The sequence below is a fragment of the Trichomycterus rosablanca genome, chromosome 14 (assembly GCF_030014385.1).
Source record: "Trichomycterus rosablanca isolate fTriRos1 chromosome 14, fTriRos1.hap1, whole genome shotgun sequence".
In the NCBI taxonomy this organism is placed as follows: Eukaryota; Metazoa; Chordata; class Actinopteri; order Siluriformes; family Trichomycteridae; genus Trichomycterus; species Trichomycterus rosablanca.
Genome location: NC_086001.1, coordinates 20,092,135 through 20,236,313, shown reverse-complemented (window position 1 = coordinate 20,236,313; position 144,179 = coordinate 20,092,135). Strand labels below are relative to the sequence as shown.

Genomic DNA, 144,179 nt, shown 5'->3' with positions numbered 1-144,179 from the left:
CCGGCCTGTATCCAAGGGCAGGGCATATACCCACATACCCGATTCTACACTGACAGCCCTTCAGTTATGGACCTCACAGAAACGATGGAGAGCTTTACTGTTGGTCTCAAGTTCGTCTCGGCTGTAGGAGAGGAGACTTAATGAATGAATTCAGTTTAAATATTAATTTTAAAAACTTGATGATTTACCAGGTCGTTTGTTACAGTTTCCTTTCCAGTCGCATCTCTACAAAAACCAAAACACTCAATCTGTAAAAGAAAGACACGTGCATGAATGTGATGAGGTTCTAAGGTTTTCTAATGTTGCGCTCACTATTAAAAGTCAAGAAGTTTTAAGTAAAAAAAAAAGATCATTTAGGGGTTTTTCTCTGCTCTTAAACATAGTAGAGGGCCACTTAAGAACACACCAGGGTTAAGTACATTGTCAAAGTGCATCTTTTAAAGGGACTATAACAAAGTACATACACTGTAAAAAAAAAAAAACATTATTTTACAGATTTCCCCAGTACATTTTTACAGTTTTTCCCTGTTTTTATAAAAAACTGAAATTTTTTGTAAAATTACAAAAATAAACTGTATATTGAAAAGTGTCATGTGATTTACCAAAAAAAAATCTGTATAAATGAAATACATAAAAAATCTGTTTTTTAACAGTTTTTAGATGACACTTTTAACAAAACTAACTGTAAAAATAAAGTAATCTTCATTGACAAAAATAGCAGAATCTTCTGTAATTTTCAAAAAGAACAACACCTTTTGTTATGCCGATATATCACTGTCAAATACATAAAAATACTGTTAATAATGCATTTAAAAATTTACAATTGCAAGAAAATATGTGAGCAAAGAAAGAAATATTTTGTAATTTTGCATTTCTTAACCACTACTTTGTATACATAAATTGGAAAAACAAAGGTATTGCCTACCTTATGAGACAGGCAACAATACAATTTAAACAGATTTAAACTTTTACTTTATTTATGCATTTGTATTAATTTAAAGATTGAATTGTTAAATAAGTGCATTTATACAAACTGTGTAACATAGTCAAATTTAAAACGTTATTAACTGTGATTTATTCTCACATTTATAATATTTAAATCAAGCATAATTTACCCATCCCCACATTCCCCAATAAACAGAAAAATGTATTACAGTCCATCTGTGCAACATGTTGGGTGCACATTCCAACCAGAGCACCACAGATATAAAATGATGCTCTAACCTACCAGTTACACACTCAAAAAAAGGGTTTTGAGTGCCTGTTGGTTTTGCATAAAGAATATGTGCTGGTGTGACACAAATCAATTACATTTTAGATTTAAACATGACTGCATTGTGTTTATTTAACTCAAATAAATGAACCATTCATGGACTCAACTTTACTTAGTTGCTTTATTTTCTTGGAACCACTTAATGCAATGAGTTTATCAGGTGAAACCGGATATGACGCACCGGGGATTACGCGATACATCGTGAAGGCACATTGTGTTTCAGTGGCATCTCAGGTAATGTGAAGCTTTACAAAATCTTTTTCCATATGTCTAATTGCATGCTAATCATGATGTTTATCTTATTATATTGTTTAATATAGCTCTTTAGTTGAATAATATTCAAGTTTTATTGTTGTGCATGCTTTATTTGTTTAAAAATGCTAACGCTAATTTGCGCGTGCTAATGCTAACGCTAACGGCGGACCTGCTTATAGTGATTTATTTATTAACATCTTTTCAGGGTTTCTGTGAATCATATTAAATTCTTGAGGCAGATTTTAATAGATTGCCGTTGGCTGACTGTATATTAAGTCCGGCTGCGCTGTGTGTGATAACGTTGCACTGCCGTGGTGCTAGCTAGTGCTAAGCTAGTCAAGTTCAACAGCCAGTATTCTCAACTTGTGGCAGTAAGATTCTTTCCCGAAAGGTAAAAATGGCTTAAATTACTTCATATGGAAATATATTAGAAGAAGGTAGAAAATAAAAAGATGTGTAATATTTGCGGTGCCAGTGCATTAAAAAACATGGACACAACCTAGCTAGCTAAGATGTGAGCAGGCAGCTCGAGCCTGAGAGGAACTTCATGCTTTATGTTTGGCGCTCACGTTCTGCACAAACTAAAACAAAGTGATTCTGTAACGTTAGTATCATTACAAACCTGAGTTTTGTGACTGTTATCCTGGAAAGCACGCACATGTGAACAGTATTGGATAATCAATGAATTTGTAATGTTAAAGTCTTTACTATAGAAATAATATTTTAGTTATTTACAACAAAACAACTGATGTCTTGTATCTTCTGTTTACAGATGGTTGGAAATGTGTATTTGCAGTTGGACTGACCTTTTACTGGTAATTTTTTTTTCTACATTTTATGCTAAATTGAAGAATATTGAGCTACTTTTGACTGAACACTGAGTTACGTCTAGATTAAGTGAAGAAGAAAAAATGTGGAAATTCTTACTATTTATCCTGTTTGGTTCTTTTACTTTTTTTGTTTTATGTATTTTATGTCTATTTTCTTATTTAAGCTGGTAATTTCTTTATAAATATTTGTCTTGCTGATTTTGATCCAATTTCATCTACAATTTAGGATTCCCCCAATCACACAATACCATCAGCACTAGGAGGGTGAAGGTAAGCAGGGCTCTAGAGTGCGACCAATTTGGTCGCACATGCGACCTAATTTCTCAATGGTGCGACTAAAAAAAATCTCAGGTCGCACCGGTGCGACCAGGCTTCCGAGGAAAAAAAAAAAAACAACAGATACACATTAGGCCAATATCATGGTCTAAACCAATCAGAGATAGTGAAGGGCGGGACAATATTGTAGCGGTGATATGTGAGCGACATTCAGCTCAGCCAATCAGAATGCAGCACCAGGTTTATACACGTGCGTTCGGACGTTCTGCCGTAAGTTTAGTTTTGTATATGAGACTCGCCGGATGTCCCCAGAATGAAAGTTCGGGTTCTGGAGCTCGGCGGTGTAAAGTGTTGTAACGCTCACTTAAGTCCTGACTAAACAGTTAAAGTGACTCGACCCTGTCGTGTGCCTTTATTCCCACACCTCCAGCACCGCACAGCAAAAGACCCGCAGCATCCCCACCGGACAGCGGCTAGGTGAGCCGACCCTCTACAGTAGCAAGGGGCTAATGCTAGCGGTAAAGTGTGGCGATAGTGAAAGTAAAAACACGACAATATTTTCGTTAAGTAAAATATAAAAATAACTAAAAGACCAAAATATATTACAATACATGTAGTCAAAATACGCAGTGAGTGCACCGCAAGCGATTTTGGGAATCTGTGTAAAAGATTCAGTAAAGCCGATAATATAATGCACTGCATTTAAGATTACACTCTAACACACACACAAACATATACATATAATTTTAAATATACACACACATATAAATAGATATACACACATACATACACATTTACTCTATTATTTTTATAATTTTTATAAGTGTGCTATAATTAGTCTGTAATACTATAATTAACTGTAAAGAAGACAGTGGCCGGCAATAGTATATTTGTGACTGGTTCTAATACATTTCGAATTGAAAGGCTGAAAAAGCCCAATGCATCTATAAAACACATTACATGCCGCGATAAATGCACTGCCCAAATGTCCCCTCTCCCCACTGCCTTTCATTGTCAGGCAGCAGCAAACAGATCATCAGACGAGGCCATGTTGACCAGATTGTTAGTTATTTCCAAGTCAATATTGCCTGTATGGACAGTGATAAAAAAAAAAAAAAAAAAAGTGAACCTGTAAAACTGCGGTGTTAAATGCGATGCGGTCGAAAATTTGGGTGCACCTAACTTTTGTGCTGGTGCACCTAAGAAAAAAAGTTAGGTGCACCAGTGCAACCAGTGCAAAACGTTAGTCTAGAGCCCTGGTAAGCAAAGTTTCCTCTGAGTTGTTACATCAACCACTCCATCTTTTTGGGTCAATGTACGTCTGAGTTAAAATAAAGGTTGAAGTGAGATGTCAGTTATGTTAACAGTCCACAAATTTCCATTTAGGACTTAAGTTTAAGAAAGTGATTTTCCCTCTCTGTTCCATTGTAGGATGGTGATATGGCTGCAACTGAACTGGTGATTGAGGAGACTGTTCTGGGGATCTATGTGACTAGAGTTGAGGGAGCTGAAGCCATGGACCCCCCTGCCAATACTGAAGTGGTATTAGAAGGTGGTGTGGTTCTAGAAGACCTGGGCAGTGTGTTCCTTGCCTTTGCAGTTCGGCCTGATTTATGCCTTATATATTTATAACCTTATGATTTAGAACTTGAGTTACCCTCCTACATTCAGATACACTTTTGATGTACTCCAAAAACTGTTTCTGGAACTAGATGCTAACAAACTGTCTCATAATGCTATTCAGTGAGATGTGGTCCATACTGAGTATTACACTTGTGACGTACTGTTTATCGAATCCCACTGTGGTTGCACTTTCTGAAAACTTTAATGTTGGCACTGACTTTTGTACATAATTCAGATTTATAAGTGTTTCATGCCCATGTTTTGCAGACATTTCACTTAACTGTGTGCTGCTTTGTTAAACATTTTCCATTGAAATGAATTCTGATTGCACTTATTGTATGCTGTATTGTGTTAGACATCTGATTCTTACACTGATCAGCCATAACATTAAAACCTCCTTGTTTCTACACTTTCTGTTCATTTGTGTGAAAATTATTTGGGTCAAAAATAGCTGAACTGTGGTGGATTTTGATCCATTTTGAAGCTGAAATTAACAAGAGCTATTTATATACTGCATTTTTAAAGTTCTATATATGTTCTATATATGTTCTAAAGTTCTATATAACATGTAACAGCTGCAAAATATCACAGTAAGTATTATGCAGACAAATCTTAACCTACTTAAAATCTTTGTATTTTGTATATTTTTTTAAATGAAGAATAACAATTTAAAAGTACAGTTAAATTATGTTTTAGAGAAAGAAAATGCTTTTATTTTGACAGTTTATTAATGTATTTAGATAATAAAAAAAGACAATTTAACAGATATTTTTTTGCAATACCTCTGACAGTTAATTTAAAATTGGGCTTTTGCTAAGTAAAATTACATGTTTTTTTTTGTTTTATATGCAAATATTTTGTGAAAACAGTAGTAATTATCTGTACTTAAACTTTTCTTTATCATTTATAAAGATAATTATTCTGTTTTTTTAGAGGTGTATGACACTGTTCTAACAATTAATATATGTTGAAAGTAGAAGATTTCATGAAATTATAGGACAATTTCCTGTAAAATTACAGTGATAGATGTTAATTATGGTAAATATAATTATCGTTTTTTTACAGTTTATCTCTGTTTTAAATTTTACAGTTTTTTCCTGTTTTTTTTACAGACATTCTCTGGCGCCCCTGCTGCCAGAAAAATACCGTTTTTTTACGCTTTTTTTTTTTTACAGTGTATAGGTGGCATGAAATGGAGTCCAGTGATTACCAATCCTGGCATTTAAAATCCATATCCCTGTATATTTTGAAGTTCTCACTTTTTATACCAACACTGAACTAACAAATCATCTCATTAGGAGTTATAGCTCAAGCACGAAACACTAACTGTGCGCGTGGATGAGTTAGAATCTTCGTGGCGAATTTAAAAGGTTAGCGCGAGCTAACCAGTTAACGGACACTCAACGGTTTTGTAAGCTATCGCCTGAGACGCTGCTCTTCTACCCGTCAAAACCATCGATTTATTGTAGCATATAGTTGCTTTTTGTATATAATAATTCCACTGACTTTTCTTCAATACATCGTCCCTGAGTATAAGTTACATTCCTGTTTGCATACAAAGTATTTACCCCCATTTACAAAGTAAGTAGCACTAGCTAGCTAACTTGGCTAACATTATGACTTTAGCTTGAAGCTAAAAAAAAAACTAGCTATAGCGTTAGCCGGAAATAATTTTGGTATTTGTTAGTTAGAAGTGTCAATTCTGAATACAATTCTGTTATTAACTTAACACTACTAGCAAAGGTTACATCAGTGGCGTAATTACGGGCTAAACGACTTTTGCTAGCTAGCACTAGTATCCTCACTAATTGGCCTTCTAGCGAGCTAGCTAACCTCGTCTCATTTTAGCTTTAGCTAACGCTAAGAAACATGCCTTTAGAAAAACACGAAATGTTAGTATTACCTCTTTGCAGACTTTTAAGCAGTGAAAATTTCAACATACTACGTGAAGTCCCTCCGTTTCTCATCAGCCGCAGCTAAACCACTCACCGTTAGTTCTTTGGGGTCACGCCTCTCCACGTAAAGCATGTGATACATGCTTCAGCCAGTTAAATAAATAGTAGGCAGGTACCCTACATCTGCAAAGGGCCGGTGTGGCTGCAGGTTTTCATAAAGTAGCCTGGGCACATATACTTGTGTAATCAGTTGGCCTCAGTCTTTAAACAGTTAACCTGATGTGCTCTGGCTTGTCTGGAAAGAAATCCAGCAGTTAACTGGCCAGTTGTGGATAAGTCTGGACAACGCTGAATAAAAATACACAGGTTCTTTCAAACATCAAGAAACTACTGTATACAGTATATTAAAGAAGCATGGTACATTTAGTCGTTCAATGGATAGTTAACATTCTCTCCTATTTATTATTAAATACATGTGTAAAAATGATCAAACCTACATTTAAATATATTTACCTTCACTAAATTTGAGCAGGAACTTTGACCCTGTGGTGTGTTGAAATTTTTGCAGTGTTCCCAGATAGTGATTAAGATCAATCCAGGATTACTTTTTTCCTTATGGAAAACTGTCAAAGGGTTATCTGAGTGATGCCACAGAAGATCCACGTTTGTTACCATAAAATACAAAGTTTGCACAAGGGACGTGGGAGTGTGAAGAACCTTTAAATAAAAAAAAAAATAAAAAAAAAAACCTTTTCCAAATTAAGATTCTTTAAGACTTTTTTACACTCACACATCCCTTCTACAAACACAGTATTTTATGGAACCAAAAGTAGTTCTTCTGTGGCATGACTCAGAGAACCCTTTGACAAAACAATGATTTTTTCAAGGGTTCTTTAGTTAAGGAAGTAGTTCTACTTAGAACTATGACTTCTATATAGAAGACAAAGGTATGTAATGAACAAGCAATAGATCATTTAATAACTTTAATAACATACATTGAATGTGACAATGATTCTGTTTTGTATCTTTTGTCTAACTGTACAGAATGTCTTGCAGAAAACCATCATATTGGACACTTAGGCGAAAAGCAAAAGCATGGGTTGATCGAGACTTAGAGTCATTTCAGGCACAAGGGGGGGGGGGTAGAGCATTGATTCAGAAATGGAAAACAATGCTCTACTTGAAGACGAAGACCACGATGATGATGATTTGGAGTTGATGGATTGCCAATCTGCTGTGTTTAATAATGACCTCAGTTGCATTACTAATGATGGATTTTTTGACTGTGAGGACTTTGATTCTGGATCCGAGTCAGAACTGGAGTTTGATTCTTTGCGTGATGAACTAGCAAAATGGGCAATTCAACACCACATCACGCACAGTGCAATAAATGCACTGCTAGATGTCCTTGGCAAGTATCACTCAATCTTGCCAAAAGATGCCAGGACACTCTTGAGTACAGCAAGATCAAATGATCTTAATTAATTCAGGATAAAGCCGGTGGTCAGTACTACTACTTTGGTGTGCTCCAATCAATTACACACATTTTGCAAAAAAAGGGTTTAGTGACTAATACAAAACACCTGAAACTTCAAGTCAATATTGATGGGCTACCACTTTTCAAAAGCTCACCAACACAGCTGTGGCCCATCCTTGGCAACCTCCGTGAAGCTGGCCCCCCATGTGGTCAAAAATAGAATATAAATATTATTATTCGTTTGTGCTGCGTTTGTGCTGGTTTGTGCCGTAGGAATCATCGTTTGTGTTGGCACCGTTTTAGAGAAATTAAGCATTATATTTTATTACCTGTGATGTCACTCAGCCCCCCATCAGAGCCCAAATTGCACCAAAACCATCTCATTCGTTTGTGCTTCGTTTGTGCTGGTTTGTGCTGCTAAAAGAAACATTTGTGCTGTTTTAATTTTAAAGTTATTACGCTCTAAATATTACACCCGTGACGTCACCAGCCCCCCATTAACGTCCAAATTGCACCAAAACCACCTCATTCGTTTGTGCTTCATTTGTGCTGGTTTGTGCTGCTAAAAGAAACATTTGTGCTGTTTTAATTCTTAAGTTATAGGCTAAATAATATTTTTTATTATATAAATTGAGGACATTTAGCCCATTAAAATGTTCAAATTGCATCAAAACCCTCTCATTTGTTTGACATCATTTTGTTTGACGTCATCTCATCTGGGTGGCGTCAGTGGATGTGGATTCCACTTTGCACAGATATGTCAAAGCACTCAGCCATACTGCGTATCCTCTCCAATATCCTCTTGAAACTGAACACGCAGTTTTAATTGGTTTTCATGTTTTAATTGTTATTCCTGCAATATACACAACTTATGGTGATCAGCAAATGGTTTGCTAGACTGTGGGAAATTTATCAGGTTTTCATGGTTGGGGCAATGGATTCCCATATGTGTATCACTGTAATGACACTGTAAAGAAGTAACCCCAAAGCATCCTCGGCTCATTAACATTGTTTGCAAGAATCTACTGCAGCATCCACTTACAAAACACAAAAATATGTAACCCTCACCATATAACGTCATATTAGTCATTAAGGTTATACTTGTTTATCCATCTCCCTGTGCAACTTGTTGTCAGTTCTGTTAGGTCTTCACACATCTGCATACTTTACACATTTATACTTTCCATCATGCTGCCCTGCATATTTATTGTATTAAGATGCACTGTCTTGTCTAATTACACTGCACTCGTTCATTTTGTTTGTATTTTCCCTTTCACTGTAGCATGCTGCACCAAAACCTTAGCAGAATGTCATTCTGCTTCACTATACACCACATTACCACGTTATTATAAAGACCTACCTTTTAATTACGCTCACTGGCCAGTAAATTGGGCTACAACAACCCAAGGCATGGCATGATAAAACATTATTTTTATGCAAGCTTTATTTAAAAAAAAAACACATATGAGAAACACAGTGCATCTAAGTGCATTGACATCACTGGCCACTGTACTGAGTGCAATGCAAAATTGTGCATTTCCAGTGAGAGTCTACCAGAGGTGAGCACACCAGCAGTGCTAAAATGCAGAATTGATTACATTGATGACAGTCTTCATACTGGAAAGGCAAAGCACATGCTATCTGGAGAGAAAAGACTGCCGGTCTCTGAAAAACTCTGGCAGGGTAAAAAACTGTGGCAAGCCACAGAGGCTTACAAGATAATGCCACTCGGTAACCCAGATCCTACCCACCTACCAAGCCTGAGTACATTAAGAAAAGCCAAACAAGAGAGAGGGGATAGGGAGGTAGGACACAAACACCCCATTCTTTCCCCCTCATCTAATAAAATACAGTGTTCTTCATAGGGGCAGTATTCCTGACATTTTTTTATGCCAACATTGGACCCCCTCTCAACTACTAGTCTACAAAATACTAGTAAAGACTCAAGTGTAAGTTTTGATGCTACAGGTACAGTAGTCAAAAGGCTCACATCCGGACATATATTTCCATATCAAGGAGTTCTGTCCTCACATGGAGATACTGCTATTCACATCCCAGTGGTGCAAATGCTGTCTGAGCGGCATGACATTAACGCCATATCAAACTCTGGGTCTCTGAATGGCTTAGAGAAGGAGCATCTGTACCAAAAGAAGTTGTTTCTGATTTCTCTCTTGCATTACTGGGTGGTCTTGTTAAAGCCTTTACTTCTTACTCTGGTTTGAAGACCTATATAAATAGAATAACACAAACCATGGAATTTAGCTGTGACTAAACTTCTTTAATGTTACATTTTGATTATTTGGTGAGTCTGTAGGAAGAATATACTTGTTGACGGCCCACAAGCATTTAAAACCTTTGAAATAACATTAACATTTGGAATTCACAAATCAATTTAGCTGTGTAACATGTGTATGGATAATGTTATGGATAACATTTTAACATTTAAAATGTTAAAGGCTTTTAAAGGTAATTCGATTATAATAAATTTCACTCTGTGATGCAATTTTAACATTGTTAGGGGCTAAGTGTCCTCACTTAATAAAAAAAAAGAGAGAGAATTTAGCCTATAACTTGCAAATTAAAACAGCACAAATGTTTCTTTTAGCAGCACAAACCAGCACAAACGCAGCACAAACGAATGAGATGGTTTTGGTGCAATTTGGGCTCTGATGGGGGGCTGAGTGACGTCACAGGTAATAAAATATAATGCTTAATTTCTCTAAAACGGTGCCAACACAAACGATGATTCCTACGGCACAAACCAGCACAAACGAATAATAATATTTATATTCCATTTCTGACCACATGGGGGGCCAGCTTCACGGAGGTTTGGATTGCTGCTGTAAATAGAGCCGGCTGGATACCCACCATCAACTCTTATAATAAATGTAATATATATTATTTCATAATAAAATATTGTGAACAAATGTACTCAGTTGAACGCTGTTCTTATGGTGTCTTGTCCCTGACGTTTAGCTTAAGTGTATTAAATACGCAGGCGCTTAATATTTGTATTAATAGAACAGAATAAACATAAACCTAACATAAGCCTTAAAAAGTTTACATTTTCCTTAGAATACGGTGTAAACGCCATAACTTTATAGGACTATATTTTGGGGAAATGTCACTATATAGAATTATATTAACAGCTTAATTAGCTGTAATAATTAGCTTAGCTTAATTATCAAATGACACGCAGACCTGTAAAGAAACATGGTTCTACTTTTGTAATACAAAAAGTAAACATTCTATTTATGAATACATTGTGCTTACTGTAAAATATTTCATGTATTTCCAGTTAGGCTATAAAAAAATCGTTTTAGCATTAGCTAATATGTTCTAATTCAGATGATAAGTAATTCACTGTGGTTTGTCATATTTTTATCATATTATAATAATAATAATAATAATAATACATTTTATTTATATAGCGCTTTTCAAGATACTCAAAGACGCTTTACATAAGACAAATAATCAAAACAAATACGTACATACACCATACAAATCATAGTACAAAATCAAAATAGTACATCAACATCAAGAATAATTAAGATAAAAACAAAGAGAGCAGCATAAGACAGTTCATTAAAAATTAGCTAAATTATGAGAGAGAACAACAAATATAGAACAATTTCTTAAAATTAGACAGAAACAGGACAGATTCACATGCAATCAGGAAACTGAAAACTTTACAAGTTTTAGGATCTAGGACTTCACATTTCTGTCGTGATCTAAGTATAAAAACTATTAAAAAGAATAGCAAAAATAAAAGCATTTATTTCGTGTTGTTACAAGTTAAATGCCATTTTGAAAAGATGAGTTTTGAGAAGTGACTTGAATTTGGACAGGTCAGGACAATCTCGTAGGTGTTTGGGGAGAGCATTCCATAAAGATGGAGCAGCTATGGAAAAGGCCCTGTCACCCCAGGTCCGGTGCTTGGTCCTAGAGGGTATGGACAGTAGGTTAGCCTCAGAAGAGCGAAGGCTACGGGAGGGAATGTGCTGATGGAGCAGGTCGGTGAGGTAGGATGGGGCCTGATCATGGAGAGCTTTGTGAGTGAATAGAAGAATTTTGAATTGAATGCGTTGAGCAACGGGAAGCCAATGAAGTTTTTGGAGAACAGGTGTAATATGATCACGGGAGCGAGTATGAGTAAGGAGGCGAGCAGCTGAATTCTGGATATACTGAAGTTTTTTAGGATTTTGTTAGATGTACCATAAAGGATGCTATTGCAGTAATCAATCCTGGATGTAATAAAAGCATGAATCAAGGTTTCGGCGGCAGAAAAGGAGAGTGATGGACGTAGACGTGCTATGTTTTTTAGATGAAAGAAAGCAGTTTTGGTGATGTGATTTACATGGTGTTCAAAAGAGAGGTTGCTATCAAAAATTACACCAAGATTTCGGATGTTAGAAGACGGAGACAAAGTGTCATTATCAATGGTAATTTGAAATTTTTTTGTGGTTTTTGCCAGGGATGTAGGACCTACGATGATCATATCAGATTTTTCACAGTTTAATTTGAGGAAATTAGCTTTCATCCACAATTTCATTTCAGTGATGCAATTTGTCAGAGTGGAGTGAAGTTCAGTATTAATGGATTTGGAGGAGATGTAAAGCTGAATATCATTAGCATAGCAGTGGAAATGTAAACCATGCCGACGTATGATGTCACCAAGGGGGAGCATATAAAGAATAAACAAAAGGGGACCTAACACTGAGCCTTGGGGAACGCCTTGGGACAGTGGAGCAATGGCAGAACTACAATTGTTGATATTAACAAACTGTTGTCTGTTTACGAGATATGACCTTAACCACAAAAGGGCAGTACCAGTGATGTTGACAGAGGATTCAAGGCGGGACAGAAGAATGGAGTGATTAATGGTGTCAAAAGCTGCAGTAAGATCAAGGAGGACGAGAATATTAATATGTCCAGAGTCTGAGGAAAGAAGAAGGTCATTTGTGACTTTGAGGAGGGCTGACTTAGTGCTGTGCTGGGGGCGGAAACCAGACTGAAATGATTCAAATAGATTATTGGAATTTAGGTGATATTTGAGCTGTGAGGCAACAACATGTTCCAGGATTTTCGACAGAAATGGAAGATTGGAAATGGGCCGAAAGTTACTCATAATGTCAGAGTCAAGTCCAGGTTTTTTAAGTATGGGAGTAACAGCAGCCAATTTGAGTGTTTGAGGGACTGAACCAGAACTAAGAGAGGAATTGATTATCTCTGTGATAAGTGATGAGATAACTGTAAAACAACCCTTAACAAGTTTTGATGGAGCAGGATCCAAAACACAAGTGGAGCTTCGCATCCCTGTTAAGATCTCAGATAGGTCCAAATGAGACACAGGTGAGAACTGAGACAGAGGCTGGGTAATAAATTGAGGTGAGATAGGCGGAGAAACAGAGATGACAGGGGAAACTGTCAGAAAATTGTGGATATTCTCAACTTTTGTTTGAAAAAATGAGAGGTAAGAGTTACACTTGTCAACTGTAAAGGAATTGGTAGTGTTGTCAACTGGTTTGAGAAGCTTATTTATTGTGGAAAAGAGAGTCTTAGGATTTGTTGATCCAGCATGTATGAGTTCGGAATAGTAAGTGGATCGGGCTGCCGTAAGAGCGTCTTTGTAATGTTGAAGATAATAAGAATAAATCTGATAATGTACTGTTAGACCGGTTTTCTTATAAAGTCTTTCAAGCTGGCGTTTACGGGATTTCATTTGGTGAAGCTCAATTGTGTACCATGGTGCAGAATGACTAAATGAAACAAATTTGGTTCTCAAAGGAGCCAGCTCATCAAGACATGAGGCGAGTATGTCATTGTAATAATCCACAAGGTCAGATGAATTACTAGACAGTACAGGACAGACAGACATCTTTTTAACAAGAGAATCTGAGAAAGCAGAGGGAGAGATATATTGAAGATTCCTGAAGGATATTTTATGTTTAGCTCTAGTGATGGGCCTAGTGACCTCAATGTCCATGATGATTGTCAAATGATCAGAGACAGTAAGGTCATGGCTGGACGGCTGATGAACTAGGACACCAGTAGAGCAGACAAGGTCAAGAGTATGACCTTTTTTATGAGTTGGAAAATTTATATGTTGTGTGAAATTAAAACACTGTAACAATTCCAAAAATTCCCTGGCAAATGTACAGTTGTTGTCATCAATATGGATGTTAAAATCACCCATAAGCAGTACAGAGGATGAGAGGGCACTAAGCTGGGTTAAAAAATCTGAAAAATCAGAGAGAAAGGAAGCGTTTGGCTTTGGCGGACGATAAACTACAGCAGTGACCAGAGGAGTAGGCCCTGACAACTTGAAAGCCAGGTGTTCAAAAGAAAGAGCAGCAGGAAAAGACAAAGTGGTTATTTTAATATCATCCCTATAGACTGCAGCAACACCACCACCTCGCCCTTCCATACGAGGTTCATCAATATACGAGTATCCCATTGGCGTGGTCTGATTTAACGTAAAATAATCCAAGGGTTTATGCCAAGTTTCAGTGAGACAGAAAAAGTCTAGTTCACTGTCAGATATAAATTCACTAAGTACAGTACTTTTTGTGTTGAGTGAACGAACATTAAGCAATGCCATTTTCAAGTGGTATTGTTGTGTAGTTGGCTGTGAGGAACGAGGAAGAGAACGGAGATTTGCAAAGTCCACTCCGCGTTTCCTATCCCACTCCGTGGACAGCGTTGTCATGGAGACTACACCGCTACTGGTGTGCAAGGCAGCAGCGCTCTGATGACGTGTTTGCGGAGCGACAGTGCGCACGGCTGACCAGAAGGATGGAATAGCGTTACCGTTTCGAAAATAAACAAGCTTTCTCCGGGAGCCCCTGTGAATATAACGAGGCCGGCGAAAGAGTCCAAGCTGTTTGATGACTGAAATACACGATGGAGTAGTGCAATTGTTGAACTTCCTCAGCTGGTCAACGGAATAGTTCAACATTGTGCCGATCCCAGGAAAACTCATCCACCGTTCACCACCGGCCGCAGACGCGATGTACAATAGAAAGAACAAAAAGTATCAAAAGAACAAATAAAAGTATCAAAAGTAACATAAAAGAAATAGATCCACAAGGTGTGTAAAAAGATGAAAACGAAAAACGATAAAAATACAATAAAATACGGTAAAATACGGTAACGGTAGCGGCAGCCAAATGCGCCAGCGTCCACCATCACCATGATTTGCTCTTATACACGTGTGTTAAGCTGAGCGCTTTGGGGTTAGTCCCCCAACTTTGTTAATGCCTGACCAACCCGTAGATAATTAAGTTTTAGCTATCTCTTTTAAAGGAATAAACTGACAGTGACGTGTAAAATCTTAAACTGTAATAAAGGAAATTTTGTATGTACTTTCAATCTGTGTCTGTGCATTCATTAAGTCAGAGCTCCCCTTTGCTCTAGGTCTAAACCAAGGGGTGGCGTTGTCGGGTTTGTATCGTGATATAGAGGTGCGACCGCCACACAAAGAAACAAGTCGATTAATTAGAATTACTTTTACTACATTAATACCACAATAATATTAAACTCATCACGTAGTAATAAAAACATTAAATTCACTTAACTTCTAAGTGAGAATCTGAATTCAAATAACATCAGAATAAAATACTTATAAATACTGCAGATATTAATAATTAAATAACTATAAATAACTTGATATAAATAAAGATATAAGAGATCTGACTTTCTCAACATCAGTCCTGCACCAAGCAAATCTAATCCAGTTCATGACAGGACTAATAATTAGCTCACAAGTGTAAATCTTTGATGTGCTGGGAGTAAAAAAGGCTTCATAAATCACCACAATTATGAGCATAAAGCTATTTTAAACTGTCTGAATATATTAACCTAATAATATTACATAACATAATAAAATAAAAAGAACAACAAATGCAGCAGCTGAGCGGTGTGTGTGGTTCTCTGTGTGTTTTGTCTCTGTTTCAGGATCTTTTATTTGAAAAGCTGCGTGTAGAACAGAGAAAGTAAAAGACGACACACAGCGGAGTGAAAGGCTGAACGACGAACGACTATAAGAAGCAGCTTGTTTACAGCGTCTCTCACAAACAGCCACACCACCCTGAGAACACCTGATCTCGGAAGCTAAGCAGGGTCAGGCCCATGGCTGGATTACTGACCGGGCCAGTGGGGCCAGCGCCCAGGGGCCCTTGAGGTCAGGGGGCCCTGGGGGGGCCCTGGCCCAAAACATTTTGCGATGCCTATCAACATTTATGATACAATATATTTTTATTTCCGAGGGCCCTCCATTTTAAGGATCCTCTGACTATTAGGGACTTTGACCCCAGGGCCTCTTGGGGGCCCTAGCCATGCTTTTGGGCCCTAGTCATGCTTTTGGGGGCCCTAGCCATGCTTTTGGGCCCTAGCCATGCTTTTGGGCCCCTTATGAAAATGGATGAGGCGTTGTGGCACTGCTCTGACTTCGACTTCTGGCTATTAGGGGTCCTAGGAAAGAGGGGGGCATATTTTTAGAGGGCCCTGGTTATGAGAGCCCCTACCAGGGGGTCCTAGTGAAGAGCAGGGCATACCATTAGAGGGCCCTGCTATGGGGCCCTTGACTTCCATAGAAGTCGTTTACCATGGTTCCTTGACTTTGCCCAGGGGCCCAGACTATCCTTAATCCGTCCTTGGTCAGGCCTGGTTATTACTTGGATGGGAGACCGCCTGGGAATACCAGCTGCTGGAAGCTTTTATCCACACACACCCACCTTCACTCCAAACCTCCTGTTACACACTGACCCAGCGGCTTTTTCTTCATCAAAGCTACACAATGAGACAAAGATCAGCTCATACTTTCATTCTTACTACAGTAAAACACATTCAACTGACTTTTAAAGTGAAGTTCAAAATGTTGTACAGACATCGTCTCCATTTAGTGGTGCTAGAAATAAATTACAGCTTGTTGCTTGGGTACAGATTTGTGACTTTATTATTATTATTTTATTTTTATCATTATTAATTGATGTGTTTGTTGTAATAAAAAAACTCTTCATGTTTTAAAGTTTAAAAGCATAAACAGCACCGTCTATAAAGATAAGATAAGATAAGATGAGATAATCCTTTATTAGTCCCACAGTGGGGAAATTCCCATCGTTGCAGCAGCAAAGGGATAGTACAGCACTCAGTATAAAAAGATAGACAATAAGAGGAACAATGTATAATAATAATAATAATAATAATAAGTCAGGAAAAAAACTCTGAAAAATATTTACAATAATTACAAATAATTGCACCTGGGAGAAATATTGCACATTGTAATAATTTCACATGGGGAAAAAAGTCAAACATTGTTATGAATAATTGTGTGTGTGTGTGATCTGCTTGGGGCAGTGCTGGTTATACAGTCTAACAGCAGCTGGAAGGAAGGACCTGCGGTACCGCTCCTTCCCACATTTGGGGTGAAGCAGCCGGTCACAGAAGGAGCTGCCCAGTGCTGCCAGAGTCTCATGCATGGGGTGGGAGTCGTTGGAGCTTGGCTAGCATCCTCCTGTCTCCCACCACCTGCACTGGGTCTAAGGGGCTCCCCAGGACAGAGCCGGCCCTCTTAATGAGTTTGTCTAGTCTCTTCCTGTCCGCTGTAGAGATGCTGCTGCCCCAGCATACCACTCCATAAAAGATGGCTGATGCCACCACTGTGTCAAAGAAAGTCCTCAGGAGTCCCCCCCGCACTCCAAATGAACCCAGTCGCCTGAGTAGGTACAGTCTGCTCTGACCTTTTTATGACGTGCAGTAGTGTTAACTGACCAGTCCAGTTTGTTATTTAGATGAACACCCAGGTACTTATAAGAGTCCACTCTCTCAATGTCCATTCCCTGGATGTTTACTGATGGTAAAGTGGGTCTGCACCTGCGGAAATCCACCACCAGCTCTTTGGTCTTCCCCACGTTTAACTGGAGGTGGTTCTGCAGACACCAGTCCATGAAGTCCTGGATCAGTTCTCTGTACGTGGATCCTCTTGTGGATCCTCTTGTGCTTATAGACTAGTTGGTTTGTAGTGTTATTTTTAAGCTTCTACTGGTGTGAATGTGTGAGTTGGAAAACAAAACATGACATTAGAGAAACTACTTAGAAGAACGTCTAGGACTGACTGTAGTCCTCTCTAAAGCTACCTGACCAGTGTTGGGGTAGTTACTCAAAAAAGTAATCCATTACTCATTACTTATTGCTTAACTAAAATTGTAATGGGATTACTTTACTCATTACATCCTGGAAAATGTAATCTTGTTCCTCATTACTTTACTTTCACGTTACATTCTAAACCCAAACAAATACTGTATACTGGAATCACATCTACAAACAAATTCCATTTATTTACTTTATTTATTTAGTTTCAGAAAAATCAGAGATGTGCAGAGATGTGCCTGTGTTTGTTTCTGCTTTAAAACATACGCGGCATGAACCAATCAGATTTAACATCATTAAATGAGTTTATTCCTTAATTATTTGTCCTTTTAGTATTTATTTGTCCCCATTAGTAGGATGGCGCCGCAGATGGCTGCCTCGGTGAGAGCTCTCTATGTTTTGTGTTGGTTTTTGTTTGTTAATGTTATTTATTGTGTGTCAAACTTGGTCAGTTGGAGCAAAGAACAGTTACTGACCTTCACAGACAATGTTTCACCAACTTTTATTCCGGAGTTTTCTCAAAATCCTTCAGTGTTTTTGGAAATCCTCACAACTGGCGCGCTGGCTCTACTCAACCTGGCAAGAAAGCGGCGGAGAGGCAGACGAGCCGGAGCGCTCGTAAAGATGAGGCGACGTGGAGTCCGAACACCGTTACCTTCTTTTTTCCTCTCCAATCTGCGATCTCTGCACAACAAACTGGAAGAACTACTCCTGCTCAACCAAACTAACAGGGACTTTTCAAATACATCTGCGCTGTGCTTTACGGAGACTTGGCTTTCGGAGCTGACCCCGGATAGCGCGCTGCATCTCCCCGGCTTTCAGCTGCACCGAGCGGACAGAGACGCGGAGCTTAGCGGCAAAACTAGAGGAGGAGGACTGTGCTTTTACATCAGTGAACGCTGGTGTAAAGATGCAACGGTACTGTTAAAATCATGCACTCCCCATCTAGAATCACTTTTCATTAACTGTAGACCGTACTACTCTCCCAGAGAGTTTTCTTCATTCATTCTGGTCGCTGTTTACATTCCGCCGGATGCGCGGACGAGAGATGCGCAGAAACTGCTGGCCGATCAGATAATGAAAGTAGAACGGGAGAACCCAGACTCACTGCTCATCATCCTGGGAGACTTTAACAGTGCAAATCTTACCAAAGAAATGCCGAAATACAAGCAACATGTTACCTGTGCCACAAGAGAAGGGAAAATTTTGGATCATTGCTACACCTCTGTTAAAAATGCCTATCGCTCCGTCGCGCGTGCGGCTCTCGGACATTCCGACCACAATCTCGTTCACCTCATTCCCACATACAGGCAGAGACTCAAAACTAACAAGCCTGTCATTACAACAGTGAAGAAGTGGACCAGCGAAGACATTGAAATGCTACAGGACTGCTTTGAATCCACAAACTGGTCTGTCTTTGAGGAGGCGACAGACAGCTTGGATGAATATACAGACACTGTAGCATCATACATCAGTTTCTGTGAGGACAGCTGTATTTCTACTACAACACGGGTTAAATACAGCAACAATAAAGCATGGTTCTCGGCTGAACTCAGACAGCTTCGGAGGGAAAAGGAGTCAGCATTCAGAAGTGGAGATAGAGTTCTCTACAAAGAGGCCAAATACAAGCTGGAGAAAGGTATCCCATCAGCAAAAAAGTAATATTCAGAAAAGCTAAAAAGCCAGATTGCTGCCAACTTCAGTCTGGAGAGGCCTCGAAGAGATCACTAACTACAAGGTGCGAAAGACCCCCCTTCTCCTGAATGACCGTCAACTCAGCAACGACCTGAACGAGTTCTACTGCAGATTCTAATACAATAAAGACAATTCTCAGCCTTTCTCAGCTAATTCTTCATCCTCCTCCTCCACCCTGGCTCTCTCACCTCTGTCCCCGGCTCCTTTAACCATCAACGAGCGGGACGTGAACAGACTGTTTAAGAAACAAAAGGTGAGAAAAGCTCCTGGGCCAGACGGAATCTCTCCATCCACCCTTAAGCACTGCAGCAATCAACTGGCACCCACCTTCACTCACATTTTTAACAGATCATTAGAACTTTGCTCTGTTCCTTCATGCTTCAAAACATCGACCATCATACCAGTCCCCAAAAAAAAGAACATTTCTGGACTGAATGATTACAGACCTGTAGCCCTGACATCTGTAGTCATGAAGGTCTTCGAACGCTTGATCCTAGCCTACCTGAAGACCATCACAAATTCTTTACTGGATCCCCTGCAGTTTGCATACAGAGCAAACAGATCTGTCGATGATGCAGTCAACGTGGCCCTGCACTTCATGCTACAGCATCTCGACAGTCCTGGAACCTACGTTCGAGTTCTGTTTGTGGACTTCAGCTCGGCTTTTAACACCATAGTGCCAGAGCTGCTGCAGGTCAAACTGTCCCAGCTGTCAGTGCCGGATGCCATCTGCCGGTGGATCATGGACTTTCTGACAAATAGGACACAGCAGGTACGGCTAGGAAAACACACTTCAGACCAGCGGAACCTAAGTACTGGTGTACCACAAGGCTGTGTGCTTTCACCCCTTCTCTTCAGTCTTTATACCAATGACTGTGTTTCTAAGGAACCAGCTGTAAAGATTCTTAAGTTTGCTGATGACACCACTGTGGTGGGCCTCATAACCGATGGTGACGAGTCTGCCTACAGAAAGGAAGTCGAGCAGTTGGTCTCCTGGTGCAGTGACAACCACCTGCTGATCAACACACAAAAGACTGTAGAGATGGTGGTGGATTTCAGGCGCAACGCACCCTCCTTACACCCCCTCACAATTAATGGCTCTATGGCCTTAGTGGTGGAGTCACTTAAGTTCCTGGGCACCACCTTATCCAGGGACCTAAAGTGGGAAAAGAACACACTCTCCATCGCCAAGAGGGCTCAGCAGAGAATGTTCTTCCTGAGACAGCTGAAGAAATTCAACCTGCCCCAGAGTCTGCTGATCCAGTTCTACACAGCAATAATAGAGTCCATCCTTACATCATCCATCACCATCTGGTTTGGTTCCTCAACATCACATGAACGAGCCAAACTCCAGCATATAATCAGGACAGCGGAGAGGATCATTGGATGTAGTCTGCCAACGCTTCAGGACATTTACAACAGCAGAGTGCTTAAGCGTGCCGGCAAAATTACAGCAGACCCCTCTCATCCTGGACATCACCTTTTTCAAACTCTTCCATCTGGCAGAAGACTCAGGACAATAAAAACAAACACATCAAGACATGCTAACAGCTTTTTCCCCAGAGCTGTAACACTTTTTAACCAAAGTTGTTCTCTTGGGCAAATGTTGGTAAATACTGGTTAACAGTCCGTGTGCTGTCGGGTCTGTTAAATATGTTCTATGTTACATGTCATACATGTGTAATTGTCTGTACCATTATGTGTATTGTTTGTACTACTATGTGGACTGTTGTGTGTATCATTGAGTGTATCACCAAAGCAAATTCCTCGTATGTGTAACATACCTGGCGAAATAAAGTGATTCTGATTCTGATTCTGAAAAGTTGCCGAAAATGTTTATACTCCAGTAAAGTACAAATACTCAAAAAAAAAACTTACTATACACCACTGAGTGTAGAATTATGTTCAAAGATCTAAAGAGGATAGATGAACTGGCCAGTTAGCTCAGTTGTTTAGAGCGTGGTGCTAATAACGCCAAGGTCGTGGGTTCGATCCCTGTACTGGCCACACCCACTTTAATGATTAAGGGTAGCATGGCTGAGAGAGAGTCAGATGAGCATGTGCTGCATATCAGGACTTTCAAATCTGAGTAATTTAATCAATGAAAGTAAGAATATCACCCTGTTTTTCTGCCATCTTTAATTCTGGCTTCATTTCACCTAATGAACGTGGCATGACCTTTATAAATGCTTACAATCAATTTCATCAATGGCAAAATAAATAAATAAATAAAGAGAACTGCTGTGTAATTTAGTGAATTCTTGTACTGCACATGGCAGAAGACTAAAATAAATTGAGACTGTGTAGAATAAAAGTATTAGGAAAGTATGAGGTTAAAAGCATCAGCTTTTATTTATTCTTAAAAGAAAAATATATGAACCTCAGTCATCTTACATGAAGATCTGTTCTGCCCTACCCTTGACCACTGGCTGGTTAGCTCAGTTGGTTAGAGCGTGGTGCTAATAACGCCAAGGTCTCGAGTTTGATCCCTGCACGGCCACTCACACAAACAAGTGAACCTTCTCTAACTAGCAGGTCCTATTGTCCTGGACTTCAAACGTTGTCTTTGACAAGTGTGAGATCTTTTTATTGCCCCTCTCATTCAAGTCAGAAACATGCCATTATTTCAATTTGCCAAACTTAATTACCCTTCTGTAAACCCACGTATACTGTCTAATGAAAAAGCTGTGTGTGTGTCTCTGTGGCGCAATCGGTTAGCGCGTTCGGCTGTTAACCGAACGGTTGGTGGTTTGAGCCCACCCAGGGATGAGTGCCTTTTATTGCCCAATCATGTTGATCAAATGGACATGAGACACAACAACGTGTAGTCCCACAGAATAGTGGAAATAAGTAACTGAAAACATCCAATAAACAACAGTCCTACAAGCACAAATATCCACCTGATAAGTCACCAGAGACAGGCTGTCCAAAGTGGAAGAATGTCCTTTTGGTTTCCGTAGATGTTAAATGAAAATACCCGCCCGACGTGGGACTCGAACCCACGACCCTGAGACTAAGAGTCTCATGCTCTACCGACTGAGCCAGCCAGGCTTAAGCAGCACCTTGATTCACTAACATCATGACCAGATTAAGAACTAATTCACAGTTTACAAATGAAAAAAATTCAGAATAAGCAACAGAAACAGACACAGACTTGCTGTCGCTTTTAAACTACTACACAATTACTGAACCCGCTCCATTATGCTTTAAACCTCAGAATCAGCTTTCCCAAAAGATCATTAAATACAGTTAATGTTATTTGGAGAAACATCGCTCTGTGCTTCATGTCTGTCATCCATCATTTGTAATTCATCATCGTCTTGAATTTTCAGTCTCTCTCGGCTCCTGCTGGATCTGCAGAATCAGCCGCCATCACAATCAGTCCTTTCCTCTCATTTGATGATGTTACAAAGTCTGTATCTCAGCTGAGAGAGAAAGTAGAAGAATTCTGGAAAGAGCAGTGTGAGAAGATACCAGATGGAGGTGAGTTCAAGCCCTCAGTGTTCCATTGTCTCCAAAATGCTTCGGTACTCAAACATCAAACAAAACAATCAAATCCACCAACATGAACATTTTACATCTAACAACAAGGACACACACACACACACACACACACACACACACACACACACACACTCTCTCTCTCTCTCTCTCTCTCTCTTCTAAGTTAATTGGTTTATTTTGTGTTTCCTCTCCAGATGTTTGTTGGTTCACACTGGATCCAAACACAGTAAATAAAAACCTCCGTCTGTCTGAGGAGAACAAAGTGGTGACCTGCAGTAGAACATTACAGTCGTATCCTGATCATCCAGATAGATTTGATTATAACCCTCAGGTTGTGTGTAGAGAGAGTGTGAGTGGACGCTGTTACTGGGAGGTTGAGTTAAGTGGGAATTATGGGGTTTGTATTGCAGTGTCATATAAAAGCATCAGCAGGAAGGGATGTGGTGATGAGTGTTTGTTTGGATGGAATGATCTGTCCTGGAGTTTGTTTTGTTCTTCATCCAGCTTTTCATTCTGGCACAATAACAAAGAGACTAAAATTCCCATAATGCCGAGTTCCTCTAGAATAGGAGTGTATGTAAATTATGAAGCAGGAACTCTGTCCTTCTACAGCGTCTCTGATACAATGAAGCTCCTCCACAGAGTTCAGACCACGTTCACTCAGCTCCTCTACCCGGGGTTTTGGGTTGATTCAGGATAAAAAATTAAACTGTCAGATTTAAATATTGAATGTAAAATTTACATGAAAGTGTAACATTAAACTGTTTGAGTGATTTTAGAATCTGTGAGGCAGTGATACATTTATTAAGATTTTCTTTTTCAATGTATTAACCACCATTTATTCAGTGCTGTGAAAAAGTATTTGCCCCCTTTCCTGATTTCTTCTTTTCTTGAATATTTATCTAAATCTAGTCAGATCTCGGAAGCTAAGCAGGGTCGGGCCTGGTTAGTACTTGGATGGAAGACCGCCTGGGAATACCAGGTGCTGGAAGCTTTTATCCACACACACCCACCTTCACTCCAAACCTCCTGTTACACACTGACCCAGCGGCTTTTTCTTCATCAAAGCTACACAATGAGACAAAGATCAGCTCATACTTTCATTCTTACTACAGTAAAACACTTTCAACTGACTTTTAAAGTGAAGTTCAACATGTTGTACAGACATCGTCTCCATTTAGTGGTGCTAGAAATAAATTACAGCTTGTTGCTTGGGTACAGATTTGTGACATTATTATTTCATTTGTATAATATATAAAAATTAGAAAGTGTTTCTGTCCCAAGTGTTTTTGTAATCCTGCAATGGTGACTATTTTTGGTATACAGGAGAGAAAAGGCTAAATGCAGCTGAAAAAGTGTTATTTGGCAACCCAGCACTGTGTAAATATTGGACAGAACACATGATGGGCTATTTTAACTTGTTGGGTTGTGCAGTTTAACCATTGTGCTGAGTTATTACAACAACCCAACTGTGAGGGAGGTTCTTTTTTTTTTTTTTTTTTTACCATGGGTCAACTATGTAACTTTACTGCAGCTTGTATTTAAATGAAAGGTTTACATTGCTGTCTTCAGGATTTCCACTTTAGTGATATTTAATGTTAATAGCTGTTCTGATCTAAAAGATGCTGCTGCTTTTGACCTTTAAAACTGAGAAGTGATTTGTGAGATAATTAAAATAAGTGAAATGTTTATTTTGTACTTTGGTTTTATATTATTTGTACAAACATTTGTTTTATGCAACTTTAAACCTGTAATAAAAGATGAACATTTTAAATGTGTCTTTATTTGCTTTAACTAAGCTAAAGTTTTTAACAGGGACAAAAATGACAGTTTGTGTAGCAGGGCTGGACACGCCTCACTATTGAAGTGGAAGGTAAACCCACACTCCTGCAAGAATGGAAATAGTAAGTAAGTACAATGTTTTTATAAAGCTATAAAACTACTTCCACTGACCAAAGTACACAGATCTCACACTTGTCAGAGACAACGTTTGAAGCCCAGGTCAACAGGACCTGCTAGTTAGAGAAGGATCACTTGTTTGTTAGATTAAGTCCAAAAGTGGGCGTGGCTCGTACGGGGATCGAACCTGCGACTTTGGCACCACACTCTAACCAACTGGGCTAACTGGCCAGTTCATCTAATCTCTTTATAGATATTTGTACATAATTCTACACTAATCCCATTCAACCAGCTGCATGGCAGCACAAAAACCATTAGAGAGTCTGCACACTTACAGTGAAGTGCGTCTCAATTTGTTCATGCTTTGTGAAAGCCTTTATGCAATGTTGATGTGAGTTATTTCTCCTTCTAAATTATTTAAATTGAATTAAGGTGGTGAAGTTTTTACTCAGCAATAAAAAATTATATTTAACGTAACTGTTCAGTACAATGTTTATTTTAAGTAGTGCCCTAAGTAGGGAGGGGGCGTCATTTGAGACGAGGCCGATAGTCTCTACTCAAAGCGGCAGACTGAACAAACTGGCAAAGGTAGCTAAAGAAAGAAATGCTCTGAACAAACCTTTTTTGCATTGTGGACATGCTGTTTCTCACATGTATTCCTCACACGCCTTTTTATCCCCTCATTTGTGTTTTTTAAAGCTTTCTTCATTTTGCACGTAATGCTAAACTAATGTTTTTATTTTATCGGTGGTTGTAATTAGCATTTATTTTAAGATAAACTATACGGCACTAGGACCCAGCAGCACTGTTATTAACAGAGCGAGTGTTCTTTATATTTCTGAGCGGTACCGCATGTAAATTCTAGATGTCGCTGTTGCACCACTTTCTAAAATACTTGGCACGAACATACCTGTACTGTAAGTCTCATGACTCTCCCAGGTGTAGTGAATCAACGATTTAAACAAAGTGCAACAGTTTAGGGAAGGCCCTTTCCTGTTTTACATGTAGAAAAGTTGATTGAAAGGAACTCATATTCCCACATATACACTCCAGAATCTTAATAGTTGTAGCCAAGTGGAGCTTAATGATCCAGTGACACTGACACACTGATATGCAGCCCCGGTTCTGGCTGTGTTGCTTAGGCGGGCAGTGAGAAAATCCAGGGGGAGCAATGCCCACCCCAGTTGCTTTAGTTTCGCCCTAAGCTGGACTCGAATCTAGGGCAGAAAAATACACGCTCTGCCCACTGCGCTACTCAAACAGCGGAGTAATAAACAGGTTGTTATGCTGATAAACCTGCGCACACGGCGTCACCAAGATTAAAAGTGAACACTACTTAAAATAATAACTAAACACTTTCTAATTCCCACAGTAGCATTTCCTTCTGTTTCATACAACCCCTGGCAAAAATTATGGAGTCACCACTCTTGGAAGATGTTCTGTCAATTGTTTAATTTTGCAGAAAATAAATAAATCACAGACATGCCACAAAACTATCATTTTTATCAAGGCTGCAAAGAAGAACTACTCCAACAAGCTAAGCAGCATGATGTCCACAAATGAGCCATCAACCGCCTGGAGGTGTCTGCAGAACATCACCAGCTACAAAAGGCCACCTTCACAGACAATGGGAGATCGTCAACTGGCCGACGACCTTAACAGATTCTACTGCAGGTTTGAACAGCCCAGCAACGAGCTCCCATCCAACACCACTTCACACCCATCTGACTATCAGCCACCAATCCAGCCTGCCCTGAAGATCTGCGAGGAAGACGTGCTGAGACTTTTTAAAAAACAGAAAGTCAAGAAGGCCCCAGGTCCTGATGGAATCTATCCCTCCTGCCTGAGGACCTGTGCAGACCAGCTTGCACCTGTCTTTACTAAGATCTTCAACAGATCACTGGAGCTGTGTGTGGTTCCATCCTGTTTTAAATGCTCCACAATAATACCCATTCCCAAAAAGGCAACTACCACAGGACTAAATGACTACAGACCTGTTGCCCTGACCTCTGTGGTCATGAAGTCCTTTAAAAGACTGGTTCTCAACCACATTAAGGAAATCACGGACCCCCTGCTAGACCCCCTGCAATTTGCCTATTGGGCCAACCGGTCGGTGGACGATGCAGTGAACATGGGTCTCCACTTCATCCTTCAACACCTTGATCACCCGGGAACTTATGCAAGAATTCTGTTCCTGGACTTCAGCTCAGCCTTCAACACAATTATTCCAGGACAATTACACAGCAAACTGGCTGAACTCAGCGTACCAGCCTCCACCTGCCAGTGGATAACTGACTTTCTTACTGGCAGAAAACAGCAGGTGAGGCTGGGAAAGTGTACTTCAGGGACCAGAACCATCAGCACAGGTGCCCCACAGGGTTGTGTACTCTCCCCACTGCTCTTCTCGCTGTACACAAATGACTGTACCTCCATGGACTCCTCTGTTAAAATCCTGAAGTTTGCAGATGACACTACAGTCATTGGTCTCATCAGTGACAGTAATGAGTCTGCTTATAGACGGGTGGTTGATCAGGTTGTCCTCTGGAGCAGTCAGAACAATCTGGAGCTGAACACAGCAAAAACAGTGGAGATGACCGTGGACTTCAGGAGGAGACCCCCAACCCTGCCAGCACTCACCATCCTAGACAGGACTGTGATGGCTGTGGAGTCCTACAAGTTCCTGGGCACAACGATCTCCAAGGACCTGAAGTGGGACAGCAACATCAACTCCATCATCAAGAGGGCTCAACAGAGGATGTACTTTCTGTACCAGCTGAGGAAGTTCAACCTACCCCAAGAGCTGATGGTGCAGTTCTACACAGCCATCATAGAGTCTATCGTCACCACATCCATCACAGTGTGGGGCAGCGCTATCACAAAACACGACACCAAGAGACTGCAGCGCATCATCAAGTCTGCAGAGAGGACCATCGGTGTAAAGCTGCCCACACTGCTGGACCTGCATGCCTCCAGAACCAGGAAGCGTGCAGAGAAAATCATCACTGACCCGTCTCACCCTGGTCATCACCTGTTTCGGTGCCTTCCATCAGGCCGACGCTTCAGCCACATGAAGACCCGAACGACCAGGCTACAGAGAAGCTTTTATCCAAACTCCATTACGCTCATGAACAATTGAACACTACTGTACTGTTAATACTCGGGACACTTGCACATCAAAAACTACCTTTTTTCATTTATGTAATGGCATACACAGGATTTTTCACCTTTACTTCCATTTCATATTTATATATTTTTATATTTTCTATAGTTTTTATATTGCACAAAACTGCACCTTTTTAAAATTACAATGTAAATTGCACATGCTAAATGTTTACAATGTTTTCTATGTTTACAGGTATGAATGTGTGTGTTAGAGAGAGAGTGAGCTGTGTGAATAAGATTGTCTGTATTGTATTTTTCGTGCACTGCAAGCATCTGTGTAACCAAAAACAAATTCCTTGTATGTGTGAGCATACTTGGCCAATAAAGCCCGATTCCGATTCCGATTCCGATTTTTCAAAATGTCAACCTTCTGGCATTAAGAAACAATAAAAAAAAAAGAAACAAATATAATAGTTGTGGTCAGTCACAATTGCTTTTTTTTAGATCAAGTAGAGGAAAAAAATATGGAATCACTCAAATCTGAGGAAAAAATTATGGAATCACTCTGTAATTTGCAGTTTAAAAACAAAACATCTGCAGCAGATTAGATTTGCTAATTATTCTTCAGTTTAAAAAGAGTGCTTACACCTCGGAGAGCTGTTGCACAAAGCAGATTGTCATGAATCATGGTTCCAACACAAGATATGTCAGTTGAAACAAATGAGAGGATTATAAAACTCCTTCAAGAAGATAAATCATTGTGGAATGTCGCAAAAGATGTTGGTTGTTCCCAGTAAGCTGTGTTTAAAATCTGGACCAAGTACAAACAAAATGGGAAGGTTGTAAAAGGGAAGCATACTGGTAGACCAAGTAAGACATCAAAGCATCAAGATAGAAAACTTAAAGCAATATGTCTTGAAAACAGAAAATGCACAACAAAACAAATGAGAAACAAGTTGCCGGAAAGTGGAGTCAATGTCTGTGACTGAACTGTAAGAAATCACCTAAAAGAAATGGGATTTACATACAGAAAAGCCAAATAAAAGCCATCATTAACACCTAAAAAGAAAAGAACAAGGTTAAAGTAGGCTAAAGAAAAGCAATCGTGGACTGTGGGTGACTGGATAAAAGTGATCTTCAGTGATGAATCGCGAATCTGCATTGGGCAAGGTGATGATGCTGGAACTTTTGTTTGGTGTCTGTCCAATGAAATTGATGAAGATAACTGCCTAAAGAAAACATGTTAATTTCCACAGTTGTTGATGATATGGGCCTGCATGTCGGGTAAAGGCACAGGGGAGATGGTCTTCAATAAATGCCAAAGTCCACATTGAAATTTTGGACGCTTTTCTTATTCCATCAGTTGAAAGGATGTTTGGTGATGATGACTTCATTTTTCAAGATGATAATGCATCTTGCCATAGGGCAAAGGACGTGAAAACTTTCCTTCAAGAAAACATATAATGTCAATGGCATGGCCTGCAAATAGTCCGGATCTCAATCCATTTGAAAATCTCTGGTGGAAATTGAAGAAAATGGTCAATGACAAGGTTCCAACCTGCAAAGCTGATCTGGCAACAGCAAGAGACAGTTGAAGGCAGATTGATGAAGAATACTGTTTGTCATTAGTTAATTCCATGCCTCAGAGAGTTTAAACCATTATAAAAGCCAGAGGTGGTGCAACAAAGTAATAATGGTGCAGTGTTTTCTAATGATTCCATAATTTTTTCCTCAGATTTGAGTGATTCCATATTTTTTTCCTCTACTTGATCTAAAAAAAAAAGCAATTGTGACTGACCACAACTATTATATTTGTTTCTTTTTTTATTGTTTCTTAATGCCAGAGGGTTGACAGTTTGAGAAATGATAGTTTTGTGGCATGTCTGTGATTTCTTTTTTTTCTACAAAATTAAACATTTGAAAGAACATCTTCCAAGAGTGGTGATTCCATAATTTTTGCCAGGGGTTGTACACATCACCCTGTCTCAGTCTAATCTGCAGCATTTCTCTCTCACTGATAAAAATACGGAACAAAACATGTCCCGTAACAGTTAAATTGCGACTACGACTGCAACGTGGGTTTGATGTCGACTTTTTTATTTTATTTTATTTTATTTTTTAACTCCGTAATGAAAGTTATTTAAAATTTTGCGAATTACAATTCTTTACAATACAAAACATACTTAAATAAAAGTAAAATTACAGGTTATAAAATCTACTTTAAAAAGTACAAGTACACAAAAAACTACTCAATTACAGTAACACGACTAAATGTAATTAGTTATTTTCCACCTCTGTATAAGCCAAACTATGAAAATGTGTGAAAAACAAGTATAAGTAACATCTGTGCCAACATATAAAAAAAATAATACATTTTATTTATGGGCGCCATTCAAAACACTCAAGGACACCTTACAATACAAAACATCAGTACGTAATAATCAAATACGTCTTAAGACATGTTTTGAAACTAGGGAATGAATCAATGGTGCGAATGTCAGGAGAGAGAGAGTTCCAGAGATGTGGGGCAGAGTAGCTAAAAGCTCTAGCTCCCATATGAGGTAGACCAAAAAGGAGAGAGTTACAATAATCAATTCGAGATGTGACCAGGGCATGAACAAGAACATCAGCACTTCTAGGAGAAAAGAATGGACGTAGACGATTTATGTTACGTAAATGGAAATTTGCAGATTGTGTAATATTGTTAATATGTGCATTAAATGAAAGATTGTGAGTGGAAGGAGAGACGACTGAGTTCTTCATCATCACTGAGAATTTGTTAGATTTTGAGAGAGGAGATTTTCTACCTTTAAGAAGAATTTCAGTTTTATCAGCATTTAATGTGAGAAAATTGTAAGAGAACCATGTTCTTAATTCTATTAGACAATCAGAGAGAGATGGAGAAAGAACAGTAGTCGTGAGCACAGTGGACAGGTATAGCTCGGTGTCGTCTGCATAACAATAAAATTTAATGTTGTATTTCCTAAAGATACGTCCAATGGGAAGCAGGTAAATTATAAATAGTAGAGGCCCCAAGAGAGAGCCCTGAGGGACACCACTAGTAACAGGAGTTACTGTGAACATACTGTACACGTCTAGAAATGTATGAAGAAAACCAATCAAGCACAGTATCACTAAGACCAATACATGCTAGCCAATCCAATACATTTTATTTTCAATTCACTTCCACTATTAACTGATAGCATTCACTTACATCAGGCTCTAAACCTCTTGGTTCTACCCACCATTCACTCCACTATAGATAATCCCATTATTTCCCAGTAATAGTTTAACCTAAAGATTTATACTTTTATTATTACTATTTACTTATTAATGTTTACTGTGTAATTAATGACCTATTAATTACACAGTATAATTCATTCATTGCTAAACATTTCTCCCCAACACTGTGAGCATCATTTCTGTAAAAAGTGAATGCGCTGGTGTTTTTTGAGATTACTCTGTATATTAAAATTCTTTCCACACTGTGAGCACTGATATGGTTTCTCTCCAGTGTGAATGCGCTGGTGTATTTTCAGATCACTCTGTCCATTAAAACTCTTTCCACACTGTGAGCACTGATATGGTTTCTCTCCAGTGTGAATGCGCTGGTGTATTTTGAGAGCACTCTGTCCATTAAAACTCTTCCCACACTGTGAGCACTGATATGGTTTTTCTCCAGTGTGAATGCGCTGGTGTTTTTTGAGATTACTCTGCCCATTAAAACTCTTTCCACACTGTGAGCACTGATACGGTTTCTCTCCAGTGTGAATGCGCTGGTGTATTTTGAGATCACTCTGTCCATTAAAACTCTTTCCACACTGTGAGCACTGATATGGTTTTTCTCCAGTGTGAATGCGCTGGTGATTTTTGAGATTACTCTGTCCATTAAAACTCTTTCCACACTGTGAGCACTGATACAGTTTCTCTCCAGTGTGAATGCGCTGGTGTATTTTGAGAGCACTCTGTTGATTAAAACTCTTTCCACAGTGTGAGCACTGATACGGTTTCTCTCCAGTGTGAATGCGCTGGTGTTTTTTGAGATTACTCTGTACATTAAAACTCTTTCCACACTGTGAGCACTGATACGGTTTCTCCCCAGTGTGAATGCGCTGGTGTATTTTGAGATCACTCTGTCCATTAAAACTCTTTCCACACTGTGAGCACTGATACGGTTTCTCTCCAGTGTGAATGTGCTGGTGTATTTTGAGATGGCTCTGTCCATTAAAACTCTTTCCACACTGTGAGCACTGATATGGTTTCTCTCCAGTGTGAATGCGCTGGTGTATTTTGAGAGCACTCTGGTACCTGAAGCTCTTCACACACTGTGAGCAGACGTTTCCTTCTTCCTGTGTGGGACTGAGAGAGGTGTTAATGCTGACAGTACCAGAGGACGTTTGCTGATTACTGGAGCTTCTGGTGGGCGTCAGATCCTCATGTTCAGTCTTAATCTTCACCAGAGTCTCATATTTATCATGGTTGCAGCTCTTGATGTGATTGTGGAGCTGATTTTGAATTGTAGAGGAATGTGGACACGAGGAGCAGCAGAAATCCTTGTTCAGTTCTGAAGCAGAAAATAATCAAATACATTTATAACATTATAAATAATAAATACATTTATAACATTATAAATAATAAATACATTTATAACATTATAAATAATCAAATACATTTATAACATTATAAATAATCACATACATTTATAACATTATGAATAATAAATGCATTAATAACATTATAAATAATAAATACATTTATAACATTATAAATAATCAAATACATTTATAACATTATAAATAATCACATACATTTAAAACATTATAAATAATAAATACATTTATAACATTATAAATAATCACATACATTAATAACATTATAAATAATCAAATACATTTATAACATTATAAATAATCAAATACATTTATAACATAAATAATAAATACATTTATAACATTATAAATAATCACATACATTTATAACATTATAAATAATAAATACATTTATAACATTATAAATAATCAAATACATTTATAACATTATAAAAATTCACATACATTTATAACATTATAAATAATAAATACATTTATAACATTATAAATAATCAAATACATTTATAACATTTTAAATAATAAATACATTTATAACATTATAAATAATCACATACATTTATAACATTATAAATAATAAATACATTTATAACATTATAAATAATCAAATACATTTATAACATTAAAAATAATCAAATACATTTATAACATTATAAATAATGAAATACATTTATAACATTATAAATAATCAAATACATTTATAACATTATAAATAATCAAATACATTTATAACATTATAAATAATCAAATACATTTATAACATTATAAATAATAAATACATTTATAACATTATAAATAATCAAATACATTTATAACATTATAAATAACAAATACATTTATAACATTATAAATAATCAAATACATTTATAACATTATAAATAATCAAATACATTTATAACATAAATAATAAATACATTTATAACATTATAAATAATCACATACATTTATAACATTATAAATAATAAATACATTTATAACATTATAAATAATCAAATACATTTATAACATTATAAATAATAAATACATTTATAACATTATAAATAATAAATACATTTATAACATTATAAATAATCAAATACATTTATAACACTATAAATAATAAATACATTTATAACATTATAAATAATCAAATACATTTATAACATTATAAATAATAAATACATTTATAACATTATAAATAATCAAATACATTTATATCATTATAAATAATCAAATACATTTATAACATTATAAATAATCAGATACATTTATAACATTATAAATAACCAAATACATTTATAACATTATAAATAATCAAATACATTTATAACATTATAAATAATCAAATACATTTATAACATTATAAATAATCACATACATTTATAACATTATAAATAATCAAATACATTTATAACATTATAAATAATCAAATACATTTAAAACACAATAAATAATCAAATACATTTATAACATTATAAATAATACAATACATTTATAACATTATAAATAATACAATACATTTATAACATTATAAATAATCAAATACATTTATAACATTATAAATAATAAAGATTGTTAGTAAATGTTAAACTGAGATCTGATGATAAAGTCCTGTACCATGATGCATCATGAATGATTATTTTCTTTAGGTTGTCCACTATGGGAGGCACTCTAGAACTCTCTGCTCGACTCTTTGCTGGATCTCTTCTCTCTGTGAATTTCTTTATACACAATACTTTAATTTTTCTTCTTGAATTCTATGTGTAATCGATCCCTTCTGTTATGTTTGTTTTGTCATTGTACATCGACCTTGAGTTTGCTGAAAGACGCTATATAAGTTAAACTTATTACTATTATTATTATTGTAGTTTGTGTGGTTCTTAACACCAGATCAGCTGCTGTCTCTATTATCATGGCTGAACAGATTCTCACAAGTTGGGCTCGACGGTTTTCTTTATTTGTATAAATAGAGATTAGAGTCGTTTGTGTGACTGTGAGGGTTTAGTGGTGCTGTTAGTGTTAGTATTAGTGATAGACACAAATAAATTCAATATTAAATGTTATTTTTACTTACTGAGTTCATCTTTATCTTCAGGTTCTTCCTTCTTCACAGGCTTCATCTGGAAACCTCCACACTGTTGGTCCTCTGGGGTGAGGTGTTCCTCAGAGGTGACGTGTTCCACAGGGATTAAAGATCCTTCACATGAAATTCATCAATATGTGAAGAAGAAACTCAACAACTGGAGGAAACTGAAGGTTGTGGGTTTAGTTACCACAAATAAATACTACTTAGATTTAATCCAGACTGGAAGTATCAGCACTTCTACACAGGACAGTACGGTACAGTACAGGTTCTAATCCCACTATCCACATTTTCTTATTATTTCTACTATACTAACCACACTGTACTGTACTAACATGGCAAATTGCTCCACATTTACTTACAGAAGTAACTTCCATCTTCTTCCTCCTCCTTTTTTATTAGTTTCTCTTGGAATCCTTCATTTTGTAGATCTATGGGGGTGACGTCTCCCTCTTCTGCTGACTGCATTATTAAAAGATCTGACAGGCAGACGGACAGATAGACAAATGTACTTTATTCCATATTAAAGAGAAATCCAGGAATACTCTTTCAGACTGTTTTAACTGTTTATTTTTAATGCTGTGAGGCTGTAAACAGGGTGAAAATGTTGAAACTATTGTGGGACTGAGCAGCATCAGACAGAAAAGACTTCTAATAGAACTTTTTGGGTTGGTTTCACAGACAGGGATTAAGCCTAGTCCTAGACTACACAGCATTTTGAATGGAGATTCTCTATTTAAAGCTAAATGTAGTCCTGGACTATAAGCCTTAATCCCTGTCTGGGAAACAACCCTTTGAGTTTGGTGGAAGTGGTTTTGTGGTCCAAAGTGAAATGATGAAGTCTGATGTTCTTTACATCTAGTTTCTCATCCACTCCCAATAACAGTGCTGTACTAATACTTTTAACTTTTACTATAAACCTGTAAAACAACCTGTAAACAAAGCTACAAGAACTCGCTGTTTCTATCAAACATTACAAACTGTAAACAAAGCTGAAAATGTGACGCGTTTATATCAAAATGTTAGATTTAATAATGAATAAACTCTGAATCCGTTACAATCGACTGATTCATCGGTTCAATGAATCGGTTCATCAGTACTGAATCATGTGTGATGCTAACAGTTAGCGGAGCAGCTAATAGTTTGTGTGTTTAAATAAAACTGGAGTTAAAGCTCCTCAAATCCTCACAGTGATGTTTTATTATGAACTCTAGTTTTATTATTAATTAGAATGTGGTTATAATGAAATAAAAGGGTTATAATTAAATACATATTTTACTTACAGATGAGGCTCTACAGTACAAACACAGCAGCTTCTTGTTCTTCTTATGATGTTTAATGGCGGTTGGCAGAACAACTTAAGACGCACCAGCGTCACCAACTGGACTGGAGTTGAACAGCAGCTTAGCAGTAAAACATCTCCATTAGCCCTGTATCTCTCAGCTACAGTGTTGGGGGGAACGCGGTACAGTCACGTGATTACTTTTTATCTGTAACGAAGTAATGTAACGCGTTACAGTTACATATTTGTAATGACATTACAGTTACTGTGATGAGTGATGAGTCGTTCCCGAACGAACCGATTCTATTGAACGACTCTTTGAAATGAACTAAAGGAACCGAGTCGCTCCTCTAGTATAAGGACAAATAATTAAGGAATAAACTTGTTTAATGATGTTAAATCTGATTGGTTCATGGCGTTTGTGTTTTAAAGCAGAAACAAACACAGGCACATCTCTGTACAAGAGAGGATTTTTCTGAAACTAAATAAATAAAGTAAATAAATGGAATTTGGTTGTAGATGTGATTCCAGTATACAGTATTTGCTTGGGTTTAGAATGTAACGTGAAAGTAAAGTAATGAGGAACGAGATTACATTTTCCAGGATGTAATGAGTAAAGTAATCCCATTACAATTTTAGTTAAGTACCCAGCTAGCACAATCATCTGGCCCAGTTCCCACTTTTCTATCGGCACCGTCGGCCGAGTGTCAGAATCGGCCAGAATGAATGTAGCCAGATCCGGCCCAGTTGTTACCACAGCTGGGTTTGGCTGGTGCTCGTAGAAACGCGTGCGCGCCGACGCTGGTTGTCCAGCTGTGGCCCAGCGTCCAGTCTCTGATTCAGCGCCGGCAGACGAGCGTCACCATAGCAACAGTGCGATGCGAGCCGTTGAAAAAGAGGAATCGTTCAAAACAAAACAACAATAATAATAATAACAACAAAACAACAATAATAATAATAACAATAATAATAATAATAACAACAAAACAACAATAATAATGACAATAATAATAATAACAACAAGACAACAACAATAATAATAATAATGATAATTATAATAATAATAATAATAATAATAATAGTAATACAGTATTAAACAACAGACGAACTACCATCTCTGACTACATCCACAAGGTGGACCAATAAAGCAGGTGTGTACAATAATAGTGTGGACAGTAAGTGGACTCATTGTTTAAAAAGTCCAGCAACACTGCTGTTTGTGATCCTTTTAAACCAGCACAATACACACTAACACACCACCACCATGTCCGTGTCACTGCAGTGCTGAGAATGATCCGCCACCCATAATACTTGCTCTGAGGTGGTCCTGTGGAGGTCCTGACCATTGAAGAATAAGGTAAAAGGGGGCTAACAAAGTATGCAGATGAACTGATGGACGACATGGAACTGTAGAGCTACAAAGTGCACCTATATGGTTAGTGGAGCTGATAGAAAAAGAGTATACATACAAGGAGGTGGTTATAATGTTGTGGCTGATTGGTGTATTATTTGGTATTTTATTTAGTTACATTCGTAAAAGACCGTGGCAGTCTTTTTAGTGACTTTTGCAACTGTTCTCTTTGTGTGACTGAATAACGAACAAAAACTTATTTTTATAGAAAGTTATTTTAAAAGTTAATTGTAGATGACAGTTAACTTAACTGAAGTGTCTGTACTTCTTTATATTATTTCTGTTATGAGAAACTTTTTCTTTCTCACTACTTTTTACTAAAATACTTGTTATTATACTTGTTATACTTGAGTTTTCTCTCTGACATTGCAGTAAACATGGACAGCAAGTAGAACTTTGCTCATTCCTTGGCCTGTAAAAGATCAGCACCATGCAACATGTTAATAAACTCAGACATGAATGTGAATTAGACAGACACTGAGCTGAAATAAATGGTAGACTTCCATATGGTAGATGGGGTTATTAGATGTACAACATAAACAGAAAACAGTCCTGTCTCTAAATAGCTAAATTAATAAACAAAAAGTACAGAATCTAAATTGCACAGATTTTCTATTTCAGGTTATTTACTGCAATAAACTAGCAGATTTACTAAAACTTAATAATAGGCTTTCAGTCTGTTAATCTCTATCCGAACTCCTATACTTCTGCAGGTGCTGTGAGACAGAATTCATGCAGCAAAGCAGTCGATGAGGAAATTGAAAAATATATAAAAGATGGCGGCAGAAAAAAAGACTGGAAAAAGCAAGACCAAAAGAAATGTGAAGAACTTTACCTATATACAGGTCCTTCTCAAAAAATTAGCATATTGTGATAAAGTTCATTATTTTCCATAATGTAATGATAAAAATTAAACTTTCATATATTTTAGATTCATTGCACACCAACTGAAATATTTCAGGTCTTTTATTGTTTTAATACTGATGATTTTGGCATACAGCTCATGAAAACCCAAAATTCCTCAAAAAATTAGCATATCATGAAAAGGTTCTCTAAACGAGCTATTAACCTAATCATCTGAATCAACGAATTAACTCTAAACACCTGCAAAAGATTCCTGAGGCTTTTAAAAACTCCCAGCCTGGTTCATTACTCAAAACTGCAATCATGGGTAAGACTGCCGACCTGACTGCTGTCCAGAAGGCCATCATTGACACCCTCAAGCAAGAGGGTAAGACACAGAAAGAAATTTCTGAACGAATAGGCTGTTCCCAGAGTGCTGTATCAAGGCACCTCAGTGGGAAGTCTGTGGGAAGGAAAAAGTGTGGCAGAAAACGCTGCACAACGAGAAGAGGTGACCGGACCCTGAGGAAGATTGTGGAGATGGGCCGATTCCAGACCTTGGGGGACCTGCGGAAGCAGTGGACTGAGTCTGGAGTAGAAACATCCAGAGCCACCGTGCACAGGCGTGTGCAGGAAATGGGCTACAGGTGCCGCATTCCCCAGGTCAAGCCACTTTTGAACCAGAAACAGCAGCACTGGACTGTTGCTCAGTGGTCCAAAGTACTGTTTTCGGATGAAAGCAAATTTTGCATGTCATTCGGAAATCAAGGTGCCAGAGTCTGGAGGAAGACTGGGGAGAAGGAAATGCCAAAATGCCTGAAGTCCAGTGTCAAGTACCCACAGTCAGTGATGGTCTGGGGTGCCATGTCAGCTGCTGGTGTTGGTCCACTGTGTTTTATCAAGGGCAGGGTCAATGCAGCTAGCTATCAGGAGATTTTGGAGCACTTCATGCTTCCATCTGCTGAAAAGCTTTATGGAGATGAAGATTTCATTTTTCAGCACGACCTGGCACCTGCTCACAGTGCCAAAACCACTGGTGAATGGTTTACTGACCATGGTATTACTGTGCTCAATTGGCCTGCCAACTCTCCTGACCTGAACCCCATAGAGAATCTGTGGGATATTGTGAAGAGAAAGTTGAGAGACACAAGACCCAACACTCTGGATGAGCTTAAGGCCGCTATCGAAGCATCCTGGGCCTCCATAACACCTCAGCAGTGCCACAGGCTGATTGCCTCCATGCCACGCCGCATTGAAGCAGTCATTTCTGCAAAAGGATTCCCGACCAAGTATTGAGTGCATAACTGAACATAATTATTTGAAGGTTGACTTTTTTTGTATTAAAAACACTTTTCTTTTATTGGTCGGATGAAATATGCTAATTTTTTGAGATAGGAATTTTGGGTTTTCATGAGCTGTATGCCAAAATCATCAGTATTAAAACAATAAAAGACCTGAAATATTTCAGTTGGTGTGCAATGAATCTAAAATATATGAAAGTTTAATTTGTATCATTACATTATGGAAAATAATGAACTTTATCACAATATGCTAATTTTTTGAGAAGGACCTGTATATAGTAGTACATAGTATGTATAGTACTATTATGTATGTATAGGATAGTATTGATATTTGCTATATTTATATATATATATATATATACTGTATATATATATATATATACAGGGGTTGGACAAAATAACTGAAACACCTGGTTTTAGACCACAATAATTTATTAGTATGGTGTAGGGCCTCCTTTTGCAGCCAATACAGCGTCAATTCGTCTTGGAAATGACATATACAAGTCCTGCACAGTGGTCAGAGGGATTTTAAGCCATTCTTCTTGCAGGATAGTGGCCAGGTCACTACGTAATGCTGGTGGAGGAAAACGTTTCCTGACTCGCTTCTCCAAAACACCCCAAAGTGGCTTAATAATATTTAGATCTGGTGACTGTGCAGGCCATGGGAGATGTTCAACTTCACTTTCATGTTCATCAAACCAATCTTACACCAGTCTTGCTGTGTGTATTGGTGCATTGTCATCCTGATACACGGCACCGCCATTGGATGCACATGGTCCTCCAGAATGGTTCGGTAGTCCTTGGCAGTGACGCGCCCATCTAGCATAAGTATTGGGCCAAGGGAATGCCATGATATGGCAGCCCAAACCATCACTGATCCACCCCCATGCTTCACTCTGGGCATGCAACAGTCTGGGTGGTACGCTTCTTTGGGGCTTCTCCACACCGTAACTCTCCCGGATGTGGGGAAAACAGTAAAGGTGGACTCATCAGAGAACAATACATGTTTCACATTGTCCACAGCCCAAGATTTGCGCTCCTTGCACCATTGAAACCGACGTTTGGCATTGGCACGAGTGACCAAAGGTTTGGCTATAGCAGCCCGGCCGTGTATATCGACCCTGTGGAGCTCCCGACGGACAGTTCTGGTGGAAACAGGAGAGTTGAGGTGCACATTTAATTCTGCCGAGATTTGAGCAGCCGTGGTTTTATGTTTTTTGGATACAATCCGGGTTAGCACCCGAACATCCCTTTCAGACAGCTTCCTCTTGCGTCCACAGTTAATCCTGTTGGATGTGGTTTGTCCTTCTTGGTGGTATGCTGACATTACCCTGGATACCGTGGCTCTTGATACATCACAAAGACTTGCTGTCTTGGTCACAGATGCGCCAGCAAGACGTGCACCAACAATTTGTCCTCTTTTGAACTCTGGTATGTCACCCATAATGTTGTGTGCATTGCAATATTTTGAGCAAAACTGTGCTCTTACCCTGCTAATTGAACCTTCACACTCTGCTCTTACTGGTGCAATGTGCAATTAATGAAGATTGGCCACCAGACTGGTCCAATTTAGCCATGAAACCTCCCACACTAAAATGACAGGTGTTTCAGTTATTTTGTCCAACCCCTGTATATATATACAGTGTATCACAAAAGTGAGTACACCCCTCACATTTCTGCAAATATTTCATTATATCTTTTCATGGGACAACACTATAGACATGAAACTTGGATATAACTTAGAGTAGTCAGTGTACAGCTTGTATAGCGATGTAGATTTACTGTCTTCTGAAAATAACTCAACACACAGCCATTAATGTCTAAATGGCTGGCAACATAAGTGAGTACACCCCACAGTGAACATGTCCAAATTGTGCCCAAATGTGTCGTTGTCCCTCCCTGGTGTCATGTGTCAAGGTCCCAGGTGTAAATGGGGAGCAGGGCTGTTAAATTTGGTGTTTTGGGTACAATTCTCTCATACTGGCCACTGGATATTCAACATGGCACCTCATGGCAAAGAACTCTCTGAGGATGTGAGAAATAGAATTGTTGCTCTCCACAAAGATGGCCTGGGCTATAAGAAGATTGCTAACACCCTGAAACTGAGCTACAGCATGGTGGCCAAGGTCATACAGCGGTTTTCCAGGACAGGTTCCACTCGGAACAGGCTTCGCCAGGGTCGACCAAAGAAGTTGAGTCCACGTGTTCGGCGTCAAATCCAGAGGTTGGCTTTAAAAAATAGACACATGAGTGCTGCCAGCATTGCTGCAGAGGTTGAAGACGTGGGAGGTCAGCCTGTCAGTGCTTAGACCATACGCCGCACACTGCATCAACTCGGTCTGCATGGTCGTCATCCCAGAAGGAAGCTGATGCACAAGAAAACCCGCAAACAGTTTGCTGAAGACAAGCAGTCCAAGAACATGGATTACTGGAATGCCCTGTGGTCTGACGAGACCAAGATAAACTTGTTTGGCTCAGATGGTGTCCAGCATGTGTGGCGGCGCCCTGGTGAGAAGTACCAAGACAACTGTATCTTGCCTACAGTCAAGCATGGTGGTGGTAGCATCATGGTCTTGGGCTGCATGAGTGTTGCTGGCACTGGGGAGCTGCAGTTCATTGAGGGAAACATGAATTCCAACATGTACTGTGACATTCTGAAACAGAGCATGATCCCCTCCCTTTGAAAACTGGGCCTCATGGCAGTTTTCCAACAGGATAACGACCCCAAACACAACCTCCAAGATGACAACTGCCTTGCTGAGGAAGCTGAAGGTAAAGGTGATGGACTAAACCCAATTGAGCACCTGTGGCGCATCCTCAAGTGGAAGGTGGAGGAGTTCAAGGTGTCTAACATCCACCAGCTCCGTGATGTCATCATGGAGGAGTGGAAGAGGATTCCAGTAGCAACCTGTGCAGCTCTGGTGAATTCCATGCCCAGGAGGGTTAAGGCAGTGCTGGATAATAATGGTGGTCACACAAAATATTGACACTTTGGGCACAATTTGGACATGTTCACTGTGGGGTGTACTCACTTATGTTGCCAGCCATTTAGACATTAATGGCTGTGTGTTGAGTTATTTTCAGAAGACAGTAAATCTACATCGCTATACAAGTTGTACACTGACTATTCTAAGTTATATCCAAGTTTCATGTCTATAGTGTTGACCCATTGAAAGATATAATGAAATATTTGCAGAAATGTGAGGGGTGTACTCACTTTTGTGATACACTGTATATATATATATATATATGTATATGTGACATATGTGTGTGATAAATATTTATGGTATGTATTAGTAGATGTAGTAGTAGTAGTTTGTTTAGTAGTATTGTGTATGCGTAGTATAGTATTTATATTTACAATATTGTTCACTTTTATAATTATTATTCTTATATGCAATTACACTGCCTGGCCAAAAAAAAGGTCACCACCTGGATTTAACTAAGCAAATAGGTAAGAGCTTCCCATTGGATAATTACTTCATGGGTGATTATGTTTCAGCTGGCAACAAGTTATTTACCCCATTTCTCATTTGTTAACCATGTGGAAAGACATCCTGTGGTCGTGGAAAAGATGTTAATCTGTTTCAGAAGGGTCAAATTATTGGCATGCATCAAGCAGAGAAAACATCTAAGGAGAAGCTGAAACTACTAAAATCGGGTTAAGGACTGTCCAACGCATTATTAAAAAGTGGAAGGACAGTGGGGAAACATCATCTTCAAGGAAAATCTTGAATGATCGATCACTTAAACATTTGGTGAAATCAAATGGTAGAAAAACTCCAGTAGAACTGTTTTGTAGGGAGATGTTTAATAGTGAAAGTAAGAGCATTTCCACACGCACAATGCAAAGAGAACTCAAGGGATTGGGACTAAACAGCTGTGTAGCCTTAAGAAAACCACTTGTCAGTGAGGCTAACCAGCAAAAATGGCTTCAATTTGCTAGGGAGCATAAAGATTGGACTCTGGAGCAATAGAAGAAGGTCATGTGGTCTGATGAGTCCAGATTTACCCTGTTCCAGAGTGATGGGCGCATCAGGGTAAGAAGAGAGGCGGCTGAAGTGATGCACCCATCATGCCTAGTGCCTACCGTACAAGCATGTGGGGGCAGTGCTATGATCTGGGGTTGCTGCAGTTGGTCAGGTCTAGGTTCAGCAACGTTATGTGCCCAAAGAATGAGGTCAGCTGACTACCTGAATATACTGAACCACCAGGTTATTCCATCAATGGATTTTTTTTTCCCTGATGGCACGGGCATATTCCAAGATGACAATGCCAGGATTCATCGGGGCTCAAACTGTGAAAGAGTGGTTCAGGGAGCATGAGACATCATTTTCACACATGGATTGGCCACCACAGAGTCCAGACCTGAACCCCATTGAGAATCTTTGGGATGTGCTGGAGAAGACTTTGTGCAGTGGTCCAAATCTCCCATCATCAATACAAGATCTTGGGAAAAAATTAATGCAACTCTGGACAGAAATAAATGTTGTGACATTGCAGAAGCTTGTGGAAACGATGGGGTGCCTTGGGGGGCACTCCTGAGGACTTTCTTTGACACAGTGGTGGCATCAGCCATCTTTTATGGAGTGGTATGCTGGGGCAGCAGCATCTCTACAGCGGACAGGAAGAGACTAGACAAACTCATTAAGAGGGCCGGCTCTGTCCTGGGGAGCCCCTTAGACCCAGTGCAGGTGGTGGGAGACAGGAGGATGCTAGCCAAGCTCCAACGACTACCACCCCATGCATGAGACTCTGGCAGCACTGGGCAGCTCCTTCAGTGACCGGTTGCTTCACCCCAAATGTGGGAAGGAGCGGTACCGCAGGTCCTTCCTTCCAGCTGCTGTTAGACTGTATAACCAGCACTGCTCCAAGCAGATCACACACACACACTTTAAATTATTCATAACAATGTTTGACTTTTTTCCCCATGTGAAATTATTACAATGTGCAATATTTCTCCCAGGTGCAATTATTTGTAATTATTGTAAATATTTTTCAGAGTTTTTTTCCTGACTTATTATTACAGTTTTTTTCAACTGCTTACACACTAAATATTTGCTTGTCACACAACTTTCTAAACATGTCCTTCAAACACCATAACCCCACACCAAATCTGCAAAACCACACACTAATTCTCAGTGTCTGACTCAGTTTTCAATTTTTTAAAACACATTTTGCAAAACTCCACACACAATTTTCTACCTAATACACAAAAATCAAACAGGAAGTAACTTGATTTCTTTTTTCAAACACAACCTATCAAAATGCCACACTAAATCACCAGTGCTTCACTCTCACTCCTCACATGTGCAAACACTCATTACTTTACTGAACACCAAAGAATCATTAGCATAGGTCACATATTGACATAGGTCAAGATGTCTGTTTTGAACTATGAATGACAACGCAGAGAGAGCCAGGAGAGTTGGAGGTAGAGGCAGACCACAAGGAGTTCGGGTTTGAGGAGAAGGAGTTGGAAGGAGAGGAAGAGGACAAGAGTGACAGGGAAGAGGACGAGGGCAAAGAAGGGAAGCGATTGAGGAATTTTTCTCCACATGGCGCTGGCGATATGATCGTCGTCCCTGTGCCCGCATTCCACTTCTCCAGGCAATAGAGGAAGCATGTGGCGACATTGACGCTGCCTCTATTCAAGGATGGATGCGCCATGCAAGAAGGTTCTTTCCTCTGTGTTTAGCAAGAGAGGACATAGCATGCGACGTGGATGAAGTACTGTGGCCAGACCCAGCCCGGAGGAGAGATGAAGCCTAGACACAGACCCAACCCCTACCCTCCCCCCAACCAACACACACACACACAAACACACACACAATTAATTTTTTGGTAAAAAATTAAATTATTTGTTTGAAATTAGCTTTTTCATAGATGTGTTTGGTTTCTGTCCAACTACATATGGTGGTTGGATTTTTTTTCTTCTTATGTGCTGTACAAATATTGTATTTAGAGCAGCAAATGATTTGGAAAAAATAAATATTTTTGGTTTCAATACTGCTTCTGTGTGTTGTGAGTATATTCCACCTTCTCTCTGCACGTTTGTATGGAAATAAACATAGAATCCCATGAAAGACAGAAGAGCTTTAGGTTTTAAACATGTGTGTACATGATGTATCCAACATGTCATATTATGACAAAAGTGTTTGCAATGTGAGGTCAATGCTTGCTTTTGAGATGTGTTTATGACATTTTGAATGTTGTGTGTCATTTTGCTTGAGATTTGAGGCATTTTGCATTTTGCGTGAGCAATTGTGGGTTTTGTGTGTAGAGTTTTGAAAAATAGACACAGAATTTTGAAAATGTGTGTAATTATTTGTTAAAAACTGTAATATGTTCTGACTCAATAACACATGTGGCAGGAACTTTATCTTTAAGCAGATACACAGCGCGGACTTTAACAGACTCGTTTCTGAAAATTAAATCACTAAAACTGACACTAAATTTGTATTTCGCGCGGTTCACCTGACGCGAAACTCGAGACACTTGGTTGAGATAACGGTCTCAAATCAAGTGCGCATGTGCGCATGCCCAGATGTCCAGACTGACATGATGTCTGCAGAAGAGAGCTTTGTGCAAAATAGGCATAATAAAAGGCGCTATAAAGTCATCTGTCTGATGTAATATTGATGTAATGTAATATTTGTCCTGTCTGCATGAGGTTATTTGTATTTTTGTAATATTATAAATATGTAAATCTGTGCTGTATTCTTTTTTTACTGGAGTATTGTTAATCATCTAATTTTTTTTAGATGTAAACAATGTCTTTTTGACATGTTTTTCATGTCATGTAATTAACTTACTCCCCCACACATTAGAGGTGGGCGATACCGGGAATTTTGGTATCGATCCGATACCAAGTAAATGCAGGGCCAGTATCGCCGATATCGATACCGATACCGATACTTTTTAATATTTAAGCTTCATAGATCCAAAGGATCCAAAAGACCTAGGATACAATTTCGCCAAACATTGTACGTGACAACAAAATACTTTGTTATCACAATCAACATTTTTGTTTAGAAACAATGGAACAGTAACAAAACAAGGTTTGCCTTAACATTAGGAAAATAAATCTTTTTTGAGGTAGAAAAGGAGAAACCACAATACACAAATAAAATAAAAATTCTCCCCTCACTAGACATCTTTTCTAGTTCTTTCTTTCTTTGTTTCTTTTTTCAAATAGAATTGTTCTTAGGAAAAACAATAAAAAATAAGGAATTTTCTTCCTTTCAGTGCAATTCTGTTTTTTCTTAAATAAACAGAGTGTAAAAAAATATCACTCAACACAACTTAAAACAAAATCTCCTGAGGTAGAGGGCTGACAAACCACAATACAACAAAATTAACACACCACAACAAATACTGTAAACAGTTTCAAACTTATTCTGTTTTTTCTGAGGAGAGCGCTGAGTGGGCGGGCCAGGCTGAGCCTACCTGCATGGCTGTTTGGCTGGCGCCGCTGAGCCACGTGACGGTGCAACAACAAAAGACGGGGGGGGGGGGGGGGGGGGGGGGTGCGCCTGTGTGTGACACAGCGCAGCGCTACTCTTACAGACAGACAGAGAGTAGACTTTGATGAATCCGTGTGCGCAGCAGTCAGTGCGTGCGGGAGAGAAAAAAAGCTTGAGTATCGATCTTTTTACACGAGTATTGCTCAATATCAATACCAGCGTTGGTATCGATATTATCGATATTTGAATCGATCCGCCCACCTCTACACACATACACTTACACCCTTCATTCACATACCTCGTGTGATATTGTTAATATGTGCATGAAATGAAAGATTGTGAGTGGAAGGAGAGACGACTGAGTTCATCATCACTGAGAATGTGTTAGATTTAGAGAGAGGAGATTTTCTACCTATAAGAACAATTTCAGTTTTATCAGCATTTAATGTGAGAAAATTGTAAGAGAACCATGTTCTTAATTCTATTAGACAATCAGAGAGAGAGATGGAGGAGGAAGAGTAGCCGTGAGCACAGTGGACAGGTATAGCTCGGTGTCGTCTGCATAACAACAAAATTGAATGTTGTATTTCCTAAAGATACATCCAATGGGAAGCAGGTAAATTATAAATAGTATAGGCCTCAAGACAGAGCCCTGAGGGACACCACTAATAACAAGAGTTACTGTGAATACGTCTACTGTACACGTCTAGAAATGTATGAAGAAAACCAATCAAGCACAGTATCACTAAGACCAATATATGCTAGCCGATCCAATACCTTTTATTTTAAATTCACTTTCACTATTAACTGATAGCATTCACTTACATCAGGCTCTAAACCTCCTGGTTCTACCCACCATTCACTCCACTATAGATAATCACATTATTTCCCAGTAATAGTTTAACCTAAAGATTTATACTTTTATTATTACTATTTACTTATTAATGTTTACTGTGTAATTAATGACCTATTAATTACACAGTATAATTCATTCATTGCTAAACATTTCTCCCCAACACTGTGAGCATCATTTCTGTAAAATGTGAATGCGCTGGTGTTTTTTGAGATTACTCTGTGTAATAAAACTCTTTCCACACTGTGAGCACTGACACGGTTTCTCTCCAGTGTGAATGCGCTGATGTATTTTGAGATGACTCGGTATATTAAAACTCTTTCCACACTGTGAGCACTGATACGGTTTCTCACCCGTGTGAATGTTCTGGTGTCTTTTTAGATCACTCTGTCCATTAAAACTCTTTCCACACTGTGAGCACTGATACGGTTTCTCTCCAGTGTGAATGCGCTTGTGTGTTTTGAGAGCACTCTGTTGATTAAAACTCTTTCCACACTGTGAGCACTGATATGGTTTCTCTCCAGTGTGAATGTGCTGGTGTCTTTTCAGATCACTCTGTCCATTAAAACTCTTTCCACACTGTGAGCACTGATACGGTTTCTCTCCAGTGTGAATGCGCTTGTGTGTATTGAGAGCACTCTTTCGATTAAAACTCTTTCCACACTGTGAGCACTGATATGGTTTTACTCCAGTGTGAATGCGCTGGTGTATTTTGAGATTAGTCTGTCTATTAAAACTCTTTCCACACTGTGAGCACTGATATGGATTCTCTCCAGTGTGAATGTGCTGGTGTCTCTTCAGAGCACTCTGTCCATTAAAACTCTTTCCACACTGTGAGCACTGATACAGTTTTTCTCCAGTGTGAATGCGCTGGTGTCTTTTGAGATGACTCTGTCCATTAAAACTCTTTCCACACTGTGAGCACTGATACGGTTTCTCTCCAGTGTGAATGCGCTGGTGTCTTTTGAGACAACTCTGTCCATTAAAACTCTTTCCACACTGTGAGCACTGATATGGTTTCTCTCCAGTGTGAATGCGCTGGTGTCTTTTGAGATGACTCTGTCTATTAAAATGCTTTCCACACTGTGAGCACTGATACGGTTTCTCTCCAGTGTGAATGTGCTGGTGTGTTTTGAGATGACTCTGTCTATTAAAACTCTTTCCACAATGTGAGCACTGATACGGTTTCTCTCCAGTGTGAATGTGCTGGTGTTTTTTGAGATTACTCTGTATATTAAAACTCTTTCCACACTGTGAACACTGATACGGTTTCTCCCCAGTGTGAATGCGCTGGTGTCTTTTGAGATGACTCTGTCTATTAAAATGCTTTCCACACTGTGAGCACTGATACGGTTTCTCTCCAGTGTGAATGTGCTGGTGTACTTCAAGATTACTCTGTGTATTAAAACTCTTCACACACTGTGCGCACTGATACGGTTTCTCTACTGTGTGAATGCGCTGGTGTCTTTTGAGCACACTCTGGAACTTGAAGCTCTTCCCACACTGTGAGCAGACGTTTCCTTCTTCCTGTGTGGGACTGAGAGAGGTGTTAATGCTGACAGTACCAGAGGACGTTTGCTGATTACTGGAGCTTCTGGTGGGCGTCAGATCCTCATGTTCAGTCTTAATCTTCACCAGAGTCTCATATTTATCATGGTTGCAGCTCTTGATGTGATCGTGGAGCTGATTTTGGGTTGTAGAGGAACGTGGACACGAGGAGCAGCAGAAATCCTTGTTCAGTTCTGAAGCAGAAAATAATCAAATACATTTATAACATTATAAATAATAAAATACATTTATAACATTATAAATAATAAAATACATTTATAACATTATAAATATTAAAATACATTTATAACATTATAAATAATCACATACATTTATAACATTATAAATAATCAAATACATTTATAACATTATAAATAATCACATACATTTATAACATTATAAATAATCAAATACATTTAGAACATTATAAATAATCAAATACATTTATAACATTATAAATAATCACATATATTTATAACATTATAAATAATCAAATACATTTATACCATTATAAATAATAAAAAACATTTATAACATTATAAATAATAAATACATTTATAACATTATAAATAATAAATACATTTATAACATTATAAATAATAAATACATTTATAACATTATAAATAATAAATACATTTATAACATTATAAATAATCAAATACATTTATAAAATTATAAATAATCAAACACATTTATAACATTATGAATAATCAAATACATTTATAACATTATAAATAATCAAATACATTTATAACATTATAAACAAATACATTTATAACATTATAAATAATCAAATACATTTATAACAATATAAATAATAAATACATTTATAATATTATAAATAATCAAATACATTCATAACATTATAAATAATAAATACATTTATAACATTATAAATAATCAAATACATTTAAAACATTATAAATATTAAATACATTTATAACATTATAAATAATCAAATACATTTATAACAATATAAATAATAAATACATTTATAACATTATAAACAAATACATTTATAACATTATAAATAATCAAATACATTTATAACAATATAAATAATAAATACATTTATAACATTATAAATAATCAAATACATTCATAACATTATAAATAATAAATACATTTATAACATTATAAATAATCAAATACATTCATAACATTATAAATAATAAATACATTTATAACATTATAAATAATCAAATACATTCATAACATTATAAATAATAAATACATTTATAACATTATAAATAATCAAATACATTCATAACATTATAAATAATAAATACATTTATAACATTATAAATAATCAAATACATTTATAACATTATAAATAATCAAATACATTTATAACAATATAAATAATAAATACATTTATAACAATATAAATAATAAATACATTTATAACATTATAAATAATCAAATACATTTATAACATTATAAATAATCAAATACATTTATAACATTATAAATAATCAAATACATTTATAACATTATAAATAATCAAATACATTCATAACATTATAAATAATCAAATACATTTATAACATTATAAATAATCAAATACATTTATAACATTATAAATAATCAAATACATTCATAACATTATAAATAATAAATACATTTATAACATTATAAATAATCAAATACATTTATAACATTATAAATAATCAAATACATTTATAACATTATAAATAATCAAATACATTCATAACATTATAAATAATAAATACATTTATAACATTATAAATAATAAATACATTTATAACATTATAAATAATCAAATACATTTATAACATTATAAATAATCAAATACATTTATAACATTATAAATAATCAAATACATTCATAACATTATAAATAATCAAATACATTTATAACATTATAAATAATCAAATACATTTATAACATTATAAATAATCAAACACATTCATAACATTATAAATAATCAAATACATTTATAACATTATAAATAATCAAATACATTCATAACATTATAAATAATAAATACATTTATAACATTATAAATAATCAAATACATTTATAACATTATAAATAATCAAATACATTTATAACATTATAAATAATCAAATACATTCATAACATTATAAATAATAAATACATTTATAACATTATAAATAATCAAACACATTTATAACATTATAAATAATCAAACACATTTATAACATTATAAATAATCAAATACATTCATAACATTATAAATAATAAATACATTTATAACATTATAAATAATCATATACATTTATAACATTATAAATAATCAAATACATTTATAACATTATAAATAATCAAATACATTTATAACATTATAAATAATCAAATACATTTATAACATTATAAATAATCAAATACATTTATAACATTATAAATAATCAAATACATTTATAACATTATAAATAATCAAATACATTTATAACATTATAAATAATCAAATACATTTATAACATTATAAATAATCAAATACATTCATAACATTATAAATAATCAAATACATTTATAACATTATAAATAATCATATACATTTATAACATTATAAATAATAAATACATTTATAACATTATAAATAATCAAATACATTTATAACATTATAAATAATCAAACACATTTATAACATTATAAATAATCAAATACATTCATAACATTATAAATAATCAAACACATTTATAACATTATAAATAATCAAACACATTTATAACATTATAAATAATCAAATACATTCATAACATTATAAATAATAAATACATTTATAACATTATAAATAATCATATACATTTATAACATTATAAATAATAAATACATTTATAACATTATAAATAATCAAATACATTTATAACATTATAAATAATCAAATACATTCATAACATTATAAATAATAAATACATTTATAACATTATAAATAATCAAATACATTTATAACATTATAAATAATCAAACACATTTATAACATTATAAATAATCAAATACATTCATAACATTATAAATAATAAATACATTTATAACATTATAAATAATCATATACATTTATAACATTATAAATAATCAAATACATTTATAACATTATAAATAATCAAATACATTTATAACATTATAAATAATCAAATACATTTATAACATTATAAATAATCAAATACATTTATAACATTATAAATAATCAAATACATTCATAACATTATAAATAATCAAATACATTTATAACATTATAAATAATCAAATACATTTATAACATTATAAATAATCAAATACATTCATAACATTATAAATAATAAATACATTTATAACATTATAAATAATCAAATACATTTATAACATTATAAATAATCAAATACATTTATAACATTATAAATAATCAAATACATTCATAACATTATAAATAATAAATACATTTATAACATTATAAATAATAAATACATTTATAACATTATAAATAATCAAATACATTTATAACATTATAAATAATCAAATACATTCATAACATTATAAATAATAAATACATTTATAACATTATAAATAATCAAATACATTTATAACATTATAAATAATCAAATACATTTATAACATTATAAATAATCAAATACATTCATAACATTATAAATAATAAATACATTTATAACATTATAAATAATCAAACACATTTATAACATTATAAATAATCAAACACATTTATAACATTATAAATAATCAAATACATTCATAACATTATAAATAATAAATACATTTATAACATTATAAATAATCATATACATTTATAACATTATAAATAATCAAATACATTTATAACATTATAAATAATCAAATACATTTATAACATTATAAATAATCAAATACATTTATAACATTATAAATAATCAAATACATTTATAACATTATAAATAATCAAATACATTTATAACATTATAAATAATCAAATACATTTATAACATTATAAATAATCAAATACATTTATAACATTATAAATAATCAAATACATTCATAACATTATAAATAATCAAATACATTTATAACATTATAAATAATCATATACATTTATAACATTATAAATAATAAATACATTTATAACATTATAAATAATCAAATACATTTATAACATTATAAATAATCAAACACATTTATAACATTATAAATAATCAAATACATTCATAACATTATAAATAATCAAACACATTTATAACATTATAAATAATCAAACACATTTATAACATTATAAATAATCAAATACATTCATAACATTATAAATAATAAATACATTTATAACATTATAAATAATCATATACATTTATAACATTATAAATAATAAATACATTTATAACATTATAAATAATCAAATACATTTATAACATTATAAATAATCAAATACATTCATAACATTATAAATAATAAATACATTTATAACATTATAAATAATCAAATACATTTATAACATTATAAATAATCAAACACATTTATAACATTATAAATAATCAAATACATTCATAACATTATAAATAATAAATACATTTATAACATTATAAATAATCATATACATTTATAACATTATAAATAATCAAATACATTTATAACATTATAAATAATCAAATACATTTATAACATTATAAATAATCAAATACATTTATAACATTATAAATAATCAAATACATTTATAACATTATAAATAATCAAATACATTCATAACATTATAAATAATCAAATACATTTATAACATTATAAATAATCAAATACATTTATAACATTATAAATAATCAAATACATTCATAACATTATAAATAATAAATACATTTATAACATTATAAATAATCAAATACATTTATAACATTATAAATAATCAAATACATTTATAACATTATAAATAATCAAATACATTCATAACATTATAAATAATAAATACATTTATAACATTATAAATAATAAATACATTTATAACATTATAAATAATCAAATACATTTATAACATTATAAATAATCAAATACATTTATAACATTATAAATAATCAAATACATTCATAACATTATAAATAATCAAATACATTTATAACATTATAAATAATCAAATACATTTATAACATTATAAATAATCAAACACATTCATAACATTATAAATAATCAAATACATTTATAACATTATAAATAATCAAATACATTCATAACATTATAAATAATCAAATACATTTATAACATTATAAATAATCAAATACATTTATAACATTATAAATAATCAAATACATTTATAACATTATAAATAATCAAATACATTCATAACATTATAAATAATAAATACATTTATAACATTATAAATAATCAAACACATTTATAACATTATAAATAATCAAACACATTTATAACATTATAAATAATCAAATACATTCATAACATTATAAATAATAAATACATTTATAACATTATAAATAATCATATACATTTATAACATTATAAATAATCAAATACATTTATAACATTATAAATAATCAAATACATTTATAACATTATAAATAATCAAATACATTTATAACATTATAAATAATCAAATACATTTATAACATTATAAATAATCAAATACATTTATAACATTATAAATAATCAAATACATTTATAACATTATAAATAATCAAATACATTTATAACATTATAAATAATCAAATACATTCATAACATTATAAATAATCAAATACATTTATAACATTATAAATAATCATATACATTTATAACATTATAAATAATAAATACATTTATAACATTATAAATAATCAAATACATTTATAACATTATAAATAATCAAACACATTTATAACATTATAAATAATCAAATACATTCATAACATTATAAATAATAAATACATTTATAACATTATAAATAATAAATACATTTATAACATTATAAATAATCAAATACATTTATAACATTATAAATAATCAAATACATTTATAACATTATAAATAATCAAATACATTTATAACATTATAAATAATCAAATACATTTATAACATTATAAATAATCAAATACATTTATAACATTATAAATAATCAAATACATTTATAACATTATAAATAATCAAATACATTTATAACATTATAAATAATCAAATACATTCATAACATTATAAATAATCAAATACATTTATAACATTATAAATAATCATATACATTTATAACATTATAAATAATAAATACATTTATAACATTATAAATAATCAAATACATTTATAACATTATAAATAATCAAATACATTCATAACATTATAAATAATAAATACATTTATAACATTATAAATAATCAAATACATTTATAACATTATAAATAATCAAACACATTTATAACATTATAAATAATCAAATACATTCATAACATTATAAATAATAAATACATTTATAACATTATAAATAATCATATACATTTATAACATTATAAATAATCAAATACATTTATAACATTATAAATAATCAAATACATTTATAACATTATAAATAATCAAATACATTTATAACATTATAAATAATCAAATACATTTATAACATTATAAATAATCAAATACATTTATAACATTATAAATAATCAAATACATTTATAACATTATAAATAATCAAATACATTTATAACATTATAAATAATCAAATACATTCATAACATTATAAATAATCAAATACATTTATAACATTATAAATAATCATATACATTTATAACATTATAAATAATAAATACATTTATAACATTATAAATAATACTGTTAGTAATTGTTAAACTGAGATCTGATGCTAAAGTCCTGTAACGTGATTCATCCTGCATTCATCATTTCCTGCTCACACTGATCTGCATGAGCACAATACAAGCTTTCACTGTATGATGCTTCATCCCAGTTTCCTCTGATTCTATTCAATCCAAATCTTATTTTACTCAAGATAAAAAATATCTTACTGAGTTCATCTTTATCTTCAGGTTCTTCCTTCTTCACAGGCTTCATCTGGAAACCTCCACACTGTTGGTCCTCTGGGGTGAGGTGTTCCTCAGAGGTGACGTGTTCCACAGGGATTAAAGATCCTTCACATGAAATTCATCAATATGTGAAGAAGAAACTCAACAACTGGAGGAAACTGAAGGTTGTGGGTTTAGTTACCACAAATAAATACTACTTAGATTGGAAGTATAATACTACTGGAAGTATCAGCACTTCTCCACAGGACAGTACGGTACAGTACAGGTTCTAATCCCACTATCCACATTTTCTTATTATTTCTACTATACTAACCACACTGTACTGTACTAACATGGCAAATTGCTCCACATTTACTTACAGAAGTAACTTCCATCTTCTTCCTCCTCCTTTTTTATTAGTTTCTCTTGGAATCCTTCATTTTGTAGATCTATGGGGGTGACGTGTCCCTCTTCTGCTGACTGCATTATTAAAAGATCTGACAGACAGACGGACAGATAGACAAATGTACTTTATTCCCTATTAAAGAGAAATCCAGGAAAATTCTTTCAGACTGTTTTAACTGTTTATTTTTAATGCTGTGAGGCTGTAAACAGAGTGAAAATGTTGAAACTATTGTGGGACTGAGCAGCATCAGGCAGAAAAGACTTCTAATAGAACTTTTTGGGTTGGTTTCACAGACAGGGATTAAGTCTAGTCCTAGACTACACAGCATTTTGAATGGAGATTCTCTATTTAAAGCTAAATTGTAGTCCTGGACTATAAGCCTTAATCCCTGTCTGGGAAACAACCCTTTGAGTTTGGTGGAAGTGGTTTTGTGGCCCAAAGTGAAATGATGAAGTCTGATGTTCTTTACATCTAGTTTCTCATCCACTCCCAATAACAGTGCTGTACTAATACTTTTAACTTTTACTATAAACCTGTAAAACAACCTGTAAACAAAGCTACAAGAACTCGCTGTTTGTTTAAACATTAACAACTGTAAACAAAGCTGAAAATGTGACGCGTTTATATCAAAATGTTAGATTTAATAATGAATAAACTCAGTTACAATCCACTGATTCATCAGTTCAATGAATCGGTTCATCAGTACTGAATCATGTGTGGTGCTAACAGTTAGCGGAGCAGCTAATAGTTTGTTTGTTTAAATAAAACTGGAGTTAAAGCTCCTCAAATCCTCACAGTGATGTTTTATTATAAACTCTAGTTTTATTATTAATTAGAATGTGGTTATAATGAAATAAAAGGGTTATAATTAAATACATATTTTACTTACAGATGAGGCTCTACAGTACAAACACAGCAGCTTCTTCTTCTTCTTATGATGTTTAATGGCGGTTGGCAGAACAACTTAAGACGCACCAGCGTCACCAACTGGACTGGAGTTGAACAGCAGCTTAGCAGTAAAACATCTCCATTAGCCCTGTATCTCTCAGCTACAGTGTTGGGGGGAACGCGGTACAGTCACGTGATTACTTTTTATCTGTAACGAAGTCATGTAACGCGTTACAGTTAAATATTTGTAATGACATTACAGTTACTGTGATGAGGGATGGGTCGTTCGCGAACGAACCGAATCTATTGAACTTAAGGAACCGACTCGTTCCTCTAGTATAAGGATAAATAATTAAGGAATAAACTTGTTTAATGATGTTAAATCTGATTGGTTCATGGCGTGTATGTTTTAAATCAGAAACAAACACAGGCACATCTCTGCACAAGAGAGGATTTTTCTGAAACTAAATAAATAAAGTAAATAAATGGAATTTGTTTGTAGATGTGATTCCAGTATACAGTATTTGTTTGGGGTTTAGAATGTAACGTGAAAGTAAAGTAATGAGGAACGAGATTACATTTTCCAGGATGTAATGAGTAAAGTAATCCCATTACAATTTTAGTTAAGTAATGAGTAATGAGTAATGGATTACTTTTTTGAGTACCTACCCCAACACTGCTCAGGTAGCTTTAGAGAGGACTACAGTCAGTCCTAGACGTTCTTCCAAGCAGTTTCTCTAATGTCATGTTTTGTTTTCCAACTCACACATTCACACCAGTAGAAGCTTAAAAATAACACTACAAACCAACTAGTCTATAAGCACAAGAGGATTCATCTTTATAGACGGTGCTGTTTATGGTTTTACACTTAAAAAAATGGGAGGTTTTTTTTATTACAACAAACACAACGGCAATAATTAATAATTATAAAAATAAAATAATAATAATAATAATAATAATAATAGTAAAAGTATTAACTTTAAAAGTCAGTTGAATGTGTTTTACTGTAGTAAGAATGAAAGTATGAGCTGATCTTTGTCTCATTGTGTAGCTTTGATGAAGAAAAAGCCGCTGGGTCAGTGTGTAACAGGAGGTTTGGAGTGAAGGTGGGTGTGTGTGGATAAAAGCTTCCAGCACCTTGTATTCCCAGGCGGTCTCCCATCCAAATACTAACCAGGCCCGACCCTGCTTAGCTTCCGAGATCAGGTGTTCTCAGGGAGGTGTGTATGGTTCATAACTACAGGAATACAGACTGTACTTGTACTCGGTCTGTTTACCTCCGGCAACAACTGGAACCAACGTCAAACAATTCAACTCTACCCAGGGTTGCCAAGTCCATCACAAATATCCAGCTCAAAGTCTGTCTAAACCCGCCCTTCACATGCTAAAACTAGCAGACCATAGAGCGCAAATCCTCATTAAAAACATGTTGTACAGTTTTCAATGAAAGCTTTTAGACAGCCGTGACAAATTTTGAAAGTAGCCCAAATTTTAACCATGACTTAATTTTCAAACAAGCCCAATTTGGCGAGTAAATCACGAGTTGCCAGGTTCAGCCAAATTATCCAGCCTAATGTCTGGTCTAAAATCAACCCTGAAGCTGAAACTAGCCCAGAATCCAGGGTGTCACAGATATTGGTGAAATGGCAAATGATCGATCAGTACTACTAGTGAATCTTTTATTATTAATAATAATATAGTTTCATTTTACATTCCATTGATACTTTATTGTGATGTATTTTGTTTACATTGGTATTACAGCTAGTAATATTTTACCATTAAACTATTAGTAATTGTATTTATTTTTTATAATCGTTTTAGATCTCAAAAGAACATTGGATTCAATATTTATTCATCAATAAAGAAACACTTGTCTCCTGACTCCTCAGTTGTCTTGGTCAATTGGTCACCTCCATGATAAGAAAACACCTGAACTACCACAATAGTATTTATGTATTTTTAAATGTAATTTTAAAACATGTCTGTTCAGTCTGTATTAGGATTTATATGAACTGAGTTTTATGCACTAGAAGATGGTGGGATAATTAAACGTAAATATGAGTATTTCTTTTAACAAAAGAGTTTAGCTACCACTAATTTGGTCTATAGATAAACACAAAGAACAAAGACTCATGATGATAGAACAATGCAACACTGTTCAGTCCACAGCCCTCCATTCACACCTTCTCATGTACATTCTGGTTAAGGACGGTTCATTATTTGCTAAGTGGAAATCATCTAAAGACTAGAATTTTGGAGTGTAGACTTAGAAGTGTTAAAGTAAGAGGCTATTCATTTATGAAAACGTAACAATTATAATATGAAGAATTTATGCAAACACCATAAAGACCAGGATAAAATTCTTCCACTTGAAAGTAAAAGTTGTTCTGTGTTTATTAAAGTAGATTAAACTTGAATAATGAATAAAAACAGATTCAGATCTGAGGTTGGTACATTACACCACATTACATTTGATGATTAATGATAATATTTATACCATCATGTACATTTGATAATTGAAGTGGAACAGTTCTAGTGGATATTAGTAGAAAAAAAAAGTACACAGAGCTTTTTCTGTACATGCAGTAGTGGAGTATCATTTTATTTTCTCCTCTGAATGCGCTGGTGTTTTTCAAGATGACTTCAGTCACAAAAACGTAACTTCTGTGTGACCGTACTGGTGTCTATTAAAAATGCTGCTTCCAGTAAAACTTAATCTGCACTATAAGCAGCAATATGGGTCATCCTCTTATGTGAATGCGCTGGTGTGGTGTACTTAAAGGATATTCCTTTCACTAAAGTTCTTTTCAGACAGTGAACGGTGATATGACCTCTCTCCTGTGTGAATGCGCTGGTGTTGTTGGAAAACATAATGTGCAATAAAATACTTCCTACAAACAGTGATGTAGTTTTTCTATGTGAATACACTGATGCTGTTTGAGATTCTTTTCATGAGCAAAAATCTTTCCACATTCTGAGCAGTGATACGGTTTCTCTCCTGTGTGAATACGCTGGTGTACTTTAAGGGTATTACTTTGAGTAAAACTCTTTCCACACTCAGTGCAGTGATACGGTTTTGCTCCTGTGTGAATATGCTGGTGTTTTCGGAGGTTAACCTGTTGAGCAAAACTCTTTCCACACTCTGAGCAGTGATACGGTTTCACTCCTGTGTGAATGCGCTGGGGTACTTTAAGGTCACTACTTTGAATAAAACTCTTTCCACACTCTGAGCAGTAATATGGTTTCTCTCCTGTGTAAATACGCTGGTGTACTTTAAGAGCATAACTGTAAGCAAAACTCTTTCCACACTAAGCAGTGATACGGTTTCTCTCCTGTGTGAATACGCTGGTGTTGTTGGAGGTTAACCTGTTGAGCAAAACTCTTTCTACACTCTGAGCAGTAATATGGTTTCTGTCCTGTGTGAACACGCTGGTGTTGTTTGAGATTACTCTGCACAGTAAAATTCTTTCCACACTCTAAGCAGTGATATGGCTTCTCTCCTGTGTGAATACGCTGGTGTTGTTTGAGATGACTCTGCTTAATAAAACTCTTCCCACACTCTGAGCAGTGATATGGCTTCTCTCCTGTGTGAATACGCTGGTGTTGTTTGAGATGACTCTGCTTAATAAAACTCTTCCCTCACTCTGAGCAGTGATACGGCTTCTCTCCTGTATGAATGCGCTGGTGTCGTTGGAGATTACTCTGCGTAGTAAAACTCTTCCCTCACTCTGAGCAGTGATGAAAGTTCTTCATGTTTATGCTTTGATAAGACTGTAGAAACTGTTTCCTTGGAAAGCAACAGAAACAAAGTAAGAAGTCAATTCATTAGCAATACTATTAGCATTAGCCATTATAATTTTTACTACAATAATACAAATAAGTAATAAAAACATTAAATTCACTTCACGTCTAAGTGAGAATCTGAATTCAAAGAACATCAGGATAAAATACTTATAAATACTGCAGATATTAATAATTAAATAACTATAAATAACTTGATAGAAATAAAAATATAAGAGATCTGACTTTCTCAACATCAGTCCTGCACCAAGCAAATCTAATCCAGTTCATGACAGGACTAATAATTAGCTCACAAGTGTAAATCTTTGCTGTGCTGGGAGTAAAAAAGGCTTCATAAATCACCACAATTATGAGCATAAAGCTATTTTAAACTGTCTGAATATATTAACCTGATAATATTAAATAACATAATAAAATAAAAAGAACAACAAATGCAACATAAATGTAAAAGAAACAAACAAGAAAACCCTTTACCTTCCTGTTAGAATCCTGGCAGCCACTTAAACAAAGCTGGTGTCTCCAGCAGGTCGTTTCTAATGAAGAACGTGCAGAAGATCCTTCTTACCAAGTGACTCAGCTACAAGTCTAGAGTTTAGTCCTTAAATAGAGCTGAGGACAAAGACCCAAGACCAGTTCAAAACTCTGCATTGGTCAATCATCAGACAACTATTCACACCTTCTTGTGTGAAGTACTAGCTCATTATCTATGGAACATGTGCAAATGAAGTAGATGGAGCCACAAAGCATGATGGGTGAAGTCAAACTACACCTATTTATCATAGCAGAGAAGTTATTTACATTTAATCCTAAACACAAACAAGGAATTGAAAGGCTATTCTGTAAAGTGAAATGACATGAACTTAGATAAAGCTTTTATGATAAGAATCTAAGTCATGTAAAATGCTGTATGTATATTTGTGTGAATTAGTTTCTACTGTATATGAGGAACAATAAGAAAACTAGAAGAGGAAACACCCACCTATAGATTTATCTGTATTTATGGTGTAGAAATATTTACTGTGCACTTGTGTGTCTGTGAACTGTTTGATTTACTACTGTGGTCAAGCCTCCACTTCAAAATGCTCAGTCAAATCAGCCCCCACATTGTTTGTGAAGATGTTCGTATACTAAACATTACGGTAAAAGCGTCTGGCGGAACTATTTAGGATAGAATTTCAGGCTTTAAAATAAAAGGTTTGGTAATAACTGGACATTATGATTTTACTTTCAATTTAAAGTCAAATAAAACATAATCTAAGCTCATTTCTGTTTTAATTTAGATTGTTATTAAATGAAATAATCTTGATTACATTAATTGTTATTGTTACTAAAAGGAATCTACTTGTTTCCATAGAACAATTTCACTTCATAATGATAGTACACGACCTGTAGGTTACAAATACATTCTAGAAATGTGACAATATAAAAGGCGTTTATTATAAAGTTTAAGGGTACCAAAAAAAATAGGGTTTAAATCAGGGGTGGGCAATTAAATTTTCCAAGGGGCCACATAAGAAACTGGGACTGTTGTGGAGGGCCGGACCAATAAGGTGAACTTAATTCTAATATCTTTATACAAAGCAATTTACAATACAGTTACAGTATACAGTCTGAGCAATTGAGAGTTATGGGTCTTGCTCAAGGGTCCAACAGCAGCAACCTGGCTGTGGTGGGGCTTGAACCAGCAACCTTCTAATTACTAGTCCAGTACCTTAACCACTAGGCTACGACTGCTCACTCTTTATGAAAAGCAGTAGATTGTACATTTCTAATAAGCTGTTAATGTTTAGATGTTACAATCAGAAAATTTGAAGTAGGCAGAGTAAAAATGTTCTTATATTTCTGTTTTGTATCGTAACAGCGATTTAGAGCCTAAATTCTGATCCTTAACCAGCATTACACCTGACTTCAGTTAATAAATACTTCAGAGGTTCATGTCTTGTTAAAAACTCCTTCTGTTCAGATTACGGTGAAGCTGGAAACACTCACACACACGTAAATCAAAACTTACAGTAATTTAAAGATATAGCGCTCCCATCAAAATCAATCCTGTTGTAATGCATGTTTGATGTACGTTTATTTACATCTAATTTGTAATTGCCACGAACCTCATGCGGGCCGGTTGGGGATGTCTTGCGGGCCGGATGTAAAATGACGATTATAAAATGACTAATAGTTTAATGATACAATATTAGTAGCTGTAATACCAATGTAAACAAAATACATCACAAAAAAGTATCAATCAGAATGTAAAATGAAACTATATTATTATTAATAATAAAAGATTCACTAGTAGTACTGATCGATCATTTGCCATTTCACCAATATCTGTGACACCCTGGATTCTGGGCTAGTTTCAGCTTCAGGGTTGATTTTAGACCAGACATTAGGCTGAACCTGGCAACTCTCGCCATTTTCCCGCCAAATTGGGCTATATTCAAAATGTGACACAGCTGGATTTGCTCTCACATACCTATGAACAAGGTCTGCTAGTTTTAGCATGTGAAGGACAGGTTTAGACAGACTTTAAGCTGGATAAATTGTGCTGGACTTGGCAACCCTGGGTAGAGTTAAATTGTTTGGCGTTGGTTCCAGTTGCTGCTGGAGGTAAACAGACCGAGTACAAGTACAGTCTGTGTTCCTGTAGTTATGAACTGCTCTCATTCTCAGCAGTTTGAACAGGATTTGAACGGAAGGTAAAGCTCTTATTTTCAGGTTTTGTTTCCTTCCCTTTATTAATCTTTATGTTTCCTCAGTGAGCTCGTATCACTGCTCCGAATGTAGAAAGTGCTTCAGTAAATCCAACAGTTCACATATTTCTACACCATAAATACAGATAAATCTATAGGTGGGTGTTTCCTCTTCTAGTTTTCTTATTGTTCCTCATATACAGTAGAAACTAATTCACACAAATATACATACAGCATTTTACATGACTTAGATTCTTATCATAAAAGCTTTATCTAAGTTCATGTCATTTCACTTTACAGAATAGCCTTTCAATTCCTTGTTTGTGTTTAGGATTAAATGTAAATAACTTCTCTGCTGAGATAAATAGGTGTAGTTTGACTTCACCCATCATGCTTTGTGGCTCCATCTACTTCATTTGCACACGTTCCATAGATAATGAGCTAGTACTTCACACAAGAAAGTGTGAATGGTTGGCTGATGATTGACCAATGCAGAGTTTTGAACTGGTCTTGGGTCTTTGTCCTCAGCTCTATTTAAGGACTAAACTCTAGACCTGTAGCTGAGTCACTTGGTAAGAAGGATCTTCTGCACGTTCTTCATTAGAAACGACCTGCTGGAGACACCAGCTTTGTTAAAGTGACTTCCAGGATTCTAACAGGAAGGTAAAGGGTTTTCTTGTTTGTTTCTTTTACATTTATGTTGCATTTGTTGTTTTTATTTTATGATGTTATTTAATATTATCAGGTTAATATATTCAGACTGTTTAAAATAGCTTTATGCTCATAATTGTGGTGATTTATGAAGCCTTTTTTACTCCCAGCACACCAAAGATTTACACTTGTGAGCTAATTATTAGTCCTGTCATGAACTGGATTAGATTTGCTTGGTGCAGGACTGATGTTGAGAAAGTCAGATCTCTTATATCTTTATTTATATCAAGTTATTTATAGTTATTTAATTATTAATATCTGCAGTATTTATAAGTATTTTATCCTGATGTTCTTTGAATTCAGATTCTCACTTAGACGTGAAGTGAATTTAATGTTTTTATTACTAGGTGATGAGTTTAATATTGTGGTATTAATGTAGTAAAAGTAATTCTAATTAATCGACTTGTTTCTTCGTTTCTGTTGCTTTCCAAGGAAACAGTTTCTACAGTCTTATCAAAGCATAAACATGAAGAACTTTCATCACTGCGCATTCATATAGGAGAGAAGCAATATCACTGCTCAGAGTGTGGGAAGAGTTTTACTACACAGAGTAATCTCAAACAACACCAGCGCATTCATACAGGAGAGAAGCCATATCACTGTTCAGAGTGTGGGAAGAGTTTTATTAAGCAGAGTAATCTCCAACAACACCAGCGTATTCACACAGGAGAGAAACCGTTTCACTGCACAGAGTGTGGGAGGAGTTTTGCTCAACAGAGTCAACTTCAAAAACACCAGCGTGTTCATACAGGAGAGAAACCGTATAACTGCACTGAGTGTGGAAAGAGTTTTATTCAAAGTAGTGACCTTAAAGTACACCAGCGTATTCACACAGGAGAGAAACCGTATTACTGCTCAGTGTGTGGAAAGATTTTTGCTCATGAAAATAATTGCAAACGGCATCAGCGTATTCACATAGAGAAACTACATCACTGTTAAAAGTGTGGGAAGTGTTTTATTGCACATTATGTTCTCCAACAACACCAGCTCATTCACACAGGAGAGAAGTAATATCACCGTTCACTGTCTGAAAAGAACTTTAGTGAAAGGAATATTATTTAAGTACACCACACCAGCGCATTCACATAAGAGGATGACCCATACTGCTGCTTATAGTGCAGATGAAGTTTTACTGGAAGCAGCATTTTAAATAGTTTTTGTGACTGGAGTCGTCTTGAAAAACACCAGCGCATTCAGTGGAGAAAATAAAATGATATTCCACTACTGCATGTACAGAAAAAGCTATGTGTACTTTCTTTTTCTACCAATATACACTAGAACTGTTCTACTTCAATTATCAAATGTACATGATGGTATGAATATGATCATTAATCATCAAAAGTAATGTGGTGTAATGTACCAACCTCAGATCTGAATCAGTTTTTATTCATTATTCAAGTTTAATCTACTTTAATAAACACAGAACAACTTTTACTTTCAAGTGGAAGAATTTTATCCTGGTCTTTATGGTGTTTGCAAAGTTTTCATAAATGAATAGTCTCTTACTTTAACACTTCTAGGTCTACACTCCAAAATTCTAGTCTTTAGATGCTGTCTACTTAAATAATGAACCGTCCTCCACCAGAATGTACATGAGAAGGTGTGAATGGAGGGCTGTGGACTGAACAGTGTTGCATTGTTCTATCATCATGAGTCTTTGTTCTTTGTGTTTATCTATAGACCAAATTAGTGGTAGCTGAACTCCTTTGTTAAAAGAAATATTTATATTTACGTTTAATTATCCCACCATCTTCTAGTGCATAAAACCCAGTTCATATAAATCCTAGTGAAGGTGTTTTTGTACTAAATGCAGGTGAAAGAGGATCAGCAGCAGCTGAGCGGTGTGTGTGGTTCTCTGTGTGTTTTGTCTCTGTTTCAGGATCTTTTATTTGAAAAGCTGCGTGTAGAACAGAGAAAGTAAAAGACGACACACAGTGGAGTGAAAGGCTGAACGACAGACGTCTATAAGAAGCAGCTTGTTTACAGCATCTCTCGCTTATGGCCACACAACCCTGAGAACACCTGATCTCGGAAGCTAATCGGGGTCGAGCCTGGTTAGTACTTGGATAGGAGACCGGCTGGGAATACCAGGTGCTGGAAGCTTTTATCCACACACACCCACCTTCACTCCAAACCTCCTGTTACACACTGACCCAGCGGCTTTTTCTTCATCAAAGCTACACAATGAGACAAAGATCAGCTCATACTTTCATTCTTACTACAGTAAAACACATTCAACTGACTTTTAAAGTGAAGTTCAGAATGTTGTACAGACATCGTCTTCATCTAGTGGTGCTAGAAATAAATTAAAATAAGTGAAATGTTTATTTTGTACTTTGGTTTTATATTATTTGTACAAACATTTGTTTTATGCAACTTTAAACTGTAATAAAAGAAAAAGTGGGTGTGGCCCGTACAGGAATCGAACCTGTGACCTTGGCGTTATTAGCAGCACGCTCTAACCAACTGAGCTAACCGGCCTACGTACAAAGGCAGAACCTATACCCCCATACCCGATTCTACACTGACAGCCCTTCAGTTATTTATTCTGGGTGGTACGTTGGCTAAGTGGGTAGCACTGTCGCATCACAGCAAGAAGGTCCTGGGTTTGATCCCCTGGTGGGGCGGTCCGGGTCCTTTCTGTGTGGAGTTTGCATGTTCTCCCCGTGTCTGCTTGGGTTTACTCCGGGTGCTCCGGTGTCCTCCCACAGTCCAAAGACATGCAAGTGAGGTGAATTGGAGACACTAAATCGTTCAAGATTGTGTTTGATGTAACCTTGTGAACTGATGAACCCTGTGTGAAGATAAACTACCGTTCCTGTCATGAATGTAACCAAAAGTGTAAAACATGACGGTAAAATTCTAATAAACAAATAAACAAACAGTTATTTATTCTTAAAAGAAAAATACATAAAAGTATTCTACACGGTCTACATTTCTTTTAGTCTTCTGCCATGTGCAGTGCAAGAATTCACTAAATTACACAGCAGTTCTCTTTTTATTTATTTATTTATTTTTGCCATTGACAAAATTGATTGTAACCATTTATAAAGGTCATGCCACGTTCATTAGGTGAAATAAAGCCAGAATTAATGATTGCAGAAGAACAGTGGTATAGCCTGAGGTGAACCTTAGCAAGTCATGTGACCCATGTGTACCATCCAATGAAACATCTGTGATTAAGAACTAATTCACAGTTTACAAACAAACACAATTCAGAATTCGTAACAGAAACAGACACAGACTTACTGTCGCTTTATTGTATTATAGTGTTAAATTGTAGCGTATTTTATTGAGATGATGCTTTAATGCTGTATTTTCTTACATTTATTTAATCCAGCACAATGGTTAAACTGCACAACCCAACAAGTTAAAATAACCCATCATGTGTTCTGTCCAATATTTACACAGTGCTGGTTGCCAAATAACACATTTTCACCTGCATTCTGCGTTTTCTTTCCTGTATACCAAAAACAGTCGCCATTGCAGATCTACCACATGTTACAAAAACACTTGACACACTTAATTTTTTCTTTCTTTATCTTGCCGGTGTCACATTGTATTGAAACTAAAATAAATAAATAAAAACTTAAAATTTAAAAGCAAGTGTTTAGGTTCATTCATCATCTTAACACATATAACAAACTAATCAAGCTCGTCAAATTTCAGACATTGTTCACGTAAACAAAAATCTCAAGTGGAAGCACAATTTATTTATTTATAGACGGTGCTGTTTATGGTTTTACACTTAAAAACATGAACAGTTAAAAAATAACAACAAACACAACAACAGCAATTTAATAATAATGTCACAAATCTGTACCCAAGCAACAAGCTGTAATTTATCTAGCACCACTAGATGGGAACGATCTCTGTACAACATGTTTTGTACGTAGTGTTTATGGTATTTAATTAAGCTGGATGGATAGATGGAAGTTAACATGTAATCTAAGGTGACTCTTAAGTTTATTCGCTGCTGTTGGCTTATAAAGTTGTACTGAACAAACTGGCTCGTATTTTGGCATTGATATACCTTCCTGAATGGTGATCTGCTTGGTCGACACAACTAGCACAAGTAATCGTGGTCTACACCCCACAAGCGCTCTGTTGTACTTGCACATGCGCTGAACGCTACAATCCTGATACTGCTAATGTTTCTAAACCTTTAGGTAGATGGCGCTGTAAACAATGATTTGCCTTTTGGTGTTACAATTCAGCATAGAACAGTCACATGTGGAACACTATTCTCTACTCAGCATTGATAACAGTGTTTTTACCTAAATAAAACCTGGTTCCACCGAGATTTGAACTTGGATCGCTGGATTCAAAGTCTAGAGTGCTAACCATTACACCATGGAACCACACAGTGAGGGCTTACTTAAGCCCAAAAGTTATTAATTAGTCATTTAAGAGCAAGTTGGCTGTTAGATGGCGCTGTAAACAATGATTTGCGATTATATTTTGGGATGGAGCAGTCACATGTGGAACACTATAACACTACTAGTGCTATTATGATATTCAGGCTGGATGAATGGATGGAAATTAACATGTCATTTAAGGTGACTCTAAACTCTCTGTTGTACTGCACATGCACTGAATGCTACCATCCTGAAACTGCTAATGTTTCTCAATCTTGGACCTCACACCGGGCCCCAAATAAAAGCAGTAAGGTCCCACCGAGATTTGAACTCAGATTGCTGGATTCAGAGTCCAGAGTGCTAACCATTACACCATGGAAACTCGACACCACAAACACTAAACGTAATGATTCAGCATTTGCTGAGTAAATAAAGCAAAAAATACACACAAATGCACTTTACTTTTACATCTCAAGTTATTTATATTTAAACTTACGTGATTGATATAATTAATTGAAATCAGTTGAAAAAACTGAGGTAATTTAGAAGTTTTAAACACTAAATAAAAGTACTTTTAGTTAAACATTGCCACCCAAGTATCAAAATCACAACAAAACGTTCCACTGTTGGAAAATGGCATTAAGTTCAGGACGCAGTTGGCATGTAGATTTCGCTGTAAACAATGACTTGCCATTTTGTGTCTAATTTGGCATAGAGCAGTCATATGTGAAACACTATTGTCTTCTCAGCATTGATAACAGTGTTTTTACCTAAATAAAGCCAGGTTCCACTGAGATTTGAACTCAGATTGCTGGATTCAGAGTCCAGAGTGCTAACAATTACACCATGGAACCACAAAAGACATGTTTTTAATGAAGAATTGAGCACAAAGGTTAATAATTACACCATTACCCAGGAAAAAATTTACTGCGAAATTTCATAGTAAAACTGTGAAATATTTTACAGTTCTACTATGAACTTTTGATGGTAATTTGGCCACTTCATGGTTCTACTGTGAACTTTCATAGTAATCTAGTTGACAGTTCTACTATGAACTTTTACAGTAAAACCATGAATTATTTCACAGTTTTACTATAAACAATTTCATAGTAAAACTGAAATATTTTACAGTTCTACTATGAATTGATGGTAATTTGGCCACTTCATGGTTCTACTGTGAAATTTCATAGTAATCTAGTTGACAGTTCTACTATGAACTTTTACAGTAAAACCATGAATTATTTCACAGTTTTACTATAAACAATTTCATAGTAAAACTGAAATATTTTCAGTTCTACTATGAATTGATGGTAATTTGGCCACTTCATGGTTCTACTGTGAAATTTCAAAGTAATCTAATTGACAGTTCCACTACGAACTTTCAGTTTGACCATGAATTATTTCACAGTTCTACTATAAACAATTTCATAGTAAAACTGTAAACCTGATTAATTATTTTACTGTGATGTTTAACAGTTCCACTGTAAACTTGGTAAACAGTTTTACTCTGAACTTCACAGTTTACTTTGACTGTAATTACTGTACTTTGACATTATACAATACAATACAATACAATGTATAAATCTCACAACTCCATTTATTAAGCAACGGTATAATTTCAAACATGCACAAAAACAACTGGTAAGGATTCCTTCTAAATGGTAAACTGATAACACATTACTTGGCATTCTATATTGTAATGTTAAATGTACTATAATAATAGTAATATAGAAAATAATAGTAATAGATTGTATTTGTTATATAATAAAATAATTATATTACACTTAATAATTTATTTTACGATGGTAATTATACAATAATATATTTTTATTATACAGTAATATATACAATTATATAACTGAATAATGTATTGTGGTATAAATTTATATATAAACTCTATACATATATAATGAAAAAATCTAATTTATAACCATTCACTATGCATTTAATTATGGCAGTATTGGGTGCTTGGATGTGTCCTATGTCTTTGTGTGTGTGTGGGGGTGTGAATTGTGACATGAATTACACCTCTTGTTTTCCTAGCTTGTCCACATTGTTGAATTTGCTGGTGAAGTACACTTTCTGGACCTCCTTCATGGGGAAAATATGTTCGACCACCTTTAAAAATGCAAAAATAAATAAATAAATAAAATAAATAATCAAACATTTGCCGCCATCACCTCTAAGCTACAGGGACCCTAAAATATTTGATCAGCAATGCATTACATCTGATGTATCATAAAGCATATACTTGGTGAGCGTATCAATATATAAATGCAAACATATGTTTATACATGTTCAAAAGATTGATCTTAAGCAGAAATTAAAGTGACAGACAAAGTACCGTGTATTTTATTTTTAAAATATAATCTGTTGTTTGAGTGCTCAATATATGACGAGATATAAGAACTTTGTGATCTTACCATTAATTCTTATGGTGCAAAAAATATTTATTGCTGAAAAACATGACTTACCTTCATCTGCACTAATGCACTGACGCAGACAGATCTTTTTTTAATTTCATTATTTTAGTAGCTCAGACTGCCTTAAGATGGATCGGCATGGCCCGTCTGATTCGCTAGTAGACTGAAAAAGAATCAAATAATTTATATCAGCAGCTATGCGATCAGTACACAGTTTAGCATTTACCCCGTAGTAACACACCCAACAGAAGTTGAAAACAGTCAGGGCTTTAAGCATACATAGATGGGCAGGCGGGCACAAAGGTGGATGAATGGATGGATGAAAAGACATTGTCAGCACCAAAACTGTAAAGAAGTGAGTTGTTTTACATATTTAAAACACAATCTATTCTTCAAAAATCAACTAGCACTTACTTCAAGTTTTCGAGATCCAGGCCTTGTTGCAATTTTCTCTTTTACAGCATAGTCCTAGAATAAAATCATTTAGAATATGTATTTATCTGGGGCTACAAAAACAGTAACATTCTGTGGATGTGGTTGTAAAGCAATGTACTGAATATCAAACTTGCTGCTACTATCATGAACAAGAATATGGAAAACATGTCCTTATGTGCTGATGTAAATGTAGGCAGATACTGTTATCTACAATACCCGGGTCTTCTCTGTTGGACACTGAGACTCTCTCAACCTCAGCAGCCCTCCTTGACATGTGACCATTTTCCTGAAATAAAAATACTGTTTTTAATTTCATATTTAAAATCTGTAGTTAACAGAATGCTACAATAGCTTAAACACAGTGGCACAAATGCAGGGTTTTCCCTGGGTTGTTGGTGGGCTTACTATTTTAAGAGCAACTTGCAGGTTAACGTCCACATTTAATTAATGTAGAGATATGTGTATAAATAAGACATAAAGGTGAATTGTCTCGTAGGAAGTATTAAAAGCATTTACAAACTTGTCTATGTTCATTTCTTAGTAATATTATCTGTACACTTAAAATCATACAAAGTGATTTATTAGGTTTATTATAGTGGAGTTTAGCACTGTAACAACACTATAAACTAAGTAATTGTACCAGTCTTGACGTGTTGCAAGCATTACTAGGCATTTAAAAAGTGCACAATCAACTACCGTCAGATAACAGACTGTTAATGCTAATGGTTTAGCTAACGTCCCAAGTAACTCATTTGAAGACATATAATCCTGAGACCTGTGTTATTTTCGGCTTTCTAATATGGCCACTTATTTTTAATAACATTTCAGGCACAGTAAAGATATTATTGTTTATTATTATAAACTGTTTAAGTTAATGACTTACCATCGAACTTCAGGGTTTAGCGCGCGCCGCTTCACCAACGTCTTTTTATCCATTTCTCACTTTCCAGATAAACAGTTTAACCGTTGACGAGATTTTCCGTCGTCAGATTCTTGTCCTTTAATAAGTTCTGACTCAATAACACATGTGGCAGGAACTTTATCTTTAAGCAGATACACAGCACGGACTTTAACAGACTCGTTTTTGAGAATTAAATCACTGAAACTGACACTAAATTTGTATTTCCGCGGTTCACCTGACGCGAAGCTCGAGACGCTTGGTTGAAATAACGGTCTCAAATCAAGTGCGCATGTGCGCATGCCCAGATGTCCAGACTGACATGATGTCTGTAGAAGAGAGGTTTGAACAGAATAGGCATAATAAAAGGTTATAAAGTCATCTGTCTGATGTAATATTGATGTAATGTAATATTTGTCCTGTCTGCATGAGGTTATTTGTATTTTTGTAATATTATAAATATGTAAATCTGTGCTGTATTCTTTTTTTTATTAGAATATTGTTTATCATCTAATTTTTTAGATGTAAATAATGTCTTTTTGGCATGTTTTTCATGTCATGTAATTAACTTACCCCCCCCCCCCCACACACACACACACACATACACTTACACCCTATATTCACATACCTCCTTTAAATAATACATAAATATTATATACATTATTATTGTCTTGATATTTGTATCTTGTCATTTACCTATATGATCATAGTTAAACTGTAAATTATTGTAAACATCAAACATTAGAAGAGGTGATTATGAACTATTCTTAGTTGAACTTTAAACTGTAAGTTGACTGAATTTCACAATTCAACAATATCATGTTTACAGTTGAACCGTAAACTTTACAGTCAATATTATTAAACACTGAAAAGGTTACCATGAACGTCATGGTAACATGAGAGTTCACAGTTGTACTCATGGTCAAACTGTAAAAGTGACAGTAGAACTGTGAACTATTATGGTTCAACTGTAAACTTCACAGTACATTTTTTCCTGGGCTACCACTAATTTGGTCTATAGATAAACACAAAGAACAAAGACTCATGATGATAGAACAATGCAGCACTGTTCAGTCCACAGCCCTCCATTCACACCTTCTCATGTACATTCTGGTTGAGGACGGTTCATTATTTGCTAAGTGGAAATCATCTAAACACTAGAATTTTGGAGTGTAGACCTAGAAGTGTTAAAGTAAGAGGCTATTCATTTATGAAAACTTAGCATTCATAATATGAACAATTTATGCAAACACCAGAAACACCAGGGTAAAATTCTTCCACTTGAGAGTAAAAGTTGTTCTGTGTTTATTAAAGTAGATTAAACTTGAATAATGAATAAAAACAGATTCAGATCTGAGGTTGGTACATTACACCACATTACATTTGATGATTAATAATCATATTCATACAACCATGTACATTTGACAATTGAAGTAGAACAGTTCTAGTGTATATTAGTAGAAAAAGAAAGTACACATAGCTTTTTCTGTACATGCAGTAGTGGAGTATCATTTTATTTTCTCCTCTGAATGCGCTGGTGTTTTTCAAGACAACTCCAGTCACAAAAACTATTAAAAATGCTGCTTCCAGTGAAACTTCATCCGCACTAAAAGCAGCAGTATGGGTCATCCTCTTATGTGAATGCGCTGGTGTGGTGTACTTAAAGATTATTCCTTTCATTAAAGTTATTTTCAGACAGTGAACGGTGATATTACTTCTCTCTTGTGTGAATGCACTGTTGTTAGAGAACATAATATGCAATAAAATACTTCCCACACTCTTAACAGTGATGTAGTTTCTCTATGTGAATACGCTGATGCCGTTTGAGATTATTTTCATGAGCAAAAATCTTTCCACACTCTGAGCAGTGATACGGTTTCTCTCCTGTGTGAATACGCTGGTGTTTTTGAAGGTAACCCTGTTGAGCAAAACTCTTTCCACACTCTGAACACTGATAGGGCTTCTCTCCTGTGTGAATGCGCTGGTGTACATTAAGGTCACGACTTTGAGTGAAACTCTTTCCACACTAGTTCTGAAATTCTATTCATAAATCATTAGTTAATAATGAAGATTGGAGAGGAGAAGAACAGAAAAGAGTAGAAGTGAAATTCAGAGCTTTTAGTATTTAAAGTGTTATTATTAAATTTTCTTTTATATGATCTAAAACGATTATAAAAAAATCAATAAAATGACTAATAGTTTAATGATGAAATATTACTAGCTGTAATACCAATGTAAACACACTACATCATAAAAAAGTATCAATGGAAATGTAAAATAAAACTATATTATTATTAATAAAAGATTCACTAGTAGTACTGATAGATCATTTGCCATTTCACCAATATCTGTGACACCCTGGATTCTGGGCTAGTTTCAGCTTCAGGGTTTATTGTAGACCAGACATTAGACTGAACCTGGCAACTCTCGCAATTTTCCCGCCAAATTGGGCTTGTTTAAAAATTCAGTCATGGTTAAAAATTGGGCCAACATCCAACAGTTCACATATTTCTAATCCATAAATACAGATAAATCTATAGGTGGGTGTTTCCTCTTCTAGTTTTCTTATTGTTCCTCATATACAGTAGAAACTAATTCACACAAATATACATACAGCATTTTACATGACTTAGATTCTTATCATAAAAGCTTTATCTAAGTTCATGTCATTTCACTTTACAGAATAGTTAAGATAAATAGGTGTAGTTTGACTTCACCCATCATGCTTTGTGGCTCCATCTACTTCATTTGCACATGTTCCATAGATAATGAGCTAGTACTTCACACAAGAAGGTGTGAATGGTTGTCTGATGATTGACCAATGCAGAGTTTTGAACTGGTCTTGGGTCTTTGTCCTCAGCTCTATTTAAGGACTAAACTCTAGACCTGTAGCTGAGTCACTTGGTAAGAAGGATCTTCTGCACGTTCTTCATTAGAAACGACCTGCTGGAGACACCAGCTTTGTTAAAGTGACTGCCAGGATTCTAACAGGAAGGTAAAGGGTTTTCTTGTTTGTTTCTTTTACATTTATGTTGCATTTGTTGTTCTTTTTATTTTATTATGTTATTTAATATTATCAGGTTAATATATTCAGACAGTTTAAAATAGCTTTATGCTTATAATTGTGGTGATTTATGAAGCCTTTTTTACTCCCAGCACACCAAAGATTTACACTTGTGAGCTAATTATTAGTCCTGTCATGAACTGGATTAGATTTGCTTGGTGCAGGACTGATGTTGAGAAAGTCAGATCTCTTATATCTTTATTTATATCAAGTTATTTATAGTTATTTAATTATTAATATCTGCAGTATTTATAAGTATTTTATCCTGATGTTCTTTGAATTCAGATTCTCACTTAGACGTGAAGTGAATTTAATGTTTTTATTACTAGGTGATGAGTTTAATATTATTGTGGTATTACTGTAGTAAAAGTAATTCTAATTAATCGATTTGTTTCTTTGTTTCTGTTGCTTTCCAAGGAAACAGTTTCTACAGTCTTATCAAAGCATAAACATGAAGAACTTTCATCACTGCTCAGAGTGTGGGAAGAGTTTTACTACGCAGAGTAATCTCAAACAACACCAGCGCATTCATACAGGAGAGAAGCCATATCACTGCTCAGAGTGTGGGCAGAGTTTTGCTCAACAGAATACCCTTCAAAAACACCAGCGCATTCATACAGGAGAGAAACCGTATCAGTGTTCAGAGTGTGGGAAGAGTTTTGCTTACAGTAATGCTCTTAAAGTACACCAGCGTGTTCACACAGAAGAGAAGCCGTATCATTGCTCAGAGTGTGGAAACAGTTTTGCTCAACGGGGTCACCTTCAAACTCACCAGCGTATTCACACAGGAGAGAAACCGTATCACTGCTCAGAGTGTGGAAAGAGTTTTACTCAAAGTAGTGCCCTTAAAGTACACCAGCGTGTTCACACAGGAGAGAAGCCGTATTACTGCTCAGTGTGTGGAAAGAGTTTTGCTCATGAAAATAATCTCAAACGGCATCAGCGTATTCACATAGAAAAACTACATCACTGTTAAGAGTGTGGGAAGTATTTTATTGCACATTATGTTCTCCAATAACACCAGCACATTCACACAGGAGAGAGGTCATATCACAGTTCACTGTCTGAAAGGAACTTTGGTGAAAGAAATATCCTTTAAGTACATCACCACACCAGCGCATTCACATAAGAGGATGACCAATATTGCTGCTTATAGTGCGGATGAAGTTTTACTGGAAGCAGCATTTTTAATAGACACCAGTACAGTCACACACAAGTTACATTTTTGTGACTGAAGTCGTGTTTCATTTTCTACTAATATCCACTAGAACTGTTCTACTTCAATTATCAAATGTACATGATGGTATGCATATGATCATTAATCATCAAATTATAATGTGGTGTAAGTACCAACCTCAGATCTGAATCTGTTTTTATTCATTATTCAAGTTTAATCTACTTTATTAAACACAAAACAACTTTTACTTTCAAGTGGAAGAATTTTGCCCTGGTGTTTATGGTCTTTTTAAAGTTTTCATTAATGAATAGCCTCTTACTTTAACACTTCTAGGTCTACACTCCAAAGTTCTAGTCTTTAGATGATTTCCACTTAGCAAATAATGAATCGTCCTCAACCAGAATGTACATGAGAAGGTGTGAATGGAGGGCTGTGGACTGAACAGTGTTGCATTGTTCTATCATCATGAGTCTTTGTTCTTTGTGTTTATCTATAGACCAGATTAGATAAACTCCTTTGTTAAAAGAAATAATCATATTTACATTTAATTATCCCACCATCTTCTAGTGCATAAAACCCAGTTCATATAAATCCTAATACAGACATTAAAATTACATTTAAAAATAAATAAATACTATTGTGGTAGTTCAGGTGTTTTCTTATCATGGAGGTGAACAATTGACCAAGACCACTTGAGGGTTCGGGAGACAAGTGTTTCTTTATTGATGAATAAATGTATTTGTTACACTGTAAATTCCATCCGAGTCCTCTGTGTGATGAGAGTTTGGTTTTGAATCCGATGTCAGCAAATGTGTCCACGGTTGTTAATAAACTCATGGTCCATGTATTTGTATGTAGGCTTGAGCTGGAGTGACAATAGAAAGTGGATGTAAAGGACTGGGTGGGTTATAATTCAAAATAGTTCTTCATTTAACCTGAAATTCTATTCATAAATCATAACAGAATTAAAAGACTAAATCATTAACAAAGAAGATTGGAGAGGAGAAGAAAATGAAGCTAATTAGGGTCGGGCCTGGTTAGTACTTGGATGGGAGACCGCCTGGGAATACCAGGTGCTGGAAGCTTTTATCCACACACACCCACCTTCACTCCAAACCTCCTGTTACACACTGACCCAGCGGCTTTTTCTTCATCAAAGCTACACAATGAGACAAAGATCAGCTCATACTTTCATTCTTACTACAGTAAAACACATTCAACTGACTTTTAAAGTGAAGTTCAAAATGTTGTACAGACATCGTCGTTATCTAGTGGTGCTGGAAATAAATTACAGCTTGTTGCTTGGGTACAGATTTTATAATATATAAATATGAGAGAGTGTTTATGGCTCTTCTGTCCAAGTATTTTTGTAACGTGTTGTAGACCTGTAATGGCGACTGTTTTTGGTATACAGGAAAGAAAAGGCTGAATGCAGGTGAAAAGGTGTTATTTTGCAACCCAGCACTGTGTAAATATTGGACAGAACACATGATGGGTTATTTTAACTTGTTGGGTTGTGCAGTTTAACCATTGTGCTGAGAACTCATGAATGTGAACTGTGACAATACAGCTTAAGTGTTTAACACTAGAAGTCCCAGAGAGGGGTCATTTAACATTTCTACCTTTGGAACCCAGAGACGGGTCGAATGACCTGAAGGATTTTAGCTAACATCCTATAATCACCGTCTTTTGTTCTGCAAATAAGGCCATTACTGTCGCACCACAGGAGGTTGTTGTTTTCCATTGAGTTTAGCCATTTAGTTTCTAGTTAGTTCTATTCAGTTTATTGTATTTGATAATATAAAGACTATACATATTGTATTTAGTTTAGTTTTATTTGAGCAAAAAAGCACTGAAACAATGAATCATTTTTTATATATTTTAAATAGAGAATTAGAAATTTTAGAGCAAGGTACAGCTGTGAGTAATGACCAGAAGCATTTGTGTCTAAGTCAAGAGGACTGAAATTTCAGTGTTAAAAATATACAAAAGAACAACTGTTATTTGTTTCCATGCTTTTTATTTTTGTTATAAAAATAATAAGGAATAAAACAATTCCACACATATTTACAATAGGCTGCAGTGGGGGGCTGCGTGTGTGTGTGTGAGTGGCATGTCCTTCTTGTGTGACTAGCATTTCAGCACTCACTCAGCAGTCTGTCTGCACTGTCGGAACATACCTGGCACTGCCTGGGTATGTCCCTGGTACATTAGCCCCACGTGTATTTGTAGCAGTCAACACATCTCTCAGTTGCACAATTGTTCGTGCATCGATGGTTGACCTGACACTTCGCCCTTTTGCCAGGGCTGGGTGTGGAAGGTTTGCCAGGGCTGGGTGTGGAAGGTTGTTGCCGAAGGAGTTTCTCCTTGCGTGCCTTCTTTTCACTCACATGAGAGTCACCTAACTCTTTTGCAAGCTCAACCAGGAAGTCCACCCGTCTCTCCTGCACCCCAGTGCATGCCTGATAAAGAACATGCGCATTCAGTGCTGCCATGTCAATCATGTTGTAGAACACGGCGACTGGCCATCTCCGTGTTCCTGCACGCACGCTGTACTCCCGCACCATTTGGTCCATTACATCCACACCGCACTTTGTGTGGTTGTGTTGTGTGACCGTGTTTGGCTTCCTTTTGTTGGTATCCTCAGTCTCAACCATGCTGTGCATGCTGCTGAGAATGTAGACGGCCTTCTTTCGTTTGGGTGCATACACTGTCAGTGTGGCACCAGTGGTTGAAAACACCTGAGTGGTGAATTCAGTGCGGTCCATCTGTCTAGCGGATTGAGGAATTTCCCGGCGACTCTTGTTGACTGTGCCGAGGATAGTGGTTTTCTGGCTAAGCAGTCGTTGTGCAAGTGACAATGATGTAAAGAAATTGTCCGTGGTTACAGTTCTGCCCTTGTCCATGAATGGTTCCATCAGCCTCATCACTACAGTTTCGGACAGTCTCTCCCCGCTGGGACGACTGGGGTCCTTGCCAAGATATGGGAGGACATTACAGATGTACTTTGATTTCAAGTCGCAAGCCACCCAAAACTTGATGCCAAACTTGTCTGGTTTTGTTGCAATGTATTGCAGAAAACAGCAGCGAGTCTTTGACGGGAAAAGCTGTTCATCAATAGTGATGTGTCGACCAGGGTTGTAGGATGCGATGCAGTTGGTGACAAACGATCTCCACACATCGGAGATTGCAGCAAACTTATCGGTCTCCGCTCGCTCACTGCGTGTGAACATGTCATCAAAGCGTAGGTGTTGCATGATGTCTTGGAAGCGGTTTCGGGCCATAGTTGCAATGATCCTTGGGTTTGCCAGGTTTGCTGACCAGCTGTCACGTAGTGATGGAACCTTGGTCACCCCCCGCAAGATAATGACTGAAATAAATGCCATTAGTTCCGGGAGATCCATGAACCAATCCACCTGCTCCGTGTGACGTGCATGTTGAGTAGTCCATTCTTGAATGCTACGAAGCATGTCAAGAGTGATATAACAGAGGAAGCTCTGAAGGCGACTCCGGACACTTCGTCTGGCCTTAGCCCTTGGCTCTCCATCTGTAGGGTACGGTTCTATTGGGGTGAAATGGAGACGTTTCCCCACTTGTACTTCACGCCACACTGTGCCATCTTTTGCTGTCTCTGTCGGCTCACTCGCCAACCGAGCTCTCTTTTTTGGTAGAGGAGGAGTCTCCTCATCTGCAAGATAAATAATTTCAAATTAACATTTTGTTTTGGTTCTAAATAAAAAAGATAGTCAGGAAATAAAAATAGGTAATTTGAAAAATCTAACCTGAAGACAGCTCAGAGTCCGAATCCGGTTGAAGGACTATGTCTTCTCCATCTGAGTCACAAGGGTTGGTGTTGCTCAGGATCAGTTCCAATGCCTGTGAGTGGTGAGCCTTCTCTGCATTTTGTTTCTTGTGAACAAAATAGGTGAAGCAGTCACCTATTTATCCCCTACAGCACAAAAGGCTGCATGCAAATTTGCTAAGGTGTTAGCAACCTTATGCATATCCCCTGCACAACAATGCAGCTGGGGGGTGGGCAGACACACTCAGGAGCAGCTTACATTCTTTTGCTTACACTCTTTTACAAGACCTGTTGATGCATGCTCAATAATCCAGGTACACAAATCCACAAAGTTGAATCAGTTCATCTGGACACAAGTTTGTTGTAGAGATACGTTTCGTCACTCAATCCGAATGACTTCTTCAGTCTGAGCTGGTGTTGAATACCCCAACCTTATATGCAGTTGATTTGCATAACGACCGATCACCGCCCACTGCATAACAATGGAACTGGTGATCAGGTCTATATGAAATTCACAATGACCATTAGTTACAATGGCCATGTGTGTCTTTCACACATGATTGGGGTAACGCTCCAATGACGGCGTTGTATGATGTTGAGAGATGTACTCTCAGGCCCCCTCCCCGGTTCAGAGATGGTCGACTGAAGAAGTCATTCGGATTGAGTGACGAAACGTATCTCTACAACAAACTTGTGTCCAGATGAACTGATTCAACTTTGTGGATCTTTTACAAGACCTTTGTTGAGGTGGATAATGTCTGGCTAATTCTCTGTACAGAACATTTAGGAACAGGGAACTGAAACTGATCTTTGTGAAGACCCAGGACTCTGTGTCTTGACAAAATGTACAGGGGTACAGAAAAATATTTTGTATGCTTCAGCATTTTGTGCAAAAGACAGCGCACACACATAAGCATTTTTGACGTGATCAGGAATTAATGAAGGTATAAAACTAAAGAGTGACCAGAGGTGGGGGCTCTTTTTGCTTTTTTCCTCTCTGGCGCTTCGCTTCTTGATTTGAACTTTTCTCTCCTGAGAAGCTTCAGAAGACTCGTCTGGATCCGAAGGAAGACTTAGACGTAAACTTACTTATATTCATATTAATAAATCATCATTATTATTTGACTTAATCTTGAATTTTGGTATTTTTTGTCATTGACACCCAAAAAAGTAAAAGATCTGTCTTTAAGGCCATTGGCTCAGAAAGGCCAGGTTTTTAGTCCTTTTCAAGTATTAGACAGACGTTAGTGTGAATTCAGCTCTACTCCCCCCTGCAGATTCCTCAGGCAATGGCCACATTTACAAATGAAAGGATGCTAATTGGAGCCATCAGAGTCGTCAGTTCGGACTAAGGGTCATTTGACCCTCTTTCGGGACTTCAGGGGGGAGCTCGAAATTTCTGGGACTTTTTGGAGTGTAGACCTAGAAGTGTTAAAGTAAGAGGCTAATCATTTATAAAAACTTAGCATTCATAATATGAAGAATTTATGCAGACACCATAAAGACCAGGGTAAAATTCTTCCACTTGAAAGTAAAAGTTGTTCTGTGTTTATTAAAGTAGATTAAACTTGAATAAAGAACAAAAACAGATTCAGATCTGAGGTTGGTACATTACACCACATTACATTTGATGATTAATAATAATATTCATACCATCATGTACATTTGATAATTGAAGTAGAACAGTTGTAAAAAAAAAAAAGGGAAACCATACAGCTTTACCTCCTGTGTGAATGTGCTGGTGTTGTTAGAGAGAATAATGCACAAAAATACTTTCCACACTTTTAACAGTGATGTAGTTTTTCTATGTGAGTTTGTTGATGTCGTTTAAGATTACTTTCATCAGCAAAAGACTTTTTACACTCTGAGCAGTGATACGGTTTCTCTCCTGTGTGAATACGCTGGTGTTTTTTTTAGGTTAACCTGTTGAGCAAAACTCTTTCCACACTCTGAGCAGTGATACAGCTTTTCTCCAGTGTGAATACGCTGGTGTTTTTGAAGGTTACCCTGTTGAGCAAAACTCTTTCCACACTCTGAGCAGTGATACGGTTTCTCTGCTGTGTGAACACGCTGGTGTACTTTAAGGTCACTACTTTGAGTAAAACTCTTTCCACACTCTGAGCAGTGATACGGTTTCTATGCTGTGTGAACACGCTGGTGTACTTTAAGGGCACTACTTTGAGTAAAACTCTTTCCACACTCTGAGCAGTGATACGGCTTTTCTCCAGTGTGAATACGCTGGTGTTTTTGAAGGTTACCCTGTTGAGCAAAACTCTTTCCACACTCTGAGCAGTGATACGGTTTCTCTGCTGTGTGAACATGCTGGTGTACTTTAAGGGCACTACTTTGAGTAAAACTCTTTCCACACTGAGTGCAGTTATACGGTTTCTCTCCTGTGTGAATACGCTGGTGTTTTTGAAGGGTACTATGTTCAGCAAAATTGTTCCCACACTCCGAGCAGTAATACGGTTTCTCTCCTGTGTGAATACGCTGGTGTTTTTGAAGGGTACCCTGTTGAGCAAAACTCTTTCCACACTCTGAGCAGTGATATGGCTTTTCTCCTGTGTGAATACGCTGGTGATTTTGAAAGCTACCCTGTTGAGCAAAACTCTTTCCACACTCTGAGCAGTGATATGGCTTTTCTCCAGTGTGAACACGCTGGTGTACCTTAAGGTCACTACTTTGAATAAAACTCTTTCCACAGTCTGAGCAGGAATATGGTTTCTCTCCTGTGTGAACACGCTGGTGTACTTTAAGAGCATGATTGTAAGTAAAACTCTTCCCACACTCTAAGCAGTGATATGGTTTCTCTCCTGTGTGAATACGCTGGTGTTGTTTGAGATGAGTCTGCATAGTAAAACTCTTCCCACACTCTGAGCAGTGATGAAAGTTCTTGATGTTTATGCTTTGATAAGAAACAAAGAAAAAAGTAAATTAATTAGAAATACTTTTAGTATTATTACTACATTAATACCACAATAATATTAAACTCTTCACCCAGTAATAAAAACATTAAATTCACTTCACGTCTAAGTGAGAATCTGAATTCAAAGAACATCAGGATAAAATACTTATAAATACTGCAGATATTAATAATTAAATTACTATAAATAACTTGATATAAATAAAGATATAAGAGATCTGACTTTCTCAACATCAGTCCTGCACCAAGCAAATCTAATCCAGTTCATGACAGGACTAATAATTAGCTCACAAGTGTAAATCTTTGGTGTGCTGGGAGTAAAAAAGGCTTCATAAATCACCACAATTATGAGCATAAAGCTATTTTAAACAGTCTGAATATATTAACCTGATAATATTAAATAACATAATCAAATAAAAAGAACAACAAATGCAACATAAATGTAAAAGAAACAAACAAGAAAAACCTTTACCTTCCTGTTAGAATCCTGGCAGCCACTTTAACAAAGCTGGTGTCTCCAGCAGGTCGTTTCTAATGAAGAACGTGCAGAAGATCCTTCTTACCAAGTGACTCAGCTGGAATAAGAGTCTCAAGCTCTACTGACTGAGCTAGTCGGGCTTATTTGTACATCAGAACAGACAGCTCATCAGTCAGACTATCAGAGAGATGTAGGTTTAATTCACTAAAATAACGACCAGATTAATGGTTACTAATGGTTGAACTGCACAACCCAACAAGTTAAAATAACCCATCGTGTGTTCTGTCCACTGTGTGTTTACTGTAGTAAGAATAGTTCCACATGTTTTGTACGTAGTGTTTATGGTATTTAAGCTGGATGGATAGATGGAAGTTAAGTTTAGGACCCAGTTGGCCGGTAGATGGCGCTGTAAACAATGATTTTCCTTTTGGTGTTACAATTTGGCATAGAGCAGTCACATGTGGAACACTATTCTCTACTCAGCATTGATAACAGTGTTTTTACCTAAATAAAACCAGGTTCCACCGAGATTTGAACTCGGATCACTGGATTCAAAGTCCAGAGTGCTAACCATTACACCATGGAACCACACAGTGAGGTCTTACTTAAGCCCAAAAGTTAATAATTAGTCATTTAAGAGCAAGTTGGCTGTTTGATGGCGCTGTAAACAATGATTAGCGATTATATTTTGGGATGGAGCAGTTACATGTGGAACACTATAACACTAGTGCTATTATGATATTCAATCTGGATGAATGGATGGAAATTAACATGTCATTTAAGGTGACTCTAAACTAGCACAAGCAATTGTGATGCTCTGTTGTACTGCACATGCGCTGCATGCTACCATCCTGAAACTGCTAATGTTTCTCAATCTTGGACCCCAAATAAAAGCAGTAAGGTCCCACAGAGATTTGAACCCAGACCGCTGGAATCAGAGTCCAGAGTGCTAACCATTGCACCATGGAACCCTGACACCACCAAAACTAAACGTAATGATTTGCCATTTGCTAAGTAAATAAAGCAAAAACACACAACTTTTGACTTTACTTTTACATCTCAAGTGATTTAATCTTACGTGATTGATATAATTGATTGAAATCAATTGACAAAACTGAGGTAATTTAGAAGTTTTAAACACTAAATAAAAGTAATTTTAGTTCAACATTGCCACCCAAGTATCAAAATCACAACAAAACGTTCCACTGTTGGAAAATTGCACTAAGTTCAGGACTCAGTTGGCCCGTCCCTGCATGTCGCTCTGAAGCAGATGATTTGATGTTTGTGCACCTGTTCAGGAGATCACAAGTCACTGATGATCACACAGAAGTCACTTGATTTTAATAGTGTTAGTTTTTTTAAATGAGATGTCCAACAAGCTCATGGTAAGGTGTCCAAATAATTTTTGCCACATAGTGTATCATTACTATTGCAAAGGAGTTCATATGTGTGTCTACATCACTTCATGTATCTATACGTGTCTAACATACGTATCTATTCTATTAATATTCATAAACATGCACACACACACATACACAATACACACACATGCTTCCACATTCACATGTTTTTGCTGTATGTGTTATGTAGATAATATTTAGGTAATTTGATGTATTTTTGACATATTCTTATTATTTAAGTGAAGCTTCTTATAAGTTTAGGGGTTTTGTGTTTTGTTTCACTGTATGTATGGTGCATCATTAAACTGTTATACATTATTTATTCTATTTTGTATTAGATGAGATGGTTTGTCTCTGTATTGACCCGCGATTCATTTTTACATGACAGCTAATGATAGTGATCCGACTCTTTTAAGTATTTTGTATAACATATAAAATGTTGACTTCATCAAAAAGAATCGACTCCCCCAGCTTCCAATGGCTCATTGCTAAATACTATCAACTTAGTGAACCAACTGAGCTAACCGGCCAGTTCTCCTGTATGTTCTTTAGATCTTTGTACATAATTCGACGCTAACTCCATTCAAACAGCTGCAACGGACTAATAGTAAACATCTAAGAGGTTTTATGGGTTCTTATATGTGTGAACTATCTAAACTATATATTTCTTAAAGTTCTTGACTGAGCTTAATGCCACCAACCAGTGACTGGAGCAGATACGACTCAGGTCCTGCACACAGTAAGTAGTGCTGATACACAGTACCAGCCTGCACACCAGAGGGGCTCCAAACGTCAAGTTTTCACTCATTAAATCATGTATTTTGTGAACTTTGTGGAATGAATATAGGATTTGTACATGTAGATTCTGGGTTTTAGGAAGTTGAGCTACTGTTAATATTTTCCCCAATTGAACCAAAAACCTGAATTGATATTTTAATTGTTCACTAAGACTTCAATAAGAGTTATTACCATCAAGCAAATGTAAAGCATATTTCTATATGAAGAGCATCTGTTTCCAGATAATATACACTGACGTTTAATCGTTTGATCATCAGACATGGTTGTGCAGTAAAAGGCACACGTCCCTGGGTGGGCTCGAACCACCAACCTCTCGGTTAACAGCCGAACACGCTAACCGACTGCGCCACAGAGACAGATGCACAGCCAACAGCACAGCTGTTTCATTGGACGGTACACACAAAAAATCAAATCTCTCTCTGTAAAGGCTCACTGTGGAGGCAAATTGGTGGTTAAGCGGGCGGGTCTAAACTGATGAAGACTGAATAAATGTACCACAATACAGTATAGTTTAGATAGTTCACACATAACCCACAAAACATCTTAGATGTGTATTAAGAAAGTCTGAACATAAGAAATGACTAAACAGTGATGTCTGAAGTAGGACTGAGATCTCGGATCATTAAAATAACATGAAACTGCTGCATTTCTGGTGCAATAACAAACAAACTCAGTTTAGGAGCCGCTCATTTTTACAGATCTTCACTGTAAGTGTGCAGAATCTCAAATGGTTTTTGTGCTGCTGGTTAAATGGGGTTAGTGTAGAATTATGTACAAAGATCTAAACAGAGAACAGATGAACTGGCCGGTTAGCTCAGTTGGTTAGAGCGTGGTGCTAATAACGCCAAGGTCGTGGGTTCGAGCCCCATAGGGGCCACACCCCCTTTTGGACTTAAACTAACAAACAAGTGAGACTTCTCTAACTAGCAGGTCCTATTGACCTGGGCTTCAAATGTTGTTATTCTGGTAGGACAATAAAATCGATATACTACTTTTTATTCAATGTATTTAACTACATAATGTTGTACAATATTACATGCGTACTTAATACTTTTGTATTTTAATACTTGCAAATTTGAATACTTGCATACTTTAATACTTGCTTACTATAATACTTTGCATTAATATATATTGAGCTGCTGTAATAAATGATCTATCTATAGATTCATTTCATTTTATCTGTAATGCTAGTGATGGGCTATCCTAAACTATCTTTAGGAAAGTAGATATATCTAGCTTTGGGGTTGTTGAGGCTAAATATTCATGATTGTTGTAATGTTGCTACACAATCACATTAGAAATCCCTTTTAAAACTAATGTTTGATATTTCAGGGTCTGATAAAGACACTAAAAATCTTATCCGGTGGAGAGTGGCCAACCAGGCCCTCTTCACTGGAAAACAGAATGCAGCGGTTCAAGGGTTTGAGTAAGTGACTGTTTGTTTGACGTAACAAAATTTGTGTTACATCTTATGCATAATATTAATTACAAAGGGTGGTATAAAGACAAGTTTTAGTATTTAAGTTTTGCAAACTTTTTCAAAGCATTAAAAACTTTTAATGACTAAACTTTTTTTGAAGCAGTGTATGCTATATACATTAATAACTGTTATGTGCATTATATTGTAGAGGCTTTGTGTTGGAGAACCAACTGCAGGGGAAGGTGACTCCCACTTATGTGAAGAAGAAGTGGGAGAACCTCAAACAAAATTACAAAGTAAGCTTCATTTGTTGGTAAGATCTTCAGTAAAAATATCAGAAAAGATTTGTAATACAAGTTAAGGTCCTTCTACTGTGGTTATGAATCTTGTAGGAACTTAAGTGTCCACCTACTGGGGTAAGTACAGAGGGTGGTGAAGCAACAGCAGCATCCTGGAAATGGTACACGGATATGGATGAGGCAATAGGTGGGAGACCATCAATTAGCCCACCAACCCTTATTTCCTCATCTGACCAGGATGCTGCTATAGCTTCACCATCCTCGAGAAGCATGGAAACCCCAGCCAAAAAGAGACGAGGGGAGAAAGATTTAGTTGCGTATCTGAGGGAGATGGAAGAAAGGGAAAATGAGAGGGAGATAGAAGCAGCAGAGAACGAGGAGAGAAGATGGAGAGAGGCTGAGGAGAGGGAGGAAAGAAGAGACACATCAGAGAGAGGAAAAGCGAGAGCGAGAAACGCGAGAGAGAGAGAGAGGAGAGACCAGGAAGCAAGAATGAGGGAGGAAAGGAGAGATAGGGAGGCGAGAGAGAGAGAGAGAGGAAAGGTTTATTAAAATCCTACAGATTCTAATGAAAAAATAAATAATTGAAAATGAAAAAGTGTTGTAGTATTATTGTATGTTGTGAGAAAGAAAATGTGTTGGCAAATAATGGAAATAAAGGATTTTCTTTTTCATTTAACCTTAATTAAAAATAGAAAAAATGTAAAAATTTGAAATTGTAATTAAAAAAATATTCAAGTTTTACTTTTAATTAATGCATAAACATTTTTCTAAATATAATCATGCTCATAAAGAGCTGGTATGCTGTGCTGTGGTACTGAGACAGCTGCAGCCAGATGCTTTCTTCCATCTTCACCTGATGTCATGTCATTAATTACAGGCTCTGGTTGGTCAACATGTACCTCTGTTAATTCTGGCTCAATGATGTCTCCATGAGTGATACAGAGGTTGTGGAGCACCGCACAGCATGCAACAACCTCCGGGGCGAAGACAGGGCTCACCTCAAGGGTTCTGCACAGGCTCTCGATAGGGGGTCAGGAGCCGGATGGGTGTATTAATGCAGGGATAACCCCCATCCCCAAAAATGTATCGTCCTGCAGGTGGGTATAAGCCCTCTTTATACACAGGGCTGTTCTTTAGTGCCCTTGCATCATGAATCGACCCAGGATAACCAACAAAAATGTCTCTGAACTTCCCCAGGTGGTCACAGATGGCTTGAAGCTGAATTGAGTGGAACAGCTTCCTGTTTAGGTAGCACTGTGCGTTGGCAGACGAAGGTTTTATTCGAATGTGGCACCCATCAGTAGCACCAACTGCCACTCTAAAACATTCGGATCCGGCCAAGTGGGCAAACCCAGCTCCTACACACTCTAGTTCATCACCAGTTGGTAGGGTGATGATCCTCCTGACGAGCCCTCTGACAGCCCTACTCATTTTGTGCACAATGTCGTGCACAGACGATTTTTATTGTAGTAGTCTAATCATGGTAATGTAGTATACTGTTGCTAAAGAGGTTAGCAGTACTTACATTATCTCTGAGGTAAAAAATCAATTACTTTCTTAGTTCTCTTCTGAGATTTACTACTCTCTGCCGTCTCAATGTGGAGTCGGGATACATGACTATAGATTAATCAGTAAGTGGCGCAAATAAAGACGATAAATACCCAAAATTTTGGCGAGTCGAGCTTGAAATGAGCATGCGGTCTGTAACTATGGTCACTTGACGTTGGTAAGATGGCGGTACGTACTTCTTTACCGGCCGAGTGGTGCATACTTCCTCCAGTCTAGTACGTACTCGGTAAGTATGCGATTTCGGACGCAGCCTAAGTCTGTTTCTGTTGATTATTTTGAACTTAGTTCTTGAATTAGTTCTTAATCTGGTCGTGATGTTAGTGAATTAAACCTACATCTCTCTGATGGTCTGATCCATGAGCTGTCTGTCCTGACACACTGCTTAAGCCCGGCTAGCTCAGTCGGTAGAGCATGAGACTCTTAATCTCAGGGTCGTGGGTTCGAGCCCCACGTTGGGTTAGTATCTTCATTTAATGTCTACAGAAACCAAAAGGTCATTCTTCCACTTTGGACAGCCAGTCTCCGGTGACTTATCAGGTGGATGTTTGTGCTTGTAGGACTGTTGTTTACTGGATGTTTTTCAGTTACTCATTTCCAATATTTCTGTTGGACTACACGTTGTTGTTGTGTCTCATATCCGTTTCATCAAAAGACATGGTTGTGCAATAAAAGACACTTGTCCCTGGGTGGGCTTAAACCACCAACCTTTCGGTTAACAGCCAAACGCACTAACCGATTGCACCACAGAGACACGCGCACAGCTGTTTCATTGGACGGTACACATGGGTCACATGACTTGCTAACTTTTACAGCAGGGTAATTAAGTTTGGCAAATTGCAATAATCACATGTTTCTGACCTGAATGAGAGGGGCATTAAAAATAACTCACACTTGTCAGAGACAACATTTGAAGCCCAGGTCAATAGAACCTGCTAGTTAGAGGAAGAGCACTTGTTTGTTAGTTTAAGTCCTAAAGTGGGTGTGGCTCGCACAGGGCTTGAACCAACGCCCTTGGCGTTATTAGCACCACGTTCAAACCAACTGAGCTAACCAGCCGGGGTGCAAGGACAGGGCATGTACCCACAAACACGATTCTACACTGACAGCCCTTCAGTTATGGAGCTGCCGCACAGAAAAGATGGAGAACTTTACTGTTGTTGAGCAAAACAGATCTTCGTGTGAGATGACTGAGGTTCATGTATTTTTCTTTTAAGAATAAATAAAAGCTGATGTTTTTAACCTCATACTTTCCTAATACTTTTATTCTACACGGTCTAAATTTCTTTTAGTACACAGTTCAGTTAGCAACTCCAAAAAATGTGGTTATCACCCATATCCTTTGCTGTGTGGGAGTGGGTTTTAGCTTTTTTTTGTCCTGAAATGAGTTTTTGCAACTTGGGATATCTGACATGTTAACTACCATCTATTCATCCAGCTTAAATACCATCAACACTACGTTAAACATGTGGAGTTGTGAATACGTGAATTCACAACTCCAGTGTGAATACGCTGGTGTTTTTGAAGGTTACCCTGTTGAGCAAAACTCTTTCCACACTCTGAGCAGTGATACGGTTTCTCTGCTGTGTGAACATGCTGGTGTACTTTAAGGGCACTACTTTGAGTAAAACTCTTTCCACACTGAGTGCAGTTATACGGTTTCTCTCCTGTGTGAATACGCTGGTGTTTTTGAAGGGTACTATGTTCAGCAAAATTGTTCCCACACTCCGAGCAGTAATACGGTTTCTCTCCTGTGTGAATACGCTGGTGTTTTTGAAGGGTACCCTGTTGAGCAAAACTCTTTCCACACTCTGAGCAGTGATATGGCTTTTCTCCTGTGTGAATACGCTGGTGATTTTGAAAGCTACCCTGTTGAGCAAAACTCTTTCCACACTCTGAGCAGTGATATGGCTTTTCTCCAGTGTGAACACGCTGGTGTACCTTAAGGTCACTACTTTGAATAAAACTCTTTCCACAGTCTGAGCAGGAATATGGTTTCTCTCCTGTGTGAACACGCTGGTGTACTTTAAGAGCATGATTGTAAGTAAAACTCTTCCCACACTCTAAGCAGTGATATGGTTTCTCTCCTGTGTGAATACGCTGGTGTTGTTTGAGATGAGTCTGCATAGTAAAACTCTTCCCACACTCTGAGCAGTGATGAAAGTTCTTGATGTTTATGCTTTGATAAGAAACAAAGAAAAAAGTAAATTAATTAGAAATACTTTTAGTATTATTACTACATTAATACCACAATAATATTAAACTCTTCACCCAGTAATAAAAACATTAAATTCACTTCACGTCTAAGTGAGAATCTGAATTCAAAGAACATCAGGATAAAATACTTATAAATACTGCAGATATTAATAATTAAATTACTATAAATAACTTGATATAAATAAAGATATAAGAGATCTGACTTTCTCAACATCAGTCCTGCACCAAGCAAATCTAATCCAGTTCATGACAGGACTAATAATTAGCTCACAAGTGTAAATCTTTGGTGTGCTGGGAGTAAAAAAGGCTTCATAAATCACCACAATTATGAGCATAAAGCTATTTTAAACAGTCTGAATATATTAACCTGATAATATTAAATAACATAATCAAATAAAAAGAACAACAAATGCAACATAAATGTAAAAGAAACAAACAAGAAAAACCTTTACCTTCCTGTTAGAATCCTGGCAGCCACTTTAACAAAGCTGGTGTCTCCAGCAGGTCGTTTCTAATGAAGAACGTGCAGAAGATCCTTCTTACCAAGTGACTCAGCTGGAATAAGAGTCTCAAGCTCTACTGACTGAGCTAGTCGGGCTTATTTGTACATCAGAACAGACAGCTCATCAGTCAGACTATCAGAGAGATGTAGGTTTAATTCACTAAAATAACGACCAGATTAATGGTTACTAATGGTTGAACTGCACAACCCAACAAGTTAAAATAACCCATCGTGTGTTCTGTCCACTGTGTGTTTACTGTAGTAAGAATAGTTCCACATGTTTTGTACGTAGTGTTTATGGTATTTAAGCTGGATGGATAGATGGAAGTTAAGTTTAGGACCCAGTTGGCCGGTAGATGGCGCTGTAAACAATGATTTTCCTTTTGGTGTTACAATTTGGCATAGAGCAGTCACATGTGGAACACTATTCTCTACTCAGCATTGATAACAGTGTTTTTACCTAAATAAAACCAGGTTCCACCGAGATTTGAACTCGGATCACTGGATTCAAAGTCCAGAGTGCTAACCATTACACCATGGAACCACACAGTGAGGTCTTACTTAAGCCCAAAAGTTAATAATTAGTCATTTAAGAGCAAGTTGGCTGTTTGATGGCGCTGTAAACAATGATTAGCGATTATATTTTGGGATGGAGCAGTTACATGTGGAACACTATAACACTAGTGCTATTATGATATTCAATCTGGATGAATGGATGGAAATTAACATGTCATTTAAGGTGACTCTAAACTAGCACAAGCAATTGTGATGCTCTGTTGTACTGCACATGCGCTGCATGCTACCATCCTGAAACTGCTAATGTTTCTCAATCTTGGACCCCAAATAAAAGCAGTAAGGTCCCACAGAGATTTGAACCCAGACCGCTGGAATCAGAGTCCAGAGTGCTAACCATTGCACCATGGAACCCTGACACCACCAAAACTAAACGTAATGATTTGCCATTTGCTAAGTAAATAAAGCAAAAACACACAACTTTTGACTTTACTTTTACATCTCAAGTGATTTAATCTTACGTGATTGATATAATTGATTGAAATCAATTGACAAAACTGAGGTAATTTAGAAGTTTTAAACACTAAATAAAAGTAATTTTAGTTCAACATTGCCACCCAAGTATCAAAATCACAACAAAACGTTCCACTGTTGGAAAATTGCACTAAGTTCAGGACTCAGTTGGCCCGTCCCTGCATGTCGCTCTGAAGCAGATGATTTGATGTTTGTGCACCTGTTCAGGAGATCACAAGTCACTGATGATCACACAGAAGTCACTTGATTTTAATAGTGTTAGTTTTTTTAAATGAGATGTCCAACAAGCTCATGGTAAGGTGTCCAAATAATTTTTGCCACATAGTGTATCATTACTATTGCAAAGGAGTTCATATGTGTGTCTACATCACTTCATGTATCTATACGTGTCTAACATACGTATCTATTCTATTAATATTCATAAACATGCACACACACACATACACAATACACACACATGCTTCCACATTCACATGTTTTTGCTGTATGTGTTATGTAGATAATATTTAGGTAATTTGATGTATTTTTGACATATTCTTATTATTTAAGTGAAGCTTCTTATAAGTTTAGGGGTTTTGTGTTTTGTTTCACTGTATGTATGGTGCATCATTAAACTGTTATACATTATTTATTCTATTTTGTATTAGATGAGATGGTTTGTCTCTGTATTGACCCGCGATTCATTTTTACATGACAGCTAATGATAGTGATCCGACTCTTTTAAGTATTTTGTATAACATATAAAATGTTGACTTCATCAAAAAGAATCGACTCCCCCAGCTTCCAATGGCTCATTGCTAAATACTATCAACTTAGTGAACCAACTGAGCTAACCGGCCAGTTCTCCTGTATGTTCTTTAGATCTTTGTACATAATTCGACGCTAACTCCATTCAAACAGCTGCAACGGACTAATAGTAAACATCTAAGAGGTTTTATGGGTTCTTATATGTGTGAACTATCTAAACTATATATTTCTTAAAGTTCTTGACTGAGCTTAATGCCACCAACCAGTGACTGGAGCAGATACGACTCAGGTCCTGCACACAGTAAGTAGTGCTGATACACAGTACCAGCCTGCACACCAGAGGGGCTCCAAACGTCAAGTTTTCACTCATTAAATCATGTATTTTGTGAACTTTGTGGAATGAATATAGGATTTGTACATGTAGATTCTGGGTTTTAGGAAGTTGAGCTACTGTTAATATTTTCCCCAATTGAACCAAAAACCTGAATTGATATTTTAATTGTTCACTAAGACTTCAATAAGAGTTATTACCATCAAGCAAATGTAAAGCATATTTCTATATGAAGAGCATCTGTTTCCAGATAATATACACTGACGTTTAATCGTTTGATCATCAGACATGGTTGTGCAGTAAAAGGCACACGTCCCTGGGTGGGCTCGAACCACCAACCTCTCGGTTAACAGCCGAACACGCTAACCGACTGCGCCACAGAGACAGATGCACAGCCAACAGCACAGCTGTTTCATTGGACGGTACACACAAAAAATCAAATCTCTCTCTGTAAAGGCTCACTGTGGAGGCAAATTGGTGGTTAAGCGGGCGGGTCTAAACTGATGAAGACTGAATAAATGTACCACAATACAGTATAGTTTAGATAGTTCACACATAACCCACAAAACATCTTAGATGTGTATTAAGAAAGTCTGAACATAAGAAATGACTAAACAGTGATGTCTGAAGTAGGACTGAGATCTCGGATCATTAAAATAACATGAAACTGCTGCATTTCTGGTGCAATAACAAACAAACTCAGTTTAGGAGCCGCTCATTTTTACAGATCTTCACTGTAAGTGTGCAGAATCTCAAATGGTTTTTGTGCTGCTGGTTAAATGGGGTTAGTGTAGAATTATGTACAAAGATCTAAACAGAGAACAGATGAACTGGCCGGTTAGCTCAGTTGGTTAGAGCGTGGTGCTAATAACGCCAAGGTCGTGGGTTCGAGCCCCATAGGGGCCACACCCCCTTTTGGACTTAAACTAACAAACAAGTGAGACTTCTCTAACTAGCAGGTCCTATTGACCTGGGCTTCAAATGTTGTTATTCTGGTAGGACAATAAAATCGATATACTACTTTTTATTCAATGTATTTAACTACATAATGTTGTACAATATTACATGCGTACTTAATACTTTTGTATTTTAATACTTGCAAATTTGAATACTTGCATACTTTAATACTTGCTTACTATAATACTTTGCATTAATATATATTGAGCTGCTGTAATAAATGATCTATCTATAGATTCATTTCATTTTATCTGTAATGCTAGTGATGGGCTATCCTAAACTATCTTTAGGAAAGTAGATATATCTAGCTTTGGGGTTGTTGAGGCTAAATATTCATGATTGTTGTAATGTTGCTACACAATCACATTAGAAATCCCTTTTAAAACTAATGTTTGATATTTCAGGGTCTGATAAAGACACTAAAAATCTTATCCGGTGGAGAGTGGCCAACCAGGCCCTCTTCACTGGAAAACAGAATGCAGCGGTTCAAGGGTTTGAGTAAGTGACTGTTTGTTTGACGTAACAAAATTTGTGTTACATCTTATGCATAATATTAATTACAAAGGGTGGTATAAAGACAAGTTTTAGTATTTAAGTTTTGCAAACTTTTTCAAAGCATTAAAAACTTTTAATGACTAAACTTTTTTTGAAGCAGTGTATGCTATATACATTAATAACTGTTATGTGCATTATATTGTAGAGGCTTTGTGTTGGAGAACCAACTGCAGGGGAAGGTGACTCCCACTTATGTGAAGAAGAAGTGGGAGAACCTCAAACAAAATTACAAAGTAAGCTTCATTTGTTGGTAAGATCTTCAGTAAAAATATCAGAAAAGATTTGTAATACAAGTTAAGGTCCTTCTACTGTGGTTATGAATCTTGTAGGAACTTAAGTGTCCACCTACTGGGGTAAGTACAGAGGGTGGTGAAGCAACAGCAGCATCCTGGAAATGGTACACGGATATGGATGAGGCAATAGGTGGGAGACCATCAATTAGCCCACCAACCCTTATTTCCTCATCTGACCAGGATGCTGCTATAGCTTCACCATCCTCGAGAAGCATGGAAACCCCAGCCAAAAAGAGACGAGGGGAGAAAGATTTAGTTGCGTATCTGAGGGAGATGGAAGAAAGGGAAAATGAGAGGGAGATAGAAGCAGCAGAGAACGAGGAGAGAAGATGGAGAGAGGCTGAGGAGAGGGAGGAAAGAAGAGACACATCAGAGAGAGGAAAAGCGAGAGCGAGAAACGCGAGAGAGAGAGAGAGGAGAGACCAGGAAGCAAGAATGAGGGAGGAAAGGAGAGATAGGGAGGCGAGAGAGAGAGAGAGAGGAAAGGTTTATTAAAATCCTACAGATTCTAATGAAAAAATAAATAATTGAAAATGAAAAAGTGTTGTAGTATTATTGTATGTTGTGAGAAAGAAAATGTGTTGGCAAATAATGGAAATAAAGGATTTTCTTTTTCATTTAACCTTAATTAAAAATAGAAAAAATGTAAAAATTTGAAATTGTAATTAAAAAAATATTCAAGTTTTACTTTTAATTAATGCATAAACATTTTTCTAAATATAATCATGCTCATAAAGAGCTGGTATGCTGTGCTGTGGTACTGAGACAGCTGCAGCCAGATGCTTTCTTCCATCTTCACCTGATGTCATGTCATTAATTACAGGCTCTGGTTGGTCAACATGTACCTCTGTTAATTCTGGCTCAATGATGTCTCCATGAGTGATACAGAGGTTGTGGAGCACCGCACAGCATGCAACAACCTCCGGGGCGAAGACAGGGCTCACCTCAAGGGTTCTGCACAGGCTCTCGATAGGGGGTCAGGAGCCGGATGGGTGTATTAATGCAGGGATAACCCCCATCCCCAAAAATGTATCGTCCTGCAGGTGGGTATAAGCCCTCTTTATACACAGGGCTGTTCTTTAGTGCCCTTGCATCATGAATCGACCCAGGATAACCAACAAAAATGTCTCTGAACTTCCCCAGGTGGTCACAGATGGCTTGAAGCTGAATTGAGTGGAACAGCTTCCTGTTTAGGTAGCACTGTGCGTTGGCAGACGAAGGTTTTATTCGAATGTGGCACCCATCAGTAGCACCAACTGCCACTCTAAAACATTCGGATCCGGCCAAGTGGGCAAACCCAGCTCCTACACACTCTAGTTCATCACCAGTTGGTAGGGTGATGATCCTCCTGACGAGCCCTCTGACAGCCCTACTCATTTTGTGCACAATGTCGTGCACAGACGATTTTTATTGTAGTAGTCTAATCATGGTAATGTAGTATACTGTTGCTAAAGAGGTTAGCAGTACTTACATTATCTCTGAGGTAAAAAATCAATTACTTTCTTAGTTCTCTTCTGAGATTTACTACTCTCTGCCGTCTCAATGTGGAGTCGGGATACATGACTATAGATTAATCAGTAAGTGGCGCAAATAAAGACGATAAATACCCAAAATTTTGGCGAGTCGAGCTTGAAATGAGCATGCGGTCTGTAACTATGGTCACTTGACGTTGGTAAGATGGCGGTACGTACTTCTTTACCGGCCGAGTGGTGCATACTTCCTCCAGTCTAGTACGTACTCGGTAAGTATGCGATTTCGGACGCAGCCTAAGTCTGTTTCTGTTGATTATTTTGAACTTAGTTCTTGAATTAGTTCTTAATCTGGTCGTGATGTTAGTGAATTAAACCTACATCTCTCTGATGGTCTGATCCATGAGCTGTCTGTCCTGACACACTGCTTAAGCCCGGCTAGCTCAGTCGGTAGAGCATGAGACTCTTAATCTCAGGGTCGTGGGTTCGAGCCCCACGTTGGGTTAGTATCTTCATTTAATGTCTACAGAAACCAAAAGGTCATTCTTCCACTTTGGACAGCCAGTCTCCGGTGACTTATCAGGTGGATGTTTGTGCTTGTAGGACTGTTGTTTACTGGATGTTTTTCAGTTACTCATTTCCAATATTTCTGTTGGACTACACGTTGTTGTTGTGTCTCATATCCGTTTCATCAAAAGACATGGTTGTGCAATAAAAGACACTTGTCCCTGGGTGGGCTTAAACCACCAACCTTTCGGTTAACAGCCAAACGCACTAACCGATTGCACCACAGAGACACGCGCACAGCTGTTTCATTGGACGGTACACATGGGTCACATGACTTGCTAACTTTTACAGCAGGGTAATTAAGTTTGGCAAATTGCAATAATCACATGTTTCTGACCTGAATGAGAGGGGCATTAAAAATAACTCACACTTGTCAGAGACAACATTTGAAGCCCAGGTCAATAGAACCTGCTAGTTAGAGGAAGAGCACTTGTTTGTTAGTTTAAGTCCTAAAGTGGGTGTGGCTCGCACAGGGCTTGAACCAACGCCCTTGGCGTTATTAGCACCACGTTCAAACCAACTGAGCTAACCAGCCGGGGTGCAAGGACAGGGCATGTACCCACAAACACGATTCTACACTGACAGCCCTTCAGTTATGGAGCTGCCGCACAGAAAAGATGGAGAACTTTACTGTTGTTGAGCAAAACAGATCTTCGTGTGAGATGACTGAGGTTCATGTATTTTTCTTTTAAGAATAAATAAAAGCTGATGTTTTTAACCTCATACTTTCCTAATACTTTTATTCTACACGGTCTAAATTTCTTTTAGTACACAGTTCAGTTAGCAACTCCAAAAAATGTGGTTATCACCCATATCCTTTGCTGTGTGGGAGTGGGTTTTAGCTTTTTTTTGTCCTGAAATGAGTTTTTGCAACTTGGGATATCTGACATGTTAACTACCATCTATTCATCCAGCTTAAATACCATCAACACTACGTTAAACATGTGGAGTTAATGGTGTAATTATTAACCTTTGTGCTGAATTGTTTATCTTTTGTGCTTCCATGGTGTAATGGTTAGCACTGTGGATTCTGAATCCAGTGATCCAAGTTCAAATCTCGGTGGAACCTGGCTTTATTTAGGTAAAAACACTGTTATCAATGCTGAGTAGAGAATAAATAGTGTTTCACATATGACTGCTCTATGCCAAATTAGAACAAAAAAAGTGGCAAGTCTTTTTTTACTTAGTGCCATTTTCCAACAGTGGAACGTGTTGTTGTGATTTTGATACTCGGGTGGCAATGTTTAACTAAAATTACTTTTATTTAGTGTTTAAAACTTCTAAATTACCTCAGTTTTTTCTATTGATTTCAGTCAATTATATCAATCATGTAGTTTAAATAAGTTGAGATGTAAAAGTAAAGTCTGAAGTTGTGTTTATTTTTCTTTTTTGTTTAATTTATTCAGCAATGGCTAATCATTACGTTTAGTTTTCTTGGCGTCAAGGTTCCATGGTGTAATGGTTAGCACTCTGGACTCTGAATCCAGTGATCCGAGTTCAAATCTCGGTGGGACTTTACTGCTTTTATTCAGGGCCCGGTGTGAGGTCCAAGATTGACACAATGTGCTAGTTTAGAGTCACCTTAAATGACATGTTAATTTCCATCCATTCATCCAGCTTGAATATCATAATAGCACTAGTAGTGTTATAGTGTTCCACATGTGACTGCTCCATCCCAAAATATAATCGCTAATCATTGTTTACAGCGCCATCTAACAGCCAACTTGCTCTTAAATGACTAATTATTAACTTTTGGGCTTAAGTAAAACCTCACTGTGTGGTTCCATGGTGTAATGGTTAGCACTCTGGACTTTGAATCCAGTGATCCGAGCTCAAATCTCGGTGGAACCTGGTTTTATTTAGGTAAAAACACTGTTATCAATGCTGAGTAGAGAATAGTGTTCCACATATGACTGCTCTATGCCAAACTGTAACACCAAAAGGCAAATCATTGTTTACAGCGCCATCTACCGGCCAACTGGGTCCTAAACTTAACTCAGTGCAGTTTAACAGTGGAATAGTTTGTTATTTTGATACTTGGGTGGCAATGTTTAACTAAAATTACTCTTGTTTACTGACTGAAAACTTCTAAATTAGCTCAGAATTATATCAATCACGTAAGTTAAAAAAATCTGAGATGTAAAAGTAAAGTCTGAAGTTGTGTGTGTGTGTGTGTGTGTGTGTGTGTATTTTTCTTTTTGGCTTTCACTCTGGATTTGTGTCCAGAGTGCTAACCATTACACCATGGAACCACACAGTGAGGTCTGACTTAAGCCCAAAAGTTAATAATTAGTAATTTAAGAGCAAGTTGGCTGTTAGATGGCGCTGTAAACAATGATTTGCGATTATATTTTGGGATGGAGCAGCACTCCACACTGACAGCCCTTCAGTTATGGAGCTGCCACACAGAAACGATGGAGAGCTTTACTGTTGTTGAGCAGAACAGATCTTCGTGTGAGATGACTGAGGTTCATGTATTTTTCTTTTAAGAATAAATAAAAGCTGATGCTTTTAACCTCATACTTTCCTAATACTTTTATTCTACACGGTCTAAATTTCTTTTAGTCTTCTGCCATGTGCAGTGCAAGAATTCACTCAATTACACAGCAGTTCTTTTTTTTTTTATTGCCATTGATGAAATGGATTGTAAGCATTTATAAAGGTCATGCCACGTTCATTAGGTGAAATGAAGCCAGAATTGAAGATGGCAGAAGAACAGGGTGGTATTCTTACTTTTATTGATTAAAATATTCAGGTTAGAAAGTCCTGACACGCAGCACATGCTCACCTGACTCTCTCTCAACCATGCTACCTTTAATCGTTAAAGTAGGGGTGGCCCATATGGGGATCGAACCCGCAACCTTGAAGTTAATAAGCACCACGCACTAACCAAATGAGCTAACCGGCCAGTTAACCTATTCTTCCTTTAGATCTTTGTACATGATTCTACACTAACTCCATTCACCCAGCTGCATGGCAGCACAAAAACCATTTAAGAGTCTGCGCACTTACAGTGAAGATTAAAGCAAAACATCACAACGAGAAATCCTGACTTCAATCAATTTCTTTGAGGAATAACAGAAAACTTGAGTGACGTCCCATTCTTAATCCACCGGGTTTAATATGATGTTGGCCACCCTTTGCAGCTATAACAGCTTCAACTCCTCTGAGAGGCTTTCCACAAGGTTTAGGAGTGTGTTTATGGGAATTTTTGACCATTCTTCCAGAAGTGCATTTGTGAGGTCAGACACTGATGTTGTACGAGAAGGCCTGGCTCACAGTCTCCACTCTAATTCATCCCAAAGGTGTTCTATCAGGTTGAGACCAGTCAAGTTCTTCCACACCAAACTGGCTGATCCACGTCTTTAAGGACTTTGTGCTTTGTGCACTGGTGCGCAGTAATGTTGGAACAAGAAAGGGCCATCCCCAAACTGTTCCCACAAAGTTGGAAGCATGAAATTGTCCAAAATCTCTTGGTATGCTGAAGCATTAAGAGTTTCTCTCACTGGAACTAAGGGGCCAAGCCCAACTCCTGAAAAACACCCCCACACCATAATCCCCCCTCCACCAAACTTGTACAAGTACTGTTCTCCTGGCAACCGCCAAACCCAAACTCCATTGAATTGCCAGGTAGAGAAGCGTGATTCATCACTCCAGAGAACACGTCTCCACTGCTCTAGAGTCCGGTGGCGGCATGCTTTAGTCCATGCGCTTGGTGATGTAAGGCTTGGATGCCGCTGCTTGGCCATGGAAACCCATTCCATGAAGCTCTACACACTGTTCTTGAGCTCATCTGAAGGCCACATGAAGTTTGGAGGTCTGTAGCGATTGACTCAGCAGAATGTTGCCGACCTCTGTGCACTATGAGCCTCAGAATCCGCTGACCCGCTCTGTCATTTTACGTGGTACCACTTTGTTCCCAAACACTTCCACTTTGTTATAATACCACTGACAGTCGACTGTATAATATTTAGTAGTGAGGAAATTTCTCGACTGGACTTGTTGCACAGGTGGCATCACAGTACCACGCTGGAATTCACTGAGCTCCTAAGAGCGACAAAGCGAGGTGCTTGGTTTAATACACCTGTGGCCATGGAAGTGATTGGAACACCTGAATTCAATGATTTGGATGGGTGAGTGAATACTTTTGGCAATATAGTGTATTTTGTAACTGGACCTCGTGTATTATAAAATGGTTGTTAATAGTGTACTGTCTCTTTAGGAGATATGAGTTCATTAAGTTTTAGGGTAACAATCTCAGGCTGCTCTGAGTGAGCTGACAGTAGGTCTGTATCTTCACTGCTGAGTTCAATGTTCTGTAACATGTCGGAAACGTTGTGTTGCTATTGTAAAAATGAACATCCATGCACCTTCATATATTCAGTGAGTTTATTTATTTATTATTTAATGTTATAAGATTTTGATGCTTGTTGATCCTGGTCATCCATGTTCTACACTTCTCATACAGCTGTGTGGATCAACAAGGGCGGCACCTCAGTGGAGTTCCTCTAACCAGTCACACACAGATACCCAAAATGCATCGTTCTGGTAAAAGAAGAGAGAGAGAGAGGATGGGTTAGAGAGAAATAGCTGCAACAATCACTGAAATGTGAAATTGAGATGTAACGTGTCCTGATTGGACGGCTCCACCATCGCCCCTCCTTGATGCGCCGACGACGTCTCCTGCTAAATAAAACAAGAAGAGATGTAGGAACATTCCGGAAGCTGTAGTGTTTGGACAGATGAGCATGTAGAGCAGCGTTTATCAGGTAAAATACACTGATTGTGGGAATGTTACCTGGATTTCTTACACGTCCGCTCAGCTACACACTGGACTACTGCGCTGCTTCCTTCTCAAGAGCAAAGGATACGTAGCTGTGGTCTGATCAAACTTCCACTGCACACACACACACACACACACACACATATCTCTTTTAGATGGAGCACAAGAACCTCAGTATTAATAAATATGTGTCTACATTTTAGCATCTGTGTTGATGCAGATACAAGTACTGAAATGTACCTCAGACACCAGCTGCTTGGTGCTTTGGTTGGACTGTCTGAACATCACAGCCATCTCGGTGATGCTCTCCTCATCTAGATGATCCAGCTGAGACACAAACACACACACACACAGACACAAATACATGAGTATGTAAGATAATAAAGATACAATCTTATGTACAGTGGATCTCCATCATGTCACTGTACTACGTCTAGGGTGGATGTTGTACCTGGCATGTGCTGTGCTATTCCACAGGGCTGCTGTACCCCTTCATTACCCACTCATGATCCAGCAGATGCTCCACCTTTATGCGCCGCTCTGGAACCACCTACAGGACAAGATACAAGAACTTCAGGTGATGAAGCCCACAGAGAAACACACACCCACTTTGCTCACATTAAACACACCATAAACACACACCTGCAGCATCTCCTTAATCAGCAGTACAGAACCAGGAGACAGCCAGTCAGGAGTGTCAAAATGTCCTTTCTGAGGAAACACAGAGCAAAACAATCACATATGATCAAAGGACATCACCACAAGCCATTACTGTTACTTTTACTGTATGTTTAACATGCTGCTGATCATTAAATAATGGATTCAATTTCATAATCGTAACAAGACGTGTATGCCAATGGTGTTTCATTGTAGTTCCAAGACTTACAGTGATTTGTTCATGGAGCTCCACAAAGTTGTCACCATCGAACGGGAGGTAGCCACACAGCATGTCATATAGGACAACACCCAAGCTCCAAACATCTGCCTAAAACACACACACACACACATATTCATTGTCTTTTTTAACCATGCTTTACCCTGGTCAGTCCCCTCATCCAGACCTCATAGAATAACTCATGAATGGGGCTACAGAGGGGACTGAACACCTTGGATTTGGAGACTTTTCAATTGAAGTTTATCAGGAATAACCTGGGGACACACCCCACACACACCTACCTCTGCACCAAGATAGGGTTGCGCATCAATGATTTCTGGTGCCAAGTAGGGAGGCGTTCCACAGCCCTCAATCAGAGCAGTACCCAATCCACCCTACAACAAAACAGATTTCTATCAACCGAAGGTCCAACTGTTGACTCGCATCTGCAACACAACACACAAACTGAACCAGCATGGCTCTGTGATGTCCTGTTCATCTAACTGATCACTGAAACTAATTGTGGACACCATGTGTGCAAGGCTTTAGCATGATGGATGGGGGTGAGCACAGCACCTTACTAGACTCTCTGAATGGTATGCTTGATTTAAGTATACACTACAGTCTTAAGAGAGACACGAACCTCTGGTTTGGCACAGAGACCAAAGTCGATGAGCTTGATGTTGTTCTTCTCATCCAGCATCATGTTTTCCTGAGAGTCAAAATAAAACACGTCATGTCCAAGCACTAACAAAGAAAGAGCACAAAGTATAAGTGGAAATCGTTTGGCTGACGCACTGGTTTAAGGTCACGGTGGGCATATCCCTGGCTGTGGACGTAGGCCAGCGCCGAGACGATCTGACGGAAGATCCTCCTCCGACAACCTGTCGTTACTATCGATGTGGTCGAACAGATCGCCACCCGGACAAAACTGGAGGAGAGAGCGAGTCAAGTGAGCAGCAAATCATCGTAAATCCAGAGATTAAATCAAATCTGATAGTTTCCAACCACTGATGGTACCTCAAGCACCATGTAGATCTGGTCAGCAGTCTCCATGACTTGGTACAAGCGGCACACGTGCTGATGATTGAGGTTCTTCAGGGCTTCAATCTCTATCCTCAAATCAGACAACTCATCCTGCAATGGGGATGAAACCGGAACAGTTTTATGACTTTTCAAATCAGAATTAGGAGGAACAAACGTTTGGAAACTGAGACACGTCCGTCTTTAACAGACGGTTTTGCTGAAACTAACCCCGAGCTCTTTCTTCTCCAGGATCTTGATAGCCACTGGCTCTTGAGTCTGAATGTGCCTGCCGAGCTTGACCGTCGCATAACCACCTGAAGAACGATTGAATTAAAAAATATTAAGTCAGGTTTTAAAAGATGCACATCTGTGTTACACAAAGGCAGAGAGACGACTGAAAGTGGTACCAGTTACCTGATCCAATGGTTTTGTAAACCTCATAGCACTTGTGCAGCTCAGAGACGTCCTCAACCACACGTGACGTTCCCTCTGTGGTGTCGTCTGTCTTGGGTACAACGCATGGAACTTCTACCTGCTGCCCACAGGAGACATGTTATTATTATTACTGATTTGGCCTCTTCTTGTTTCATCCTACATGTATCTCATTCATGAGCAGAGGAACCCAAACAGCTACATCTGTAGTATAGTGGTGATGATAATTCACCTCACTCCTGACTGTTCCTTCTCTCTCAGTCAGGTTCTGAATGGCGCTGATCCACGCCCGTCTACCTGCCTCACAGTCGGCCTGGAACGTACAGCTCCTGTACACACACGGTGATAGATACAGATTATATAGGATGCAGACAGACAGACAGATTGAGTAGATAGATAAACAGATAGATAGACAGACATTCAGACAGACAGATGGATAGACAGATAGATAAATAGTGTGACTATCGATCTGTCTATTGATCATCTATCTAAGTGTGTCTATATCTGTCTGTCTTTCGATTATCTATAATCTATCTTCCTGTCTTTCCATCTGTCTATCTAACATCTGTCTGTCTGTCTGTTTATTAATCATGTCTATTAATCAACTATCTGTCTGTCTATCTATCTGTCTATCAATCATCTTGTCTGTCTATTGCCTGTCTATTGATCATCTATTTGTCTGTCTAATATTTGTCTGTCTGTCTATTGATCATCTGTCTGTCTATCTCTGATGATTATAGATCTGGACTTACCTTGTGGGCGTGTCCACCCGGAAGCAGAAGCGTCGCCCGGCGTCCTCGCAGCTCTGGACTGAACAGTGCTGCAGGTCTTCCACCAGCACCGTGAAGTCAAGCTGGGGAATAGAACATAAAACCTTCTTATTTATACAGTCGATGATATAAACGCCGGTGAAATCGTCCCAGATGTAAACACGACGGAGACGGTTTGGGATGCAGTCCAGCACTGCTGTGATGCACCAGAATTATGAGAGGCGTACGGCCGCTGTGCATTATGGGTATTTCACAGAGCTGATTTGGATCATGTGAAGTCATGTGACCTACCTTAAACCTCTTCTTGTATAGAAGCTGATCGTTTTGTATGATGAACCACCGCCTGCATCAATATACATATATATAATATTAAGTGTAAATATATAATATTGAGTGTATATATGTAATATTGAGTGTATATATATAATATTGAGTGTATATATGTAATATTGAGTGTATATATATAATATTGAGTGTATATATGTAATATTGAGTGTATATATATATAATATTGAGTGTATATATATATAATATTAAGTGTAAATATATAATACCGCTGTAAACAATGATTTGCCTTTTGGTGTTACAATTTGGCATAGAGCAGTCACATGTGGAACACTATTCTCTACTCAGCATTGATAACAGTGTTTTTACCTAAATAAAATCAGGTTCCACCGAGATTTGAACTCGGATGACTGGATTCAAAGTCCAGAGTGCTAACCATTACACCATGGAACCACACAGTGAGGTCCTACTTAAGCCCAAAAGTTAATAATTAGTCATTTTAGATGGCGCTGTAAACAATGATTTGCGATTATATTTTGGGATGGAGCAGTCACATGTGGAACACTATAACACTACTAGTGCTATTATGATATTCAAGCTGGATGAATGGATGGAAATTAACATGTCATTTAAGGTGACTCTAAACTCTCTGTTGTACTGCACGTAGGGCTGGGCGATTTTGCCCAAAAAAAAAAAAACCTCGATTATTTTAAAATTATACCCGATTGTCGATTGTCGATTACGATTTTGATTTTTTTTTTGTTCCTGCAAAATTCAATTAAAATAAGACTCAAATTGCTTGCATTGTAATTAAATGCTGCAGAAGTGCTAACATAGTAACAGCACCACCTATAATTATCCTTTTAAGGGACTCAAACTTTATAACAATAACAATATCACAATAATTAAAACAAAATAGATCTAAATTATCTATATCCATATCTATCTATATCTAAGAATAGCTCACAAACAGCTTTTATTTTAAATAATGTTCAGCAGAACCCCTTACATTAGGAAAAAAAAACTACAAAAAGTTATTTACAGGTGTCTTAAAAGGAACACGAGCCTGTACTGTGTTGAGTACATTTTGTCCTCTTGTGATTTGGGAGGTGGATACAACATTTTAAACATTTAAAGATGTGTAATGTGTAGTGGTGGGCGATATGGCCCTAAAATAATATCACGATATTTCAGGGGTTTTTTTTGCGATAACGATATTTTTGGCGATATAATGAAACACTGAAAAATATTTTATTTATTTCGAGAAAACACTATTGCAAAAAAATTATGTTCAGGTTTTATTTAGAATTAATGTAAGTTAACACATCGTAAAAAATGTAGGAAGTATGTAAGAATTACACACACTTTTCTTTATTTTGTCTTTGCAGTAAAAATAATGTAACATAATGTAATGGCAAAGTCAGGCTATTTCCATAGGGGTGGCCAGACTGAGACCATCGCTCACACAGGGGTCGCACAGAAACTGATTTTTTTATGTGGTCACTCACTCATTTACCTATACAGGCAGTGAGTGTCATGTAGAATTACATCACGAACAACCGCATACTAATAATAAGCTTTTTTTCTCTTTCTGTTTTCCATAACAAGTAATATATATATATATATACACACTGGAACTCGTAGCGCGCCACAATTACTATTAAGTACAGTAGTAGTATTAGTACTGGTGGACATTAATGTTGAGAGTATTCCTGCACTGTCTGGTGGAGGTGCGCTGTTGAATTGCGTCCCTGTGTAAACCTGCGTGCAGAAATACTTCCGCAAAAAGCTGCCGGCAATCTGTGATTGGGGTTTGGGTTGCCAAAGATTAATTTATGGTGGACTTGGAGTTTTTGGAACGAGCTCCTGCACCGCAGAGCCGCGTTTCTTCATACTCGTTACTGTACCCAAATGACCCACGTAACGAACGTACGCCATTTGCGTAGCTGTGTGACGTCATTACGTAAGGTATGCAGAATATCGCTTTTATTACGATATGGTACTTTTTGTATCGTTTTAAAAATTATACCGGTATTATCGTGAACGATACGATATAGCACACCCCTAGTAATGTGTCGTTTTAGTCCCATAAAACTTTCAAACTGTATTAACCACCATTATGTGTCGTAGAATGGTTCGATTCTATTGAACGGCCCTTTAAGCCAAAATAAAGGAACCGATTCGCGCATTTGGGAGTCGTTACATACATACGGCTCTTTAAAAGGAACCGAGACAAAAGATCCGACTCCCTATCGCAGAATTCACTGCAGCAGTTTCCCAGACGCGATTTCTTTACTCAGTAAAGGATGTGATTTAAAATGTAGCGAATTACAATTCTTAGTACAAAACTTCCTTAAGTAAAAGTAAAATTACAGGTTGTAAAATCTACTTTAAAAAATACAAGTACACAAAAAACGACTCAATTACAGTAATCGCGCTCATCAGCTCCGTATTTTGATTCAGTTCAGCGGTGTTTGATTCAGTGAATCTTAATTAAACTCTTCTGTTTGTGTCTCGTTTTGCCGATCGTGTTTGTGCTCCTTATTACTGAATCTAACCGTTACCGTGTGTCATCCGTGTTGTTTTCCGTTTACTGTTTTGGTTTTCGCTGGTTTTGGACTCTACCTGATTTTGTACACTGTTTTGCCTTTTTATATTAAACTTTCCCTGATATACAGTGTATCACAAAAGTGAGTACACCCCTCACATTTCTGCAAATATTTCATTATATCTTTTCATGGGACAACACTATAGACATGAAACTTGGATATAACTTAGAGTAGTCAGTGTACAGCTTGTATAGCAGTGTAGATTTACTGTCTTCTGAAAATAACTCAACACACAGCCATTAATGTCTAAATAGCTGCAACATAAGTGAGTACACCCCACAGTGAACATGTCCAAATTGTGCCCAAATGTGTCGTTGTCCTTCCCTGGTGTCATGTGTCAAGGTCCCAGGTGTAAATGGGGAGCAGGGCTGTTAAATTTGGTGTTTTGGGTACAATTCTCTCATACTGGCCACTGGATATTCAACATGGCACCTCATGGCAAAGAACTCTCTGAGGATGTGAGAAAAAGAATTGTTGCTCTCCACAAAGATGGCCTGGGCTATAAGAAGATTGCTAACACCCTGAAACTGAGCTACAGCATGGTGGCCAAGGTCATACAGCAGTTTTCCAGGACAGGTTCCACTCGGAACAGGCTTCGCCAGGGTCGACCAAAGAAGTTGAGTCCACGTGTTCGGCGTCATATCCAGAGGTTGGCTTTAAAAAATAGACACATGAGTGCTGCCAGCATTGCTGCAGAGGTTGAAGACGTGGGAGGTCAGCCTGTCAGTGCTCAGACCATACACCGCACACTGCATCAACTCGGTCTGCATGGTCGTCATCCCAGAAGGAAGCTGGCGCACAAGAAAGTCAGCAAACAGTTTGCTGAAAACAAGCAGTCCAAGAACATGGATTACTGGAATGCCCTGTGGTCTGACGAGACCAAGATAAACTTGTTTGGCTCAGATGGTGTCCAGCATGTGTGGCGGCGCCCTGGTGAGAAGTACCAAGACAACTGTATCTTGCCTACAGTCAAGCATGGTGGTGGTAGCATCATGGTCTTGGGCTGCATGAGTGTTGCTGGCACTGGGGAGCTGCGGTTCATTGAGGGAAACATGAATTCCAACATGTACTGTGACATTCTGAAACAGAGCATGATCCCCTCCCTTCGAAAACAACCTCCAAGATGACAACTGCCTTGCTGAGGAAGCTGAAGGTAAAGGTGATGGACTAAACCCAATTGAGCACCTGTGGCGCATCCTCAAGTGGAAGGTGGAGGAGTTCAAGGTGTCTAACATCCACCAGCTCCGTGATGTCATCATGGAGGAGTGGAAGAGGATTCCAGTAGCAACCTGTGCAGCTCTGGTGAATTCCATGCCCAGGAGGGTTAAGGCAGAGCTGGATAATAATGGTGGTCACACAAAATATTGACACTTTGGGCACAATTTGGACATGTTCACTGTGGGGTGTACTCACTTATGTTGCCAGCCATTTAGACATTAATGGCTGTGTGTTGAGTTATTTTCAGAAGACAGTAAATCTACACTGCTATACAAGTTGTACACTGACTACTCTAAGTTATATCCAAGTTTTATTTCTATAGTGTTGTCCCATGAAAAGATATAATAAAATATTTGCAGAAATGTGAGGGGTGTACTCACTTTTGTGATACACTGTATATTCCGCGAGCGTCTGGTCAGTTTCTGCTTCGTGACATGTTGGTATTTTAAAATATAAAGTATGTAAACAATCGCGATTGTCACATTCTAACATCGGGTAAAAACGTTCATGCGAATTAACCGAATTAATCATGAAAATCGCCCAGCCCTAACTGCACATGCGCTGAATGCTACCATCCTGAAACTGCTAATGTTTCACAATCTTGGACCTCACACCGGGCCCCAAATAAAAGCAGTAAGGTCCCACCGAGATTTGAACTCAGATCACTGGATTCAGAGTCTAGAGTGCTAACCATTACACCATGGAATCCTAACACCACAACAAAAAAGAAAAATAAACACAACCTTAGACTTTACTTTTACATCTTAAGTTATTTATATTTAAACTTACGCGATTGATATAATTGACTGAAATCAATTTTAAAAAACTGAGGTAATTTAGAAGTTTTGAACACTAAATAAAAGTAATTTTAGTTAAACATTGAAACCCAAGTATCAACATCACAACAAAACGTTCCACTGTTGGAAAATTGCACTAAGTTCAGGACGCAGTTGGCCGGTAGATTTCGCTGTAAACAATGACTTGCCACTTTGTGTTCTAATTTGGCATAGAGCAGTCTTATGTGAAACACTATTGTCTTCTCAGCATTGATAACAGTGTTTTTACCTAAATAAAACCAGGTTCCACTGAGACTTGAACTCCCGAGTCCCGAGTGCTAACCATTACACCATGGAACAACAAACAAAGAACCCAGTACAAAGGTTAATAATTACACCATTAACTCCACATGTTTTATGTAGTGTTTATGGTATTTAAGCTGGATGAATAAATGGAAGTTAACATGTCAGACATCCCAAGCTGCAAAAACTCATTTCAGGGAGCTAAAAAGAAAAGCTAAAAACCTCTCACACACAGCAAAGTATTTGGGTGATAACAGAACTTTTAGGAGCTGCTAACTGAGCTACTAAACTAACTGTTTACGTCACAAAGAAATTAATGTGTACTGTGCACTAGATAGTGTGCAAGATAATAGATTTATGTTCCCTACATAGTGCAATAGATTGTATATTTAATCATAGATTTATGTGCGCTCTTGGCCACTCGTTTTAGATTTCGGGAGATTTTATCTGACTTGCGGGATTCAGGAAGCCGCTATGTATATGCTGGAGACTCCCGGAACTTTTTCTGTACTTTATTTTACAAAAAGCCAGAGTGTACAATGAGAGGGGGAATTATGTTTCTTATTATATAATTGTTTCCCAGACTTCATTAGTTTATTACATTAATAAAATTACTTTTTATTCACCTACAAACCGTAGTGGGTTTTCACTGCACATGATGAACTAATAAACACAAAATCATTTATTAGTCATTCATCTCATAAATCATGATACACTGCTCTTCCCTACATGAAAGTAAGTACAAAGTATCGGTATCGGATCGATATCGGCGATACTGGCCCTGTATTTACTTGCTGTCGGATCGATACCAAATTTAGCAGTATCGCACACCACTAATACAGATGTGCTAATGGAGATGTTTTACTGCTAAGCTGCTGTTCAACTCCAGTCCAGTTGGTGGCGCTGGTGCGTCTTAAGTTGTTCTGCCAACCGCCATTAAACATCATAAGAAGAACAAGAAGCTGCTGTGTTTGTACTGTAGAGCCTCATCTGTAAGTAAAATATGTATTTAATTATAACCCTTATATTTAATTATAACCACATTCTAATTAATAATAAAACTAGAGTTCATAATAAAACATCACTGTGAGGATTTGAGGAGCTTTAAGTCCAGTTTTATTTAAACACACAAACTATTAGCTGCTCCGCTAACTGTTAGCACCACACATGATTCAGTACTGATGAACCGATTCATTTGAACCGATCCAGCAAAATGAATTAATTGAGCGGAACTGATTGAGTCGGGCCAGACAAATAACAAATCCATTATACAGAACTGGTCCTTCTCTGTAAGAAAAAGTTGATTTTAGCCTGGCCCAAGTTCATTTTATACCCAAAATCTAACTGCCAACATGGCACACTCAGCAATGGTGCACATGAAAATTGCAACATGCTACATCTAGTGTAATTTAAGATTGTATTTTAAAGACGTTTAAAAACTATACTGAAGGCATTATTCATGCATAGACAGACAAACAATAAGTCCGTCACGATAAGGTTTTTCCCTGTACAAAAATCTTGTTTTACACTGACCTGCCAATTGTGATTCCATTCATGAAAAATTTATTCCTCAAACTCAATTTCCATTGGTATTTTCAAAGCCTATTTCAGCATCTGGCCAGATCTAGCCCTCTTCTCTCAGGAAGGACAACTAATTTCATACCTCCAAATCAGATATCTTGTGCAGAGGAATATATTTTTTTTAATTCTCTTTGTAGGTTGAAACAAATGTGAAATATTTAATACATTGTTTATGTATCCTCTTTAATCATCTTGTTTTAGACAAACCGCTGTACCTCAACATGTTCTTACCTAGCATTGGGAAATTGTCTGGTAGTTATGGCTATTCTTTTTGATCGTTTTCTTCCCGTATACAACAATAAAACTAGCAAATGACTACCATTATTTCTTACAGATACCCCTTTTCCACCAAAAAAAACATGGTTCTAGAACCGGTTCTGTTCAGGTTTCTCTGAACCTTGGTGTTCTGTAGAGAACGGACGTGCGTTTCCTCCAGTTTTTGAGAACCAAGCCTCCGTCATCAGCGGTGGGCGTTACTTACTAAGATTTTAGAGCAGTAATAACATGGCGGAATGTGTGGATTATGTGCGAGCATTTGTTCTGCTGTTACAGATGTTGGTTTTTATGTAAAAAGATCTAACAGTCAGTGATAATAAGACGTGACGTGTTTGTGTCAGTTGTTGTTTTCTTTAGTTCACTGATGCCTTTTGCTCTTCGCTTTCACCGCGACTCTCGGCACAAATAGCGGATTTGCTCAGCGCTCGACTCGAGCGATAAAACATCATTAAAGTTTCACGACACGAACAAACATCTGTGTGAAATAACCATCAAATCTACTCTAAAATAACACTACTCTATGTGTTTAACTGGATTTACATGTGTGGTGTTTATGCAGCTCGGGGAATTGAAAAAGCTTCACGCTTTATTATTAACGTTAAGCGTGTTTCGTTCTGTCCGGGTCACTTTTACCACATCATATCACACAATTCACCTTTTTTAATGCGCTTTGAAAATATCAGCGGCAAAGTGGCTAAACATTTAATCAGGTGAAGTTTAAAAGATAAAAATGCAGCGATAAGCTCCATACGAGACTCCAGCGGATAGCATTGTTGCTAACGTGCTAGCCTGTACAACATGACACGCCCACTGACTGACGTCACGGTTCGGGCTGAAAAACCAAGTATTCTGTGGAGCCAGATTGGCCCGCTAGTTCACTGTCTGGAACCTCTTTTTTCCGGTGGAAACACGCGGTACCGGTTCAAAATCAAGTTCGGGAACCGGAACAGGCTCCGTGCCGGGTCGGTGGAAAAGGGGTAAGAGAGGGACCAGTTCTGTATAATGAATTTGATATTTGTCTGGCTCGACTTGAATTGTGCCACCAGTATGCTTCTGAAATTGCCCCTTTGAATCAATTTTCATGTGCACCATTGCTGAGTGTGCCATGTTGGCAGTTAGATTTTAGGTATAAAATGAACTTGGGCCAGGCTAAAATCAACTTTTTCTTACAGAGAGGGACCAGTTCTGTATAATAGATTTGTTATTTGTCTGGCCCGACTTGAATTATGCCACCAGTATGCTTCTGAAATTGCCCCTTTGAATGAATTTTCATGTGCACCATTGCTGAGTGTGCCATGTTGGCAGTTAGATTTTAGGTATAAAATGAACTTGGGCCAGGCTAAAATCAACTTTTTCTTACAGAGAGGGACCAGTTCTGTATAATAGATTTGTTATTTGTCTGGCCCGACTTGAATTATGCCACCAGTATGCTTCTGAAATTGCCCCTTTGAATGAATTTTCATGTGCACCATTGCTGAGTGTGCCATGTTGGCAGTTAGATTTTAGGTATAAAATGAACTTGGGCCAGGCTAAAATCAACTTTTTCTTACAGAGAGGGACCAGTTCTGTATAATGGATTTGTTATTTGTCTGGCCCGACTTGAATTATGCCACCAGTATGCTTCTGAAATTGCCCCTTTGAATGAATTTTCATGTGCACCATTGCTGAGTGTGCCATGTTGGCAGTTAGATTTTAGGTATAAAATGAACTTGGGCCAGGCTAAAATCAACTTTTTCTTACAGAGAGGGACCAGTTCTGTATAATAGATTTGTTATTTGTCTGGCCCGACTTGAATTATGCCACCAGTATGCTTCTGAAATTGCCCCTTTGAATGAATTTTCATGTGCACCATTGCTGAGTGTGCCATGTTGGCAGTTAGATTTTAGGTATAAAATGAACTTGGGCCAGGCTAAAATCAACTTTTTCTTACAGAGAGGGACCAGTTCTGTATAATGGATTTGTTATTTGTCTGGCCCGACTTGAATTATGCCACCAGTATGCTTCTGAAATTGCCCCTTTGAATGAATTTTCATGTGCACCATTGCTGAGTGTGCCATGTTGGCAGTTAGATTTTAGGTATAAAATGAACTTGGGCCAGGCTAAAATCAACTTTTTCTTACAGAGAGGGACCAGTTCTGTATAATAGATTTGTTATTTGTCTGGCCCGACTTGAATTATGCCACCAGTATGCTTCTGAAATTGCCCCTTTGAATGAATTTTCATGTGCACCATTGCTGAGTGTGCCATGTTGGCAGTTAGATTTTAGGTATAAAATGAACTTGGGCCAGGCTAAAATCAACTTTTTCTTACAGAGAGGGACCAGTTCTGTATAATAGATTTGTTATTTGTCTGGCCCGACTTGAATTATGCCACCAGTATGCTTCTGAAATTGCCCCTTTGAATGAATTTTCATGTGCACCATTGCTGAGTGTGCCATGTTGGCAGTTAGATTTTAGGTATAAAATGAACTTGGGCCAGGCTAAAATCAACTTTTTCTTACAGAGAGGGACCAGTTCTGTATAATGGATTTGTTATTTGTCTGGCCCGACTTGAATTATGCCACCAGTATGCTTCTGAAATTGCCCCTTTGAATGAATTTTCATGTGCACCATTGCTGAGTGTGCCATGTTGGCAGTTAGATTTTAGGTATAAAATGAACTTGGGCCAGGCTAAAATCAACTTTTTCTTACAGAGAGGGACCAGTTCTGTATAATAGATTTGTTATTTGTCTGGCCCGACTTGAATTATGCCACCAGTATGCTTCTGAAATTGCCCCTTTGAATGAATTTTCATGTGCACCATTGCTGAGTGTGCCATGTTGGCAGTTAGATTTTAGGTATAAAATGAACTTGGGCCAGGCTAAAATCAACTTTTTCTTACAGAGAGGGACCAGTTCTGTATAATGGATTTGTTATTTGTCTGGCCCGACTTGAATTATGCCACCAGTATGCTTCTGAAATTGCCCCTTTGAATGAATTTTCATGTGCACCATTGCTGAGTGTGCCATGTTGGCAGTTAGATTTTAGGTATAAAATGAACTTGGGCCAGGCTAAAATCAACTTTTTCTTACAGAGAGGGACCAGTTCTGTATAATAGATTTGTTATTTGTCTGGCCCGACTTGAATTATGCCACCAGTATGCTTCTGAAATTGCCCCTTTGAATGAATTTTCATGTGCACCATTGCTGAGTGTGCCATGTTGGCAGTTAGATTTTAGGTATAAAATGAACTTGGGCCAGGCTAAAATCAACTTTTTCTTACAGAGAGGGACCAGTTCTGTATAATAGATTTGTTATTTGTCTGGCCCGACTTGAATTATGCCACCAGTATGCTTCTGAAATTGCCCCTTTGAATGAATTTTCATGTGCACCATTGCTGAGTGTGCCATGTTGGCAGTTAGATTTTAGGTATAAAATGAACTTGGGCCAGGCTAAAATCAACTTTTTCTTACAGAGAGGGACCAGTTCTGTATAATGGATTTGTTATTTGTCTGGCCCGACTTGAATTATGCCACCAGTATGCTTCTGAAATTGCCCCTTTGAATGAATTTTCATGTGCACCATTGCTGAGTGTGCCATGTTGGCAGTTAGATTTTAGGTATAAAATGAACTTGGGCCAGGCTAAAATCAACTTTTTCTTACAGAGAGGGACCAGTTCTGTATAATGGATTTGTTATTTGTCTGGCCCGACTTGAATTATGCCACCAGTATGCTTCTGAAATTGCCCCTTTGAATGAATTTTCATGTGCACCATTGCTGAGTGTGCCATGTTGGCAGTTAGATTTTAGGTATAAAATGAACTTGGGCCAGGCTAAAATCAACTTTTTCTTACAGAGAGGGACCAGTTCTGTATAATAGATTTGTTATTTGTCTGGCCCGACTTGAATTATGCCACCAGTATGCTTCTGAAATTGCCCCTTTGAATGAATTTTCATGTGCACCATTGCTGAGTGTGCCATGTTGGCAGTTAGATTTTAGGTATAAAATGAACTTGGGCCAGGCTAAAATCAACTTTTTCTTACAGAGAGGGACCAGTTCTGTATAATAGATTTGTTATTTGTCTGGCCCGACTTGAATTATGCCACCAGTATGCTTCTGAATAAAAATAGGTTTTCCTTACAGTGGAAATGCAGCCTGAAAGAATGAATTGAAAAAATATTTTACAAAGTAAATATATAAATTATATTTGAATCACATTTTTACATTGACAATATCACGATGAGAATCAGCCAAAAAAATTATGTTCACGTCTTCATTTAGTTGATTTATGTCGGTAAAATATAAAGTGTGCAGCAAATATCCATGGCGAACGCTCCCTTTATGAATAAGGAACCAACTTCAGCCGCTAAATAAGAAGCTGCGAATAAGTAACCAAACGAATCGGAAGCCGCGAATAACTAACTAACTTCAGCCTAGTTGATAAACTAGATGTAAAGAAAATCAGACTTAATCATTTCACTTTGGGCCACAAAACCACTTCCACCAAACTCAAAGGGTTGTTTCCCAGACAGGGATTAAGGCTTATAGTCCAGGACTACATTTAGCTTTAAATAGAGAATCTCCATTCAAAATGCTGTGTAGTCTAGGACTAGGCTTAATCCCTGTCTGTGAAACCAACCCAAAAAGTTCTATTAGAAGTCTTTTCTGTCTGATGCTGCTCAGTCCCACAATAGTTTCAACATTTTCACTCTGTTTACAGCCTCACAGCATTAAAAATAAACAGTTAAAACAGTCTGAAAGAATTTTCCTGGATTTCTCTTTAATAGGGAATAAAGTACATTTGTCTATCTGTCTGTCTGTCTGTCAGATCTTTTAATAATGCAGTCAGCAGAAGAGGGACACGTCACCCCCATAGATCTACAAAATGAAGGATTCCAAGAGAAACTAATAAAAAAGGAGGAGGAAGAAGATGGAAGTTACTTCTGTAAGTAAATGTGGAGCAATTTGCCATGTTAGTACAGTACAGTGTGGTTAGTATAATAGAAATAATAAGAGAATGTGGATAGTGGGATTAGAACCTGTACTGTACCATACTGTCCTGTGGAGAAGTGCTGATACACTCCAGTCTGGATTAAATGTAAGTAGTATTTATTTGTGGTAACTAAACCCACAACCTTCAGTTTCCTCCAGTTGTTGAGTTTCTTCTTCACATATTGAGGAATTTCAGGTGAAGGATCTTTAATCCCTGTGGAACACGTCACCTCTGAGGAACACCTCACCCCAGAGGACCAACAGTGTGGAGGTTTCCAGATGAAGCCTGTGAAGAAGGAAGAACCTGAAGATAAAGATGAACTCAGTAAGATATTTTTTATCTTGAGTAAAATAAGATTTGGATTGAATAGAATCAGAGGAACCTGGGATGAAGCATCATACAGTGAAAGCTTGTATTGTGCTCATGCAGATCAGTGTGAGCAGGAAATGATGAATGCAGGATGAATCACGTTACAGGACTTTAGCATCAGATCTCAGTTTAACAATTACTAACAGTATTTATTATTTATAATGTTATAAATTTATTTATTATTTATAATGTTATACATGTATTTTTATTATTTATAATGTTATAAATGTATTTATTATTTATAATGTTATTAATGTATTTGATTATTTATAATGTTATAAATGTATTTATTATTTATAATGTTATAAATGTATTTATTATTTATAATGTTATAAATGTATTTGATTATTTATAATGTTATAAATGTATTTGATTATTTATAATGTTATAAATGTATTTGATGATTTATAATGTTATAAATGTATTTGATTATTTATAATGTTATACAGTGTATCACAAAAGTGAGTACACCCCTCACATTTCTGCAGATATTTAAGTATATCTTTTCATGGGACAACACTGACAAAATGACACTTTGACACAATGAAAAGTAGTCTGTGTGCAGCTTATATAACAGTGTAAATTTATTCTTCCCTCAAAATAACTCAATATACAGCCATTAATGTCTAAACCACCGACAATAAAAGTGAGTACACCCCTTAGTGAAAGTTCCTGAAGTGTCAATATTTTGTGTGGCCACCATTATTTCCCAGAACTGCCTTAACTCTCCTGGGCATGGAGTTTACCAGAGCTTCACAGGTTGCCACTGGAATGCTTTTCCACTCCTCCATGACGACATCACGGAGCTGGCGGATATTCGAGACTTTGCGCTCCTCCACCTTCGGCTTGAGGATGCCCCAAAGATGTTCTATTGGGTTTAGGTCTGGAGACATGCTTGGCCCGTCCATCACCTTTACCCTCAGCCTCTTCAATAAAGCAGTGCACACCTGAGACCTAGTAACACTAACGAGTCACATGACATTTTGGAGGGAAAATGACAAGCAGTGCTCAATTTGGACATTTAGGGGTGTAGTCTCTTAGGGGTGTACTCACTTTTGTTGCCGGTGGTTTAGACATTAATGGCTGTATATTGAGTTATTTTGAGGTAAAAATAAATTTACACTGTTATATAAGCTGCACACAGACTACTTTTCATTGTGTCAAAGTGTCATTTTGTCAGTGTTGTCCCATGAAAAGATATACTTAAATATCTGCAGAAATGTGAGGGGTGTACTCACTTTTGTGATACACTGTAAATGTATTTATTATTTATAATGTTATAATTGTATTTGATTATTTATAATGTTATAAATGTATTTGATTATTTATAATGGTATAAATGTATTTGATTATTTATAATGTTATAAATGTATTTGATTATTTATAATGTTATAAATGTGTTTGATTATTTATAATGTTATAAATGTATTTGGTTATTTTCTGCTTCAGAACTGAACAAGGATTTCTGCTGCTCCTCGTGTCCACGTTCCTCTACAACCCAAAATCAGCTCCACAATCACATCAAGAGCTGCAACCATGATAAATATGAGACTCTGGTGAAGATTAAGACTGAACATGAGGATCTGACGCCCACCAGAAGCTCCAGTAATCAGCAAACGTCCTCTGGTACTGTCAGCATTAACACCTCTCTCAGTCCCACACAGGAAGAAGGAAACTTCTGCTCACAGTGTGGGAAGAGCTTCAGGTGCCTGAGTGCTCTTAAAATACACCAGCGCATTCACACTGGAGAGAAACCGTATCAGTGCTCACTGTGTGGGAAGAGCTTCAGTACCCAGGGTGCTCTCAAAGTACACCATCGCATTCACACAGTAGTGAAACCATATCAGTGCTCACAGTGTGGGAAGAGCTTCAGTACCCAGGGTGCTCTCAAAATACACCAGCGCATTCACACAGGAGAGAAACCGTATCAGTGCACACAGTGTGGGAAGAGCTTCAGGTTCCCGAGTGATCTGAAAAGACACCAGCACATTCACACTGGAGAGAAACCGTATCAGTGCTCACAGTGTGGAAAGAGTTTTAATAGACAGAGTGAGCTCAAAATACACCAGCGCATTCAGAGTGGAGAGAAACCGTATCAGTGCTTACAGTGTGGGAGGAGTTTTAATGGACAGAGTCATCTAAAAAGACACCAGCGCGTTCACACTGGAGAGAAACCGTATCAGTGCTCACAGTGTAGGAAGAGTTTTATTACACATAGTAATCTCAAAACACACCAGCGCGTTCACACTGGAGAGAAACCGTATCAGTGCTCACAGTGTGGGAAGGGTTTTAATCAACATTGTAATCTCAAAATACACCAGTGCATTCACACTGGACAGAAACCGTATCAGTGCTCACATTGTGGCAAGAGCTTTAATCAACAGAGTGCTCTCAAAACACACCAACGCATTCACACTGGAGAGAAACATTAGCTGCATCCAGAATCGCATACTAACAGAGTCTGTACTACATTGGAGGAAGTATGCGGCGCTTTCAGTACAGAAGTGTGCAGTATGCACACAACACTAGGGGTGGGCGATATGGCCTTTAAAAAATATCACGATATCTTTGAGATAACGATATTCACTCGCGATACATAAGAACACTTTTGTTTTGCAGACACTCAGGAAATTTAAGCTACAAATGTTATTAAATGTCCATTAAATTAAGCATCACTTCCAGTAGGGCTGGGTGATATGGCAAAAAAACTCATATGCTTTAGAGAAGTAGTGATATACGATATGATATAATGTAAACTTAAAGTAGACTGCATTTCAAATTATTATGCTAATTGGATTAAAGTGTCAAAAAGATTACATTTTTTGTTTCTTAATTTAACTCATGGATGGTATTGTGTCTCATGGCTCTTTGGATCTTTGTTTTAATGGGCAGAGTGGTCTGAAAAGACACCAGCGCATTCACACTGGAGAGAAACCATACCAGTGGTCACAGTGTGGAAAGAGTTTTAATTAGGGCTGCATCAATACCATTTTTTTCCCAACCGAGTACAAGTACATGTATTCTTGTACTTGCCGATACGATACCTATTTAGAATGATGCAATCTGGAGCATTATGGAATAGTGTAGTTTTTAGTGTAAAATAGTGCAGTGGAAAAGTTTATTTTTCCCTTTGAGTACACGCACTGAACAGAAACCAACGGTCTCACAAATACCGTTTTTTAAAAACAAAAACACACGTGAGAAGTGACGAGAAGTTTAATGATACCACGTCCAAAAATGCACGTCAACAAGTAGCGAGTGATCAAAGTGTTTGTGCGCTGATGTGATGAAATCAAGGAAGAAAAATAAATGAATCTGAGTGGATTTGGCAACACGAATAGCATGGATTGTTCTGTAGTGAGTTAGAGGTTAATAAATATTTTTGCAATGTTGGTGATTTGTTGTTATGTTTTGTAGAGAACGATCAGGTCAGAAATACTGTAAAATGTGTGTGTGTGCTGGTGTATTCTGATATAAATTATATTACGCCCGTCCCACCTGTTTACACTCCTCTCCTGCGTTTCCCCTCACACCGTATCCTGCGTTCTCATTGGCTGTTCGACATGTCACTCATTCCCAGCCGAGCGCTCGGCGAGCCGGTCGGATCGAGTTGCTGAATAGTTCACACTTGGTGATCGAGAGCCGAGTTTTAGGCACACGGTATCGGATGTTTAGTATCGGAGCCTCGTTTGAGAGTACGAGTTCAAGTTAATAAGCGCGGTTAACTCATGCATCTCTAGTTTTAATATAAAGAGTAATCTCAAATTACACCATCGCATTCACACTGGAGAGAAACCATATCAGTGCTCACAGTTACCCCTTTTCCAGCAAAAGCACCATGGTTCTTGAACCGGTTCTGTTCTGTTTGCTTTCACCGCGACTCTTGGTGCAAATAACCAATTTGATCAGTACTGCTATAAAACATCACTAAAGTTCCACAACAAGAACATCCATCTGTGTCAAATAACCATCAAATCCAGCCTAAAGGCTCCACATGTATCTGTGTTTAGCTGGATTTACTTCACGTGTGGTGTTTATGCAGCTCGAGGTTCTCGGGAGAGTCAAAAAAGCTTCACGTAAAAAATAAAGTGTAAAGTGGCTGAATGTACTAAAATACGACATAGAAACACGATTACTCGTTATAAGTGCGCTGTACTGCCCAAATTCATCGCTTAGTGTTTTACTATAATAAGCCACGTTATGGTTTATTTTTCACGTTAAGCGTTGTTCGTTCTGTCCGGGTCACTTTTACCGCGTGGTATCACACACTTCATCTTTTTAAAGGCGCTTTGAAAATATCAGCAACAAAATCCAATCAGGTGAATTTTAAAAGATAAAAATGCAGCATTAAGCTCCATACGAGACACCAGCAGACGCCATTGTTGCTGTCGCTATGCTGTACAACATGACACACCCACATGTGACGTCACGGTTCGGGCTGAAAAACCAAGTATTCTGTGGGGCCAGATTGAAAAAAAATTGAACCGGTTCCAAATCAAGTTCAGGAACCGGAACGGACCGGAACCGGTGGAAAAGGGGTAACAGTTTTAATCAACAGAGTGCTTTCATAATTCACCAGCGCATTCACACTGGAGATAAACCGTTTCAGTGCTCACTGTGTGGGAAGAGTTTTAATACAATGAGCGAGCTTAAAATACACCAGCACATTCACAGTGGGGAGAAACTGTATCAGTGTTTACAGTGTGGAAAGAGTTTTAATCAACAGAGTCAAAACACACAAGCGCATTTACACTGGAGAGAAACCATATGGGTGCTCACAGTGTGGAAAGAGTTTTAATATACAGTGGGGCCAAAAAGTATTTAGTCAGCCACTGATTGTGCAAGTTCTCCTACTTAGAAAGATGAGAGAGGTCTGTAATTTTGAGAGACAAAATGAGAAAAAAAATCCAGGAAATCACATTGTAGGATTTTTAAAGAATTTATTTGTAAATTATGGTGGAAAATAAGTATTTGGTCAATAACAAAAGTTCAACTCAATACTTTGTAACATAACCTTTGTTGGCAATGACAGAGGTCAAACGTTTCCTGTAAGTCTTCACCAGGTTTGCACACACTGTAGCTGCTATTTTGGCCCATTCCTCCATGCAGATCTCCTCTAGAGCAGTGATGTTTTGGTTTCATCTGACCACATGATATTCTCCCAATCCTCTTCTGGATCATCCATATGCTCTCTGGCAAACTTCAGACGGGACTGGACATGTACTGGCTTAAGCAGGGGGACACGCCTGGCACTGCAGGATTTGAGTCCCTCTCGGCGTAGTGTGTTACTGATGGTAGCCTTTGTTACTTTGGTCCCAGCTCTCTGCAGGTCATTCATCAGGTCCCTCCGTGTAGTTCTGGGATTTTTGCTCACCGTTCTCATGATCATTTTGACCCCACGGGATGAGATCTTGACCCCAAGGGAGATTATCAATGATCTTGTATGTCTTCCATTTTCTTACAATTGCTCCCACAGTTGATTTATTCACACCAACCTGCTTGCCTATTGTAGATTCACTCTTCCCAGCCTGGTGCAGGTCTACAATTTTCTTCCTGGTGTCCTTCGACAGCTCTTTGGTCTTGGCCATAGTTAAGTTTGGAGTCTGACTGTTTGAGGCTGTGGACAGGTGTCTTTTATACAGATAATGAGGTCAAACAGGTGCCATTAATACAGGTAATGAGTGGAGGACAGAAGTGTCTTAAAGAAGAAGTTACAGGTGTGTGAGAGCCAGAAATCTTGCTTGTTTGTGGGTGACCAAATACTTATTTTCCACCATAATTTACAAATAAATTCTTTAAAAATCCTACAATGTGATTTCCTGGATGTTTTTTTTTCATTGTGTCTCTCATAGTTGAAGTGTACCTATGATGAAAATTACAGACCTCTCTCATCTTTCTAAGTAGGAGAACTTGCACAATCAGTGGCTGACTAAATACTTTTTGGCCCCACTGTACTTAAGCAGTTGCTACAGTCTGGGCAAATGGCCACCTATCCAGTCTAGAATTAGTATTGTTATGGTCATTTATGTGTCATTTATGTATTTTGCTTGTTATTGCTTGTTTGCTAATAAAATATCTACATATTGAACCTTAATCCTCGGTCTCATTATTGATTCCTGAAAGCTTCTGTCCTGTTTTTAGATAAATAAAAACACGTCCCAGTCAGTGTACTGAAGAGCAGAGAAGGCTACCGCTAGCCCGGTCTTTACCCGTTTTAGTTCTGGTTTGTAGCAACTGGTGAGCGGTCTGTGTGCTGTAATCAACATAACAGAGGTGTGGTCTGAGTACCACAAAGTCCACATAGGAGTGAGTAAACTGACATAGTTCAGCTCACGTATGGCACTAAGGTAAAAGATATTTGGTATAATAAGAACATCAAGGTTGTGTTGGTTTATTGGTAGCCCTGATTGCTAAGTGAAGTTCTGTGTTCAGCTGTATTGAGGATATCGACATTTTCCTCAGGCATGTTGTTACATTTGAACAAAAAGCATCCATTTTTTGCTAAGCTAACAATAACTACACTTAGCATTGTTATTGTACTGGAATTCTGGGTTCAGCTATTAGTGATATCATAATATATCAATTATTACACTTAGCATTGATTGATAACTGGAATTATGTGTTCGGCTCTATTGAGGATATCAACATTTACCCCAGTTCTGTTGGTACATTTGTTAAAAAAAAGTCTCCATATTGATAATATATCGCTAATTACACTTTGAACATTAATAGTTTGTTGATATTCTGTATTCAGATGTATTGGGAACATTAACATTTCACTCAGGTATGTTGGTACATTTAAACAAAAAGTCTCCATATTGCTACAATACAGAGGTGGAAAGAGTACTAAAATATTGTACTCAAGTAAAAGTACTATTACTTTAATTAATTTTACCTAAGTACAAGTAAAATTACAAGTCTAAAAATCTACTCAAGTAAAAAGTAACTCGTTTAAAATGTACTCAGAGTAAACGTTACTTATTACTTTTTTACTCCTGTGGAATGCAGACAGAACAAGTGGATATAAATCTCACAATAGTTGTTTTTAATTAAGATATAATAGAAGAAAACATGTTGATTCAACATTTAAAACATTTAGAAATGTGTAATGTGTAATTTTAGTACAGACCATCCCATAATACTTTTTCAAACTGTATAACCACTGAAGTTGGCATTAATTGTGGATTCTATAGACCAGACTTCTTTTCATCACCAACAAACACCAAACAACATCATACTGCAGATCTCCTAACTCAACACAAGTCAAGGTAGTAGTTTAAAAGTGACAGTAAGTCTGTGTCTGTTTCTGTTACTTATTCTGAATTTTGTTTGTTTGTAAACTGTGAATTAGTTCTTATTGTTGGGCGAGTATCTTCATTTAACATCTACAGAAACCAAAAGAACGTTCTTCCACTTTGGACAGCCGGTCTCTGGTGACTTATCAGGTGGATATTTGTGCTTGTAGGACTGGCTTGTTTTTCTTTTCTACAATGTAAGTTCAGACCTTCAGGTTCATGTTATTTGAGATCTCTACATAGATTTCTTCCTCATGTACAGAAAGACGCAGTTCAGTTTGAGAAGCTCACAGCGGGAGAGCGAGTGAGTCTGCGTGTTCAAATGAATCAAATGAGTCGATTCTTCAATCCGGTTCTTTAAGTTGAACGACAGGAATAGACTCAAAAGAGTCAATTCACTAAGTTGATAGTACTCAGCAATGAGCAGTTGGAAGCTGAAGGAGTCGATTCTTTTTGATGAAGTCCAACATTTGATATGTTATACAAAACACTTAAAAGAGTCGGATCATTATTGTTAGCTGTCATTTACAAATACAGAGAGAAACCATCTCATCTAATACAAAATAGAATAATGTATAACAGTTTAATGATGCACCATACATACAGTGAAGCTAAACACAAAACCTCTAAACTTGTAAAAAGCTTCACTTAAATAATAATAAAATGTCAAAAATACATAAAATCAACTAAATATTATCTACATAACACATACAGCAAAAACATGTGAATGTGAACCCTGATAGCACATATACGTCTCAGAGACGTCTGCACTGTAAAAAATGTGGTGTTGAAATTACTTAAAAAATTTAAGGCAATAGTTTGCATGGATCTTTTTGAGTTGAATTAACTTTCTGTTTTATTAAGTAAATGGAACCTATCTAAGCCACTTAAAATATACTTAAATAAATTATCACAGTATAACTAAAATCAGTACGTTGAGTCAACTTAAATATTTTTAAGTTGAATCTACTCAGGTTTTGTAATAAACACAACTAAATAAAGTCAAAATGAAGGACTACAAATTCAAGTTGTACCAACTCATTTTTTTAAGTTCCACCAACATAGAAAGATCCATGCAAACTATTGCCTTAATTTTTTTTGCTTTTGTATTACTGAAAATATAAGCACACTTAACTACCACTCAAATAAATCAATTTCCAGTCATCAAATACAATATCTGCATTTATTAAAAGTGCAAACAATTAACAAGCAGCAAAAGGGCTTGCATATACAGTACAATCAAATAGTAATTTTGTCCAACTTTAAATAGTGATTTGAGTGAACTAACAACCTAACTTAGCAAAGCAAGTTGCACAACTGCTTTGGGCTGCTGAAGTTGAGAAAACTTAAAAAGGTGAGGCAGCCGATTGCCTTACATTTTCAAGTCAGCTTAACCTTTAGATTTTTAAGGCTGACTAAACATTTTACTTTTAGTTTACTAAACTGTGTTGTTTTTTAACTATAAAAAAGCAGTTACTAAATTTTTTTTACAGGCAAAAGTTTTTTACATATCTGAACTGGCAGTTGGTAGCTCAGTGGTTAAGGTACTGGTCTAGTTCTGGTTCAAGCGCCACCACCACTAAGTTGCCACTGTTGGGGCCCTGAGCAAGGCCCTTAAACCTCAATTGCTTGTATTGTATTCAGCCACAATTACATTTACATTTACATTTTCAGCATTTAGCAGACGCCTTTATCCAAAGCGACTTACATTACAAGTTACAGTATACAGTCTGAGCAACTGAGGGTTAAGGGCCTTGCTCAAGGGCCCAACAGCAGCAACCTAGCAGTGGTGGGGCTTGAACCAGCAACCTAGCAGTGGTGGGGCTTGAACCAGCAACCTTTGGATTACTAGTCCTGTGCCTTAACCACTAGGCTACGGCTTACAATTGTAAGTCTATCTGAGTAAAAACATCTGCAAAATGATGTTATGCTCTTAACAAGTAGCTATGAAAGAAATTTAAGACAATTTAAGAAAATTTTATTAAAACGTTTATTTGACTTTAACAACAGACATTTATTTTAAGCCATAAACCTGTGCCACTCCAGCAAAAGTATAATTAGCATCAATAAACAAACTAGTTTTCTAGTATAGTAAGCAAAGTCAGGATACAAACACGGCAATGGCCAGGAGCGCCCTTGGTAATGACACAATCTGTAATGTTTCAGTAGTACTTCTGGACTGGGATTGCATTGCATATTAATCTGCAATAAAAAACACAAACAATTTTAAAATAATATATTTACATTTAAACAATATGATGATTTAGCTCTCGTTTAATAATCAATTAAGACAAGCACAGTAAATCAGCTAAAGTTCAAGTATGTAAGCAAAATTCCAATAAATTGACAATAAGCATATTAATGTTTAAAAGTTTGCAACATAATTAAGTGTAACAGACTGTTTTGTAATGTGCTGTACCACAGACAAGTTTAGCTTATTAAGCTAACACAGTTAGCCCCAGGCCATTCAAACCTATGGGCATCATAACCCGCTAGCATGTCAGCTAACAGCTCTCTCTGTGTACCGAAAATGGTTAAATTGTCACCGACAAGCCCAAATTTGCAAATAGATTACACTTGTGAACCTTTATATAAATTAACAATTTGAAAAGAACTCGCACTCGTCTGCCATACAATATTTGAAATCTTTGGTTGAGAAAATACGTGAAACTAAAATCCTAGTAATTCCACTCATTATTCAGTCAGTTTATTGTTTATGCATTTGTTAAGTTTTAAACATAACTTGTATTATGTTGAATAGCTGAATACCTACCTCAGGGCAGGTCAGGGCAAAATCCAAAACTTCAGCGTCGTCCTCGTCCGTTACAACTCAACTCGGAGAAGTGCGCATGCGCAGTCACAGAACGTAGAGCTTCTGATGCTCTTCTCTTCTTTGTTCAGACAACTCAGATATTTTAGTTGGCTCAACTCAAAATTGGTATGATGTTGTACTAAAGCAAAAATAATGCGTTGAAAAAGTTTACAATTTTGAGTTTGTCTAAAATAATGTCTTTTTAGGTTGCCCAAACTCAAACATTTGAACAAATGTAACAAACTTAGTTTTTTTTGTTGAACTGACTTATATTGTTTAATTTACTAATGTGCTGAATCATTTTTTAGAGTGCACTGTAAAATTATTTCGTTGGATTTACTTAAAAAAATTACTTCATGTGGTAACAAGCAATTGAATTAGTTTTGTTCAACCTAAATAGTTTAGATTATATAATTAAAAAGATTAATTTGATTGAACTTAAAATATTAAGTTGTATGGAAGCTAAATTATACATCAATTAGACCAATTTTTTTTATTAATAGTAATTTTTTTTTTTGCGTTTATGCAACTTAACCATGTTAGATTATTGTAAACTGAAGATCTTAAATTTGACCTACCCAATATTTTAATTTTTTTAAATAACAAAGATGGTATAGATGACACAATGCATTGTTTTCAAATTGTTTATTTTGCAATCCAAAACACAATCCAGTTAGTTTTTCAGTATTCTGGAGACATTATAAAATGTTATAAACAACACAACCAACCCCTCCCTCACCCAGGTTTGCAACAAGCAGACAGAACAGGGTACAAAAAGCCAAACACCAAACTTTACAAAACACTTCCAAAACATTCTGAAAGGTTTTGTTTCTACACTTATTTACATACAGATTAACTTTGTAGTTGTGCAATTAGAGGCTATAGTCTATCTGCTGTACTGCATACTTGGCCTGCTTTACTTTGTTCTTTATTGGTCTAGACCCCCAGAGGACCACCAAAAAGCAGGTACTATTTGGGTGGTGGATGACTCAGTGTGTGTCACACCGGTACTAGTGGATCAGACACAGCAGTGCTGCTGGAGTTTTTAAACACTTGGTGCAGTGCTAGCCTTGTGGTTAAGGTGATGGACTAAGGAACAGAAGGTTCAAGCCACACCACTGCCGGGTTGCCACTGTTGGGCCCTTGAGCAAGGCCCTTAACTCTCAATTGCTTAGAAAGTATACTGTCACAGTACTGCAAGCTGCTTTGGATAAAAAAAAGCATCTGCCGTCGGTTTCCTCACACAGTACAAAAACATGAATTGGAGATACAAAATTGTCCATGACTGTGTTTGAACCTTGTAAACTAATGAACCTTATGTAATGAGTAACTACCGTTTGTCATTAATGTAACTGAAGGGTGTAAAACATGACATTAAAATCCTAACCAGACCACCACATCAGTGTGTCTACAGTGCTGAGAATCATCCACCACGCGAATAGTACTTGCTCTATGTTAGTCCTGACCAGTAAATCATTGGAGAAAGCATTCAGGGTAATTTTGATTAAAAAAAAAAAAAAAGCTATGCAGAGATGAACAACATTCTGTAACTGAAGTACTACAAAGTGCATCCATATGGTAGGCAGAGCTGATAAAATGCACAATAAGATGTACCTAATAAATTCACTTGTCTTTACCACTTGGACAGATCCCGATCACTCAGTTTCAGCAGAAAGAAGTTTGGTACATAAAGTTTGTACTTTGCACGATTTCCTCTGTGGCTCCAGCTGCATAAACACCTTTTGGATAACCTCAAAAGTACATTTAAGTTATTTTGGATAGCTCAGGTTTAGTGCATATATTAGTCCAAACAACATGGCAACTGCAGATGCAACTAAAGGAAGTTCATTAATTACTTCAACACCTTCAATAATAATTCCCACATCTTCAGGTGCATGAATCAGTCTTGAATCTCCGTTTTGAACAACAAAAATGGCCAAAGTGAGTTTTTGCAGATCCTGTACTGCCTCATCAGCTTGGATATCCTGTTAAATAATAAAAATATACAGTTAGTTCTATAGTAAACTAATCTGCATCTACACACAACTTCTACTTATCTGGCTCAACGTTCATACAATCTCATGGAAAGATTCGACAGCACAAATGTTATGTATTTCTTTTTTAATGTGTCCAACACCACTAACAAAGAACAAAAATATACAATGTGTGTGTATGTATGTAAATATTTTAATACAAATGTTTTAGTTTTACTGAACTTAACTTTCTTTTGCCACATTTCACACTTCCCCAGCAATCTGTTTCAACATTTCAGAGTTAAACCCTGATACAAAGAGCTTTGTATTTCCACTAACAATAAGTGAACCTTTATTAGACATATGATTATCTAATAAAATGTTGAGTGACAACAACACAAACATTGATTGTGATCAATCACTTACCGAAAATTCCTTTATTAGATTTCTTTATTAGACATCTTCTCCAAGGTAGATTATGAGCGACCTCAGCACACACTCCCTTCTCACATTAATCTAACAGGTCTGCAGATAAATTAGATGTATTTAAAACCTAGACATGAAACTACAACTAACATTTACAGTAACTATAAAGCAACAAATTACATGGGATTGGCAAATGTTTTAGTAGAAACATCTTTAGTAGAAACAGAAAGTAGAAAGTGTTGCATAAATAAAGTTTCTTTTCTTAGTCATCTCTCCGTTTTTACTGTTATTAATGAATGTAGCGGTTTAAAATAAACACCATTTACTACAGAACATTTTATCCTGAACTAACCAACTTTTGTCTCTGATTGGTTCTGTAACGTTTTCTGCTCTCATCTACATCAAAAGCAAGAACCGCTCATGATTTACAAAAGTGATGAAGATATTTACTTCACCAGTTTCGACAAACTTATTTGAACATTTGCGTAACGGTCAGCATTTGCAGTGGTCGGAATCTTGCTAGAAACATTATCGATTAAACAAGTTTAAATACGCAACACATGATTAAATATATGCACAAATAATATCAATATCAAAAAATAAAGTAACATTAAAAGAGTAAACGTACCTGGCGTTTAATTGCGAGGAACAATTTTGAAAAATGGACTCCACGCGAAGAAGGGCCTCAGTCTGATTGCCTCCGATACAGTGGGCGGGAGTACGTGAGCACGTATAAGTGCGTTAAAAACGTCAAACGTCATCACACATGAAAAACGATTTATTAAAGTCTTATTAACGCATAAAAGTTACTTTTGTAGAACTAAACGTACATTTAAGTGTACACAAACCAGAAAATCAGTTCAGATAAAAAAAACCTTATTATTGAGTTAATCAAAATAACCAAAACGCTTTCAACCAACCACTGTCACTTTTCACTTTTTACAGTGTAGAACCATCACTTCCAGACCCAACCAGAAGCCGTGGATGACTCCAGAGGTGCGTGCACTGCTGAGGGCCCGAGACTCCGCTTTTAAAGCAGGTGACCAGTTGGCTCTGAGAACAGCGAGAGCCAGACTGTCCCGGGCGATCCGAGAAGCAAAGCGCGCACACGGCCAGAACATCCACAGCCACTTCCAGAACAGCGGTGACACACGGCGCTTGTGGCAGGGCATCCAGGCCATCACCAACTACAGGACGACCCCACCCGTCTGTGACAGTGATGCCTCCCTTCCAGATGCGCTGAACGACTTCTACGCTCGGTTCGAGGCGCAGAACAACATGTTGGCGAGGAAGATGATCCCACCTTGTGACGACCAGGTGCTTCGTCTCACCACAGCGGACGTGAGGAGAACTCTGCACGGAGTCAACCCACGGAAAGCTTCTGGACCAGACAACATTCCTGGCCGAGTGCTCAAAGGATGTGCAGACCAGCTGGCAGATGTATTCACTGACATCTTCAACATCTCCCTGAGCAGCGCCATCGTTCCAACGTGCCTCAAGACGACCACCATCGTACCCGTGCCAAAGAAGTCATCTGTGTCATGCTTCAACGACTATCGTCCCGTAGCACTCACGCCTATCATCACGAAGTGCTTCGAGAAACTAGTCATGAGGCATATTAAGACCCTACTGCCTCCCACCATGGACCCACTGCAGTTTGCGTACCGTCCTAACCGTTCAACGGACGACGCCATATCCACCACACTTCACCTGGCTTCTACACACCTGGACAGAAAGAACACTTACGTCAGGATGCTGTTCATAGACTTTAGCTCAGCATTCAACACCATCATTCCTCAGCATCCAATTGGAAAGCTGAGCACGCCAGGCCTGAACACCTCTCTCTGCAACTGGATCCTGGATTTCTTGACTGAGAAACCTCAGTCCGTCCGGATCGGTAAGAACACCTCCAGCACCACCACACTGAGCACCGGCGCACCCCAAGGCTGTGTGCTCAGTCCACTGCTGTTTACTCTGCTTACGCATGACTGTACAGCAATGCACAGCTCGAATTCCATCGTTAAGTTTGCAGACGACACAACTGTGGTGGGACTCATCAGCAACAACGATGAGTCAGCGTACAGAGAGGAGGTACAACATCTAACGAACTGGTGCCAAGTCAACAACCTGTCTCTGAATGTGGATAAAACCAAAGAGATGGTCATTGACTTAGAAAGACACTAAGGGACCACTCCCCACTGCACATCGACGGCTCATCTGTTGAGATCGTCAAGAGCACCAAATTTCTCGGTGTTCATCTGGAGGAGAATCTCACCTGGACCCTCAACACCAGTTCCATCAGCAAGAAAGCCCAGCAGCGTCTCTACTTTTTGAGAAGACTGAGGAAAGCTCATCTGCCACCCCCCATTCTCACCACGTTCTACAGAGGAACAATCGAGAGCATCCTGAGCGGCTGCATCACTGTCTGGTTCGGAAATTGTACTGCGTACAATTGTACTTGTATTTTGCACCTTATTTACTTTTTAGGCACCTTATCTGCATTGCCAATTTTACGCTGCTAATGTACATGTCACTACCTCATGAACCATTGTACCATCTATTCACCATCATGTACTAACACTTGTCTTTAGTCCTGTCTTCTAATTACTTGTTTAGATTAGGGATAATTAGGAATATCTTTTGTAGTTATTTATTATAGGATTTTTGTATTATTGTTGTATTTGCACTGTTTTGTATTGTCTTGCACTTTTTGTACCATGTTACACCGTGATCCTAGAGGAACGCTGTTTCGTTTCAATATGTACTTGTATGTAGCTGAAATGACAATAAAACCTCTCTGACTCTGACTCTGACCTTTGTACTGTAAAATAAAATTATTTCTCGATATTTACTTTTGCAAATATGCTACGACCTGAAAGAGGTCATAAATAAATAAATAAAATTAAAATTACACCTTACGAATTTCCTCAAGCAGATATTCTGACAATACTACTCTTACCTCATTCTGTTGTTAGTTACTTGACTTTTGCATAAAAAGCTAACCATCTTTATCTTAATTCCTAAATCCTTTTAAGAACCCTTTTGAAATCAACTGGCCAAATATAATTTAAAGAGAAAGGTTTTGTACTGTTATTTACTACTTTGACATCCCACATTCAGGAAAAATACACATCCATATTCTCACCTCATTTATGTATCTTTGTTCAATTGTGTTGTACTGATCAGTTCCCAGTGAAATAATACTACATGCATGTTTCTTTGGGTTGAGTCTTCTCCGTCTTTCAGTCATGCTGCTGTAACAGGACAAAAAATATGGAAGAATAAATAGGACAAATCCAGCAGGCAAATCAATTTTATATATGTAATATAATAATACTATATATAATAATATCATGTTTGTTTGTTTATTAGGATTTTAACGTCATGTTTTACACTTGGGTTACATTCATGACAGAAACGGTAGTTACTCACTACACAAGATTCATCAGTTCACAAGTATATATATATATATATATATATATATACAGTGTATCACAAAAGTGAGTACACCCCTCACATTTTTGCAAATATTTTATTATATCTTTTCATGGGACAACACTATAGAAATAAAACTTGGATATAACTTAGAGTAGTCAGTGTACAGCTTGTATAGCAGTGTAGATTTACTGTCTTCTGAAAATAACTCAACACACAGCCATTAATGTCTAAATAGCTGCAACATAAGTGAGTACACCCCACAGTGAACATGTCCAAATTGTGCCCAAAGTGTCAATATTTTGTGTGACCACCATTATTATCCAGCGCTGCCTTTACCCTCCTGGGCATGGAATTCACCAGAGCTGCACAGGTTGCTACTGGAATCCTCTTTCACTCCTCCATGATGACATCACGGAGCTGGTGGATGTTAGACACCTTGAACTCCTCCACCTTCCACTTGAGGATGCGCCACAGGTGCTCAATTGGGTTTAGTCCATCACCTTTACCTTCAGCTTCCTCAGCAAGGCAGTTGTCATCTTGGAGGTTGTGTTTGGGGTCGTTATCCTGTTGGAAAACTGCCATGAGGCCCAGTTTTCGAAGGGAGGGGATCATGCTCTGTTTCAGAATGTCACAGTACATGTTGGAATTCATGTTTCCCTCAATGAACTGCAGATCCCCAGTGCCAGCAACACTCATGCAGCCCAAGACCATGATGCTACCACCACCATGCTTGACTGTAGGCAAGATACAGTTGTCTTGGTACTTCTCACCAGGGCGCCGCCACACATGCTGGACACCATCTGAGCCAAACAAGTTTATCTTGGTCTCGTCAGACCACAGGGCATTCCAGTAATCCATGTTCTTGGACTGCTTGTCTTCAGCAAACTGTTTGCGGGCTTTCTTGTGTGTCAGCTTCCTTCTGGGATGACGACCATGCAGACCGAGTTGATGCAGTGTGCGGCGTATGGTCTGAGCACTGACAGGTTGACCTCCCACGTCTTCAACCTCTGCAGCAATGCTGGCAGCACTCATGTGTCTATTTTTTAAAGCCAACCTCTGGATATGACGCCGAACACGTGGACTCGACTTCTTTGGTCGACCCTGGCGAAGCCTGTTCCGAGTGGAACCTGTCCTGGAAAACCGCTGTATGACCTTCGCCACCATGCTGTAGCTCAGTTTCAGGGTGTTAACAATCTTCTTATAGCCCAGGCCATCTTTGTGGAGAGCAACAATTCTATTTCTCACATCCTCAGAGAGTTCTTTGCCATGAGGTGCCATGTTGAATATCCAGTGGCCAGTATGAGAGAATTGTACCCAAAACACCAAATTTAACAGCCCTGCTCCCCATTTACACCTGGGACCTTGACACATGACACCAGGGAGGGACAACGACACATTTGGGCACAATTTGGACATGTTCACTGTGGGGTGTACTCACTTATGTTGCCAGCTATTTAGACATTAATGGCTGTGTGTTGAGTTATTTTCAGAAGACAGTAAATCTACACTGCTATACAAGTTGTACACTGACTACTCTAAGTTATATCCAAGTTTCATGTCTATAGTGTTGTCCCATGAAAAGATATAATGAAATATTTGCAGAAATGTGAGGGGTGTACTCACTTTTGTGATACACTATATATACAGTGTATCACAAAAGTGAGTACACCCCTCACATTTCTGCAGATATTTAAGTATATCTTTTCATGGGACAACACTGACAAAATGACACTTTGACACAATGAAAAGTAGTCTGTGTGCAGCTTATATAACAGTGTAAATTTATTCTTCCCTCAAAATAACTCAATATACAGCCATTAATGTCTAAACCACCGGCAACAAAAGTGAGTACACCCCTTAGTGAAAGTTCCTGAAGTGTCAATATTTTGTGTGGCCACCATTATTTCCCAGAACTGCCTTAACTCTCCTGGGCATGGAGTTTACCAGAGCTTCACAGGTTGCCACTGGAATGCTTTTCCACTCCTCCATGACGACATCACGGAGCTGGCGGATATTCGAGACTTTGTGCTCCTCCACCTTCCGCTTGAGGATGCCCCAAAGATGTTCTATTGGGTTTAGGTCTGGAGACATGCTTGGCCAGTCCATCACCTTTACCCTCAGCCTCTTCAATAAAGCAGTGGTCGTCTTAGAGGTGTGTTTGGGGTCATTATCATGCTGGAACACTGCCCTGCGACCCAGTTTCCGGAGGGAGGGGATCATGCTCTGCTTAGTATTTCACAGTACATATTGGAGTTCATGTGTCCCTCAATGAAATGTAACTCCCCAACACCTGCTGCACTCATGCAGCCCCAGACCATGGCATTCCCACCACCATGCTTGACTGTAGGCATGACACACTTATCTTTGTACTCCTCACCTGATTGCCGCCACACATGCTTGAGACCATCTGAACCAAACAAATTAATCTTGGTCTCATCAGACCATAGGACATGGTTCCAGTAATCCATGTCCTTTGTTGACATGTCTTCAGCAAACTGTTTGCGGGCTTTCTTGTGTAGAGACTTCAGAAGAGGCTTCCTTCTGGGGTGACAGCCATGCAGACCAATTTGATGTAGTGTGCGGCGTATGGTCTGAGCACTGACCGGCTGACCCCCCACCTTTTCAATCTCTGCAGCAATGCTGACAGCACTCCTGCGCCTATCTTTCAAAAACAGCAGTTGGATGTGACGCTGAGCACGTGCACTCTGCTTCTTTGGACGACCAACGCGAGGTCTGTTCTGAGTGGACCCTGCTCTTTTAAAACGCTGGATGATCTTGTCCACTGTGCTGCAGCTCAGTTTCAGGGTGTTGGCAATCTTCTTGTAGCCTTGGCCATCTTCATGTAGCGCAACAATTCGTCTTTTGAGATCCTCAGAGAGTTCTTTGCCATGAGGTGCCATGTTGGAACTTTCAGTGACCAGTATGAGAGAGTGTGAGAGCTGTACTACTAAATTGAACACACCTGCTCCCTATGCACACCTGAGACCTAGTAACACTAACAAATCACATGACATTTTGGAGGGAAAATTACAAGCAGTGCTCAATTTGGACATTTAGGGGTGTAGTCTCTTAGGGGTGTACTCAATTTTGTTGCCGGTGGTTTAGACATTAATGGCTGTATATTGAGTTATTTTGAGGGAAGAATAAATTTACACTGTTATATAAGCTGCACACAGACTACTTTTCATTGTGTCAAAGTGTCATTTTGTCAGTGTTGTCCCATGAAAAGATATACTTAAATATCTGCAGAAATGTGAGGGGTGTACTCACTTTTGTGATACACTGTATATATATATATACATGTATATTGTCTCCAATTCACCTCACTTGCATGTCTTTGGACTGTGGGAGGAAATCCAAACAGACACGGGGAGAACATGCAAACTCCACACAGTAATAAGATAATATATAAAATTATATATATAATGTATGTAATATGTATGTATTTTTCCTTAAAAAGGAGCTATTCTAAGAAAGAAAGTTGTTTTCTAATGTCTCACCTGCCATGTTATGTGAATTACACATATAGTGTCTGGCCCTTTAAGAATGTTAAGTGCACTATAGGGGCATATGGAGCGAGTGTGTAGGGAAGATCTCTGATATGGCACAGTGTCCGCCTGTGTTTCTGTTCTGTTAATCAGCGCTCTGCTTCATGTACTTTTGAAGAAACGCAAATCACCACATTTCAAACTAATTCATGTGTATTATTTTTACAAATACGTGTTTTTAGATGATATATTGAAGATAAAAATACATACCAGGTGAAGGAATATGAGGAGATTCACCTCCTGAGAAACTCCTCTGGGACTCCGCTGTATGTGTTCAGGCTCCTCCGGGCGCGCGGCTGTGTGTATATTTTGGCGGGAGTGTGTATCCAGCCGACGCTCTAACTCACGATTTTGTAGATACACAAGCGCTTACACAAAACCGGTCTGAGGTTTACCGGGACCGTTCTTAAATAAACCAGTAACCATGGAACCGTTTATCATTTATAATATCTAACTACTGTAGTAGTTGTGTCTCAGAACTACCTACAGATCCAGTCTACTTTTATAAAGTGTAAATCACTAAAGGCTTAAAAAACAGCATTAAACATGCAGGATTTACAGGGACACCAAAAGTGTCCTTATAAACCCAGAGTCCCCATAATGACGGTATGTATTCAGGAATATTGTCCCCATAAGTCATACATACCAACACACACACACACACACACACACACACACACACACACACATATATATATATTGCCAGTTCAAACCCTTAACCCTCAATTGCTTAGACTGTATGCTTTGGATAAAGGCGTCTGCTAAGTGCTGAAAATGTAATGTAAATGTGTATACTGGGCCATACATTTTTTGCTAGCTGGGGTAAGGTTTTTTATTTTTAGCACCTGGTCAGGGTCACGGTGGGTCCTTATTTACTTGTTAACACTGAATGTAAATCAGGAACACATGCTGCACAATTATTTGAAGGTAACAAATTATCATTCAGTTTAGTTTTAAATAATACACACACATCTACTTTTTATGTATCATCCTGCAACTGTTTCACATGTCTTTTCATTTAAAGAAATATTTATATAGGAGAGATGCTACACTTACCCGTCCCGCTCGTACTACAGGAAATTATAATCTAAATATTACAATAGATAAATTATAATAACTTTGTTTAACTGCCTTGGACATTAGCTTTGATGAAGAAAAAGCCGCTGGGTCAGTGTGTAACAGGAGGTTTGGAGTGAAGGTGGGTGTGTGTGGATAAAAGCTTCCAGCTGTAACACTGAGCTCCTGTGTGCCACGCCCCCCTCTCCTGAGTCTCCAGCCAACACCCCCTTTTCAATTAGTTTATTTGAACTAATTAGCTCCAGCTGCTCCTGATAAAAGGAGGCAGCTTGTCCACAAAATTTGGGAACTATTAGACTTGTGTTTGACTTCATTTTGGTTTGTGTGCTTTGTTTGGGGCTTGGTCTGGTCTGTTGTTTCTAGGTCTTGTGTTTAGCTCTCATTACTAGCTATGTTAATAGCTCTTGTGTTTAACTCTCATTACTAGCTATGTTAATAGCTCTTGTGTTTAGCTCTCGTTACTAGCTATGTTACTAGCTCTTGTGTTTAGCTCTCGTTACTAGCTCTTGTTATTAGCTCTTGTTATTAGCTATTGTTATTAATAAAGTTTTAGTTTGTCTACATCTCTGCGTATGTGTCTGCCTCTCCTTGTCTCAGTCCCTTGACCCTGGCGGTCTCCCATCCCTCTCTTACTTTTATTTTTCTTGCCAGCTTCATGTTGTATTGAAACTAAAATAAGTAATTAAAAACTTAAAATTGTTTAGGTTAGGTTTTTGTATGTATGATTTGTGTACATTTTATTCATTTAAATTATCCTCTAGGCCACCCAAAAAAAATATGATATGGAGATCTTGTGACCATTGTTCACACAGGCACTGACTTAATTAAAGTGTAAAACCATAAACGGCACCATCTATAAAGATGAATCCTCTTGTGCTTATAGACTAGTTGGTTTGTAGTGTTATTTTTAAGCTTCTACTGGTGTGAATGTGTGAGTTGGAAAACAAAACATGACATTAGAGAAACTGCATGGAAGAACGTCTAGGACTGACTGTAGTCCTCTCTAAAGCTACCTGAGCAGTGTTTGGGGTAATTACTCAAAAAATAATCCATTACTCATTACTTATTACTTAACTAAAATTGTAATGGGATTACTTTACTCATTACTTCCTGGAAAATGTCATCTCGTTCCTCATTACTTTACTTTCACGTTACATTCTAAACCCAAACAAATACTGTATACTGGAATCACATCTACAAACAAATTCCATTTATTTACTTTATTTATTTAGTTTTAAAAATCCTCTCTTGTGCAGAGATGTGTCTGTGTTTGTTTCTGCTTTAAAACATACACGCCATGATCCAATCAGATTTAACATCATTAAACAAGTTTATTCCTTAATATTTGTCCTTCTACTAGAGGAGTGACTCGGTTCTTTAGTTCATTTCAAAGAGTCGTTCAATAGAATCGGTTCGTTCGTGAACGACTCATCCCTCATTACAGTAACTGTAATGTCATTACAAATACGTAACTGTAACGTGTTACATTACTTCGTTACAGAAAAAAAAGTTCCCCCCAACACTGTAGCTGAGAGATACAGGGCTAATGGAGATGTTTTACTGCTAAGCTGCTGTTCAACTCCAGTCCAGTTGGTGGCGCTGGTGCGTCTAAAGTTCTGCCAACCGCCATTAAACATCAAAAGAAGAACAAGAAGCTGCTGTGTTTGTACTGTAAAACAGGGTTTAAATCAGGGGTGGGCAATTAAATTTTCCAAGGGGTCACATAAGAAACTGGGACTGTTGTGGAGGGCCGGACCAATAAGGTGAACTTAATTCTGCTCAATATTAATTTTATCTCTTTATTTACATTTTCAGCATTAAGCAGTCTCCTTGAACCAAAGCGATTTACAATACAGTTAAAGTATACAGTCTAAGCAATTGAGGGTTAAGGGCCTTGCTTAAGGGCCCAACAGTGGCAACCTGGCAGTAATGGGGCTTGAACCAGCGATCTTCTAATTACTAGTCCAGTACCTTAAGCACTAGGCTACGACTGCCCACTCTTTATGAAAATCAGTAGATTGTACATTTCTAATAAACTGTTAATGTTTAGATGTTACAATAAAAAAATAGAAGTAGGCAGAGTAAAAACATCAACATTATTTCACTATTTAAACTAACAAATGTGAACAAAATGTGCAGGTTTTTAAACTTTACACTATTTTGTTTTGAGTCTAATGATCTCATTTGTTTTTCAGTCCTTTGTTATTGTTGGATATTCCTGTATAAAATCACAAAGCTGGTCCTGACTGCTTGTTGCTTTTGCAGTTTAGTTAGTGAAGCTTCAGTTGTCGTTCCCATCTAGTGGTGCTAGAAATAAATTACAGCTTGTTGCTTGGGTACAAATTTGTGACTTTATTATTATTTCATTTGTATAATATATAAACATTAGAAAGTGTTCATGGCTCTTCTGTCACAAGTGTTTTTGTAAACCTGCAATGGTGACTGTTTTTGGTATGTAGGAGAGAAAAGGCAGAATGCAATGAAATGTGCAGTTTGACCACTGTGCTGAGCTGTTACAAAATCCCAACTGTGAGGTTCTTTTTTACCATGGGTCAGCTATGCAACTTTAAACCTGTAATAAAAGATGAATATTTTAAATGTGTCCTTATTTGCTTTAACTAAGCTAAAGTTTTTAACAGGGCTGGACACGCCTCACTATTGAAGTGGAAGGTAAACCCACACTCCTGCAAGAATGGAAAGCATTCATATGAATGAACAAAACACAGATCTCAAATAACATGAACCTGAAGGTATGAACTTACATTGTAGAAAAGAAAAACAAGCCAGTAGCAGCAGTGTGCACATTAAACCATTTACAGAAGGGTCATTAAGTTTGGCAAATTGAAATAATGGCATGTTTGGAGTTGAACAGCAGCAGCTGGAGTTGAACAGCAGACTGTTGTCCTTTAGAAGTTCTTCCAAGCAGTTCCTCTAATGTCATGATTAGTTCTCCAACATGCTTCTCTAACTCTGTTCTTTCTTTCTTAAACCTTTTACAATCTGATCATCTGAGTTTGATTCCTGTGTATTAGTGTTTACAGAGTCCAGATACAATTTCTCTCCAGTGTGAATGCGCTGGTGTAATTTGAGATGACAATGTTGATTAAAACTCTTGAGACCCACACTGAGATCACTGATACGGTTTCTCTACAGTCTGAATGCGCTGGTGTATTAACTCTATTCTGCCACCTTTATACGCCCTGCATAAACTGGCAGATAGATAACTCCTCCACCAATCACCACGCTGCAGATGTTTAGTTCAACTCTGTTTAATGGCAATCTGGAAGTAGTGTAAAACTACAAGCAGTAAAAACAACACGTTTATAAACTTCAGCACATTAAGACATGAATATCAAATGATATTTAAGTTTAAAGTCCATATGCATATTATTCCAAGTTATGCATTTCAATACTAATAATCCAACATGTGCAAATTCATTTAACTTAATGCATCATGAGCTAACCTGATTCAAGCATGTAATACAAAATCAACTAATACTCTTAATAAACATCAATTAAAATGTCTATTAACAAATAAACATACCCACAATGCATCCACAGGCATGAAATGAACTTCACGAGGCTACACATTCTCGTGCACGAATTGCTTCACTTAGCGAACCGCTACAATAAATCATCATCAGTTACCAAACGACTCTTAAACAAACAGTAAACATTTACCACATGAACTGTATTAACAGCACAAACTCTGTTGATTAAAATCTAGTACAGACTCTGTTAGTATCTGATTCCGGATGCAGATAATGTTTTTCTCCAGTGTGAATGCGCTGGTGTGTTTTGAGATGACTCTGTTGATTAAAACTCTTACCACACTGTGAGCACTGATATGGTTTCTCTCCAGTGTGAATGCGCTGGTGTATTTTAAGATTACTCTGTTGATTAAAACTCTTTCCACACTGTGAGCACTGATACGGTTTCACTCCAGTGTGAATGCGCTGGTGTATTTTAAGATCACACTGTTCATTAAAACTCTTCCCACACTGTGAGCACTGATACGGTTTCTCTCCAGTGTGAATGCGCTGGTGTATTTTAAGATCACACTGTTGATTAAAACTCTTCCCACATTGTGAGCACTGATACGGTTTCACTCCAGTGTGAATGCGCTGGTGTCTTTTGAGAGTACTCTGTATATAAAAACTCTTTCCACACTGTGAGCACTGATATGGTTTCTCTCCAGTGTGAATGCGCAGGTGTATTTTAAGAGCACTCGGTCCATTAAAACTCTTTCCACACTGTGAACACTGATACGGTTTCACTCCAGTGTGAATGCGCTGGTGTATTTTGAGATTACCCTGTGTAATAAAACTCTTTCCACACTGTGAGCACTGATACGGTTTCTCTCCAGTGTGAATGTGCTGGTGTTTTTTGAGATTACTCTGTGTATTAAAACTCTTCTCACACTGTGAGCACTGATATGGTTTCTCTCCATTGTGACTGCGCTGGTGAATTTTGAGTTTACTCTGTGTATTAAAACTCTTCTCACACTGTGAGCACTGATACGGTTTCTCTCCAGTGTGAATGCGCTGGTGTATTTTGAGCACACTCTGGAACTTGAAGCTCTTCCCACACTGTGAGCAGACGTTTCCTTCTTCCTGTGTGGGACTGAGAGAGGTGTTAATACTGACAGTACCAGAGGACGTTTGCTGATTACTGGAGCTTCTGGTGGGCGTCAGATCCTCATGTTCAGTCTTAATCTTCACCAGAGTCTCATATTTATCATGGTTGCAGCTCTTGATGTGATTGTGGAGCTGATTTTGGGTTGTAGAGGAACGTGGACACGAGGAGCAGCAGAAATCCTTGTTCAGTTCTGAAACAGAA

The 144,179-nt window shown here is 37.3% G+C and overlaps 2 protein-coding genes, 3 long non-coding RNA genes, 14 other non-coding genes and 1 pseudogene across 19 annotated transcripts; 7 read left to right on the top strand and 13 right to left on the bottom strand.

Annotated features, from left to right (window-relative positions):
- The first annotated feature begins 1,461 nt into the window (after positions 1 to 1,461).
- Positions 1,462 to 4,666, top strand: LOC134326937 (uncharacterized). The gene is made up of 3 exons (XR_010014649.1): positions 1,462 to 1,507; positions 2,301 to 2,343; positions 4,066 to 4,666. It is a non-coding gene; the product is annotated as an uncharacterized LOC134326937 (long non-coding RNA).
- Positions 4,667 to 30,263: 25,597 nt separating this feature from the next.
- LOC134326761 (zinc finger protein 180-like) lies at positions 30,264 to 32,255 on the bottom strand (the record flags this gene model as incomplete). The annotated part of the gene is made up of 1 exon (XM_063008925.1): positions 30,264 to 32,255. A coding segment is annotated over one exon (861 nt), but the record flags the coding sequence as incomplete, so codon positions are not given.
- A 15,172-nt stretch (positions 32,256 to 47,427) lies between these two features.
- LOC134326174 (zinc finger protein 271-like) lies at positions 47,428 to 63,783 on the bottom strand. The gene is made up of 2 exons (XM_063008369.1): positions 63,767 to 63,783; positions 47,428 to 49,211 (listed from the first exon to the last, which is right to left on the bottom strand). The coding sequence occupies exons 1-2, from the start codon at positions 63,781 to 63,783 to the stop codon at positions 47,978 to 47,980; spliced, it is 1,251 nt and encodes a 416-aa protein (XP_062864439.1). The 3' UTR covers positions 47,428 to 47,977.
- A 5,276-nt stretch (positions 63,784 to 69,059) lies between these two features.
- trnaq-uug (transfer RNA glutamine (anticodon UUG)) lies at positions 69,060 to 69,131 on the bottom strand. The gene has a single exon. It is a non-coding gene; the product is annotated as a tRNA-Gln (tRNA).
- A 10,204-nt stretch (positions 69,132 to 79,335) lies between these two features.
- Positions 79,336 to 143,641, bottom strand: LOC134326172 (zinc finger protein 585A-like; annotated as a pseudogene).
- Positions 84,845 to 84,916, bottom strand: trnaq-uug (transfer RNA glutamine (anticodon UUG)). The gene has a single exon. It is a non-coding gene; the product is annotated as a tRNA-Gln (tRNA).
- Positions 85,228 to 85,299, bottom strand: trnaq-cug (transfer RNA glutamine (anticodon CUG)). The gene has a single exon. It is a non-coding gene; the product is annotated as a tRNA-Gln (tRNA).
- On the bottom strand, positions 86,809 to 86,882 carry trnan-guu (transfer RNA asparagine (anticodon GUU)). The gene has a single exon. It is a non-coding gene; the product is annotated as a tRNA-Asn (tRNA).
- Positions 87,330 to 87,403, top strand: trnai-aau (transfer RNA isoleucine (anticodon AAU)). The gene has a single exon. It is a non-coding gene; the product is annotated as a tRNA-Ile (tRNA).
- Positions 90,204 to 90,276, top strand: trnak-cuu (transfer RNA lysine (anticodon CUU)). The gene has a single exon. It is a non-coding gene; the product is annotated as a tRNA-Lys (tRNA).
- Positions 93,006 to 93,077, bottom strand: trnaq-uug (transfer RNA glutamine (anticodon UUG)). The gene has a single exon. It is a non-coding gene; the product is annotated as a tRNA-Gln (tRNA).
- On the bottom strand, positions 93,389 to 93,460 carry trnaq-cug (transfer RNA glutamine (anticodon CUG)). Its single transcript has one exon. It is a non-coding gene; the product is annotated as a tRNA-Gln (tRNA).
- trnan-guu (transfer RNA asparagine (anticodon GUU)) lies at positions 94,970 to 95,043 on the bottom strand. The gene has a single exon. It is a non-coding gene; the product is annotated as a tRNA-Asn (tRNA).
- Positions 95,491 to 95,564, top strand: trnai-aau (transfer RNA isoleucine (anticodon AAU)). Its single transcript has one exon. It is a non-coding gene; the product is annotated as a tRNA-Ile (tRNA).
- trnak-cuu (transfer RNA lysine (anticodon CUU)) lies at positions 98,365 to 98,437 on the top strand. Its single transcript has one exon. It is a non-coding gene; the product is annotated as a tRNA-Lys (tRNA).
- On the top strand, positions 99,944 to 100,015 carry trnaq-cug (transfer RNA glutamine (anticodon CUG)). Its single transcript has one exon. It is a non-coding gene; the product is annotated as a tRNA-Gln (tRNA).
- On the top strand, positions 100,279 to 100,350 carry trnaq-uug (transfer RNA glutamine (anticodon UUG)). Its single transcript has one exon. It is a non-coding gene; the product is annotated as a tRNA-Gln (tRNA).
- On the bottom strand, positions 102,910 to 103,587 carry LOC134326083 (uncharacterized). Its single transcript, XR_010014485.1, has 3 exons — positions 103,523 to 103,587; positions 103,298 to 103,396; positions 102,910 to 103,185 (listed from the first exon to the last, which is right to left on the bottom strand). It is a non-coding gene; the product is annotated as an uncharacterized LOC134326083 (long non-coding RNA).
- On the bottom strand, positions 107,051 to 107,122 carry trnaq-uug (transfer RNA glutamine (anticodon UUG)). The gene has a single exon. It is a non-coding gene; the product is annotated as a tRNA-Gln (tRNA).
- On the bottom strand, positions 129,509 to 131,970 carry LOC134326082 (uncharacterized). Its single transcript, XR_010014484.1, has 3 exons — positions 131,906 to 131,970; positions 131,278 to 131,376; positions 129,509 to 130,863 (listed from the first exon to the last, which is right to left on the bottom strand). It is a non-coding gene; the product is annotated as an uncharacterized LOC134326082 (long non-coding RNA).
- Positions 143,642 to 144,179: the final 538 nt, after the last annotated feature.